Source organism: Pantherophis guttatus, chromosome 1, assembly GCF_059756535.1.
Source record: "Pantherophis guttatus breed Tessera chromosome 1, ASM5975653v1, whole genome shotgun sequence".
Lineage (NCBI taxonomy): Eukaryota > Metazoa > Chordata > Lepidosauria > Squamata > Colubridae > Pantherophis > Pantherophis guttatus.
Window position 1 is genome coordinate 20,543,937 of NC_142063.1, and position 143,574 is coordinate 20,687,510.

The 143,574-nt window shown below is 43.3% G+C and overlaps 4 protein-coding genes and 2 non-coding genes across 6 annotated transcripts; 3 read left to right on the forward strand and 3 right to left on the reverse strand.

The window, feature by feature from the left end:
• Positions 1-8,896: 8,896 nt before the first annotated feature.
• Positions 8,897-29,681, reverse strand: R3HDM4 (R3H domain containing 4). The gene is made up of 8 exons (XM_034437657.3): positions 29,345-29,681; positions 25,552-25,706; positions 23,180-23,298; positions 18,803-18,926; positions 18,083-18,168; positions 16,496-16,581; positions 13,227-13,282; positions 8,897-10,059 (listed from the first exon to the last, which is right to left on the reverse strand). The coding sequence occupies exons 1-8, from the start codon at positions 29,431-29,433 to the stop codon at positions 9,956-9,958; spliced, it is 819 nt and encodes a 272-aa protein (XP_034293548.1). The 5' UTR covers positions 29,434-29,681; the 3' UTR covers positions 8,897-9,955.
• A 2,295-nt stretch (positions 29,682-31,976) lies between these two features.
• Positions 31,977-32,083, forward strand: LOC117677533 (U6 spliceosomal RNA). The gene has a single exon (XR_004594810.1). It is a non-coding gene; the product is annotated as a U6 spliceosomal RNA (small nuclear RNA).
• A 3,111-nt stretch (positions 32,084-35,194) lies between these two features.
• On the reverse strand, positions 35,195-35,301 carry LOC117677532 (U6 spliceosomal RNA). The gene has a single exon (XR_004594809.1). It is a non-coding gene; the product is annotated as a U6 spliceosomal RNA (small nuclear RNA).
• Positions 35,302-35,502: 201 nt separating this feature from the next.
• On the forward strand, positions 35,503-66,758 carry MED16 (mediator complex subunit 16). The gene is made up of 15 exons (XM_034437656.3): positions 35,503-35,793; positions 39,789-39,960; positions 42,358-42,465; positions 43,892-44,061; positions 44,927-45,358; positions 49,166-49,271; positions 50,561-50,716; positions 51,865-52,076; positions 53,321-53,527; positions 55,168-55,378; positions 58,011-58,144; positions 61,340-61,547; positions 62,884-63,100; positions 64,153-64,236; positions 65,139-66,758. Exons 2-15 carry the CDS (start codon positions 39,825-39,827, stop codon positions 65,263-65,265), a joined length of 2,508 nt encoding a protein of 835 aa, XP_034293547.1. The 5' UTR covers positions 35,503-35,793; positions 39,789-39,824; the 3' UTR covers positions 65,266-66,758.
• A 10,466-nt stretch (positions 66,759-77,224) lies between these two features.
• On the reverse strand, positions 77,225-87,084 carry LOC117677459 (complement factor D). The gene is made up of 5 exons (XM_034437655.3): positions 86,770-87,084; positions 84,225-84,381; positions 81,792-81,936; positions 79,464-79,721; positions 77,225-77,707 (listed from the first exon to the last, which is right to left on the reverse strand). Exons 1-5 carry the CDS (start codon positions 86,825-86,827, stop codon positions 77,552-77,554), a joined length of 774 nt encoding a protein of 257 aa, XP_034293546.2. The 5' UTR covers positions 86,828-87,084; the 3' UTR covers positions 77,225-77,551.
• Positions 87,085-108,148: 21,064 nt separating this feature from the next.
• On the forward strand, positions 108,149-131,202 carry PLPPR3 (phospholipid phosphatase related 3). The gene is made up of 8 exons (XM_034437654.3): positions 108,149-108,865; positions 113,527-113,668; positions 113,907-114,092; positions 115,869-115,998; positions 119,466-119,661; positions 122,403-122,460; positions 125,738-125,911; positions 128,758-131,202. The coding sequence occupies exons 2-8, from the start codon at positions 113,594-113,596 to the stop codon at positions 130,063-130,065; spliced, it is 2,127 nt and encodes a 708-aa protein (XP_034293545.1). The 5' UTR covers positions 108,149-108,865; positions 113,527-113,593; the 3' UTR covers positions 130,066-131,202.
• The last annotated feature ends 12,372 nt before the right edge of the window (positions 131,203-143,574 follow it).

Consider the following 143,574-nt stretch of genomic DNA (forward strand, 5'->3'; position numbering starts at 1 on the left):
TTTGATGGCTAAGCATATGGTTTTAAGTTGAGAATTACCTGCACACAGATATGATTTTTGATTCATGCCATTTTTAATGCATTTTATTAGTGACAATAATAAATGTCTTACAGAATGCTTTGGTTAAATACGGGTAGTCCTCGACTTATGAACACAATTGAGCACAACATTTCTGTTGCCAAACACGACACCTTGCTAAGTGAGTTTTGCTCCGTTTTACAACTCGTCTTGCAATAGTTAAGTGAATAATTGCAGTTGTTAACAGAGTTGTTAAGTGAATCTGGCTTCCCCACTGACTCTTGCTTGTCAGAAGGTTGCAAAAGTTGTTCGCATGACCCTGGGACACTGCAACCGTCATAAATATGAAGCAGTGGCCAAGTATCTGAATTTTGATCACGTGATCATGAGGGTGCCGCAACTGTTGTGTGAAAAATGATCATAAGTTACTTTTTTCAGTGGCGTTGTAACTTCAGTCATTAAACAAATGGTTGTAAGTCGAGAACTACCAATATTGGTTAATTTTCTGTACAATTGCTCACTTTTTCGGCATTTTATATTCTATACTTTATATATGGTGCATGTTTTAATGTTATGGGTTTCTTTTTTGAGTTCCTGATTTTTTACTGTTGCTGCTATACATCAGCCGGTCATATCTGGCCATACTTTCATCTGATTTAGCGTGGTTCTTTCTTGCAGCTTTCCACTCTATTGTTTCTGTTTTACCAAATGCCATTTTGAACCATCACTTAAATCCAGATTAATGTCATAGCTTGATGTGTCACACTGGCCACGCCCACACCGGGTTTAGCAAAGGGAAAAAGTTGTGATATGTCATGTGACGACACCGTGACGATGCGAGTTTGACACCCCTGCCCTAAAAGATTTCAATTTGTTTTTCAGCTGAATTGTATAGCTTATACTGTTATATTAATGGTGGAAAAAATTCTAAAGTGACTTATCTTGGTGATTTTTTTACATTTCAAAAACCTGGCATTTTAAAGGTGAGGATAGATTTTTGATATCCACTATATATCAAAGATCACTTAACCTGTTGGATCTCTGGTTGGTGTGTAGTTCATATCTTTGTTGGAAAACTCTGCCAATTCAATGAATTTCAAGAGGCAAAACTTGCAAAGGGCTTTAGAAATCAAGCACGGAACACATCGCTTTAAAGTAACAATGTTTATTTACACAGAAACACTCTGCACAGTGATCGTGGTAGAATCTTGTCACAAAAATCAAACTTTGGGTGCAGTTTCAACATTTCTTTGGAAGCATATAGTAAAGCTGTGCCTTAAATCAGGGGCAACTATAGGCAACTTTATGACCTGTGGACTTTGCCTTCCAGAATTCCTGAGCCGGCATGGAATTCTGGGATTTGAAGTCCACAGGTCATAAAGTTGCCATAGTTACCCGGGGCCTAGACTTTACCAGAAAAGGAGCATGTTTGAAATCCCTTGCCTAAATCATCTTAGCCTAAGAAAACTAGTATTCCACACAATAAGCTGGTAGTTTCTAGTCAAGTATTTACAAGAGTCAATTTCCACATGGAGCACACCTCATTTCTCATATAGGGACTTTTACACATCCAGACAAGTGGTATCTTCCAACGTGCAAGGTTTTACTGCTTGCTAAAAATTACAGACGATTTTCACACAGCAATGGGCTGTTCTCACCCTTCCTCACTCAAGCATTTTTTCACCCTATGGTAAAAGCTGAGATTTTTTTTTTTTTAAGCAAAAAGAAAAACAAAGACATCATTTCAAAATGAACCCTCACCCCCACAAATCATTAATAAGCACACAGTCCTTAAGAAGCAGAATATTCACAATATGACTCTTATGGCTTGACAATGATTAAAATAAAATAACACAGCATTTTGGTTTTTTATATTTCTGAGCGTGTAAGAAAATTCACAAACCAGAATAAGAACAAGACCTATAAATCAGAATTTGGATGGAAGGCTTCCTAAAAAGAAAGGTGTTCTGATTTATCTTTCATTGACAGGAGATTAACCTGTTAAATAATTCACTAGAGCTTTAAAAGATAGTCTTTTTTTTTAAAGTAGCAAGCAATTCTGCAGTGCTTTTTGGAATTCTCCAATTTAGAATGGATACAAAGGTGGTCCTTTACTTAGGACCCCCCCCCAATTAGGATAGATGTTATTAAGTGATGAGGTCATTAAGTGAGCCATGCCCAATTTTACCTTTTTTGCCATGGTTATTAAGTAAATCATGTAATTGTTAAGCAAATCTGGCTTCTCCCACTGACTGTGTGTGTTGGAAGTTGGCTCGGAAGGTGGCAAATGACAACCACATGCCCCAGGGATGCTAAAACTGTTGTAAATACATGGCAGTTGCCAAGTGCCCAAATCACAATCACATAACCATGGGTACCTATAAATGCAAGGACCTTTTTTCTCACTTTTCCCCAGCACCTTCATAAAGCTGAACACTTGTTAAATGGTCGGTCGTAAGTCAAGGACTACCTGCATCACTGAACCCCTGCCCTGTTGAACCCCTGTATTAGTCGCTGCCAAGGCAAGCAACCAACATCATGGCAAGAAATTATTGTGTGGATGATTTTCTTTTATTTGAGGGGACTCCAGTATTAAATGGAATAAGGTGAAGGGGGCAAAAATCCTTCACTCCAAAAGAGAAAACAGTATCAATTATCAGAATGCTGAGAACCAAGTAGGAATTTCCCCATGTCAAGATAGACTATGGGAGAATCAGCTTCAGAAGTCTTCAGACTGAATGAGTATTTTTGTTTTTTTTTTAATCAGGGCAACCTGGTCTGCCCAAATATGGGATAGAGCCAGGGGTGGACTGCTGGGGTTTAGCAGGGGTTCGAGAGAACCACTAGCTAAGATACTGTGCAGTTCGGAGAACCCCCAAATCCCATTCCTGGCTGGCCCTGCCCACCCCTCCCCTCCCAGGAGTCCCCACATGGCCCGTTTTGGATGTAGGTAAGTGCAGGACATGCACAGAGGCTTGGGGAAGGCAAAAAATGGGCCCGTTTCTGGCGTCTCCAGAGGACCTCCAGAGCCTGGGGAGGCCATTTTCGCCCACCTGGAGGCTTGAGGAAAGCCTCTAGAGCCCGGGGAGGGCAAAAATGCACCCCCTGCCATGGTGCAGGAGGCCGACTAGGCCACACCCACCATGGCTATGCCTACCCAGCAACCGGGCAGAGAACCCCTTGCTAAAATTTTTGAAGCCCACCCCAGAACGGAGCATACTGTTTCCGCTTTTGTCTTTCAGAAGCCTTCGCAGGCAGTCGCTTTCGCGACAAACTATTTTTGTGTTAAATTTTATTTCTTTGTCAGTAAATATAAATTTAACACTTCAGACTCAACATTTTGGGGATGAACTTGGTGAGATTAGAACATGAGATGCTCAGAGGAAAGCAGAAAACTCACCAAATTTAGAATGTTTTTTTTTTCCCTTTAAATATTTACCTCCTTACAGAAAGCACCAAGGATCTCTCATTTCAACCCTGAACTAGAAATATCCCCCTTCTTTCCAGGCCTCGCTTAACCAACAGATGGTTATGAGGATTTTCTTGTTTTTCTGTAGTCCAGTAGCTTGCACGTGGTTTGCAAGACTAAACGACATTAAACAACCAGTCACCCTGAACCACATTTTATGGCATCAGATTATTAATTTCAAACCTAAATTATAATCGTGATAAAAACACCAGTAACCTTGTATGAGCAGTTTCAGATCCTTTATATCAATAAGAAGTTTGATTTCCATCTCTGTTGGTTAATCCCCAGCAATTTGAAGAACTGAAATAAATTCTTAATAGAAACTCATTAATAGATGTGTATATACATATATATGTTTTCTCAGGTTTTCGCGGGTGTTTGTATGTAGGTCTTTGGTTATTCGGGTCTTCTCCCACGTAAAATTGGGGTACCTGGAAGCACGAAGCCGAGAACACCAGCCTGAAGATGACGAATGAGACTTCGTCGAAACGTCGCCAAGACACTTCCAATTTTACGTGGGAGAAGACCCGAATAACCAAAGACCTACATACATATATATACATATACATAGATATGTATATGTAGAAAAAAAAATACACTATGTTACATTTTGCACAATAGAGTGGCCAGATTGGGAATGGTGGTTTGAAGTAGGATTTTGAAACTGACTTTTATTTCTATTTATTCTATTATTTATTATCTATTTATTTATTGTTGTTTAAAAAATAACCTGTTAGTCTGGGTTCTGCCAATTTGAAAAAGGTTTTCCAGGGTGGCTTTACTGCAGCTGGGAGATATGTAATTCCAAAAACTGAATGCCTGGATTAATCAAAGCAAGCATTCAAGTATATATACCCAATTTGCACCACTTGTTCTACAAAGGTAGACTCCAACCGGAGTATAGCAACAGGATTCACACATCACACATAATAGTATTTATAGGGCTAAGGTTTAGTAGATTGTATGAACTCAGCCACTGGGTTTTGTTTTGTTTTTTGAACCACGGCTGACAGTGTGATGTTATAGGCCCATGATGGCGAACCTATGGCATACGTGCCAGAGGTGGCACACAGAGCCCTTTCTGCTGGCATGCGCAGTCACCCCAGGTCAGATCCCTGTGGCGTTTCTTTCGTGAACTTCTGTTTCCCTGCAAACGACGAAACAGAAGCTCACGAAAGAAAAAGATCTTACCTCTTGCCGTGCTGCTGCAGTGGTGAAATCCTACCGGTTCGCACTGGTTCGGGTGAACCGGTAGTGATAAAAGCTACCAGTTGGTCCGAACCGTATTTCTGACGATCAGCTGTGCCATGCAATTTATATTCGCTAGAAAGCAGGAAATCTTGCTTTCTAGTGAATCTAAATCGCGCGGCCCAGCTGTTCCCCCCACACTGTTCTATTTATCTTGTTAAGTGTCCTTTTCCCGTGCGAAGCGCGCATTTGGCATGAAATGTGCATGCAATGTGTTACGCACGCACTGCGCAAGCACACACATAACGCATGTTTGGCATGCAGGCACAGGCAGTGAACCAGTGGCAAACCGCGGATGATTTCACCACTCTGCTTTGGGTTTTGGGATGCCCTGCCTCCTGCCGGCCAGCTGGTCTTTGGGTCTCTGCAACGCATACGTGCATGTCCATGCATGTGCATGTCCATGCATGCGCATGCACACTTTTGTTTGGGCATGTGCGTGTGTGCAGTTTGGGCACTCGGTGTCTAAAATGTTTGCAATCACTGTTCTAGGTGAATCCAGCAGTTGTTTTGTTCTCTTAACTATAATTTAACATGACGTAAGAATTCAGACACCGTTCTCAAAAATGAGCTCGAGTTTCCATAGCTGCAGAAATTAAAAAACAAAAAGAAAAACCCTCTCCCTCATTAGCTGTAAGTTTGCTCCAAAAATAGGAAGTCTGGGACAGAGGAAATGGGCTGCTATCCTGAAAACACACGACCTGTATGGAGGTGCTGCTTAATGGAGCCACACTTAATTAAGCCAGATGGAAGCTGCTCTCCTGCTCTTCCTTGATGGAGCTAATTGATGGCCTTTTTGCCACATTGTGCTTACTTTTAGAGCCCACTGATCTATATATAGCATAATATTAAAAGGCAACAGCTGCAAGGGCAGATAGTGCAGAGTGCAACAGAAGAGAATAGTGGGAGAGGAACTCTTGCATTTTCTTCCCACACAGTTACCCTTCCCTTTTTTTTTTTTGCAGACTCCATTTCTTCTTTTTTCAAAATCCAACATCCTTAGGGTTTTTTTTCAATTTAAAACAAAAAGGCTATCGGTTATCGGAAGGATCTGTGGGAAGTGGCTGAGCCACAAAGGGCCAAATGACAGAAAAGGAGCATTGCACCATCACAATGCAAGCTCCGCCCCTTTTATAAGGGCATCACATGCAAACACACAAAAAAGGCGGAGCTTGCCTTTGAATACAGATAGTCCTCGACCTATGATTGGTTGTTTAGTGACCGTTTGAAGTTACGATCTACCTGAGAAAAGGGAACTTACGACACAGGTACAAAGTTCCTATGGTAGCCCCCCCCCCAACCCGCCCCCCCCCCCCCCGGCAAAATGGTGTGAATGAGTTTTAATGTTTTTAATTCTTAAATGTTTTTTATAATGATTTTAAATGCATTATGAGCCGCCCTGAGTCTTCGGAGAGGGGCGGCATACAAATTGAATTAATAAATAAATAATAAATAATAAAATGAGGTGACCACATTTTCAGCACTCAGCAACATGGCTGCATTAAATGGCCATTCGTAGTGTCCTGCAGTCACATGACCTTTACAATGGCTTTGCTTAAAACCAGCAGTTACTTCTTGTTTCAGCAAAAACCAAGCCCATTGATTCGCTTAACAACTGCGATGTTCGCTTAATGACATGGCATTTGTTTTACAACCCCCATGTTCATTTAATGACCACTGCGAAAAAATATAAAATTACACTTTACCAGTATAAATATACCAGTAGTCCTCGTCTTACGAGTATAGCGGAGCCCATAATTCCCATTGCTAAACACGACAGTTGTTTAAGTGAGTTTTGCCCCATTTCCCAACCTTTCTTGCCACAGTTGTTAAGTGAATCACTGCAGTTGTTAAGTTCGTGGCATGGCTATTAAATGAATCCGACTTCCCCACTGACTTTGCTTGTCAATAGGTTGCAAAAGTGACCTTCTGACGGGAACACGGCAACAGTCATAAATACTTGCCAGTTGCCAAGCCACACAGGACCATGGGGATGCTGCAATGGTCGTTAAGTGTGAAAAATGGACATAAACTACTTTCCTTGGTGTTGTAATTTGGAATGGTCACTCAATGAATGGTTGTAAGTCAAGGATTACCTGTAATGGGCAGACTCCGTTATAGCAAAAGCAATAGCACTTAGACTTATATACTGCTTCACAGTGCTTTTACAGCCCTAAGCGGTTTACAGAGTCAGCCTATTGCTCCCAACAATCTGGGTCCTCATTTTATCCAACTCGGAAGGACGAAAGGCTGATCAACCTTGAGCCTAATGAGATTTGAACTGCCAAATTGCAGGTAGCCAGCAGTCAGCAGAAGTAGACTGCAGTAACTGCCCTCTAACCACTGCGCCACGGTGGGTCATAATGGTTGTAACTATGGTTGTAACGCATGGGCTACCTGTACTGCGATGCCCATTTTGCCATTTTGATGAAAGCCTCTGATCCTGCAGATCCCTCTGATTATTGTGTTCAGGTGGGTTACGGGAGTTCACGCCCACTTGCTTCATAAATCCAAAAGAACATGGCTAATATAAACCTACTGTAACAAGAGCCATCTAAATTATGAGTTGGAAAGATAAAGGTCACGAACAAGATACTCAATTGATCTGGAGAGTTTGCAAACCCACAAAATCTCTTTTTTTTTAAAAAAAGTATATATATTAATATTTGCACTATAAATGCCAGGCTGATATCAGCCTGGCATTTTATAGTGCAAATTAGCTGTTTAAAGATATCCAATGATTCAATAAGAACATTTAAAAAATGGGCTTGATATAATATTCTATATCTGCCTATTTGGCAGCAAGCCCTAGGAGATAGGGCTGCCTTGTGACTAAGCGTGCCAAGAATTGAATTTAGGCATTTGAACCTGAAGCAAATGCAAAGGGGAACAAAGGTACCAACCTCAGGCAGTTCAGTTCTATATAAACCATTCCCATTAGTGCAAAGATAAGCTGCTTAGATGACCACCGGCATCCAAATTTATTTTAACAGCAGCTTTATTAAAAATTGTTCATTCTTTTTAATTCCTTCCTGCCTAAATCAGGACACCATCTAAAGAACAGTCTGTAGAGATTCTCAGTCATCCAGGTCATGGTTGTTTGAAAAGTGCTTTTTCAGGAGGCAACTGGACTTTCTTATTTTTTCTTTTGAAGATGTTTCGCTTCTCATCCAAGAAGCTTCTTCGGTTCTGACAGGATAGTGGGGAATGGAAGGATTTATATTCCCTGCAGAAAGCTGGTAATTTGCATCCTTTTAGAGCAATAGTGGATTTCAATTTAGTTTGCTACCGGTTTGCTTGTGTGCGCACATGTGCAGAAGTGTCCGGGCGAGTGGGTGGAACTTCCCGCCGCCGCCACCGTTACCGCTTCACCTGATCCAAGGAGAACCGATAGCAACCCAATACTGTTTTAGAGGGTGTGGGAGTAGGAATGGATTTCCAGAGGAAAAAATGGCAGACTACAGGAACTAGGAGCACTATTCAGGCGACCCTGAGGACACAGATAAACCTCCAAGTGCTTCAATGACCCTCTAAAAGGATGTCTGCAAGGAATATAAATCCTTCCATTTCCCCACTATCCTGTCAGAGCTGAAGAAGCTTCTTGGATGAGAAGTGAAACGTCTTCGAAAGAAAAAACAAGGAAGTCCAGTTGCCTCCTGAAAAAGCACCTTTGGGACATCTAAAGAACAACTCAATAGAAGAGTCTTTCAAAGACTAAAGAGACCTTTCTAACAGAGTATTTTTTCCAAATGCAATGAAGTTAACATTTTTTTGTCAGTCCTCTAAGAAATCTGGCAAGCTGCAGTCCCAACATACCTCAAGGGGTACCAGGTTGAAGAAGGCTGGTCAACAGGACTATTTGCTTGTTTCCATTCTGAACTGGGAAACCAGATTTAAACCTTGCAGAGACAGAAAACCTGACCTATCTCCTTCGTCAGTCTCAGATGCTGGAGAAACTTTAAACTTGCCAGAGAGAAATGTGACATATTTACTCATTAGAGTTTCGTGCTGCTGGATCTTTCAAAATGAAGACCTAACGTTTTTGTGGAGTTTTTAAAGGGTGGAAAATGAAAAAGGAATTGGAAGTGAGGAACTTTTGAATTTAAATTATATTAGTCTCCCATGGAAAAATTAAAGAACAATCAAAACTCGGACCACACGTTTTCTGAATAGTTTTTATCCCAGAGCTATAATTGCACTCAACAATGAACTAAAGGGCCACCATCAGTGTGAGCTGTTGGACAGCATTACTTGATCTGTTGTGTGGATGTTTGGGTGGTTCAGGGGCGGGAAATTTGTGGTGGGTGAGTGGGGTGTTTGGGGATTGTTATGTCTGTTGGGCCTGGTCTTTGGGTGTTAAGTGAATTTCGTTGTGTGGGTATACTGTGTATATACATACAATGACAATAAAGTTAAACTTTAAAAAGTGAGCGCTTTTAAGCAATATTTGGACAACATGAGAAATTGATTACAATAACCCACCCACCTCAGTGTGGTACGGTCAATATGTCACACTGTTTACTCATTATTTCAATTTACACACTGGTTCTCTATTCACAAAACACTCATGGGGGACTACAGCCTCCATCACCCCAACTAACAAGATAATTGCTGGTGATGGTTGGGGATGATGGGATTGGCCTGCAGCATATCTGGATAGTACCTGGGTAGAAAAGTTTAACCTAAGCAAAACAAAGTATTTGAACTATGATTCACCAAAGACAAATTCCTTGTGTGTCTAATCACACTTGGCCAAAAAGAATTCTATCTATTTGTTATGGGGTGGGGGCTCCTCCCTGCTTTGGCCTCCCTTGGTTGCTCAGTCAGGAGGCCCAGCCTAGATGGCCAAAAGCAAGGCATGCTGGGATTTGTAGTTTTATAATGCCTGGATGTCACAGATCCCATAGGCCTGGCTTTAGTTTCCCTATCTGGGTTTAAGACAACTGCCTCCACTCCCATCCAGGACCTTTGCGGCCTTCCAGGTGTCGAAGCAGCAAAGAGGAAAGATGGGCTGTTGCTAGGCAACCATACACAACCTGTGGATGACATCAAGGTCCCAATTCCAGAACAGGATATCAGTCTGCAAGATTGGCATATCTGAAGGTGGGAGAACCTAGCCCCATGTAACGTGATTGGTGTTGAATACTGCAAAGCAATGGAAGCAGACATCTCCAAAGCAGGCCCCGGGAGTGGGACAGGGACATCCTTTTCTGCTGGGTATCAGCTCATTTGCTCCAGGTAGGTGGACAGTAGCAGCTCAGGAGGCAAAAAGACAGTGCGTTTGTTGCTAACCTTCATTTGGCGTTTTCCTTCGTAGTTTGAACCTGAGGGCAGAGATTTTCAAAAGAAAGCCACATGTTAAAAGCCATCACATGGCTACAGATGTCCCCTGCCACCTGCTTTCTAGTGGGGCAAAGAGTGTAATCATTCAGAGAAGGATGCCACCAAGCCGGGGGCTGCAGATCTACTCCACTGTCTCATATATACATGCCCCCTAGACAGACAGGGCATCTCCATATATATGCCAATTTTAAAAAATACAGAACCCATTGACCAGATTATGTACACTATTTATTATATAGTGTGCACACTCCATATCACATTGTCCAGTTCCTGTATCAATGTTTCTCAATCTTGCCCCAGGTTAAGATGTGTGGACTTCAACTCCCAGAATTCCCCAGCCAGCATGCTGGCTGAAGAATTCTGAGAATTGGAATCCATGCATCTTAATGTAGCCACAATTGAGTAACTTCAAAACCAAGAAAGACACGTGGAGTTACTCCAAACCAGTTTTCTTTATTGTTCCTCACCTACAGACAGAATTCTTGCCAAACTAAAGCAAACTACTAGCATTGATAAAGATACACTCTGAGAACTTTCTAGGGAGGAGCTGTCTTCAGCCTCTTCCTCCCAACCAAACTATCTAAACTTCACTACCTCTTGGTCCTCTGGAATGCGGCCCCTCCCTCCTGGGAATCCAGGCTACATTCCACCCAGTGGTGGGATTCAACCGGTTCGCACCAGTTCGGCCGAACTGGTTGTTAAATTGCTGGCTGGCCCCTCCCCTCCCCGCCCCTTCCAAAAGTCCCCACGTGCCCCATTTTGGTTCCCAGGTAAGTGCAGGGCGGCCTACTAGGCCCAAAATGGGGCACGGGGGGGAAGGGTGCAGCGCGCCCCCCTCCATGGCCCATTTTTGCTCCCAGGGGCCTGCAGGGAGGCCTACCAGGCCCAAAATAGGATGTGGGGAGGGGTGCAGTGCCCCCCCCAGGCTCATTTTTGCTCCAAGGGGGCTGCAGGGAGGCCTACTAGGCCCAAAATGGGGGGCGGGGGGAAGGTGCGCCTCTCCCCACAGCCCGTTTTTGCTCTCAGGGGGGTGCAGGAGGCCGAGTGCTGCCTGTCACACCCCCTGGCCACGCCCACCATGACCACGCCCACCCTGTCGGTCATTAGGGCGGAGAACCGGTTGTTAAATTATTTGAATCCCACCACTGATTCCACCATATAAATACTGCGGTAACACTTCATTTAGTTTTGCAAACGTGCCATGGGAAGAAGATGCAACAAGAATTCACCAGCTCCTTTCCTAAAGATAATGCATGGAGAAGTGAAGGTACACGGGGGATCCAAATTTGCAAGATAGTGGGTGTGACCTTGCAAGAAAAAACCCACCTCTTTTATATGTGTGCGTGTAAAAGGGGCAAGGTTTCGACCAGGTTCCTTGCCAGAATCTTGCAAATTCAAAATCAGCCTCATGGATATCTTGATGAGCCTTATAGAGCCAAGTCCTTTCTCCACTCTCAAATGCCCTCTTGCATGCTAATAGTGACCAAGTCTGTTACTATCCAGGCTAATGACATACCTGGTGAAGCTACAGCAAACAGTCAATAACCATTTGCGCAGGTTAGAGTAGCAGTTTCTGGCAGCCCTCTACCTTTCTTTCCAAAGGCTGAATAATTGTTCTTTTTTAAAACTATGCAGAAAAAAACATAAAATATGCAGTGGCTCAGTTGAAATTGCAGCCACTGCAGACAGGTTGTGGGAGAAAGTTATCTTTCTTACCCATACATGGGGTGGGGAAGAAGAAAAAAATAACAGTGCCTGAGGGTGGGGAGGAGGAGGCTTAAATTAAAATATCTGCAGTGTACTGGCTATAGGGCGGCAACTTAATAATCCATATGCTCTGACTGCTGAAAATCTGCAGGTAACCAGAAAAACTTAAACCTATGTTACCTTCCTTTTTTAATATTGCAGGATATGGTTGAGCAGGACAAGATAACAAAATTTCATAAAACTCTTAAACCGTTTGGGTGTAAACCAGTAGTGAAATTCAAATTTTTTTTATTACCAGTTCTGTGGGCGTGGCTTGGTGGGAGTGATGTGGCTTGGTGGGCATGGCACGGGAAGGATACTGCAAAATCTCCATTCCCACCCCACTCCAGGGGAAGGATACTGCAAAATCCCCATTCCCTCCCCACTCCTAGGGGAAGGATATTGCAAAAACTCCATTCCCACCCCACTTTGGGGCCAGCCAGAGGTGGCATTTGCTGGTTTACCAAACTACTCAAAATTTCCACTACTGGTTCTCTGAACTACTCAAAATTTCCGCTACCGGTTCTCCAGAACCTGTCAGAACCTGCTGGATTTCACCCCTGATGTAAAACTGATTCTCCCTTTTCAGCATTAGTGCCTACACAGCCTGGTAACTACAGCCAATAAGCAGTCCAACATACCATGCAAAGTTGGACACAACGTTAAGGAGGCCAATGTAATCTGGATCTGGCCTGTTGCTGGAAGATCCCTGTTTTTGAATGTTACCATTCTCTGCTAGCATCCCTTGAGGTAGATCTGGTCCAAAATATCCACAATAGCTTCCAATACACCACAGGTACGCTTTTTATAGCCGCCTTCAGTGGATCCCCCACTGATCACACACCCCGTTAAATATCTATATATTTTGTGGCTGCAGAAAAGGAATACTTATCTCTGCTTCCTACCAGCATCTTTGATAGAAACTGCCCCAGGAATCATAAAACAATAGGACAGCATGTCCATTTCCAAAACTAAACAAAAATATCTTGGAAGAAGGTCATGCTGCTTTCAAGATGGTATCTCCAATCTATGAGAGAGGCCAGTTTTTAATCCTTCCATGAAGTTGCGCTTCGCTTTATTAATTTTGAAATTCTGCTCTTTATATTTATGGAGACATTTGCTAGATAGCCAAGCTAGCTAGAAGCTATATTGGAACTATTGTATTTTTGCTACAATTCTAATCAAGAATTTGAGAATCTTCTTACTAAACGTTTGCACTGTCCCTTTAAATGGGTATTGAAAAATGACTTGATTAACCATCTGCCTGGAAGGATAGATTGTAAACTGGGAGGCAGCTCCTTGTGGCCTAGCCCTTACTGGTTGGGAGAGATAGCAGTAAACCAACAGCAAGTAAGCTTAAAAATATAAAAATACACATGTATATTAGAATGTAGTTACTCACTGGCAGAGACGAGGTCCATGTACTGGCAGAGGGCATGAAGGAGCAGCCGTTCAAAGCTGCAAGAGAGAGAGAGAAAATGGCATTTAACAGCTCCACTTAGGAATCCGTGGAGGGGAAACCCCTTCTGATAGCTTTCATCTTATTTGCACATGAAGCACATTTATCTGGGAAGCCTGGGAGATGGCAAAGGATTCTCTTCCCAGAGAGATCAGACCAGGTGAAGAAACGTAACAGTATACTTTAAGTACACTTACTCACTTTAAGTGACTAACTAGAACAGTGGTCCTCAACCTGTGGTCCGTGGGCCTCTGGGGGCCTACAATGTTGTCACAGGGGGTCCACGAATATTTGATGCAGGCTAGTACTTCTCGAGGCTACTTAAATCTCGAGTTTAACTTTTGGGGATCCATTGCCACAAAAGGTATTTAAAGGGGATCCATGGTGAAGAAAAGGTTGACAACCACTGCCCTAGACAATACACATTCGAAGTTTCTATAGTAATTATCACCGATAGTGGAGTTAATTCTAACTCTAAGGCAGTATCTTTGGGACAGATGTGGAAGAATGTGTTTCAACATTGGCAACTTTTAACATGTACGGACTTCAACTCCCAGAATTCTGCAGCTGGGTGGTTGTTACAGATTGAAAAAGATTTCTTTAGAACACCTGACAGTTGCCTGGGGAAGTAGCATTTCTTGAAAAAATAGGAAGAAACAGATAGAGGCACCTCTAAGCCTGGCACCCCAGTTGTAGCCTTTGAAAAGGTGATCTAACGCTCGAAATGGTTTGTACTTTATCTCTCTAATTCTCAGCCAATATAAAGGATAGGGAGCAAATGAGGGATAGGGAGTCTAAAACAGCTGGATAATGCTACCTTATCTGTCACAGAGCTAGCTGATTAATTCTACTGCTCAGTCTCAAGCTTGTTGTATCTCTTGCCTGCCAGTGCATTGTGATTTGGCTAGTACAGTTCAGCCTTTACAAGAATGAAACTGTCAGGTGGTGCCTGCACAGACTTGGAAGATTGTCATGGTGGTGCAGTGGTTACAATGCAGTATTAGAGGCTGACTCTGCCCACTGCCAGGAGTTCGATGCTGACTGGCTCAAGGTTGACTCAGCCTTCCATCCTTCTGAGGTCGGTAAAATTGTTGGGGGCTAACCTAATGAGAAGGAAGGACTCACGGGAGAAGAGCCTAATGGTGGGAAAGATTGAGGGCAAAAGAAGAAGGGGATGACAGAGAATGAGGTGGCTGGAAGGAGTCACTGAAGCAGTAGGTGTGAGCTTAAATGGACTCCAGAGGATGGTAGAGGACAGGAAGACCTGGAGGAACATTGTCCATGGGGTCAGACACGACTTCGCAACTAACAACAACAACAAACTCAGTAAACCGCTTAGAGAGAGCTTGTAAAGCCTTGTGAAGCGGTATATAAGTCTAAGTGCTATTACTATGGCTATTGCTATTTTCTAGGGAAAGCAGTCACCAAAAAAGGCTTAAGCATAGCATTTGCCCACTGGCTTCTCTTATTCTATGAACAGGAGAGTCCTCCTTGGTGAGAATGGCAAAAAACAGAAGATCAGCTATGAATGAATGAATGTTGGATAGGCTCTCTTAACATCACAGTCTCGCTTTGCTCTGAGATTCCTAAAAAGAGAAGGTGTGAGAGGAACAGTATAAAATGAAAAAAAGAAAGGAAGAAAGAAAGAAAGGAAAGAAAAAAAGAAAGAAAGAAAGAAAGAAAGAGACAGCAAGAGAAATGACATCGAGAATTACCTTTTCTATCTTTTTTATACCTTAGTACAATGATGGCAAACCTTTCTGGCATCGAGTGCCTAAAGTGGAATGTGCATGCATGCATGTGCATGTGTACATGCCGAAGCACCGGAAACCCGAAAACCAGCTGGCTGGCGCACGCATGTCTTTTTTGGGCTGTTTTTCAGGCCATTTTCAAGCCATTTTTCGGCCTGAAAAACGGCGTGAAAAGAAGCCCCCCAAACGGCCTGAAACAGGCCCAAAAACAGCCTGAAAAATGGGCTGTTTTTTGGCTGTTTTTTCAGGCGCTCCCGCACTTGCAAAGACCAGCTGGCCAGCGCGCATCGGAAACCAGAAGAACAGCTGGCGACAGCACGTGTGCCCACAGAGAGGGCTTTGTGTGCTACTTCTGGCACGCGTGCCATAGGTTTGTCATTATGGCCTTAGTTCCTCTGCTACTTAATAAGCTATTTCATTGTTTTTAAAATAGCTTTGTAACATGCCAACCACGTTGCGGGTGTTGTATATGGCCTTTTGATGCTCTCCCAGATCATATCACTTTTCAACAAGGCCATTTTTCCCCCCTTGGAAGTGAAAAATGTTAAATTGTCAAACAGCTGTGAGGCCTCACCTGGCTATTTCATACATCAAAACATCCCCTGAGTGTTCTAAAAAGCAGAAACAAACGGTGGAGTACAAGTTTTGGGTTGGCCTCTAGCACTAAGGAGACATTTCCTGACAGAACAATTAACCAGTGGAACGGCTTGCCACCAGAAGTTGTGCGTGCTCCATCACTGGAGGTTTTTAAGAAGAGATTGGACAGCCATTTGGTTTTGCAGAAAAAGCCTTCAAAATTCTTTGTAATTTAAAAAGGAGGATATCAAATTGGCCACAGATAAATCCAAGGCACGAGAGTTTGAAAATCGGATCAAAACAGTTGGAAAATGAGAACAAAAAAACCCCTCAACTTTCAAAGCTCCAGAAGAAATGCGTGACTTTGTTTTAAAGTGTTTTCCTGAGTGCTGTTTAGCTTGAGGGAAAACTATAGTGATTTTGGATAGTTCCCTTGGCACTCAGTAGGCTTCCTACTCATCCTTACCTAATTACTACTACTATCATTATCATAAATTATTTTAACTTAAAAAGGAAATGAGAAGCTTGCCTCTCACAAAATGAGGAGTCAAGCCTCAAGCAATATCTTCATTTATATATTAAAAAGTCTCCAAATTCCATAGGCAGATTCAGTAACTAAAAAAAACAGAGTGGTCTGGTACAGAATTGCCCAGAAAATGAAAAGAAAAAGAAGTTGGGGAGATAATAAGCATTCTAGGGTATCAGAGAAGGCCTTGGTGACTGATTAAGCCCATCCCAGCTGCCATTTTGTAAACTCCCATGACGGCCATTTGAGGAGAACATCCTAACAGGCTTTCAACATTCAAAATACACACACTAGTTGATGGTCTGGTCAAGCTTTGCGTGCTGAAGTCATTGCTGAGAATAGCAGTCAGCAATAGTTACCTATTGTCCATCATGGATGTGTAGACAGCTTGAGGGTTAGTTGAAAAAAAAGCCAGTAACTCTTCCTCCAAGCCTTCCAGGGTTTCCTGTAAAAAACAACAACAAGCTGAATCTTCCAATCTACAACAGGGAAAATCTACATCAGTGTTTTTTTTTTTAAACTGTGACTTTAAGATGTGTGGACTTCAACTCCCAGAATTCCCTAGCTAGCCAAGGTGGCTGGGGAATTCTGGGAGTTAAAGTCCAAACATCTTAAAAATTGCCGAGGTTGAAAAATACTGATCTATAATCTACAACAAGGAGCAGCAACATACTTACTCTACTGATATATTTACTGGTGCAACAGAGTGGTTCAGAAATAGAGGTATTGATCAGAACGCCTCCAGTTCAGATCTCACTTATACTTCCTACTCACATGAGGTCTCATAAAGTGGGATTATTTTTATCCTCAGTTTCCCTCTGTAATATGGGTGTAAGTTACGGGTCTACCTCACAAGTCTGTGGCAAAGATCCAGGAAAAACATTAGCAATTTGAACAATCTAAGCAAAACAAAAATAAAGGTGACAAGATGTTGCAGTTGAGCACTGCAACAAGATCTTTCCAGACACACTGGATATTCTTATATAGTGATAAACTCACTAGAAAAGAGAGAAGAAGAAAGGCTGAGCAGGAATTGCTATGCATTTACACATAGTCCTTGACGTATGACCGCAACTGAGCCCAAATTGTCTAAAATTGCTAAGTGAGACAGTTGTTAAGTGAACTTTGCTCCATTTTATGACTTTTCTTGCCAGAGTTGTTAAGTGAATCACTGCAGTTGTTAACTTAGTAACGCAGTTGTTAAGTGAATCTGGCTTCTCCATTGACTTTGCTTGTCAAAAAGTCGCAAAAGGTGATGACTGCCACCATTATAAATATGAGTCAGTTGCCAAGCGCCTGAATTTTGATCACATGATTATGGAGATGTTACAACAGTCGTGTGAAAAACAGTCCTAACTCACTTTTTTCAATGATGTTGTACTTCAAACGGTCACTAAACAAACCATTATAACTTGAGAACTACCTGTACAGACTAGAATCAGAGATTTATATGCCAAGCAAGATGGTAGTTTACTTACTTTGTAAACAAACTAGGCTTTGAAATGAGCCCTAAATACAAGTAGTCCTTGATTTACAACCACAATTGAACCTGGAATTACGTTAAGCTGTGCCAGTCATTAAGTGGGTCACCATATGAACATTGCTAATTTTATTTTTTACAGCAGTCCTTAAGTGAATCATGTGCGGTCGTTAAGTGAATTCATTGTCTGCAATGAATGTTTTTGCCGGAAACTGAAAGTAAAGACCGTTTCCTGCAAAGAACTTAAATCGTGGTCATATGACCCTGGAATGCTGCAAATGGCCATAAATGCAGGCTAGCTGCTAGGCCCCCAAAATGCGTCCATGTGACTGTGGGGTGGCAGCTGTTGGAACTTTGAATCCAGGACAAAAGTAGCCTGTTGTAACTTTGAACAATCACTAACCAACCAGTCATAAATTGAGGACTATCTGCATAAACCATTTCTGCTGTTCCCGATAGAACGTACCATGGGAATCCGACTTCGTTTCAGGGTGGTTCGTAAGCGTCGGCTGATGCGCTGAAAACAGTCTTTGGGTGTGAACGGAAGATGCTCTGTAACAAGAGGGAAGAAAAGAGACAGAAAAAAAATGTAACCAAAAATGCACCAAATAATCCTGGAAGAATATCTCATTCCTCTGGGGCAAAGCCAATACATTTTGGAAGCCTACAAGTTCTAAGCGTTGGGTTGATTTTCACAGGTAGACTGGTCTTGGATATGGGTGTTCCATTCATAAAGAGCCGTAGTGGCGCGGTGGTTAGAATGAAGTACCTCAGGCTACTCTGCATTCCCAGGAGTTTGATCCTGGCTGGCTAAGGTTGACTCAACCTTCCAACCTTCCAATGTGGGTAAAATGAAGATCCAGATTGCTGGGGGCAATATTCTGACTCTGTCAATCGCTTAAGAGAGGACTGTAAAGCATTATGGTATATAAGTCTATGTGCTATTGCTATTATTAATTAGCAAGACCAAAAACCTTCTCTTCCTCCTGTTCAAACTCCTTGATTTATGTCCGGTGCTTTAAACCAGGGTTCTCAAACTTTGGCAACTTTAAGACTTGTGGGAGTTGAAGTCCACAAGTCTTAAAGTTGCCAAGGTTGGAGTCCCCTGGTTTAAACTATACTGAAGGAAGACAGAGACTTCTTTTTGCCCATAATGTCCTTTTTACCCATAATGTCTTTTCCGTACCTTTCCAGTTGACCACAGCTTTATCAGGCAATTTGTTTTTCGGTTTTTTTGAAGCCTCCTCTTCTAAATACAGAAGGACTCGCTCTTGTTCCTCCCCGGACCGGTTCATGAAATCATTCCAGATCTTAGGGACATAATAAATACAAATTATAAACCCATTTCCAATGCCTCTCCTTTGCCATCTGCAGTAATCAAAGCAAATTTACCTCTGGATCAGAGAGGGCTGCATGCATCAACCACTTAATTGATGGATCCAGCAAGGAATGCTTTTTACCTTATTAACTTAATGAAGAGGATGGGATGTTTTCGTTTCAAAGGGAATTTTTTAAAAGACTCTATTTATTACATGCGTTTACTAACTCACAGCTGACTAAGCACCATAAATACATCCAAACTAATATACTGTATACCATGTAAAGCCCAAAGTAGGTTCTCAGTTCTGATTTATTAAGTTTTATGTCTTGATGTGTTATATAAACTTAGCTGATTTGGTCAACAGACCAAGTTTGAAGAAATCCTTGTTTAGCATTATATATATATCGAGAATTAAAGTGATATTTTGAGAGAGGGGGAGTTTCTTAGGCTTTGCCATCATATAGCTTCTCCTTTGATAAAAGATACCCAATTCCAGACTGCTCTTCTCTTTGTTGAGTTTATTTGAAATTTGCGCAAGCTAGAAAAAATATGCAGGTGATGAAGTATTTTACCTAGCCCTGAAGGATTGTATCGCTTTTCTGATATTTATTATTATAAATGGAATGGAATGGAATGGAATGGAATGGAATAGAATAGAATAGAATAGAATAGAATAGAATAGAATAGAATAGAATAGAATAGAATAGAATAGAATAGAATAGAATAGAATAGAATAGAATAGAATTCTTTATTGGCCAAGTGTAATTGAACACATAAGGAATTTGTCTTCTGTGCATAAGCTCTCATTGTAAATAAAAGCTATAATTGATAAATCATGATCATAGTCATCATAAAAATACATTCATCATAAATCATAAGATACAACTCTTTGTGATAGAATCGACATAAATTGTACTAGGAAACTAAATAAAACAATATAAATCGTAAAGATACAAGCAACAAAGTTATAGTCATACATAGAAAAGGAGATAGGTAATAGGAAAGATGAGAAGAATAATATTAATACAGTCTTACTAAATAGTTTGACAGTATTGTGGAAATTAGTTGTTTAGCAGAGTGATGGCATGGGGGAAAAACTGTCCTTGTATATTTACTGTATATTCTGTGTTTTCTCTAGATACAAAGGCAGTGAAGATAGTACTCATAGTACTGGATCCAGTAAAGGTTCCCCTCGCACATATGTGCTAGTCGTTCCCGACTCTAGGGGGCATTGCTCATCTCCGTTTCAAAGCCGAAGAGCCAGGGCTGTCGTCTCCGTGGTCAAGTGGCTGGCATGACTAAACGCCAAAGGCTCATGGAACGCTATTACCTTCCCAGCAAAGGTGCTAGGTTGGCAGAAGCTGGGACAAGTAACGGGAGCTCACCCCCATTACGCGGCACTATGGATTTGAACCGTTGAACTGCCGACCTTTCGATCGACAAACTCAGCATCTTAGCCACTGAGCCACCGTGTCCCTGGATCCAGTTCTACCTGCCCTAAAATGGAAGAAGGATGTTGTGGAACTAGAAGTAACAAAGAGGGTGAGACTGTTGAGGGCTAAATCCTATGAACAGATTTCGACAAAAACATAAAATGTGGTCACCCAAATGGCTGTAAATGAGGGATGGTAGCTGGGTGTCTGAAATGATTGTGATTGGGGCGGGATTGGCAGCTGACATAACTTTGAACAGAGTCATAAGTATCTCTAGGGCGATCCATCGTAACTTTGAACAGTTGCTAAGTGACTGGTCGTAAGTTGTTGATTACCTGTACTTGAAGAGCTGTGGCAGGGAAGAGGATGGGGGTTCATTCTCTATAACCGTGATGGCGAACCTATGGCACGCGTGCCACAGGTGGCATGCGGAGCCATATCGGTGGGCACACGAGCTCAGCTTTGGTGTGCATGCACGTGCTGGCCAGCTGATATTCAGCCCTTTTGGGCCCACCGGAAGTCAGGAAAAAGGCTGTTTCCGGCCTCCGGAGGGGGTGTGGAAGGCCATTTTCGCTCTCCCCAGCCTCCTAGAAAGGCTCTGGAGCCTGGGGAGAGTGAAAAACGGGCCTTCCGGTGGGACCGGAAGTCGGCAAACGGGCCATTTCCGGCCTCCGGAGCGCCTTCAGGGGGGGTGGGAAAGGCCGTTTTCACCCTCCCCAGCCTCCTAGAAAGGTTCTGGAGCCTGGGAAGAGCAAAAAACAGGCCTACCTTGCCATCACATGCCAAAAGTGGGGGGAGCGTGGGGGGGTGTCATGCGTGGGGGCGGGGCACATAGAATTGTGGGTATGGGCACACGCATGGGTGACCCCCCCACACTCCTCCCCCACTTTTGGCACACGATGGCAAAAAGGTTAGCCATCACTGCTCTATAACCTCTAAGGGTAGGAGAAGAATTAACAAGTGGAGATTTCAAAAAAAGGGAGATCCAAACTCAAACTAAGGAGGAATCTCTTGTTCGTGAGGTCTATTAGGCAGTGGAACAAGCCTGCTCCTGGACTCATGAGGATGCCATTACTGGAGGTCTTCAAGCAAAGGTCGGACTGCCTTTTGGCTGGAGGGTTTGAGGATTCCTGGGCCAGACTAAAAGACCTTCAACTTCCATTCCAACCCTATGATTCTTTCAGTTTTATTTCACAACAACTCTGTGAGAAACTCCACTGGATAACATTGGGTTGGGAGAGAATACAGTAGCTGCAACCAATCACCCTGCTGGGAGTCGAACATCGTAATTGCTACACCACTCTGCCTCTCTGACTGAGTCATGATTTTTCAGCTTTGTTCCTCAATGACTCAGCAGGGAGTGTCATTTTTCTTACATCATCTTCCAAATCACAACCTTGTTGCCAGTTGTCTAATGCCCAGGTTTACACAGACCCTTTGTTTCCATGGCACTTTAAAAAAACCTAACACCACCCATGTACCGCACAGTAAGAATGCCTGAAGTGTGACTAAGCAACACTTTATCCTGTAATATTCCATTATCTTTCTCCACACAACACTCCCTTCCACCGTGCTCATTCCTCACACGTTACCTCACCAAGTTGTGAGGGCACCACTTCAGGACATCCAGCACAAAGTGCCCTCCTGTATAACACCCCTTTTTTAATTTAAAAGTTAATTTAAAAAAAAAAAAACTACCAGGGATTGATTTCTAGAGGCCTGCCACTCAATTCTTCTTTGAGGAACGGAAATCAAAACTAGCTAATTATTCCAGCCTTCCCCCAACCAGGTGCCTTCCAGATGGATTTCAATTTCTGCTTTTGCCAGACATTATGGCCAGACTTTGGCTGGCGAAAGGCGGCAGAACCCAGAGCAGAAAAATCCAGAGCTCTGCTGTCAGAGAGAAGAGGGGATTTGACTTATTCTCCAAAGCACCAGAGGGCAGGACAGGAAGTAAAGGATGGAAAATACTTTTTTTTTAAAAAAAGACCCAACCTAGAAGTAAGGAGCAATTTTCTGGCAGTTAGAACAATTAAATCAGTGGAATAGCTTGCCTCTCAAAGTTGTGACTGCTCCCTCACTGGAGGTTTTCAAATACAGACTGAACATCCATTTGACTGGGATGATATCAGGTCTCGGGTTGGACTAGAACAGGGGTCTCCAACCTTGGCAACTTTAAGACTTGTGGACTTCAACTCCTAGAATTCCTCAGCCAGCAAAGCTCTGGGAGTTGAAGTCCACAAGTCTTAAAGCTGCCAAGGTTGGAGACCCCCGGACTAAAAGATCAGCAAGTCCCTTTCAGCTCTGTGATTCTATGTTCTATCTTGCTTTCAGTGAAAGAGGAAATGGTAGAGTTCCACAGCCAATACAGCCTTTTCTTTATTGTATGCAGCTTTTTCTCCTGTTAGGGGGAAACATTAATTTGGGGAGCAAAGCTTGCTACAATCCATTCCAATTCTCCCTTTATCCCCAACTGCTGACCTCTCGCAGCACAGTTACAGTGGGCAGAATCTTCTCCGTGAGCATGGACTCACCCATAAACTCTAATCCTTTGTAAATAAAGACATGATTCGACATGCATAATACTGTCACATTTTCATCTTATTTTATTCTCGTACCATCACTTTGGGAGCAGGTTCCTTATGTTTCCTGACTTAAATCCTCACCTGAAGGCTATGTTTCAACCTCTACCACATCGCCATCCAATGATGTCACTTAAGGACAGAAAATGCAAATCTGGCCTTGGAGGGAGATGCTGTTTCCAAGGAAGAGGAATCAGCTAAAGGAAAAAAATATAGAGAGCCCCTACCTTCATATAAGTCTCATTGCTGCAGGCCTGGGTAAAAATGCTGGGTGGGGCAGGATGGGCAAGATCTCCATCTTCACTGGCGCAGTCATCCCGCTCAAGGAGGGTCATTAGGTATCGTGCTAGAAATGCACAGAATTAATAATGAAATATGAAACTTCATGCATGTACCTTAATACAAATAATCCTGAACTTAAAGTAAAAGGTAAAGGTTCCCCTTGCACATATGTGCTAGTCATTCCCGACTCTAGGGGACGGTGCTCATCTCCGTTTCAAAGCTGAAGAGCCAGCGCTGTCAGAAGACGTCTCCGTGGTCATGTGGCCGGCATGACTAAATGCCAAAGGCACACGGAACACTGTTACCTTCCCATCAAAGGTGGTCCCTATTTTTCTACTTGTATTTTTTACAGGCTTTCGAACTGCTAGGTTGGCAGAAGCTGGGACAAATAATGGGAGCTCACCCCATTACGCGGCACTAGCTCATGTGTGCGCGCTTGCGCGCGATGCTTCTGCACATGTGAAGAAGCGTCCGGGTGGGTGGGCGGAGCCTCTCACTACTACCGTTACTAGTTCACCCAATCTGGGGCGAGCCGGTAACAACCCACCACTGATCATGTGATCAAAATTCCAATGCTTGATAACTGGTTCATCACGACTGTTGCAGCATTCTGACTAGCAAAGTCAATGGGGAAGCCAGATTCATTTAACCAGGTTACTAACTTATCAACTGCGGTGATTCACTAAACAAATGTGGCAAGATATGTTGTAAAATGGGGCAAAACCAACCGATTCTTACTGAACACATAAATTTTGGGCTCAATTGTGGTCGTAAGTCGAGAACCACCTGTAGTGAACCTTTTAGGGACATCAGTAGGCAGCATGGCACATTCAATCGCATGCTGCCAGCACTGTTTTAACTACAGGTAATCCTTCACTTAAAACCACAATTGGGACCAGAATTTGTGTTGCTAAGCAAGGCAGTTGTTAAGTGAATCACACCTGATTTTATGGCCTTTTTTTGCTACGGTTGTTAACCAAATCACTAGAGTTGTTAAATGAATCATTAATGAACTCATCAAATCTGAATTCTCCCACTGACTGGAAGCTGCTGGGAAGGTCTCAAATGGCAACCATTGTAAATACTTGCCAATTCCCAAATGTCCAGATTTTGATGGCATGACTTTGGGGGATGCTGTGAAGCTTGCAAGTGCAAGAACCAGTTATAATTCACTTTTTTTATTGCTGCTTCGAACAACTGCTGAACGAATAGTTGTAAGCTGAGGACCACCTGTACTCATTAGTTTCCTATCTCCCTTTTTGTACAGAAATTTAAGACTGCTCACACAGTGCTCTTTTTCTCCTATTTTTCCAGTCAGAAGTTTTACTATCGGTTCTCCGAACTAGTCAAAATTTCTGCTACCGGTTCTCCAGAACTGGTCAGAACCTGCTGAAACCCACCTCTGTTCTCCATGATCAATTCCTCAATGCCTCAGGTAGCACCAAGACAGATTGGCCTTAACAGCTACCTGTTTGGGACTATTCAGGCATAGAATCATAGGGATGGAAGTCACCTTATAGGTCCAATACCTCATTCTCATACCATTGCAGGCAAATGGCTGTCCATCCTTTATATTTCAATATAAAAATAAGGGAACAGCTAGTCCCAACTAGTCTGGAAGATAATGGCCTTGATTGGCCTGAACTGAAGAGCTATTCACCAGTCATCAATTATCCAAAATTGGGTAAAAGTGGTTTCTCGTTGAGTAATGGCACACAAACTCAGTCATTACCCATCACAACAGGGACTTAAACATTGCCTTGCGGACTAAAATATATTTGAAAGCCTGCCAAAGTACTCCTCCTAAAATGGAAATTGCTGAAATTACCAATGGAAATTTGTTGAAATGACTGTCAGGGCTCCAAGTAACACCCCCAACGAAAGAAAAGTGACAATGGCCTGACAATGAGATAAAGATCATTCAATGATACTGTTTTCAGAACATAGATCGTCCTCGAATTATGACCATTCATTCAGCAACTATTAGACATTATGACAGTACTGAAGGGAGGGACTTTACTACCTGTCCTCAAAGTTCAATAAGATTTTTTTTGATAAAAGCAGTTTTGGGTAATGAAGGAAAAAGTTTGGAAAGGTCTGAGCTACTTTTATCACTGAACAGTTCTAAAAGTGCTGGGGCCCAAACAATCAGAATCCTCAAGCCAGAGTAATTGTGGTTGATATAAGTTAATAGTTCAAACCTTTGAAACACATTGAGTTGGAAAAGTCTGCTCTGGACTTTGATCAATTTAATACGTAATCAAGAGGTAACAGCTAGCTATCCAAGAGTTTCTAAGCCTGCCTACCAACCACTTACTGTTCTCCAGGCGCTGGAGGCTCTTCTTCCCTTTAGCCTTGGGAATGAGGTCCGAGTTGCGGATGGCTTTGTTGATGTAATATTGCTTCCGTTTGGCTGGAGAAAACCTCTTGGCGGAAGGGGTGGCCAGAGGGGGCAAGCAATCTTCAATCCTTCTGCAAAAGATAAAATTATACACACACCCCAAATCAAAGGTTTAACTCTTTATAGACTCTTTATCTTCTCTTTTTTTTTGCAAATGCGTCAAGGGCCAGCACAGCTAACTGCAAAATAAATAAATAAATAAAAAATCCCAGTTGGACCTAAGCAATTTTCATCGATGGCCAGGAAAAACAAGAGAAGCTGTAGGACTCTCCTGCCGTTCTCCTACCATATAGTTTTTAGAGGAAGGCTGCTCTTAAACATGGAGGATCTATTGAGATGTTACGAACAATGCTTATATCTACACACATTTTCCATGCCTATATTTTTATCTTGCAATTGCTGGATTCTTCCAAAGGATAATAATGAACTAGCCATAGCAATAGCACTTAGACTTATACACCGCTTTACAGTGCTTTACAGTCCTTTCTAAGCGGTTTACAGTATCAGCCTATTGCCCCCAACAATTTGGGTCCTCATTTTACCCACCTCGGAAGGATGGAAGGCTGAGTCAACCTTAAGACTGGTGAGATTTGAACTGCCAAATTGCAGGCAGCTGGTGATCAGCAGAAGTAGCCTGTAGTACTGCACTCTAATCACTGCCCCACCCTGGCTCAATCTTTCCTATGTACTGGCAATTCAATCAATCCCAGAGCTACAAAAGATGGCCCAGGCTATTGTATGAAGTCTAGTTATACAGGTACTCCTCAACTTTCAACCACAACTGACTTCAAAATGTCTGTGGCTAAGCAAGACATTTGTTAAGTGAGTTTTGCCCCATTTTATGCCCTTTCTTGCTACAGCCTTTAAGTGAATCACTGCAATTGTTTAAATTAGTAACAGTTAAGTAAACCTGGCTTTCACATTGATTTTGTTGTAACTTTGAGGAGTCACTAAACAAATGGTTCTAAGTTTGAGGACTACCTGTACTTGGTTGGGGGCAGGGGTGGGTTCTAAATTTTTTTACTACCGGTTCTGTGGGCATGGCTTATTTTGTGGGTGTGGCTTGGAAGTCATGTGACTAGGTGGGCGTGGCTAGCTGGTCAGAGTCATTTCTGGAAGGTCCTCGCACTTACGACCAGTCCTCGCACTTACAACCCAACACTGATCAGCTGTAGGACGGCCCTTTGAAGCCCCGCGGCAAGAGTTTAAACAGTTTTTTTCCCTCTAGTCATCAGCTGGGACTCAGGAGGCAGCAATAGATTGGGGGTGGGACCAAATAAAAGGTAAGAATAACGTGGGGGGGTGGGAGGGATGGAGAACCAGTTCGGTGACGTCATATCGTCACCGCTACCGGCTCGGCCAAACCGGACTGAACCGGGAGGAACCCACCACTGGTTGGGGGACCTGCAGTGAGTCTTAGAGCTGTAGAAAAGCTTGGGAAGTCCCACATAAAGGCAGTGCAAGGTATTTCTATTTGGCAGTCCTAAAAAATACATAGACTCATTCATCCCATCCCTCAGATGTGAGTTCAATATATGGTGACTTTGTGTCTACTTTTATCAAAGAAAAATCTGGCTGATGGAATTAATCTTCCAAACGAATATACACAAAAGAAAAAAAAAATCCTGCAGCAATACCGCACAAATCCATTTCCCCTCACTTAATTTTCCATTATGATTTATCATCTTCCAGAAGAGTAAAGCCTCATGGCAGATTGGAGTGAAGCTAAAAAAATGTTCAATTATTTTCCTCTTCACAGTAACCGATTTCAGCATTTCCTATTTTCTCAAAAGAATTTTGCAGATTTCCAGGACAAGAAATCTTTTTGGCTGGGGTTGCTGAAGAGATCTAAAAAAAATATAACTTTATCCTTTCCCATTGCAGGTAATTTTCCACTTACAACCATTCGTTTAGTGACTGCTTGAATTTACAATGGCACTGAAAAAAGTGGCTTATAAACCTTTTTTTTACAGTTATGACCGCTGCAGGATGCCCATGGTTATGTGATCAAAATTTTTGACGCTTGGCAATTGGTTTGTATTTATGATGGTTGCAGTTCCATCAAATGCAGGGTCGTGTGATTACTTTCTGGGACCTTCAGGCAAGCAAAAACAATGGGGAAGCCAAATCACAACCATGTTAACTTAACAACTGCGGTATTTCACTTAACAACTGTGGCAAGAAAGGTTGTGAAATGAGACAAAACTCACTTAGTTAAATCTTGCTTAGCAACAGAACTTTCAGGCTCAACTGTGGTCATAAATTACGAACTACCTGTAGAGTTTAGTCATTCTGCCTGTTTGCTTAACAAGAGGAATACTAGTATTAACTTTTTTTAAGAATCTGGGTCAGTGCAAGCCACCTGCTTCTTCAATAGTCAAACTACAAGAAAACATTTTGTTAATGTGGCAATCTGATCACTCTGGAGAGGAAGCACTGAGGAAAGTTGTGGGTTTTATTTTTGAGTCAACAGGCATTAAGTTACATTGGTTCATTGTTTTCTATAGTATATGCAATGAAGCCTTACATTTTGCAATAATGTCCTTCTTTAAAATTAGATTGGCTCCCACCAACCAGGTTTTCTTTGGGAGGGGGTAGTGGGACGGACAGAGGCTCTAAAGATGTGGATTGGGTTTGCGGGAATAGAAGCCTGAGTGTTTATTAAAATCAACGATGTAGTTATAATTTGCCGACACTGATTTGACTCCTGGGCTGTTTTTGTTTTATATTATGTTTTTTCATTGTTTTTAAATGTTGGAAGCTGCTCAGAGTTTCTATTGTGAGATGAGTGGCTATATAAATCATATACATAAATAACTGTAAGCCGCCCAGTTACCCTATGTTAAGATGGGTGTCCAGTAAATTTATTAATAAAAAAATAAAGTTTCCAATGAATAATGATGGGGAATATTCCCCATAAAATGGATAAAGGAGGAAAATAATAAGGACTACGACCAAAATTAATACATTGTATTAGTCTACAATACCCATCATTCTCAGGAAGTTTGCATCATAGGTAGGTAGAAAGAGTTTCATCTGATGGCTGACCATTTCCTCAATCTTTGAATAAAAATAAGGGTGGAAAAAGGTTTAAAGAGTGAAAAGTTAGAATGCCATCAGATTATGGATAGGAAATAATGCAATGCTTTTTTTTCCCCTTGTACTAAAACACTATACGTTATTACTTACATAAAATAAAATAACAGATTTCCTTTTTCAGCAGACCTCTTCAGACAACTGACATAAAGCACTAAAGCGAGGCATAAAGCATTAATACCGTCAAAGATGGTAGACGGATGTCCCAAGGGCAGGTTGACAAAAGGGCCAGCAATGTGTGTAATGGGCCAAGGGATTTGTGAGAGTCATTTAAGGCTCTCAATAAAACAGACCTGAATAAGGAGGGGCTTTGTTAAAAATGAAACCTCCAAGTTAGGAGGAAAAACACATCACCCCAAACAAGGCGGCAAGGGTGACTGACAGCTGTTGCCTTCCCAACCTTCAAGGTCCTGGATGGGCTGGATTTTTACAACCAGATCCTACCCGACTCGACTTCAGAGCCGTCTGCGTTATTAAAGCACAAAAGCCTCCAGATGACAAGGCAGTCTATCAGAGGGGAAGGGGCTCAGATCCTTTCCCTGGACCTGAATCCAATGCAAGGAAGGGGACACACAAAGACAATTGTGGAGCCTCCAGCTTTCCTCCTACTCACCCGTAGGGCTGGTCCAGGGGGACTCCAGGCAGCTGCTCCTCCTGGCTCCCCCTCAGCCCTCCAGCCGCTCCCCTTTTCAGCCCCACCATCGCTGCCCGGACTGCTCAACACCCCCCTCCCTCCACCCTCCACCGCCTTCCCTCTTTCTCCGTTCCTCGAACGCCCGAAGGACGGGACAGACCCGGCCTAGGAGCCTCCCTAGCAGGAAGTGACGTCAGCCCGGGGTGGGGAGGCAGGGCTGGATTTAACCTGGGCCCTTGCAAGCCAGTTGTCCCCGTCGTGGTTGGTGTCCTCCTTTTTTTGGGATGTGGCTTGCCTGCCTGCATGAGGAACTAGTGACGTGAGAACAGTGTTACCTCGCGTGCAGGCAGTGCAATGCAGACGTTAACCCTCCACACGAGTTACGAGTTGAAATCCGGGCATCTTAAAAAGTTGTTCCCAAAGGTGCTTTTTTTTTCAGGAGGCAACTGGACTTTGAAGGGACCTTGGAGGTCGTCTAGTCCAACCCCCTGCTCACGCAGGAGACCTGTACTAGGGGATTCGAACCGCCGACCTTTCTGATCGACAAGCTCAGTGTCTTAACCAATGAGCCACCTAGCCAGGTGGGGAATCTTTCCGTTCCCCACCATCCTGTCAGTGTCTCTATGGAGATTTTCAGTCATCCAGGTCACAGTTGTCCTAAAGGTGTTTTTTTTTTTTCCCCCTCAAGAGGCAACTGGACTTTCTGGTTTTTCTTTGAAGGCCTTTCGCTTCTCATCCAAGAAGCTTCTTCGGCTCTGACTGGATGGTGGGGAATGGAAGGATTTATACTCCTTGATTCTTTCTTTCATTGAGGAGTTGGAGCTGTGCTTTCTGCAGGATGTTTTCTTTATACAAGGAGTTGAAGTCCACAAGTCTTAAAACTGCCCAAGTTTGGAGACCCCTGTTATAGATCTTCTCCCTACCACCATGATCCTGGAGGGAATACCCATTCCATAATGCCTAGAGCAGGATGGACTCCACCACCCATGATTCCCAGCCAAAATATGGAACTTGGGAGTGATGGGAAGTGTGATTATTGACGAATGTATCTTGGCTTTTTATGTACACTGAGAGCATATGCACCAAAGACAAATTCCCTGTGTGTCCAATCACACTTGGCCAATAAAGTGTTCTATTCTATTCTATTCTATTCTATTCTATTCTATTCTATTCCTATCCTAATTCTATTCTATTCTATTCTATTCCTATCCTAATTCTATTCTATTCTATTCTATTCCTATCCTAATTCTATTCTATTCCTATCCTAATTCTATTCTATTCTATTCTATTCCTATCCTAATTCTCTTCTCTTCTCTTCTCTTCTCTTCTCTTCTCTTCTATTCTATTCTATTCTATTCCTATCCTAATTCTATTCTATTCTATTCCTATCCTAATTCTATTCTATTCCTATCCTAATTCTATTCTATTCTATTCTATTCCTATCCTAATTCTCTTCTCTTCTCTTCTCTTCTCTTCTCTTCTCTTCTCTTCTATTCTATTCTATTCTATTCTATTCCTATCCTAATTCTATTCTATTTTATTCTTCTATCCTATCCTATCCTATCCTATCCTATCCTATCCTATCCTATCCTATCCTATCCTATCCTTATTCTATTTCTATTCTATTCTATCCTTCTTCTATCCTATCCTTATTCTATTCTATTCCATTCCATTCCATTTCTATCCTATCCTATCCTATCCTATCCTATCCTATCCTATCCTATCCTATCCTATCCTATCCTTGTTCCGTTCCGTCCCATCCCATCCCATCCCATTCTATTCCTATTCCTACCCTATCCTATTCTATTTCTATCCTATCCTATCCTTGTTCTGTTCTGTTCTGTTCTGTTCCGTTCCGTTCCATCCTATCCTATCCTATCCTATCCCATCCTATCCTAATTCTATTCTGTAGTCTGATGCAGCGGGAAGGCTGGGGGGATTCAGCCAAGCAATGAGGGGAGAGGGTGCGGATGGGGGGGGGGCTGCCTCTAGTTAGGGGCCTTCGGGTGGAACGCAAGGGAGGGGTCGTTTTTTTGTTTTTTTTTTATGGGCGTTGCAATGGGGGCAACGCGCAGATTCGTCTGTGGCAACAAGGCACGGACGGTGGAAATCTGCACGCGGAGCAAACCCTGCCTTGCCAGCCCCTTCCTCGCGTGTAAAGAACAGCAGCAACTGGATGTTTGAAGGGCTGCAGTATGCTGCCCGCAGCTAGGGTTACATTTAGCAGCTTTTCCTTTTGATACACTGAGCACTTTTTCCAAAGTGTTTTGGGGGGAAAAATCAGGAATGCACGAGAAAAATGGTATTCATTGAAGAAAAGAAGTAAAAGGGGAACAGTATCGCGTGCGTGATAGAGAGATAGAGGAAAGCATGACTTTATTTGCATAGGCGCCTCCCATCATGCACTAGGGGAACTCCGTAAAGCCTGTCGTTTTTAAAATTAATTTTAAAGGGTGTAGATTTGTTTGGAAAGCAATTCACTGGAATGGGAAGAAATATTTGGAATATAGAAAGAAAAAAAAAACAAATCCTAGTTATGGCATTGATCACCATAACTTGAGAAAAACTGGTGAAATAACCTTTAAATATTTCTCAAGCCGAGAAATAGTTTGTGCTCGCTTCGGCAGCACATATACTAAAATTGGAACGATACAGAGAAGATTAGCATGGCCCCTGCGCAAGGATGACACGCAAATTCGTGAAGCGTTCCATATTTTGCTTTGCTCCAAAATACAACTTCTTTGCAATTTATCAGTTCTTAGGCTTCTCTTCTGTAAATTCCTTTTCTACCCAGCCTCTGTATGGCTCAGCCTTGATAGATTCATTTACAGAGAACGTTTGTGACTCTTTTCATCTTTGAACATCACATTGGATGGAGCTTCTGTTACGATTATGCTTTATTAATACAATATGAGCCTTTTAAAAACACGGTAAATATAATATGAATGCTATAATTTATATAAATATATAAGTAATTCTAATTTGTTTTTGTTCTAAACAGAGTTAAGATTGCATTTTACAAGCAGGAGTGAGGCAGAATAAAAAGAAGGTCATAAAAGATTGCTTGTTAAATAATAAAAGGTGTGAAGGAGATGGAAAATGTCAAACCTCAAAGTTCACAGTTATTCAATGAGCTGCTGGAAACCTAGATACTTCCTGCAAGACACCTGTTACCTCATTCTGTATGAAGGGGGAGTAAGATATTTACTTCTTTAACAGAGCAACAGGGGGCTATCAATAATATAACCAATCAATGCTGATATGCTATATTTCCATGTTTTGCTGCTTTTGATAAGTATATAAGTGCTTGTTGTTCCATAAGAGGGGAGTCAGATGTTGCTATGGCTATATTGCTCTGAACCTTTTGCGCAAATAAATACAACTCCTTTTGATTCCGAGGTCTGAGTCCCATTATTGCCGCAACAGGAGTACCTTATGTTTGTTAGAGGACAAAAAGGTCCAGGTACTTACAAGGAAATATTCACCGTAATGGTAGTTGTAATAAGCACAGTGATGGTGTGATAACAATTATTTTATTTCAACAATTTTAAATATATTTTAATTTTTAAAACTTCAGATGTGATGCAATATACACTGAGAGCTTATGCACCGGAGATAAATTCCTGGTGTGTCCAATCACACTTGGCCAATAAATATTCTATATTCTATTCTAAATACATAATACAATAAGAATAGCATTAGAAATAATATTGGCTTATTATTAACATTACAAACTGCATTTTTCAGTCTTAAAAAGTGGCCTTTGAAGTTTGAATGCATATCAGGGAAATCCCAGAGACTTTTTATATGCAACTCCATCATGTATTTACTGTATAAATAGACTACCTTTGAATTTGTAAATGGAGCACAGGTAGTCCTTGACTTACAACCACAACTGAGCCCAAAATTTTATGACCTTTCTTGCCATTGTTGTTAAGTGAATCACTGCAGTTGTTAAGTTAGTAACATGGTCATTAAGTGAATGTGGCTTTCCCATTGACTGTGCTTGTCAGAAGGCTGCATATGACCAGTGGTGAAATTCAAATTTTTTACTACCGGTTCTCTGGGCGTGGCTTGGTAGGCGTGGTGTGGCTTGGTAGGCGTGGCTTGGTGGGCATGGCAGGGGAAGGATACTGCAAAATCTCCATTCCCACTCCACTCCAGGGGAAGGATACTGCAAAATCCCGATTCCCTCTCCACTCCTGGGGGAAGGATATTGCAAAATCTCCATTCCCACCCCATTCTGGGGCCAGCCAGAGATGGTATTTGCTGGTTCTACAAACTACTCAAAATTTCTGCTACCGGTTCTCCAGAACCTGTCAGAACCTGCTGGATTTCACCCCTGGATATGACTCAGGACCAATAGTGGGTTTCAAATTTTTACTACCGGTTCTGTGGGCGTGGCTTGGTGGGTGTGACATGACTTGGTGGGCGTGGCATGGCTTGGTGGGCATGGCAGGGGAAGGATAATGTAAAATCTCCATTCCCACCCCTCCAGGGGACGGATACTGTAAAATCTCCATTCCCTCCCCAATCCAGGGGAAGGTTACTGCATAATCCCCGTTTCCTCCCGATCAGCTGGGACTCGGGAGGCAGAGAATAGATGGGGTCAGGGCCAGTCAGAATTTATACTAAGGGTTCTCCAAACTACTCAAAATTTCCACTACCGGTTCTCCAGAACTGGTCAGAACCTGCTGAAACCCACCTCTGCTCAGGACACTGCAACCATCATAAATATGATTCAGTTGCCATGCCTCCAAATTTTGATCACATGACCATGGGGATGCTGCAATAGTTGTAGGTGTGAAAAATGATCCTAAGTCACTTTTTCAGTGCCATTATGAAGGTCACTAAACAAAGGACTACCTTAAATAGTTTAATATTTAATATTTAATATTTAATGGTCTTCCGGGTGCGCTTCAAGGTCTTAGTTACCACCTTTAGAGCGCTCCATGGCTTAGGACCGGGGTATCTACGAGACCGCCTTCTGCCACCAATAGCCTCTCACCGCCCAGTACGCTCCCATAGAGAGGGGCTTCTCAGGGTGCCGTCAGCCAAACAGTGTCAATTGGCGGCCCCCAGGGGGAGACCCTTTTCTGTGAGGGCACCCACCATCTGGAACGAGCTCCCCCCAGAGATACAGAAGATTCCGGATCTGCGCACTTTCCGCCGTGCCCTCAAAACATTCCTGTTTCAGCAGGCCTACCTGGCCTAACTTTCCCTGTATATTGCTTTTGATTTTATTTTAAACTGGGATGTCTTGAATTATCTAGGACCAGAGTGTTTAGTATATTTTAATTGTTTTTTTTTAACGTTTGTATTACATGTATTTTTATCGTTCGCTGTTCACCACCCTGAGTCCCTCAGGAATAGGGCGGTATATAAAGTTAATAAATAAATATTAGCTCATTGAGAATTTAATTGTGATGCACTTTTTAATATTTCTGCCATATGTTAAATAAATAAATTTCTAAATAGATTCTTAAGTGTATATTTAAAACTTAAATATCAGTGATAGACACAATATACACATAATACAGCAACATTAAAATGCACATAAGATGAGGGAGCGGCAATTTATTCCTTTTAAAAAAAGGAACCAACTTAATGATGCAATCTAAACTCATAATTTGGTAATACCTCCAACCAAATTTATTCACTTTCAATGCCTTTCTACTGTTCTAAAAAATAATACTCAATAATTTCATGAATCAAACAGCGAATTTTTCCAAAGACTTCTCACAACCTGTTTGGAGAAGCTAGTGATTTTTGTAAAAAAAATAGTTCAGTGTAGGCAAACGAGGCTGCGAGGGAGGTCTGTTCTAGTTGCAAAATATGGAACGCTTCACGAATTTGCGTGTCATCCTTGCGCAGGGGCCATGCTAATCTTCTCTGTATCGTTCCAATTTTAGTATATGTGCTGCCGAAGCGAGCACAAATTTAACTCTGCCTTGTACGGTATATAAAGGTTTTTATGTGGGTAGCTGTAATGTTATGATGAGATAATGTAAATTGTAAATATGCCCGTTATTTTTACGTCCATGAAAGATGATCTTAGCTCTCTCTGTTTTTTAAATCATAGTATTAAAATACATTAAAAATCTTTTCAACAAATTATCTGATTTTTCTCTTTCTTCGGGGTGCATGATGGGAAGGGACGTATGCAAATCATCACGGAAGGTTTGGGTAGGAATTAAGATCAGACGGAGGTGTTCATCCTTATTAAGAACCCCGAAAAGAAACGGGAATTTGAGTTTTCGCAGCAAAAGAGGCTTGGGAAGATTAAATTTTTCTCTGGGGTGAACTTTTAAAAGATTTTATTTCACTTTATTTCACATGAATATCAGGCACTTCATTAGACAGCGTTAAAGAGAAAAGCCCATATTTTGGCGCATGCGCACGGGAGCTGGACCGCATGGATGGTTGGGGTAAGTAGGGGGATATGGGAGAGTTCATTTGGGAAGAACGGGGGGGGAGGAGAAGCAAGAAAGAATGCTAAATATCTCAACATTTTAAAGCTATTCTCGGAAGATATTTTTGCTGCAGAGTTTATACTTCCAGAGTAATTTCCCCCCTTGCATCGTTTGTTGAGGCATTAATCTTTTAGAGCCATTACACAGGATACAAAGCAGTGATTACTGGTTTGGGGTTTTTGGTAGCTTGTGGGATGCTATGAATTTAATACAATTTGAGTTTAGCAAGCATTTGACAGGGTGCTAACAGTAGTTTTTACAGGTAGTCCTCGACTTACAGCAGTTTGTTTAGTGACCGTTCAAAGTTACAATGGGACTGAAAAAAATTACTGATGACCATTTTTTTCAAAGTACCTTTTCAGCATCCCCCCCACGATCATGTGATCCAAATTCAGATGCTTAGTAAAATTGGTTCATATTTATAACTATTGCTGTGTCCCAGAGGGTCATGTGGTCCCTTTTTGTGACCTTCTGACATGCAAAGTCAATGGGGAAGCCTGAGTCACTTAACAACTGGGTTGCTAACTTATCAACTGCAGTAATTCACTTAACAACTGTGGTAAGAAAGTCATAAAACGGGACAAAATTCACTTAACAAATGTCTCACTTAACAAATTTTGGGCACAGTTGTAGTCGTAAATCGAGGTCTACCTGTATTGGCAACTTAGATCAATTAAGGAAAAAACACAGATGCCTTCAAAACCATATTCAAAGAGTGATTGATTGATTGATTGATTGATTATGCGCCATGAAGTCACTGTTGACTCTAACTGATAATCACAGAATGGACAGAATAGTCATGTTTTAAAAATCAAATTGGGATGAACCTGGAATAATAAGGCATTTAATGGGAAGGTACAGGTTTGTTCCTGGAAATGGTACCCATTAACATTTTCATGAATGACTTGAGTGAACAGAAGAAGGGAAGACCTGTCATATTTAGAACCATCATATCTAGGCTGCAAAAATCTGGACTAGTGTTCCTTAAACCTGGTGACATTGAGATTTGTGAACTTCAACTCCCAGAATTCCCCAGCTGTCAGATAGTGGGTACCTGGCTTAGTGGCGATGCATCTGAAAAGATTCAGATCTATTTAATTATTTTAATTTTTAATTATTGTTGTGTCTTATGTTTTTAAATTGGCTGTACACCGCCCTGAGTCCTTCGGGAGAAGGGCGGTATAGAAATAAAATTATTATTATTATTATTATTATTATTATTATTATTATTATTATTTTTGGAATTGTCACTGATCTTAAACTGAATATGCTTCAGCAGTGCAACATAGTTGAAAAAAGGGGGAAATGCAGTTTTGGGCTGCATTGATAGAAGCACAGGTCCCAAATTATAGGAAATGCAGTTTCTATGATAATACTGCATAGCTCAGAATCCACCTTGAATGTTGTGTTCAGTTCCAAACATCCCCTTTTTAAAAACCTGGAATGATTGTAAAAAGTAATTGTAAAAAGTGCAAGTTTAATTAGGGAATTGGAAACAAGGCCTTCATGAGGAGAGATTGAGGAAACCAGATATATTTAACTGAGGGAAGAGACAGCTAAGGAAGGGAAATGATAATGCTGTTTAAATTATCTAGCCTGGCCTAAATCTTCTCCCCTTTTTAAATGTAAATTTTAATTTGTTTTAAATTATGGGGTATTTTAAATTCAGCCAAATTATTTAATTCGTTTTTATTTTATTTTAAATTTTTGTATTTATGTGTTTTTATCTTGTGGCTCTTTACCGCCCTGAGTCCTTCGGGAGAAGGGCGGTATATTAATTTAATAATAAATAAATTAAAAAAAAATACTTGGAGGAAAGTTACAGTCGCAAAGATCAAGATCTCTTCTCACTCTCCCCACTATTAGGGACACAAAATACTGGAAGAACTACCTAACATGACATTTTGACAACTAAAGCACATATTGACAATTAAAGCAGAGACATGGTGGGATCTTTTCATGGGATGTATTCAGGCAAAAGGCTGAACAGGGAGTGCTTTAATTTGATGCTAGGGTTGGTTTTGATTGCCTAATTAACTCCTTCTTGTCTGCATGAACATTTATGGCTAATGCATATACCTAGTTGGGATAAATGCAATTTAAAACCATTAATGGCATTCAAATCAAATTGCAACAAGGAAAAAAAGTAACAATAGAAGAAAATGTTTGTAGGTCAGGGTGGAAGTGTGGAATCTTTGGTGCTCTTGGAGCTTGGTTGTTTTCTTGGTTGTTGTCCAGGGGTGGGCTGCTGGGGGTTGGGGAGAACCTCTAGCTAAGATTCTGTGCAGTTCGGAGAACCCCCAAACCCCACTCCTGGCTGGCCCTGCCCAACCCGCCCTTCCCAGGAGTCCCCACGCAGCTCATTTTGGATGCAGGTAAGTGCAGGGCGTGCGTGGAGGCTCGGTGAGGGCGAAAAACTGGCCTACCAGAAGTTCAGGAAGGGCAGAAATGGGCCAGTTTCCAGCCTCCAGAGGGCCTCTGGAGCCTGGGGAGGCCATTTCCCCCCTCCCGGAAGCTCGAGGAAAACCTCTGGAGCCCGGGGAGGGCAAAAATGCCCCCCCCGCTGTGGTGCAGGAGGCCGACTAGGCCACGCCCATCATGGCCATGGCCACCAGCAACCGGGCAGAGAACCCCTTGCTAAAATTTTTGAAGCCCACCCCTGTTGTTGTCCATTTCTTGGACAATGAAATGACTGCGGAAAACAACCAAGCTCAAGAGGACACCAAGGATTCATTTTCCCAATATCTACAGCTACCTTACATATTCTTATGTTGTATGAACATAAGATCGCAAAGCATTTCCCGATGGCTACAGATTTAGAAAGATTCATTTAAAAAATAACAGATATTGTAGTCTGCCTCAATAGCATTATTTTTTTCCATCATCATTGTTTCAGTTAATCCAACTGGTTCATTGAATCTATTTGAAACCTTACATTCCTTTTAAAGCTCACTTGGGGATTTATGGGGTTTAAAGGATGAGATGACATGTTGTTTCAGCTTTTTCAGCTACATCTACCATTATGGCCAGGCAGATGTGATCCAGCAATTCAGAGATGTCTTTGGGGTGTGTGTGAGAGGGAAGGCAGGTATTGGAGGCAAATCACAAAAGAGGGTTGGGACACCAGTTTGGCCCCTTTTGGATGTGCATCTTGCATTGTGAACGCAGGATGATGCTTTTCTCCCTTTGACAAAAGCAGAGGACTTTGTGGCTGCCTTTGTAAACATGCCTGGATAATTTTTTTTTTAAAAAGAGGAGGTAAATGGGGGCAAAGTTAAAGCCTTTGTAGTACAGTGGTTTAAAGCACCCTGTTATTAAGACCAGCTGCCTGCAATTACTGCAGGTTCGAATCTCGCCAGGCTTCAGGTTGACTCAGCCTTCCATCCTTTCTAAGGTAGGTAAATTGAGGACCCAGTTGTGGGGGCAATAAGCTGACTTTGTATAAATATACAAAAAGGATGAAGGCTATTGCTTAGCGCATTGTAAGCCGCCCTGAGTCTCCGGAGAAGGGCGGCATATAAATCAAAATTAAAAGAAAAAAAAGGAGAAAATGTGAATTTATTTCACATACAGGTCCTTTGTCTTTGATTTAGGAAGAAACTGAATTAAAAAGAGACTATCATTCCAGTTGATCCTACTTGGAAAAAAGTCCAACTCTCTACCAGTGACACACAATTTGGATTATGGTGGTCATCTGATGGAATTAATATAGTGAAGAGTGGGGAAATATCTGCTGCCTTGTCTCTGTGTTGATGTTTCTTCTTCTGCCTTGCAGACACTTACTGCTTCCCTTACCTTTTGTCCAAACTTCGGACAAAATATTGCAAGCAGCATACTTTTAAGAAGTGGAACAGGGGATGGCTGCTGTGATTCCCTTTGGTTTATCAGCTGGTATTATTATTTTTTCTTTGTAATAGTTACGGCAGCTTCCAGTTGCAATTTTCTTCTAGGTAGCAGTTCCCTGCTATTAAATTGAGGAAGACACAATGGATCTGGCATATATCTGTGAGTGGGAGAAGCGTCCAAAGAGTAACCACTGCCCATCCATTCCACTGGTCTGCGCCTGGTCTTGTCGCAATTTGATTGCTTTCACCACAGATCTCAAAAATGAGGAGGAAAAAGGTATTTCCTACTATGTTGGCTTCTTTGCCATTGACATTACTCTTAATACATTCTGGAATATGAAGATAGTTGCTGAAATTGTTTTAATATTTTAATACCTGGGCCTGGTGGCTCAGCAGACTAATAGCATTGTGATTAACACCAGCTGTCTGCAATTACTGTAAGTTCGAATCTCACCAGGCTCAAGGTTGACTCAGCTTTCCATCCTTTCTAAGGTAGGTAAATTGAGGGCCCAGATTGTGGGGGCAATAAGCTGACTTTGTATAAATTTACAAAAGTATGAAGGCTATTGCTTAACGCATTGTAAGCCGCCCTGAGTCTCCGGAGAAGGGCGGCATATAAATCAAATCAAAAATCAAAAAAAAAAAAATACCGTGTTTCCCTGAAAATAAGACCCTGTCTTATGTTTTTTTGAACCCTGAAATAAGCGTTTGGCCTTATTTCCATGCACTCAAAATCCCAATTGGGCTTATTATCAGGGGATGTTTTATTTTGGGAGAAACAGGGTATTGTTTTAAGATTTTAACCAGTTTGGTCTAATATTTAAGGCACCAGGCTAGAAACCAGGAGACTATGACATGCCTTACGTGTGAAAACTGACTGGGTGACTTCGGGCCAATCACCAGGAGGTTGGGAGTTGTAGTCCCACTTTCGGCATGAAAGCCAGCTGGGTGACTTTGTGCCAGTCACTCTCTCTCAGCCCAACCCACCTCACAGGGATTGTTGTTGTTGTTGTAGGGAAAATAGGAGGAAGAGGAAGTATTGTATGCCACTTTGAGTTATTTATAAAAAATAAAGGTGGGATATAAATAAATAAAAGTTGCTCACAAACAGGAGGAAGGTCTATTCAGTATGTTCACTGACTTATTTATAAAAATAATAAAGGCGGGGTATAAGTAGATAAATAAGAGAATATGAAGAAATGGATAATCTTGTACCAAACATAGGGGTCAGCCCATTAAATAGCTTCAATCTGATAATGGCGAATGTATTGTATTTTCTTGGCTTTCACAGAGAATTGGGCAGATTCCATAAATTCATGGATGGCTCAGCGGAGCCTCCAGAGACAACCTGCTCTTGAATAATAGATGGGCAACAGACCATAGCTGTTGCTTTCCCCATCATGAAAGATTTTGGTGCAGAGGTCAAAGATCCAGACTACGGGCAAATCTTCATGTTATTTTGAGTACAGGTTCTCCTCGACTTACGACCACAATTGAGCCCAAATTTTCTGTTGTTAAGTGAGAAATTTGTTAATTGTTAATGTCAAAATGGAGTTTTATCCCATTTTACGACATTACTTACCACTGTAGTTAAGTGAATCACTGGAAGTTGTTAAATTAATAACCCAAATGGGTTAAATCAACCTGGATTCCCCATTGACTTTGCTTGTCAGAAGGTCGCAAAAGGGGATCACATGACTCAGGGACACTGTAACTGTCATAAATACGAACCAGTTGCCAAGCATCTGAATTTTGATCACAGGACCATGGGGATGCTGCAAAGGTTGTAACTGTGAAAAATGGTCGTAAGTTACTTTATTCAGTGCTGTTGTAACTTTGAACAGTCACTAAATGAATTATTGTAAGTCGAGGATTACCTGTAGTCCAGGGGTGGGCAATTGTGGCCCTTTTACAACCTGTGGACTTCAACTCCCAGAATTTCTGAGACAGCTTGGCTATCAGGAATTCTGGGATTTGAAGTCCACAGGTTGTAAAAAGGCCACAGTTGCCCACCCCTGTTGTAGTCCAATGTAGATGTGGGGAACTAGCATGGAAAATCTACCCATTATTATTACTTCTCCATTTAGAGCTGGAAGTGAGTCTAAAGCAGAGGCTGATTGACCCGAGGCTCCCTCAATCTTAAACCTAGCTTTGCCATCTCATTTACTCTACCTGATCTCCAAACAGCTGCAGTGTTAATTCTAAATAATATTTTCTCCCGTCTACTGCTTTCTCATCCATCTGTCAGGGTTCCAAGTAATACACCCATAGCAAAGAAAACTCCAAGGCAGGTAGATTCCTCAAAGTATAGTTTTATTGGATATATCATATTGACACTGTTCTGGTGAAAACCGACTCTGAAGGTTCCCGCGATTTTCACCTAATTAAAAGTAAAAGTTTTTCCCTTTCCCCAATCAGTCACATGATCCAATCAGGGTGCTGTCCGGTTGCCTGGTAACGTCACTCCTCCTCTCCCTGACGAAGTGTCAGAATGTCCTTGGTTCCCAGGAGAAAGTATTTTGTTTTGGCTACAAACCCCAGCTATCTCTATTTCCCCCTCCCTATCCCTCAGCTCCAGTGTGGAAGCATTGAAGCTTCAAAATGGCTTTGGTCAGATCAGCTTCAGGGTTGACACCATCTCTGTCACTTTTTTTTCTTTCATTTCCTCCCTCAGACCTCACTCATATGATCCACATCCTTGACACAGAACATCCGTGGGACGTCCACTCCATCAATTCTGGACACATTGAAGTAATCACCTGCTTGGAATGGGATCAGTCAGGTAAAGAAGGACAACTGTAGCTTGGTGCACCTATTTGACATGAAGACCTCCGATTCATTTCGTGGCACTTGCAAATAAAAAGTGTCTCCACCATTGGGTTGCCTGGGTTTTTCAAAAAAAAAACTTGAAGTGTCAGGATGAGTTGATGAAATTGATATTAAAGATCCATTTCTTCAGGCTGGTACTTTCCAGATTTATTGGAGAAAGTGCCAGGATGGGGAAGGATGGTGTCAACTAACAAACCCAAGATTTGGCTCCTTCTCAAAGGTCCTCTTTATTGAGTACATCATATCAGCACAGTGGAATGGAAAACCAATTCTAAATCTTTCCCATGATTTCAGTATACCATATTTTTCGGAATATAAGATGCACTCCCCCCCCCACAAAAGAGTGGGTGGAAATGCCTGTGCATCTTATACTCCGAATATTGCAGGAGGAGGAGGGGGTTGGTGTGGTGCCGATCAGTTGTTTTAGAATGGGCCGCGGCGGCGGCAAACAGGTGGCAAACGGGCTGCAGCAAACAGGCCAGATGAATACCTGGGAGGCAGAGGCAGATTTCCCCCCCCCTTTTTTTTTCCTCCCCAAAAGCTAGGTGTTCTTATACTTCGGAGCGTCTTATAGTCCGAAAAATAACGTAATTAAACTAGGAAATAAACCCATCCCCAAGTGTCACAAGTCACATTGGCCAATTGGGTTAATTGGTGGGCTCTTCAGGTACTCCTTCCCCAACCTTATCGGTTGCTGGTAGAGATGACCTTGGTTCTCAGGAGAAAGCTCTTTGTTTTGTCTAGTAATGCATTCCAACCTCCTTCCCCACTTTCCCCTTGTGTGGCAACTGAGGAACAGAAAGATGGCTGCTGCCAGGTTCAGTTCGAAGTTGACAGGTGGTTTATATTATTAGATACCCAGCTGATCTTAACTGATCCCAGAAGCTATTATAATGAGAAACTACCAGCAAGCTTCACGGTTGTAGACTATTCACAAAATATCCTAAAAGAAAGCATGGACAAACCATATCTGGGTTGTTGCCAAAATGATTACATGGCTATGAGCATGAAATTGACCTTGATGAAGGAATAAAAGGATCATTAAGAGATTATAAATGACAATTTCAATCCTGGGAGGGAGAAGAGGACATGAGAAAGAGACTCAAAATAACACTACTCTACTGTTTGGTATAAGAGGGTGCAAGGAAACTGTCAGCCTTTCAAGATTCTGCTATTATAACCTATGATGATAAAATATCATTTCGCTAATCCTTGTGTTGTCTCTTTCATGATATTCCCTAAATCAAAAAGTTAATGAAAGAAACATTACCTTTAAGACATCATTAAAATATGCGAGATTAGTTCATTCCATTTTACACCTAGAGAATGGGCCTGTCCTTCCCTCGATAGGTATTCTGACTTTTTTTTTCCGGCTGCAGGATCCAGACTTCTGTCTGCTGATGCTGATGGGCACGTCAAATGTTGGAGTATGATGGACCACTTGGCCAACAGCTGGGAGAGCGAAGTGGGCAGTGAAGTGGAAGGAGACCCAGTAGTGGCACTTTCTTGGCTGCACAATGGGGTGAAACTGGCTTTGCACGTGGAGAAGGTAAGTATCATATTTTTCGGAGTATAAGAGGCTCCAGACTATAAGACGCACCTACCTTTTTTGGTGAGCAAAACAAGAAAAATAAATCTGCCTCTGCCTCTGCCTCCCAGCAATTTTGCCTCATTGCAGCAAACAGCCTGCTTTACTTTCATTTTCGTTTTCAGCATAGCTTGATTAGCACAAGAAAAAAACAATCTGCTCCCAGCAATTTACCTCCTTGCAGCAAGCAGCAGAGGCCTGCACAGCAATAAGCAATGGCAATCCCTGCAGCCTGAAACAGCTGAGAATCGGGAGGCTGATCCAAGGGACAATCAACTTGTGCTAATTAGGCTGTGCTGAAGCTGAAATGGGCTGTTTCTTCTTGCTGTTTGCTGCAAGGAGGTAAATTGCTGGGAGGCAGAAGCCAAAGGGTAGGGGCCAGGGGGTGGGCAGGGCTACATTCAGTGTATAAGATGAACCCACATTTTTACCCCCTTTTAGGGAGAAAACGATGCATCTTATACTCCGAAAAATACAGTAGGCTAATTAAGGGTTGCTATTTTACAGGTAGTCCTCAGTTTACATCCATTCATTCAGTGACCATTCAAAGTTATGGCTCTCATGATTTGGATGCTTGGCTTGTGGTTATAACATCGCAGTGAGCTGCAGTCACATGATTGCCATTTGCGACCTTTTCTGCCAGCTTCCTGCAAGCAAAATCAGTGCTGCGACGGTTGTGTGAAAAACGATCACAAGTCACTTTTTTCAGTGCGGTTGTAACTTTATAAACAGTCACTTAAACGAATGGTTGCAAGTCAAGGACTACCTGTAATATGCTTGATAATCATCTCTTTCCTAAATATCTTCTGTTTCCTTCTGTCCTTAGTCTGGAGCATCCAATTTTGGTGAGAAATTCTCCCGGGTCAAATTCTCCCCATCGTTGACCCTTTTCGGGGGGAAACCTATGGAAGGCTGGATCGCGGTAACCATCAGCGGGCTGGTCATCGTCTCACTGCTGAAGCCCAACGGACAAGTGCTGACCTCCACGGAGAGCCTCTGCCGCCTGCGCTGCCGTGTGGCCTTGGCTGATATTGCTTTCACCGGTGGAGGCAACATTGTGGTGGCCACGTCAGATGGCAGCAGTGCCTCTCCAGTCCAGTTCTACAAGGTCTGCGTCAGTGTGGTGAACGAGAAGTGTAAGATTGACACCGAGATCCTGCCCTCCTTGTTCATGCGCTGCACCACAGACCCAGCTCGGAAAGACAAATATCCTGCAATCACCCACTTGAAATTTCTAGCTCGCGACATGTCTGAGCAGGTGAGGTCCTCGGGGTTTCCTTCTCCAGTCCTAGCTGCCTCTTCCTTCTAGCTACTTGGCCATGTCTAGATTAGTCGGTTGAAGACAGATCAGATGATGATGATGATGATGATGATGATGATGATGATGATGATGATTTATTTATTTATTTATTTATTTATTTATTTATTTAATTTGTCTACCGCCCTTCTCCAACAGGACTCAGGGCGGTGAACAGCCACGGTAAAAACACAACATATAAAATTTAAAAACAATTTAAAAAACATTATATACTTTTCGCCATCAAAATAGTAAAGAACCTGGAGAACCCGATGCAGAAACATGGAAGGAGTGGATATTGTTTGTCCGTAGAGTTAGTCCACATGGAAGGAGGTGATAGCAGTCTTGCATTTACTTGTAATCCTTGACATACAACTAGTTACTTACCGATTGTCCCAAAGATCCTTTTTAAAGAGGCAGCTGGATTTTGTTTTTTCCTAGAAGACCTTTTGCTTCTCAACCAAGAAGCTTCTTCAGAACTGAAGAAGCTTTTTGGATGAGAAGTGAAACATTTACAAGGAAAAGCCAAGGAAGTCCAGTTGCCCCTTGAAAAAAGCATCTTTGGGACATCCATGACCTTGGGTGACTGAGAATCTCCGAAGGTATTTGCTTAGCAACTGTTCAAAGTCGCAAAGGACCCCCACAGGAGTAATTAACAACCTGGTTCTGATGGTTGCCCTCCACCCCAAGGCCATATGACCACGTATGCGTTCGGCAGCAAGCCTCTATTTATGGCCATTTATAGTGGCCGGTGGTCATAGGACTACATTTTATAATGTTTTTTTGCTGAAAACCAACATTTACTTCCCTTTTTGGCAAAATTGGCTTCATTAATGACCGCAGAGTTTGCTTAATGACTGCTGCAAAAAAGGTGGTAAAATCGGGTCAGTCACATGGATGACTCATTTTATGACCATCACAACTGATGACCATCATAGGCAGGGGTGGGTTCTAAATTTTTTTAATACCGGTTCTGTGGGCGTGGCTTATTTTGTGGGTGTGGCTTGAAGGTCATGTGACTAGGTGGGCGTGGCTAGCTGGTCAGAGACATTTCTGGAAGGTCCTCGCACTTACGATCAGTCCTCGCACTTACGACCTGACTCATTTGTTTGCTTTTAACACTGATCAGCTGTAGGACGGCCCTTTGAAGCCCCCCGGCAAGAGTTTAAACAGGTTTTTTCCCTCTAGTCATCAGCTGGGACTCAGGAGGCAGCAATAGATTGGGGGTGGGACCAAATATAAGGTAAAAATAACGTGGGGGGTGGGGGGGTGGGAGGGCGGGTGGGGAGAACTGGTTCGGTGATGTCATATCGTCACCGCTACAGGCTCAGCCGAACTGGGAGGAACCCACCACTGGGCCGGTGGTCATATGACTACATTTTATAATGTTATTTTGCTGAAAACCAACATTTACTTCCCTTTTTGGCAAAATTGGCTTTTGACAAACAATGGTTTCATTGAATGACTGCAGCGTTTGCTTAATGACTACTGCAAAAAAGGTTGTAAAATCGGGTCGGTCACATGGATGACTCATTTTATGACCATCACAACTGATGACCGTCATAGGCAATCTCTATTAGAGTTATAAGTCAAGGGCTACCTATATCGTGGAAAAAGAACAGAGAACTGCTTTCGCCTCGGGAGCTTCATTCCTTCATGGATTATCTTTGGAGAATGGTTGTATCTTGGAAGTGGGCAAAAGCCATAGATCAGCATGGACAGAGCCCCATGGTTACTCTTCACTCAAGTGCTTGCATGCACACACACATGTGCATATGCAATCTCTCACACACATTTATCTAGAGCCGGGTTGGCGCAATGGTTAGAATGCAGTACTGCAGGCTACTTCTGCTGATTGCCGGCTGCCTGCAGTTCGGCAGTTCGAATCCCACCTGCTCAAGGTTGACTCAGCCTTCCATCCTTCCAAGGTGGGTAAAATGAGGAGCCAGGTTGTTGGGGGCATTTATGCTGACTCTGTAAACCGCTTAGAGAGGGGTGTAAAGCACCGGGAAGTGGTATATAAATTCAAGTGCTATTGTGATTATCTATCTATCTATCTATCTATCTATCTATCTATCTATCTATCTATCTATCTATCTAGGTCTTTGGTTATTCGGGTTTTCTCCCGTGTAAAATTGTTAAAAGCGAAAACACCAGCCTGAAGATGACGAATGAGACTTCGTCGAATCGTCGCCAAGACACTTCCAATTTTACGCGGGAGAAAACCCGAATAACCAAAGACCTACATACAAACACCCGCAAAAACCTCAGAAAACATCTATCTATCTATCTATCTATCTATCTATCTATCTATCTCTCTCTCTCTCTCTCTCTCTATCTATCTATCTATCTGCTATCTTCTCACCATAATCTCTGCCTTCCACTAATTATTTTGAATTTTAAATACTAGGCGTTCCAGAACAATGTTTCTCAGGCTTTGAGACTTTAAGATGTGTGGACTTCAATTCCCAGAATTCCCCAGCCAGTCAGCATGCTGGGAGTTGAAGTTCACATATCTTAAAAGTTCCAAGTTTGAGAAACATTGTTCATCTAGATCAGGGGTGTCAAACTCGCATTGTCACGTGATGTACCGTGACTTTTTTTTTTCTCCTTCACTAAACCGGGCATGGGCGTGGCCAGTGCGTGATGCATCTGGCCTGCAGGCCATGAGTTTGACACCCCTGATCTAGATGCACAATGAACAAATGGGGGGAGGAGCTTCCAGTGAACTCTGAAGTTAGTAGGAGGTGGGCTGCATCTTGTTCTGTCCCCGTCTCACACATCCACACAAACAGACAGCCGGGGGTTAAATAAACTGGCAGACAACAAATTCTTTCGATAAGAGGATTAGCAGCAACCCAGTAGCTGCTTGCCAAGAACTTTACTCATAAACAAGATACACACAGTTCAAGAATTGTCAAGTCCAGTCCGTAATTAAATCCAAGGCAGATAACGTTGTTTCCAAAGATACAATGTGACTCGATAGTAGTTAGTTTTGTCCGTCACAGAGTCTGAATGGCCACCTCACCCCCTTATATCCCCTGTGGGGTGTGGTCCAGTGACTCAGCTTAATCTCTGGCACGCCTCCTTTTCTGTTGCATGCGTTTGTCTCTCCGACACTGGCGTGGAGAGACAAGACTTATCTCCTTCACTGTCCGACTGTGAGGAGATTCCTGGCTCCTGGCCAATCTCTTCTCCTTCGGGAGACACTTGAGGCATTGCCAGAGAGGAGGGTCCTGGAGAGGGAGGCCTGGCCAACTCCTCTCCTTCATGTTCGGAGCCTTCTCCCTCCGATAAGTCGGCCTCGGGGGTCGGAGCCACAACACATCTGGATCAGTTTCTCACTCCTATCCTAGAGCACAACCATGGGAAACGTGATTGGACTTGGACCCGATCCAATTGGGTCTTCCCAGGTGTTTATTAAACATGCCTCTGGAGGTATATACTAACCAGGGGTGGGTTGTACTTACCTTTACTACCGGTTCGCAACAGGGCCACGTGCACGCACTTGCTTCGTTCGCATACGCGCGCTTCTGCACATAAACAGAAGCTTCTTGATGATGTCGGGGTCGGTGAGCGGTAAAACCCTCCAGTTTTACTATCGGTTCTTGCGAACCGGTCTGAACCGGGGGCAACCCACCACTGATACTAACCCAGTGTTTATCAACCTCAGCATGCTGACTGGGAATTCTGGGAATTGAAGTCCACACATCTTAAATTTGGTAAGGTTGCTAACATTGTTCTACCTGGTCTTCCCTCCTTCCCCAGATGTTGTTGTGTGCCTCCAGTCAGAACAACAGCATTGTGGAGTGCTGGTCACTCCGTAAAGAAGGACTGCCGGTTAACAACATTTTCCAGCAGATTTCTCCCACAGGTGAGTCAGGTAGCAGATGTAGAAAGAGTTTAGCAGAAAATGGCTTCTTCTCCTCATTAGGTTGAAATCATCCTGGATTCCTGAATGCTCAGATTGGGGAGTTTGAAATCTGTGAACTACAATTCTAGCCCAAGCAATGAGGCAGAAAAGACATAGGCAGAGCCTTGTGGGTTCAGGACAAAGTCTTCTGGGGATTGGCTCAAAGTCACCCAGCTGCTTTCATGCCTAAGGCGGGACTAGAATTCACAGTGTCCTGGGGATTGGCCCAAAGTCAACCAGCCAGATTTCATGCCTAAAGTGGAACTAGAATTCACAGTCTTCTAGGGATTGGCCCAAAGTCACCCAACCAGCTTTCATGCCTAAAGTGGGACTAGAACTCACAGTCTCCTAGGGATTGGCTCAAAGTCACCCAACCAGCATTCGTGTCTAAGGCTGGACTAGAATTCTGCTTCTCCCATATGAATAAATTCTTTGTTTTTCACAGATGTGGTTGTGTTGCCAATAAAAAAATTGCTCTTTTCTTTCCAGCTTTCCTTCTATTTATCTCCCTCCCTCACAGCTCAGCAGGAGCAATTTTTCTAATTGAGAGCAATCAGACCCACAGATGATATTTAATTGTTGTCTTTGCACAGGAAATCACCTGGCAACAGATTCTCATCACAATTATTTCCCTCTGGAAATGAGCTTCTTTTGATTCTTCCCCAGGCAAGAAGCCATTAAATTGGTACATCTTGACCTGGCAAATTTGAAGCTGAATTTCTGCTCCTTTTGCTTAGAAACAATACATTTGATAAATTTGAAAAAAGTGCTAGTATCATTTTGGAAAAAAAAATGTAGGCGACCTGTGTGTAAAATGCATAGATTTTCAGACCATGCAATATTCCTTCAGCTGTGGTGTCTTAGGAATACAAGAAAACTAGTTTTGTATGTGCATCTTAGTTCAATTTGCTTTTCTGGGTGAAAAGTTGTTTATTTACCAAATTTATATGCCGCTCATTTTGTGGTACAAGGTGACATAATACACTCGCACAGTCTCTTCCAAACCAGGCCTCTCCACAAATTTCAGCACTACAGTTCCCTGAATTCTGAACAGCCAGCACACCCAAAGAATTCTCAGTATCCCTGCTGCTCAGAATTCTGGGAATTGCAGTCCCAAACACATCTAGAAAGTGTGAATGTTACAGTAATTTAATTGTGCTGAGCAGAAAGGAAAGAAGTTCCGTTACCAAATGCTTTTTTTTTTTTTTTTTTGTACTACTTTAATTATCCTCTTCCTCTTTATTTCTAAGTTGGGGACAAGCCGCCAATGATCTTGAAATGGCGAATCCTTTCAGCCACTAATGACCTGGACCGAGTTTCTGCTGTGGCATTACCCAAACTGCCAATTTCTTTGACCAGCACTGATCTGAAGGTAGCAAGTGACACCAAGTTCTACCCGGGTTTAGGTGAGGAAAGTTTTTTTTGGATATGTAGTCTTATCAGATAAGCAAAAAAACTAATACTGGGGTGACGCAGTCATTATAATGCAGTATTACAGACTAATTCTGCTCACAGCCCAGGAGTTCGATGCTGACGGGCTCAAGGTTGACTCAACCTTCCATCCCTCTGAGGTCGATAAAATGAGGACTCAAATTGTTGGGAGCAATATGCTGACTCTGTAAACCACTCATAGTGCATTTAAATCAGGGGTCCCTAATCCCTGATCTACGGCCCATTCTGAACCGGGCCACGGAAGTGATGGGCGAGCACACTCGCGAACTCCCCCCCCCTCCTCCTGCCTTGCTGCCTCTGCCGGTCCGCCGAGCTAGAAAGGTTGGAGACAGCTGCTTTAAAGCAGTATGGAACAGTATCAGTTTAAGTGCTACCCTGTTTCCCCGAAAATAAGACATCCCCTGATAATAAGCCCAGTCGGGCTTTTGAGCGCATGCGGTAAAATAAGCCTCCCCCGAAAACAAGCCCTCCCTGAAAATATTTAAACACAGAGCTGGAAATCAGGTAAGATGGCAAGAGGAGCCCCATCTTGCTCCATGCGCCTCAAAATAATAAGACCTCCCTGAAAATAAGGCCAAGCGCTTATTTCGGGGTTCAGAAAAATATAAGACAGGGTCTTATTTTCGGGGAAACACGGTACTGCTAGTGTGAGTGAGTTCCAAGGTACTCCCTCCTTCCTGTTCTGGGCCGCAGAGGGAGTGACCAATGGGACTTCAAATCTAGGTCATAAGTAACCCCGAGATAGCTCCATCAGAACTTCAAAGGGTCACTAAGCAACCGGTCCTAAACTGAGAACTACCTGTACAACAAATTGGCTCTCATAAGAAAATTATAAATGCCTAAAAGTGGGATATCAAGTCTTGGGAATCATAGATGCATCTTTTTCCTAATCCTAATTAGAACTTTATTTAGAAACTTACCAAATTAGTAATTTGCCACGAATACTAAGCTGTGAGCAGAAGTGTCTCCCAACAGTGATGTTGGGTTGGCCTAGCTGAGGGATAAAATAATAGAATAGTCCAGAAGGAATGCACTGCAGCCCTACTTCTCTCGGTAAACCATTTATAAAAATCCCTTTGCAATTTACCCACCTCTGTTCCAGGCCTGGCGCTTGCTTTCCATGATGGCAGCGTCCACATCATCAACCGTCTCTCCTTGCAAACCATGGCAGTGTTTTACGGCTCCAGCTCACAACGCCCGGTGGATGAGCAGACCATCAAAAGGCAGAGAACTTCGGGCCCTCTGGTCTACTTCAAAGCGATGCAGATGTCTTGGACTTCGCTGGCCTTAGTTGGGGTTGATAGCCATGGAAAGGTACAATTGGGGATACAGAGTAAGATTGCCTCAGTATTTACAGCAGGGAGGCCAAGAAAGATTTTTATAGGGACTCCTCAAGTTATAACCATTTGTTTGGTGACCGTTCAAAATTACAAAGGCCATGAAAAGAGTGACTTACGACCAATTTTCAAGCAACCATTGCAGGATCCCCATGGGGACATGATCAAAATTCGAGCCATTGGCCACTGGCATGTATTTATGACAGTTGTAATGTCCTGGGGTCGTCGTCTAATCACGCTTTGTAACCTTCCCAACTGGCTTCTGACAAGCAAAGTCAATGGGGGAAAGCCAAATTCGTTTAACAACTGCATGATTTACTTAACAACTGTGGCAAAAAGGTCATAAAATGGGGCACAATTCACTTAAGGAAACTGCTTTGCTTAGCAACAGAAATTTGGGTCACAATTGTGGTCGTAAGTCAAGGATTACTTGTAGTTCCCCTTTTTTCCAAGACAAAAACATAAGAGCTGGATTGGATCATAAGAAAAATCCTCTCACCTGCTTCCGGATTCATAGAGCAGACAGCCAAATGTCTCTGAAGGCATCAGGCATCTCTATCTCCCTGTGTTGTTTTTCACACGAGCATCTCAGTTTTGTGAGCTGATACTCCCTGTATTCTGAAGATGAGTGAATGAAAAATTATATTGATAGAATAGAATTCTTTATTGGCCAAGTGTGATTGGACACACAAGGGATTTGTCTCCACAGCTGGTTTTTGAATGATAACATTCGATCTGTACATTTTAACTTTCTTTAAATTGATAGGGTACATAAGCTGCTTGGGTTTGTTCTGATTGGAAAGGCATGTTAAGCCCTGCAAATAATAGCTTATTTGCTCCCTCCATCATGAATCCAAGTAACTTCCTTTTGAAGGCCTTTAAATTATTGGCTATCGCTACAGCTTGTTGCAGGGAATTCCATAAATAAGTCCAACACTTTGTAAAGGAAGTGCCTCTTTGCTTTGTTGTGCATTTAACTGGAAAGTCCTTCATTTTCTCCGAGATCAACCCGGGCAAAACAAGGAATTATTGCCAAACCTAGGAGACCGGATAGCTCAAACAAATGAGTCAAGCTTCACAATCGGGCAAGCAATGCAGCAGGTCCCTGGTTCAAACAAGAGCAAGATCCTGGAAAGTGCCCAGCGTTAATCTTGCCGGAGATAATTGACTTCCTGGCTGCATCCGACATGTCATTTCTGTCTGTCCCCTTGCTCTCTGCAGCTTAGCATGTTCAGGATCTCTCCCTCCATGGGGCATGTTCTGGATATGAATATTTCCCTCCGTCACTTGCTTTTCCTGTTGGAGTACTGCATGGTGACAGGGTATGACTGGTGGGACATCCTGCTTCACGTCCAGCCCGGCATGGTGCAGAATCTGGTGGAAAAGCTGCACGAGGAATACATGCGCCAGAATGCCGCCCTGCAGCAGGTGAGTTCCCATCTTCGAAACATGCATTCAATTTTGCAGCTACTAAAATAGTTGGCCGAGCAGGTACAAAAATAGCCAGGGAAATGATTGAAGCCTGGTAAATGGGTCCCTCCTCAGTCAAGAGGAGTGCTGATTTACCACCAGCTTATCAGGTGCTTAGGAGCCGAGGGCTTGACGGCACAAGGAAACAACAGCCAGTTGCTGGCCATCAACACACCAATCAACCAATAGGAAGGCACCACATAGATTCGACTCACAGTAGTCCAAAGCACATATTCCAGTAGAGAGAAATTCTCTGAAGATGGGCTCTAGCACAAATCCAAAAGCTCGGAAGAGTAAATCTCTGTCCTGGTGACTCACCCAGTTGGATCTTGCAATATTATCCTGGGGCACGTATATTTGCCTTCATTCGTGCATTCGCATCTTGTTTCCTTCTGCTTGAAAGTAAGTCAAAATTCTCCTCTCCTCCCGTGGTCATATGACCACATTTCGGCTCGCATTTACAACTAGTGTCCTGTGGTCGCGGGACCACTATTTGCTACGGGGTTTTTTTTTTTTGGCTATTCTTTCTTCAGAAGAATAATTTAGACCAGGAGTCTCCAACCTTGGCAACTTTAAGACTTGTGGACTTCAACTCCCAGAATTCCTCAGCCAGCAAAGCTTTGCTGGCTGAGGAATTCTGGAAGTTGAAGTCCACAAGTCTTAAAGTTGCTAAGGTTGAAGACCTCTGATTTAGAAGTTTCACGGTTGGCCTAATGGCTGCTGTAAAAACAGACAATCATGACCAAGTGTCTTGACTTACAACAACTTACGGCTGAAATTCCGTTCCCATTTGTGGTCATAAGTCAAGGACTATCTGTGTAGGGCTCTTTAGGTAATAATTGAATGGTAACCGGAAGCTGATTGGATGGGGGGTGGGGCAGCACAGTTCACAGAATAGTGGTGTTACCTGGCCATATATAATAGTGCTTGGACTCATTCTGTTGCATGTTTAAACCATGGTTTCACCAGAGTTAAATCATGATTAGCCAAGTGTGTTTGGAATAAACCTTTTGGGGTCAGAAAAACCTGAACCAGTGGTGGAATTCAAATTTTTTTACTACCGGTTCTGTGGGTGTAGCTTGGGGGCGTGGTAGGGGAAGGATACTCAAAATCTCCATTGTTATCCCATTCCAGAGGAGGGATACTACAAAATCCCCATTCCCTCCCCACTCCCGGGGGAAGGGTAATGCAAAATCCCCATTCCTTCCCCACTCCTGGGGGAAGGATACTGCAAAATCCCCATTCCCTCCCCACTCCTGGGAGAAGGATACTGCAAAATCTCCATTCCCTCCCCATTCTTGGGGGAAGGATAATGCAAAATCCCCATTCCCTCCCCACTCCTGGGGGAAGGATACTGCAAAATCTCCATTCCCACCCCACTCTGGGGCCAGCCAGAGGTGGCATTTGCCGGTTCTCCGAACTACTCAAAATTTCCGCTACCGGTTCTCCAGAACCTGCTGAATTTCACCCCTGACCTGAACTGCTAGAAGTTAAACCACAAGTGAACCCAGCGTCATTTATTTCTTGACTTTAATATGTGAACGTCTGTGCTAAAAGGAGCAGCATTCTCACGGGTGATCTCGTCCCTCCTGTGACAGGTTCTGTCCACACGGATCATTGCCATGAAAGCCTCCCTTTGCAAGCTCTCCTCCAGTACGGTGGCACGTGTGTGCGACTACCATGCTAAGCTTTTCCTGATCGCCATCAGTTGCACCCTGAAATCCCTGCTCCGGCCCCCAGTCCTCAACACGCCCGACAAGACACCTGGAGACAGGCTGACGGAAATCTGTGCCAAGATCACCGATATAGGTATGTTCAAAAGGCCTGGTCCTCTCCTGGTCTGCTAGATTTTCCAAAGGAGGGGGGGGGAAAGCTCATTTTAAAAGTTGTTCTATTTTCAAGGTTGTCCATGTATGGCAGAAGAATCAAAACTTTCAAATGGTGGCCAAACACCATGACTGAAGCCTTGTCTGTTATTTTGTGGGCATCAACGCACGCAAAAATGGCAGAATTTCAATTGCATTGCCAAAGCCACCATTCTGACATATTTTTTTAACCATCAGGTGGACCAGTGTTTCCCAACCTGGGCACCTTTGAGATATGTGGAGTTCTAGAATTCCCCAGCCAAGCATAAAAAGATAAAGGTTCCCCTCGCATATATGTGCTAGTCGTTCCCAACTCTAGAGGGCGGTGTTCATCTCCGTTTCAAAGTCGAAGAGGCAGCGCTGTCCGAAGACGTCTCTGTGGTCATGTGACCGGCATGACTAAAGGCCAAAGGCGCATGGAACGCTGTTACCTTCCCACCAAAGGTGGTCCCTATTTTTCTACTTGCATTTTTTTTTTACGTGCTTTCGAACTGCTAGATTGGCAGAAGCTGGGACAAGTAATGGGAGCTCACCTCATTACGCGGCACTAGGGATTCGAACTGCTGAACTGCCGACCTTTTGATCAACAAGCTCAGCATCTTAGCCACTGAGCCACCACGTCTCCCTCAGCCAAGCATAGCTGGTTTGAATTCTGGGAGTTGAAGTTTACATATCTTAAAGTTGTCCAGATTGGAAAATGCTGTTATAGACGTTCCTTTTTCCTCGTTCTCTCCCTCCCTCCAGGTTATAGTCCTGGTTGAAAGACAATTTCATAACCAAAGGTGGTATTTTGACATTCTCCTCTGATAATGTCAACGTTGTTTGATTTGCAAAACTGACCTCTTAGTATTCTGTATTCTTTTCTTTGTTAGGATGTGACATGCCTGCTTGCTTTTTGGTAATATCAGTATCACAGAGAATCAAATAATCCCAAAGTTTCTCGTTACTGTTTCTTATTCTCTTATTTTATCAATATGTCTGTGCCTGTTGGTATCCTAGAGCAGGGGGCTCCAGACATGGCAGCTTTCAGACTTGTGGATTTCAACTTCCAAAATTCTTTCGCTAGCCATGCTGACTGAGCAATTCTGAGAGTTGAAGTCCACCAGTCTTAAAGTTGCCGTGTTTGGAGACCCCTGTCCTAGAGAAACGGGAAGCTTTTACAACTTAGTTAACTTTGAAGGAACTAATAAATTATGGCAAACTGTTTACCCATAAAATTCTCCCAAGAAAGGAAGGAAGGAAGGAAGGAAGGAAGGAAGGAAGGAAGGAAGGAAGGAAGGAAGGAATTTACAATGAAATGACTAATGAATTGGTTCCAGTTTAGAAAATTATTCATTCATAATAGATCTGATGAAATTTGCTGCTTTAGGAATATTGCCAGTTTTTTTTAATTTAGGCTTTATATATATATATATATGTATGTATGTATGTATACAGTATGTATACAGTATGTATGTATGTATGTATGTATGTATGTATGTATGTATGTATGTATATATATATGTGTATATATATATTACCGGCATCTCAAGTCACTAAATGAGGCAGTCACTAATTGAAACCACAAGAACTATGCTTACGATATTATAAAACTTTCCTTTCCTTTACAGACCTGCTAAGGTCCTAAATATGAGGCTTGGTCACAAAGCTACTTTTTCATTACCGTTATAATTGCGAACAGTCACTGAGTAAGGACTACTTGTATTGGGAGAAGAAAGCTAGTATTCTCCGGGGCCTTGAACAGATCTCATTAGCACTAACCAGTAAAGCTAATAGCAAGAGTTTTTGGAAATTGTAATCCAAAATACTTCATAGGCCTAAAATAAAAATGCCCTCAAATCAGGAGCCAATCTTGCTGATTAGATGGACATGATTGATTGATCATAGAATCATAGAGTTGGAAGGACTCATCAGGTCCAGTCCCTCATACACTGCAGGGATTCACTATACCAGTGAATTCTGGGAGTTGAGGTCCAGACATCTTCAAACTGCCAAGGTTGTGAAACACTGCACTGCACTGTTCCTGAAAGATGATTATCCAGCTTCTATTTGAAACCCTCCAGTGAAGGTCTGTAGAGATTCTCAGTCAGAGGGGTCATGGTTGTCCCAGAAGTGCTTTTTCAGGAGGCAATTGGACTTTCTGGGGTTTTTCTTTGAAGACGTTTCGCTTCTCATCCAAGAAGCTTCTTCAGTTCTGACAGGATAGTGGGGAATGGAAGGATTGCTATTCCTTGCAGACAGCTGGTCATTTGTATCCTTTTAGAGAGTTGTTGAAGCACTTGGAGGTTTTTTTATACCAGCTGTCTGCAAGGAATATAAATCCTTCCATTCCCCACTATCCTGTCAGAGCTGAAGAAGCTTCTTGGATGAGAAAAGAAACGTCTTCAAAAGAAAAAAACCAGAAAGTCCAGTCACCTTCTGAAAAAAAGCATCTTTGGGACCTCCAGTGAAGGGGAAGAAACCATTCCACGCACTGACCTGATCCACTTGATTGACAGTTCTTCCTGTCGAGAAGTTCTTCCTAATGTCTAATCGCTATCTATCTCCTTGAAGTTTCCTCCCATTGATCCTTTCAGATATCGACAAAGTGATGATTAATTTGAAGACAGAAGAATTTGTGCTGGAGATGACCACCTTGCAATCTCTCCAACAACTGATCCAGTGGGTTGGGGACTTTGTGCTCTATTTGCTCGCCAGTCTCCCGAACCAGGTGAGGTTTGGCAGATGCCCCATGACGCTGTTTGCTTAATGGAGGGTAAACTTCTTTGTCAAATTCACCATTTGAGTTCTAATATCGACAGATACCAACTGTTTGTTTAAAGTGAGGCCTTCTCTTGCCCTTTAAATACAGGAATGCCTCTTCTCAGTGATGCCTCTTCTCATCTCTTTTCAGTTGCCACATATAATATGAAGACTGTAGTTAGTTATTTATCAAAGACAGTATATTAAATAGCATATTGCCCCCAACAATCTGGGTCCTCATTTTACCCACCTCGGAAGGATGGAAGGCTGAGTCAACCTTGAGCCGGTGAGATTTGATCTGCTGAACTAGCAGTCAGCTGAAGTAGCTGCAGTACTGCACTCTAACCACTGCGCCACCTTGGCTCATTATGGTTTTGTTATGGTTTTGTTATGGTTTTGATTGCACATTATTTTTGAATCAGGTATCTTGACTTAATAATAATGGGATATAATAATACATGGTGCCTCTTTGTTTTACCCTGCGCCCAAACAAATCAGGAAGAAAGAGCTTCATCATATATGAAGCCCATGATATACGGGCTTATGGTTTATTGAACCAAAATGAGCAAGACTGTGCTGTGTTTCCAATTTGGAAACTTTAAGATATGTGGACTTCACCTCCAAGAATCCCAGCAGCAGCCAGCATGAGTCATGGGAGTCTACATACCGTATTTTTCGGAGTATAAGACACACCTCTTTCCCAGCAAAAAGAGGGTGAAAATCTGGGTGCGTCTTATACTCTGGATGTAGCCCAGCCCAGCTTCTCAAACGGAGGTTTCAGAGGCTGAAAAAAGCATCAGAAACGAAGCTTCAGAAAAGAAGCCCCCAAACAGAGCTTCAGAGGCTTTTTATCTGAAGCTGTTTCAGAAGTTTCAGAGGCAGGAAAAAAAAGCAAGGCACAGAGCTCACAATCAACAAACCTGTTGCTAAAATTCACCTCTGGGAACAGCTGATTGGGGGTATTCTGGGAGGCCGATCCACTGCCAATCAGCTTTTTTCTTATTTTCCTCCCCAAAAACTAAGGATGAGAGAGTTGAGAAGATCACTCAGCTGACTTCATGCTTAAGACAGGACTGGAATTCTCAGTCTCCCAGTCTCTTAATCATTACATCAAAAGTGGCTTAGTTTTATGCAATGTATTTAATGATTTGTATGGATTCAGCTGTTACACAGTGTTACACAGAAATGTCCTTTCTTGCTTGTTTATCCTACAAAGTAAACAGTGCATGTACTGGTGTAAAGGTAAAGGTTCCCCTCGCACATATGTGCTAGTCGTTCCCGACTCTAGGGGGCAGTGCTCATCTCCGTTTCAAAGCCGTTTCAAAGCCGTTTCTCCGTTTCAAAGAAATCTAATAAATGAAAGCCAAAGAGCCAGCGCTGTCCAAAGACGTCTCCGTGGTTATGTGGCCGGCATGACAAAATGCCAAAGGCGCATGTAACGCTGTTACCTTCCCACCAAAGGTGCTCCCTATTTTTCTACTTGCAGCTTTCGAACTGCTAGGTTGGCAAAAGCTGGGACAAGTAACGGGAGCTCACCCCGTTACGCAGCACTAGGGATTTGAACCGCTGAACTGCCGACCTTTCGATCGACAAGCTCAGCGTCTTAGCCACTGAGCCACCGCGTATACTACCCCATTTAAATCCTGACTAATTAAACCAGGATTCCTACCCTGTTTCCCCCAAAATAAGACATCCCTTGATAATAAGCCCAAACGGGCTTTTGAGCACATGGCAATAAGGCCAAGCGCTTATTTCAGGGTTCAAAAAAATATAAGACAGGGTCTTATTTTCGGGGAAACACGGTAGCTTTAAGTGGTGTACCCAGTGCAAGTATCATCTATTTCTGTTGAATATTTTATTTCTTATTTATAATAATAATAATAATAATAATTAATAATAATAATAAATTATTATTATTATTATTATTATTATTATTATTATTATTATTATTATTTTATTTCTCCCGAAGGACTCAGGGCAGAGTACAGCCTGATTAAAAGCACAAAGACAGAAAAAAATTAAAAATAATTAAAATTATTAAATAATTGGCTCAATTATAAAACCCCAAAATTTAAAATCCCACATTTAAAACCAATTAAAATATTTACATTGATAGCCCGGCCTGGTGGAACAACAAGGTTTATGCAGATTTGGTTTGCTTACTGAATCAGTTAAAACTGCATTATTTCATTAGCTGAGATTTCTAAAACTGAAGCATTCCTAACGATTGAAGCCGAGTATCTTTGACCAAGAAAAGTCAGATGGGCCCATCCCAGAGAACCATTGCTAGTTAAGGTAGCCCTCAACCCTTTATCCCCACTCCTGCCTTGGTGATTATGAGTAACCTCATTAGAAACTATGGGTTTGCTCTGGAAATCAAGCAAAGTCAGAATTTCCAAGGATGGGTAGATAGGGATATTTAAGGACATTTAAGAGCTGCGGTGGCCCAGTGATTAGAATACAGGCTACTTCTGTTGACTGCCAGCTGCCAGCAGTTTGGCAGTTCGATTGTGAGTAGTTCAAGGTTGACTCAGCCTTCCATCCTTCCGAGGTCAGTAAAATGAGGAGCCAGATTGTTGGGGGCAATAGGTTGACTCTGTAAACCGCTTAGAGAGGGCTGTAAAGCACTGTGAAGCGGTATATAAGTCTAAGTGCTATTGCTATTGCTATTGACTCATAATGCAAATTTTGCAGTAGGTTCATTGTCACATTTGATGTAGGGTCATTGCTGTAGGGAAATTCAAGCTTCTAGTCAGTTTGAGTATTCCTTTTGTTCCGGGGTGAAATCCAGCAGGTTCTGACTGGTTCTGGAGAACCGGTAGCGGAAATTTTGAGTAGTCCGGAGAACCGGCAAATACCACCTCTGGCTGGCCACAGAGTGGGGTGGGAATGGAGATTTTGCAATATCCTTCCCCCAGGAGTGGGGAAGGAATGGAGATTTTGCAGTATCCTTCCCCCAGGAGTGGGGAGGGAATGGAGATTTTGCAGTATCCTTCCCCTGCCATGCCCACCAAGCCACGCCATACCAACAGAACCGGTAGTAAAAAAAATTGAATTTCACCACTGTTTTGTTCTATTATAAGTCTACCAATAATGTTAATTGTAGTATTGTGTGCATCATTTCAGCCTTGAACAACCTTCAGGTTCTTTTTTCTGCCTTTAGGGTTCTGGACCCACATCAGGACCTGTTCGCCCAGGTCATAGTTTCCTTCGGGATGGGGCCTCCCTAGGGATGCTCCGCGAACTGATGGTCATGATCCGGATCTGGGGACTCTTGAAGCCAAGCTGTCTTCCCATTTATACGGCCACATCTGACACGCAGGACAGCATGTCCCTCCTCTTCCGGCTTCTTACCAAATTGTGGTTGTGCTGTGAGTAATCTGATGTGCTGCCAAACATAGGAAAAGTTGTGGCTTGAAGGCTTGGAGCACCAAGAAATGGTGTGTAGAACATTCCAGATGTGACTCATTCAAAGCTCAGAAGCCATTTGAGCATTCTGAGCTCAAAACAAACCATTTCCAAGCATAGGTTTTGATCCACATATGTTTCAGTATTGGTTTGTGAGACAAGCCCACGCACTCTCCTTTTTCACTTTAAGGTGATAAAGAAGGAGACCAGATACAGGTAGTCCTCAACAGTTCGTTTAGTGACCGTTTGAGGTTACAGCGGCACTGAAAAAAGTGACTTATGACCGTTTTTCACACTTACGACTGTTGTAGCATCTCTTTGGTCACATGATTTGACAACTGACTCACATTTCTGACAGTTGCCGTGTCCTGGAGTCATGTGATCACCTTTTGTGACAGGCGAAGTCCATGGGGAAGCCAGATCCACTTAACAATTATGTTACTAACTTAACCGCAGTGATTCACTTCACTTCACTGTGGCAAGAAAGGTCCTAAAACGGGGCAAAATTCACTTTAACATATGTCTCGCTTAGCAACAGAAATTTTGGACTCATTTATGGTCGTACGTTGAGGACTACCTGTAGTCCAGTCTATGTCCCAGACTTGAGAAAAAAATAGCCATTTCTTTTCTTTAAAATGGATTTTTAAAAAATTCCCATAAAACAATATTTATTGGTTTGATTTATATCCCGCCCTTTTCCGGAGACTCAGGGCTGCTTACAATGCGTTAAGCAATAGAAGTAATAATAAGGAGCCTTGGTGGTGCAGTGGACTAAAGTGCTGTTAAGTAGCACTTAGCTGCTAGCTGCCTGCAATTACTGCGAGTTCAAATCTCACCAGGCTCAAGGTTGACTCAGCCTTCCATCCTTCCGAGGTAGGTAAAATGAGGACCCGGATTGTGGGGGCAATAAGCTGACTTTGTATAAAAAAGAACACCGCTTAGGGGGGGCCAAAAGCCCTACTAAGCAGGTATATACAAAAGTATGAAGGCTATTGCTTAACGCATTGTAAGCCGCCCTGAGTCTCCAGAGAAGGGCGGCATATAAATTGAATCAATCAATCAATCAATCAATCAATCAAATAAATAAATAAGAAAGAAAGAAAGAAAGATACATGTTTTTGCTGCCAGTTTTCTTTTTTTAAATAGAAACTCCCTTCATAGTTTATCTACAAATGATCCCCAGGTGAAAATAGGTGTTTGTGATCCAATACACATCAATTCTGGGAGTTGACGTCCATGCCTCTTAAAGCAGCCAAGGATGAAAGACACTGATCCAAAGCCTTTCCCCCCCTTGGACAGGTCGTGACGAAGGGCATCCCAGCGAGCCAGACGATACCTTGATCGATGAATGCTGCCTCCTACCCAGCCAGCTCCTCATCCCAAACATGGATTGGCTTCCGGTGAACGATGCCATCATCAGCAAGCTGCAGAACAAGCAGCCAGTCCGGCTGCAATTTGGAAAGCTTCCCGGGATTGTTGGACACTCTGCTTCAGTTCCGTGCGATGCATTTACCAGGTGCATTGTGGGCAAGCTGGTTTTTCTCTTGACCCGACAGGGAAGCTTCTTGGCCTGCTGGAGGGATGGTCCTTTATGGGTTTTACTCTTGCTTAAAGCTTTCATAGTACTTATTGAAAGATCACCTCACTTTAATACAGGCCCAAAGGTGCTTTTTCAAGAGGCAACTGGACCTTCTGGTTTTTCTTTGAAGACGTTTCCCTTCTCATCCAAGAAGCTTCTTCAGCTCTGACTGGATGGTGGGGAATGGAAGGATTTATATTCCTTGCAGACAGCTGGTTGAAAAAAAAATGCAAATGACCAGCTGTCTGCAAGGAATATAAATCCTTCCATTCCCCACCATCCAGTCAGAGCTGAAGAAGCTTCTTGGAAGAGAAGCGAAACGTCTTCAAAGAAAAACATGAAAATCCAGTGGCCTCTTGAAAGGAAGCACCTTTGGGACAACCATGACGTGGACGACTGAGAATCTCCATAGATTTTAATAATACAGTGGTTTTTCCAACTTGGCCCCTTTAAGACATGTGGACTTCAACTCCCAGAATTCCTCAGTCAGCATGGCTGGTTGGTGAATTCTGGGAGTTGAAATCCACACATCTTAAAATGACCAAGTTGGAAAAACCACTATTTTAATAGATCCAGTTAAAAACAAGCAGAAGGGAAAGAGATCCTGAAATACAAGTTCTTTGACTCTGTGATTTGGCTCAAATTAGCCTTGGTTGTAATCTTTCTACAGCTCACATGAGCCTCAGCTCGTTTTTGCAACTCCCAGATGGCAGCAAATCACTGATTTTATAGCAGTGCTGTTCCTTGATTATTTAAAAAAAGTAAGCATCAAAATTGGGTATATTAACCCCTTTGCAACCTTCACGAACCCAGCTGTGTTCGTTTTTAAAAAGCTGTTAACCCCCCTCCTATCCTATGTGGAATAATAGGGGCAGGGAAATTGGTGTCTCCCCCTTTTGATGGCATTGTTGTGTTATCACCCTGAGGGATTGTCTCTCCCCATGGCATTTGGCATTGTGCTATCTAATCAGTGTTGTCTTCATTCCCAGGACCACTGGATACCCAAAGATTGACCACCTGCGACGGCTCCATCTTGGAGCTTATCCTACTGAAGAATGCAAGTCCTGTACCAGGTTAGCATCCCAGGCTGAGGAAAGGAAGAGTTCAGTCCCCCCCGAAAGATTTATCTTAAATTTTGAACCTAATCCCAAACTAACTAAATGTAAGCAAATGTAGGAAAAGAATAGGCAGAACCGAGGATGGGTGGGGTATGTGTGTATGGAGTTCAAGCCTAGAATCCTTATGTTCCCACAAATGATCTTGAGTCCAAGCCCTCTTGAATCCCATTGATTCTTATCTAGTGCCAATTTAGTGACTAGATTCTTGTGTATAGGATTAAGCAATACATCTTAACTGCAACTTAAGGTGCTGATTCTTCCTGCCTTACAGCAGAGAGAAATTGCAGCTGCTAGTCGAAGTTTGTAAAGGGTGAAAACACGTTTCTACAATCAAGTAGAGAGTTAAGACAAAATGCCTAATGATGGCTCCTCTCTTTATAAATTGTGGAAGATATATCACAGTGGTGGGATTCAAATAATTTAACAACCGGTTCACCCAGGGTCAGGTTGGCTGTTGTGGGAAGCATGGCCCATCCCCGTGCCCCACTTCCTCCACACATGCGGGACGAGCCTCCTGTGACGGCCAACTAAATTACCCCTCCCCCCCCCATCAAAGTGGATCCTGGGTGCTGCAATGGAGAAACAGGCAACGGAGCGTCCGGCACGAGGGAAGGAAGAGGAGCAGGGAGAAGAAAGAGGAAAGGCAACCTTCTCCTTCCCTCGCACAGGCCGCTCCGTTGCCCGGGTCTCCATTGCAGCCCAGCGCCCAGGATCCACTTTGATAACGGGGGTGGGTGGGTAATTTAACAACCGGTTTCCCTGAACTGATGCGAACCGGCTGAATCCCACTGGATATTTTTTGCTCCACACCTTCTGGAGAAGTTTCTCAGCTGGGTGTCATATTGTCCCCCGTTTAGGTGCGGCTGTGTTACAATGCTCCGTTCTCCCAATAAGACCACGGCTGTGAAGCAGTGGGAACAACGATGGATCAAGAATTGCCTTTGTGGTGGTCTTTGGAGAAGAATGCCCCTCAGCTACTCATGATGGACGCCAGGACTCTTTGCCTTCCCCAGATGGGATTTGTGAGGAGTTTTGCAGCTCACCTCAGAAACTCCATTCAAAAAAACCCCAACATAAGATACAACTTCCAGAAACAGCTGCAGGTGGTTTTATCCACCCCTTGGTGGAGAAGACTTTCCTGGGCCAAAGCACCAAGAAAAATCGATGGGAGATGCTGGAGGAGTTTGAATTAATTGGCACTTCTGGTAGCAAATGGAATTTGGCCAGTGCCAAAGTTGCAAATACAAATGGCAGCTTTTAGCTCAACATTCAGAAAGGGTTAAAATGCTGCATTAAAAAAAAAGGAGCATTTTTTAGAGTTGTTCAAGTTGCAGAAAAATAGACAATTGTAGGAAAGAGAAGAGCTTTTCTTGGTGTATGAATTTGCTTCACGCAGAGAATTGAGGGGAGAGAGCTGGGAGAGACATTCTAACTATAAACATTCTCTCCTATTTTTCTTTCCATATGTTCCTGCCTCAAAACTCCCTGTGTCTAGAAACTACCGTATTTTTCAGAGTATAAGACGCACCGGAGTATAAAACGCACCTTGGTTTTGGGGGAGGAAAATAAGAAAAAAGCTGATTGGCAGGTTGATCGGCCTCCGGAATACCCCCAATCAGCTGTTCCCAGAGGTGAATTTTAGCAACAGGTTCCTTGGTTGTGAGCTCGGTGCCTTGCTTTTTTTTTTTTGCTTTTTTTTCCTGCCCCTGAAACTTCTGAAACTCCATTTCAGAAAAAACTTTTTTTCCTGCCTGTGAAAGCCTCAGAAATAGAGCTTCAGAAAAAAAGCCTCTGAAGCTCTGTTTGGGGGCTTCTTTTCTGAAGCTTCGTATCTAATGCTTTTTTCAGCCTTGAGAAGCTGGGCAGGGCTACATTCAGAATATAAGACGCACCCAGATTTTCACCCTCTTTTTTGGGGGAAAAAGGTGCGTTTTATACTCCGAAAAATATGGTAATGTGTTGGGAAACCAAGGTTAAATCTATCCCATCCTTCTCCACTTCTGTCTGCAGTCTGAAATAATCCAGTCTAAAATCCTTCCATTTCAGGAAGATTTGGTTCTTCTCTCAGCATACAGCTGATATGTTGGCTTTTGAATTTCTAGCTCTGCATAATTCAGAGACCATTCCTTTGAAAAGGATGTGATGATATAAGGATGTGAAAACCACAGCTCTGATCTTGTCTGTTTTTTTAAATTTCCTGAGATATGAAACTCCAGACTCCAGAGATCCCTTTCTGCAAATCTAGGGGGGAAAGGGGTCTCCTGCTAGGAGTTGCAGATTTTTTTTGCAATTTTTTTTTTTAGTCCCTCACGGATAAGCAGCGACTTTCTTTGTGCCCAATAATTCTGTGTTTTCTCAGAAAGTGGAGACAGCGAAGGAGATAAAGATATTCACGGCTGAGTGATGGTTTTGTAAATATTGTAACAGGATCTGAGTTTGTACAGATTATAATTATAAAGTTTTGTATGCTATGTAAATGGAGAACTTTTTTTTTGTTCTTTGTTTTTCCTCATGAAGTACTTCCCTCCCTCTTTGAACTTTTAAAGCAAAAAACCCTCTCCAAACCCTTAAAAGGAACACCCTCCCTTCTCCCTTCTCTCCCTCTCAACAGCTTGGAACAGTTTTTAAATTCCTTCTGTTTTGAAGTTCGCTTTGTCACTTTATTTGCAGGAAACAGTGATGGGAAGAAATGGTGGAGGAGAGGTGAAAGCAGTTGGAAGTTATTCAAGACCAGCAATTCTTGATTTTTGTGTTTGCAGTGATACAGGTAGTTAATACAGGTAGTCCTTGACTTACAAGAGCCGTGGTGGCGCAGTGGTTAGAGTGCAGTACTGCAGGCTACTTCTGCTGACTGCCGGCTGACTACAATTTGGCAGATCGAATCTCACCAGGCTCAAGGTTGACTCAGCCTTCCGTCCTTCCGAGGTTGGTAAAATGAGGACCCAGATTGTTGGGGGCAATATGATAACTCTGTAAACTGCTTAAGAAAGGGCTGTAAAAGCTCTGTGAAGCAGTATATAAGTCTAAGTGCTATTGCTATTACTACAACCATTTGTTTAGCGACTGTTTGAAGTTGCAGTGGCACTGAATAAAGTGACTTATGACGGTCCTCACACTTAGGACCTTGCCAGCATCTCCACGTTCATGTGATCAAAATTCAAACGTTTGGCAACCAACTTGTTTTTACCATGGTTGCAGCATCCCGGGGTCACATGATTGCCTTTTGTGACCCTCCCAGTTGGCTTCCGACAAGCAAAGTCAGTGGAGAAAGCTGGATTCTCTTAACAACGCTGTGATTCATTTAGCAACCGTAATGATTCTCTTAACAACCGTGGCAAAAAAAGGGTTGTAAAATCAGGCATGACTCTCTTAATGATGGTTTTGCTTAGCAATGGAAATTGTGGTTCCAATTGTAGTCATAAGTCAAGGGCTACCTGTAATACTCAAATTAAAAATTAGAAGAACCAGAGTGGATTTATGTCGCCTGACTTTGTGTCATTTAGCTGTGTCCATTGGAGTCTCCCATCTGTGGAGGGAACTGTCTTCCTGCAATGCAGAAATCTGCTGTAAAATAGCAAGATAATATTCTACCCAATGGCCTTGACATTAGCAAGGAAAGTGTTGTAAAGAAGAACATTTAAACTTTGGATACTCAAGAGTGCTGAATTTATAAATAAGAGATTTATTTATAAAAATATTTAATTTTTTGATGTCCAATTCATCCCACATCTACAGTACACCTAATTCTTTCTCTTTAATTTCTGAGTTTAATTGCAGTTTCAGAACCATGGTTCCATGGAATTCAATTTTTTAAAGTTTTTGATATGGATTCTGAACTGTTGCATAATCCCACAGACGGGATTTGCACAAAACATGATGCTGTTTTGTACATAAGGTTAACGCATTTGTGAGTCAGTGTTTTTCATTATCTCTTTTCACTCGTGTGCAAAATCTCTGTCAGCCCAAGTACACTTCAAAACCACTGTTCCTTAGGACTGAAGAGCTTTTATCAGAAAAATTAATAATTAAAAGAAAGAAAATACGTGTTCGTTGAAACCATTTCAAATTTTAATTAGTGCTCATGGCAAGGAAAGAAACATTGCTTCTTCAAATTGTTGATAACTGGTGTTTTGAGCAAAAAAATCAGAAATGCCAAACTATTTAATAATTTTAAATTGTTTTTAACTTTTATATTGTTGGTTTTTATTTTGGCTGTACACCGCCCTGAGTCCTTCGGGAGAAGGGCGTTATAAAAATTTATTAAATAAATAAGAAGAAGAATAGGCTTAAGTAAAAATATCTGTAAACATTCATGCCGTGGAAATCTCAAATGTGAATCTAGTATTAGGCAAAGTTCTTCCCTTTTATTTTTATGCCTGGAACTCATGCCAGCTGTAGAGCACCCATTTTCTTCCATCTAAATCAAATCCCAGCTTCTTCATCCAAGTTCCTAGTCCTCAACCTCAGCCAAAGTGTAAATATTTGTATTGACACCGTCAGACTAATGTGATTGTTTAGTGTTCGTTTAATATTTTTTCTGACTCTACCCACTGAATTTTGTGATTTAATCGAAACACAAATGACCAAAAACCATGAATTAACGTGATGCATAAGTTGAAGCTTGACTATGTATCTGCATATATTCCCCACTCACAACACCCCCTCCCATTTTTACTCCAAGGAAGGTTGATTTGAGTGGAGAGTTGAATCCTGTATCTTCAGGATATTCTCAACTGTCACACATCACTAGCATTTTGTGTTACTTTCTTTCCCCATAGTTCTGTTCCCTGCCTCTCTTCCTCAACTTACTTCAGTCTTCTTTGATGTGTACACTTAACTCAGGGAGCCCACAGCTCTCCTGATATTGTTCAACTACATTTCCCATCATTCTTTATCAGCGATTGCAATTGGCTGGTGTTACTGGATGTAGTTGGTACATTTGAAATCCATGTAACTCAGACTTGGCAACTTTAAGATGTGTGGACTTCAGCTCCCAGAATTCTCTAGACAGCTTGACCATTTCTGTGAATTCTGGGGATTGAAGTTAAAGTTCAATACTGGGAAGATCCTGGAAAAGACAATCAAGCAACAGTGTGAACACCGAAAAATGTGCAAAGCTATGAATAGAAGCTAACATGGGTTTGTCAAAAATGGATCATGCCAAAAACCAGGGTGGATTTGATTTAAATCAAGTTGATTTAAATCACAATTTAAATCATGATTTAAATCACTAGTAAAAAGGCTTGATTTAAATCAACTCGATTTAAATCATAATTTTTAAAGAGCAACTGTCATCTCTGCTACTCCTTTGACCCACTGTTGACTCACCGATAGCCCCAGTGTTGCAGAATATACAGCCTCATGCTACATAACTAAACTCCATTTCATGCTGAATAAACTAAATTATTTATGTATCTTAAATAGAAAACTATCTTACGATAGATTTTTACCCCAAAAGTTTTTTATTAAAATAAATTCGATAAAAATCAAAAAAATCTGATTTTTTTTGATTTTTTTAAAAAAAATCATTGATTTTTATCCACCCTGCCAAAAACAGAAAGATTGTATTCTTTGACATAGAATACAATAGTGGATCAGGGAAATACTGTATACATAATTTAGTTAGTCTTCAGTAAGGCATTTGACAAAGTAGACCGTAGCATATTTCTTGGTAAGATAGAAAAAATGCGAGAACAATCACTGAAACAGTTTGCCTCCTGAAGTTGTGGGTGTGCCATCATTGGGGGGTTTTAAGAAGAGATTAGACAGCCATTTGTCTGGAATGGTATAAGGTCTCCTTGCTTGAGCAGGGGGTTGGACTAGAAGACCTCCAAGATCCCTTCCCACTCTTGTATTCTGTAAGTCTACACACATGGAAATTGGCCCTGTTGGAGAACATTGTTCTATGGGGTTTTAATCCTTTACTGGTAATTCAACTAACAACCCTCACACTTTAGATGATTATATACAGTGCCTTAGCTATAAGAGCTATCTCAAAGCTGACACTACCAGGTATTACCAGAAAATATCCAGTAGCATCTATCTGAATGGAATATACAGTCCCCCTTCTCAAGAGTTACAAGAGGTCTCAGTAATTGAAATTAAATGGCTTATTTTAATTCAAAGTAGAGGAACTGCACAACATGCTATCTTTCAGAATTAATTTCTAGAGAAGCAACTGTCCACCTTCCCCCAAAGTAATTTTATTTTCCCATTTTGCAAATACAATTCCAAGAATTATTTCTGCTTATGAATAGGGATGTTCCTGCTGTTGGTTAAAAAAATCAACCATGTTATAATTCCAGGTATTCACTGGAGGGCTATTTCTTCTGTAAGCACTTTTGGCAATTAAGGTAGTCCTTGACTTAGCAACCACAATTTCTGTTGCTAAGTGAGACAATAGTTAAGTGAGTTTAACAATTAGTAAGGCGCCAGGTACAATTCTCAGAACCGCTAAAAAGAAAAAGTGTACCACCTCTTGATGTTTTATGGATTTGAAATCCATCGTCAAAAATGTAGATCCTTTCTAAATCCTTTCTCTTTTGTTTCTCGTCAATAATTCTTTAGCTCTATTGCACTGGGTGCCAAACTAAAGGCCTGCGGATTAGATCCGGCCTGCGGGGTGCTTAGATATGGCCTGCAGGGCCACCCTGGAAACCGTGAAAGACCAGCCTGCAGTGCCTTTGCCAGTGAAAACAAGAGCTACGGAGGGCCGCGTGCAGCCCTCCCAGCCTCCATTTTTGGCCGCGACAGCCTCCTGCAGCCCTCTGCCAGTGAAAACGGATCTCAAGGGGGCTACATGTGGTCCTCCCAGGCTCCGTTTTTGCTGGCAAAGGACTCGGGCCGCCACAGGCACCTCCAACACGAGTGGCATCAAGCTGGCCATGGCTTCCCTGGCCTCACCCACACCAGCACCCTGCGGTCAAACGCAACCCTGATGCAGGTGGCCCTCAATGAAATCGAGTTTGACACCCCTGTTCTATTCTAGATTACAGGGAAAGTTTTTTCAAGTCACATCATTTGAAATTCACATTTTTAAAACATGTTTTTAGTAATATGCCTTCACAAAAGGTGAATATATAGCAATCCCAAATCTAAGATGGCCTTCAAAGGAAAAGGAGATAGGAAAAAAAAATATTATTCTGTGCAAAGCCAGCTTCCCCACTTTGTTACGGTAAGGCTGTAGTAAGAAAAAGGTAAGAGAATCCCTGTGGGTTTTACTTTACTAGTTGTAGCTGAATTTAGGGGTGGTGCTCTTCTCTGTTTCTTTAAACCATTGAGCCAGCATTGTCCAAAAATGTTTCAGTGATTATGTGGCCACCATACTATCACACCGCAGTGCAAAGCGTACGGTGAAATACGGAACAATGTTACCTTCCCACCAAAGTGGTACCTATTTATCTACTTGTATTGACATCAGTGATGGGTTTCAAAAATTTTTACTACTAGTTCTGTGGGTGTGGCTTGGTGGGTGTGGCTTGTGGGCATGGCAGGGGAAGGATACTGTAAAATCTCCATTCCCACCCCGCTCCAGGGGAAGGATACTGTAAAATCTCCATTCCCTCCCCAATCCAGGGGAAGGTTACTGCAAAATCCTCATTTCCTCCCGATCAGCTGGGATTTGGGAGGCAGAGAATAGATGGGGGAGGGGCCAGTCAGAATTTTTACTACTGGTTCTCTGAACTACTCAAAATTTCCGCTACCGGTTCTCTAGAACTGGTCAGAACCTGCTGAAACCCACCTCTGATTGACATGCTTTCAAACTGCTAGATTGACAGGAGCTGAGACAAGGGACAAGAGTTCACTCCATCATGTGGTGGTAGGACTTGAACCGCTGGAATATAGACCTTCTCCTGTGTTTTTTAAGCCATTGAGGCACTGCACCTCTTAAGGCTGTAGATTGCCACTGAAATTTCCACTTCCCCTTGAAAAGAGTGGAAAGGACCTCATGTCTGCTTATGATTCTGTCTGTCTGTCTTTGTACACACACAAATATTCAGCTGCAAAAGAATCAGCATTCAAGAAATATGCTGCAGGGTAGCATTTTGGTAGCCATGAAGATCTTGGAAAAGATTCTCAGATGCTGTGATGTGTCTATACTATGTCTAAGATCAAAATCATACAAACCATGGTTTTCCTTGCAACACTTCACAGATATGATAGTTGGACCTTGAAGAAGCAGGGTAGGAAGATTATTGACATTTTTGAACTGTGATGTTGGAGAAGACTCCTGGGAAAGAGCCTTGGTGGCGCAGCAGACTAAAGCACTTTTAAATAACCCCAGCTGCCTGCAATTACTGCAAGTTCAAATCTCACCAGGCTCAAGGTTGACTCAGCCTTCCATCCTTTCGAAGTAGGTAAAATGAGAACCCGGTTTGTGGGGGCAATAAGCTGACTTTGTATAAAAAAGAACACCGCTTTGTGGGGGGGGGCGAAAGCCCTACTAAGCAGATATATACAAAAGTATGAAGGCTATTGCTTAACGCATTGTAAGCCGCCCTGAGTCTCCGGAAAAGTCTCGCGGCATATAAACTGAACAAATAAATAAATAAATAAATAAATAAATAAATAAATAAATAAATAAATAAATAAATAAATAAATAAATACAGTGGGCAGCCAAACACAAACAAATAAATGGATCTTCAAACTTCTGATTAAGGTAGAAGTAACCATAGTTCAAGCACATTATACCAAGGTGTATGTGTCAGGGGTGGGTTCTACTTACCTTTACTACAGGTTTCCATCACGCCCCCGTGCTCGCTCTTCTGCACATGCGCAGAAGCTTCTACGCATGTGCAGTTCACCTACGATGACATCCGGGTCAGTGGGCGGAGCCTCCCACCAGTTTTACTACCGGTTCTTGTGAACCGGTCCAAACCAGGGGCAACCGACTACTGGTACGTGTGTGTTCGTGTGTGCGTGTATCTTCAGATCAGCATTGACTCCTGGTCCCTGCGGTTTCTTAGTTAAGGATTTTCAAAAGTAGTTTGACATTGCCTCCTTCTTGGGTCTGAAGGAGAGTGACTGGCCCAAGGTCACCCAGCTTGGCAAGGTGTCAGTTTCTAGCCTGAAATGTTAACTACTGCAAGAGCCTTGGTGGCGCAGCAGACTAAAGCACTGTTAAATAGCACCAGCTGCCTGCAATTAGTGCGAGTTCAATTCTCAACAGGCTCAAGGTTGACTCAGCCTTCGATCCTTTCGAAGTAGGTAAAATGAGAACCCGGTTTGTGGGGGCAATAAGCTGACTTTGTATAAAAAAGAACACCGCTTAAGGGGGGGCCGAAAGCCCTACTGAGCAGATATATACAAAAGTATGAAGGCTGTTGCTTAACGCATTGTAAGCCGCCCTGAGTCTCCGGAGAAGGGTGGCATATTAATCGAACCAATAAATAAATAAATAAATAAATAAATAAATAAATAAATAAATAAATAAATAAATAAATAAATAAATAAAATACTGCATCAAACCAGCTCTCATACAAAGACCTAGTTTTCTTAAAAAACAAAAAAAGGCACTAATGCCTGAAAGAGTGGAAGTAAAGAAGAGGATGGCCACCAAGAAGGGGAACAGACTCCGTTATAACGGTGCTAGGAACAACCTGAAAAACTAGGTTAGAAGCAGATCAATTTGGAGAAAATCTGTCAATGTGGTCGGTAGGAGTCAATCAATTCACACTTGTGAATTGGCCCTAGGAGTCAATCAATTCACACATACACAGACAAAAAACCTGCTAGAGATAACACTAACAAAGAGTCACATCCAAATTAAAAATCGAATTAATGACCTGTAAAATAAAGTACGGTACCTTAATTCACTGGACTCACTGGAGAAGAGCCTAATGCTGGGAAAGATTGAGGGCAAAAGAAGAAGGGGAGGACAGAGAATGAGGTGGCTGGATGGAGTCACTGAAGCAGTCGGCGTGAGCTTAAATGGACTCCAGAAGATGGTAGAGGACAGGAAGGCCTGGAGGAACGTTGTCCATGGGGTCGCGATGGGTCGGACATGACTTCGCAACTAACAACACCACCACCCTAATTCATAAAAATAGTAGCTCACCTGATGCATATTTCTTTTCACCAACCATTCTATTTCATTCACACAAGCCATTCTCTAGCACATGCACACCTACAAACACAATCTTCTCTTCCATCCCTTTCTTCCTTCCAAGAGGACAAACATAAAAAGAGAGGAAATACCAGAGATAAGAGATAATTTTGCATAATACATATTTCTTTAAAATGTGCGTTTTACATAGAGTCTTTCCTAACAGATTCCTTTTTCATGTTCCTGTATTGTAATGTTTGGAGAACATTGCATTTTAATAATACCTAATTTCCAGTTTGGATATTTGTTTGCCGCCTTAAGTAAGTTCACATCTAAATGTAAGCTAAATGAATTTCATTACCATTTCCAGTTGGAAATCAGGCCAGCAGCCAACCTGGCCTGGAACTGTGGCAAAAGTTTGTCCCAGTTTTTAAAGGAAAGAGAAACCTTTTCTACATTTTTATTGTAAAGCGATTTTCTTTCGAGATAGTAGGTAGTATATATATGAAGAAAAGAAAGATTTTTGGATTCCAGAATACGTGGGCACCCTCTAGAGGAAAATAGAAGTCAATGCTTGTCTCTAGAAAACTGCATCTATATGTACAGTAATCCTGCCTGACAAACTGAGTTGCACTTACATCCATATAATCTTCAATTTACGACTATAATTCTTCTTCTTCTTCCTAGCGTACTTCTGCAGGTGCAGGCTTTTCGAATCATTGAGTGCCACTTTGCACGGTCAGCTGCGTCTCCAGGGTTCAGTCCCGCAGCTTGCATATCTTTGTTGATGGTGTCTTGCCACCTCTGTTTTGGATGCCCGCGAGGTCACCGGCCATTGACTTCTAGTTGTTAGGCAGTCTTGGCAACGGTGGAAGGTGCTGTTTTCTGAACATGTTCATACCATCGGAGCTGGCTTCTCTCATCTTTATAATTGGTGCCACACAGGGGTGGGTTCTAAATTTTTTTACTATAGGTTATGTGGGCGTGGCTTATTTTGTGGGTGTGGCTTGGTGGGGGTGTAATGTGACTGGGTGGGCATGGCCAACTTTTTTTTTTTTACTTTTAAAAGCATTTTTTCTACAACCTTAAGAGGTTGCAGAAAAAAAGTGCTTTTAGAAGCCTCTGACGATCAGGCAACTCAGCTGGGATCGCCAGAGGCTTTTAAAGGCATTTTTTTTCCTACAACCTCTTCAGCCGAAGAGGTTGCAGAAAAAAATGCTTTTAAAAGCCTCTGACGATCCCAGCTGAGCCACGCGATCATCAGAGGCTTTTTAAAAAAACTTTTAAAAGCATTTTATCGGCCGAAGAGGTTGTAGAAAAAATGTTTTAAAAATTTTTTAAAAAAAGCCTCTGATGAGGTGGGCGGGGTAAACGAGCGGTGACCAGGCCGGGGACCAGTTCAGGGGTGTGGCCAGCTAATGTTATTACCAGTTCTCCGAACTACTACAAATTTTTACTACCGGTTCTTGCGAACTGGTGCGAACCGGGAGCAACCCACCACTGGTGCCACACCAAAATGTTGTCAAATAGTGTCATTTGTGATGTGGTCCTATATCCAACGGAGCATTCGCATTTCCATGGCTTTCAGTCCCTGTTGTTGCTGCCCAGCATTCAGTACCATACAATGCAACAGGGTGGATGGTTGTCTTGACGTTTGTCTTACGACTGTAATTGGGCCTGGAATGACCATTGTTACGTCATTGTAGTTCTAAGTCAAGCTGGATCAGAGTTCACAACAATTGGTATGGTGATTGTTAAGTGAATCACTACAGACATTAAGGAAATCCAGCTTCCCCAGTGGGTAGTTTTTTTGCAAGAAATTGGCAAAAAAGGGTCACGGATCATAATTATGTATCTGCAGGATGCTGCAACAGGTTGTAAATGTAAGTGCCTGAATTGTGATCATGTGACCACAGGGATGGTGCAACTGTCATAAGTGCAAGTACAGTTGTCACTTTTTCCAAGGCTGTTGTGAATTTGTACTGTGATAAAACATAGAATCGTAGGGCTGGAAGAAGTCTTTTAATCCAACCTCCTGCTCAAGACAGGAGATCTGATATCATTCTGGTCAAATCCCGTAGTCTGTATTTTTGTAAACCTCCATAGAGCACCCTCAACTCCCAGAGTCATTAAACCAATAGTTGAAAGTCAAGGATTACCTGTAATTTAAAGCAACAGGTCTATCCAGTCTCTAAAAAGAGCTGAGGTGGCGCAGTGGTTAGAGTGCAGTACTGCAGCGCTTCAGCTGACTGCTAGTTCAGCAAATCAGCGGATCAAATCTCACTGGCTCAAGGTTGATTCAGCCTTCCATCCTTCCGAGGTGGGTAAAATGAGGACCCAGATTGTTAGGGGGCAATATGCTATTTAGTATACTGTCTTTGGTGTAAGCCGCCCAGAATCCTCGGAGAGTGGGCGGTATAGAAATATGACTAATAAATAAAATAAATAAAATAAAATAAAATATATCTAGCCTTCCCCAAAACTTTTTTGGACCAATTTCTCACCACTTATAGCTGTGTTTCTCAGCATGGCTGGCTGGGGAATTGTGGGAGCTGAGTTGCTAAGATTGAAAAACACTGATATAGGGTATGAATCAGAATCATTCTGATTTTAAGATGGCAATTTTATTGTGTGAGCTTCAACTCCCAGAATTGTCCAACCAGTATGATTTAGTATGATTTGCATTGATTGGCAGGAATTCTCCAAGGTTTTCTGCCCTGGTCCACTTTGAAGCCGTCAGGAATTATACTCAGAACTCATAGGCTGGTAAATCTGTCACACAAAATCATTTTTTGAAATTAGCCACCACTCAAATAAGAGATTGGGAAGAGGGATATTATGAGGAGCGGGATTCCAGTCTCTCTGAGTCTTAAATAATGACAAAAGTAGCAGCCATCTGCATTCCATATATTTCTTTATTTTTTGCAAGCTGACAATAATTCTTGGTAAGCATTGCTGGTTGGTGTACAGGTGCCCCTTGATGAAAAGAAAAAGAAAAAAAGCAGAGCCCATCTCCATAAGCGAAAGAGATTTTTTTCTGAACCTCTTAAGAGAACAGAATAACAGAATAATAGAGTTGGAAGAGACACTGGAGGTCTTCTAGTCCAACCACCTGCTCAGGCAGGAACCCTTACATCATTTCAGACAAATGGTTGTTCAATCTCATCCCCCTCTGCATCTTGAAGCCTCAGCATTGAGAGCTACCAAGCAATCCCTCTTATGACTTAATTGTTAGACTCTATGGTGCTGGTGATCCATGAGACGTAGGGAGCAGTCCGGGTGTAAATCCCAGGTTTCCGCCAATTGCCACAAACAGTGGAGCCGGTAGTCACGATGCCTTCAGCAATGCCGTTGCAAACAATAGGCCCGCCAGAATCTCCCTGAGAAGCAAATCAGAGTCAGTCCCAGTTTTAATATTACTATTATTAGAAATAAGGTAAAGGAAAAGGTTCCCCTCACACATATGTGCTAGTTGTTCCCGACTCTAGGGGGCGGTGCTCATCTCTGTTTCAAAGACGAAGAGCCAGCGCTGTCCGAAGACGTCTCCGTGGTCATGTGGCCGGCATGACTAAACGCCAAAGGCGCACGGAACGCTGTTACCTTCCCACCAAAGGTGGTCCCTATTTTTCTACTTGCATTTTTTACGTGCTTTCAAACTGCTAGGTTGGCAGAAGCTGGGACAAGTAACGGGAGCTCACCCCATTATGCGGCAGTAGGGATTCGAACTGCTGAACTGCCGACCTTTCGCTCGACAAGCTCAGCATCTTAGCCACTGAGCCACCGGGTCTCTATTATTAGTAATACCTTGCTTCAAATCTCACCTTCCATGAGAGGTTCCATCTATTCCTATCACTGACCTACTTTGTAAAGATGCGGTAGAGAAAATATTTGCCAAATATTTTGAACCTATGAAGTGCAGTGTGTATTCCTGGTTGTCCAGTTTTGTTTCCCTGTGTCCTTTTTTATTTTTAAAAAAAGAAAAGCCCTCCATTTGATTTTTGGAATGCTATTTTTTTTTTTTTACTAGTAACTTTGCTAAAAATTTGCAGCAAGAAAGCATTTCCTTTTCAGAAGTAAAAAAGTTTATTTAAAAAAAAACCTCACAGGATTGGAAGAGGGCAACAGATTTATTGACACCCCTTGTAACATACTGTGTTTTTCTTCTAATATACCGTTTTTTGGTATGGATTTCTACTGTCCTTCTTCTGCAATTAAATGTAAGGGCTTGTCTTGATTAACAGGACCCAGGTCACAAAGAATGGTGTTTAGATGAATCAATAATCAACCAGAGGGCAGAAGACATTATTTATTATAAGAACAACGTGAAACCACAAATTAAAAAGTTCAGAGAATGTTCCCTTCTTGCTGGGGGTGGCTGCTTTTTCCCTGCCTCCAGCTAATGTGAGTTTTGACTTGGAGCAGTGTTTTTTTTTAACTTCGGCAACTTTAAGATGCATGCACTTCAACTCCCAGAATTCCCCTAGCCAGCATTTACCTCTTGAAGGCCCGCCTAGGATTCATACAAAATGTTGGAAATTGGAAGAGGAATTTCCTAGTAAAGTCTGTTTTAATGTTCCTTCCCATATTTCTCTCCACCTGGGCTGTTGATGTGATAAGCTGTCCAATGCCTAGTTCTGTATTGAACTGGATATTTTGTATTGTAGATAGATGATAAATGATAGAGATGATGGATGGATGGGGGAGAGGGAGGGAGGGAGGGAGGGAGGGAGAGAGAGAGAGAATAGCAGGCTCCCCAGAGACCTTGTGAGCCACATAAACATAAAGTATGGCTGAATATATTATGTGCAGCCTGCGGGTGGCGAATGAAACCTGGCAGGCCTGCTACCTGCAACAGAGCATCCATGTTCAGAAGCAGTTTAACCTGAACAAGTTTCAATTCAAATAACCAGATGTGAGAAGTCGTGAGAAGAAAGCAGGGGAGGAAGAGTATGGTTTACAATGAGAAAAGGCTGCGGAGTTCAGGGCAATGGGAAGCCTTAATTAACTCACTGAAACTTTGGCTGAGAATTCAACCCGAGGAGTTTCCAAGATTCTGCTTCACCCTAGAGTAGCATGGTAAAGAAGGCCTCTTTCTTTCCCCCCTCCCCACCCCCTCTCCCCCAGCCCTGTGATCACCTTGCAGGAGTCTTTCTTTCTGGATTCAGCGCACATCATGTTCTCCGTCACGCTGCCGTCATGGTATTGCCTCCTATTGCATTGATTTCGACCGATGATGCTAAGTTGCACGAAGTGCAGCTTGTCTGGTTTCTTTCCCGTATTGTGAGTAATACCCCAGCCGGCCACTTCACACCGAGTATGTTCAGGGACATCATTGTTTACAGTCTGATATGGCAGGATCTGCACATGTGACCCAAGGACCGCGGGCTCTGCAAGCTAATTTTGAGAGAACCAGAGATGAAGGAAGCAGACTGCATCCAGGATATCAATTCCTTCAGATTAACAGAGTTGGAAGCAGGGGTGGGATTCAGCCAGTTCAGATCGGTTCGGGAAAACCGGATGTTAATTTTAATCTGGTTCACCGAAGCAGCTGTTGCAAAGACTGGCTGACCCCGCCCATCCTATCCCGCCCCTCCCAGGAGTCTCCACACAGCCCGTTTTGGATGCCAGGTAAGTGCAGAGCCTGCGTGGAGGCTCTGGGAGGGTGAAAAATGGGCCAACTGGAAGGTCCGGAAGCCCAGAAACTGGCCTCCAAAGGGCCTCTGGAGCCCAGGGGAAGCCATTTTTGCTCTCCCAGAGACTTGAGGAAAACCTCTGGAGCCTGGGGAGGGCAAAACACAGCCCTACCAGAAGTACCAGAAGTCCAAAAATGGCCCTGTTTCCGGCCTCCATTTTCGCCCTCCTGGAGGCTTGAGGAAAGCCTCCAGAGCCTGGGGAGGGCGAAAAATGGGCCTACTGGAAATACCAGAAGTCCAAAAAACAGGCTCGTTTCTGACCTCTGGGGGGCCTCCAGAGCCTGGGGTAGCCCATTTTCGCCCTCCTTGAGGCTCGAGGAAAACCTCTGGATTCTGGGGAGGGTGAAAACGCCCCCCCCCCATGCTGCAGGAGGACAAGTAGGCCACGCCCACCATGGCCATGCCCACCCAGCAACCGGGCAGAGAAATTTGATCCCCAATTGCCAATATTCTATTGCCATAAAACGGGAAGAACGGATAAGTGTTAGGTTGAGAGATCAATTTCAGGTAGCAACATGTTTCTTTCCTAGTGTGCAGAGAAAAAATATCTGCTGCGAACTCCACATGGTGTCCAGAAGGAGATCTGTCCAGTAAAGACTCAGCTCCATCCATTGACCTGACTCTACCCCAAACAGGGATTAAAGGGTTGTAAAAAAAGGGAGTTGGTCCTGAAAGTGGGAAGATAAAACAGGACCTAAGTTTGCACCAAACTCCATTTTGTATAATGGTTTAGTAAGATTTAGACATGTTCCTGCAAAACCTTGCACAAAACAGTACAAAAAAGAAAAAAAAGGAATTCTAACTTTTGTTAAATGTGCTTCATCAATTATTTATTTCCTTTTATCAACATGCACAAACACTAACAGTAGAGATGTTAATGCTTTATTAAGTAATTAGTTCAAGACTAAAATTATAATTACATAGCTAACACTTTGATATGAATTACATCTTTTTTTAAACCTTATACTGTATTCAGCTTTGGATGAAAAATTAAATAATCTTATGCTTGGAATAATGACATCCTAAATGGCAATTGATATTGAAAATAACTTTTACTTTTCTCTTTTTATTTCCAACGCTATGAGCTTTTTAAATAATGGCATGTTAATTATTTAAAATCATGTTATACAGATTTTATTGCACTGAAATAGCACAATGTATGATGATGTACAACATTACAAATTCAGATGCTTTGCAACTGGTATGTATTTATGAGAGTTACAGTATCCCAGGCAGGGGCGAAATTCACTTACCTTCCTTACTGGTTCGCAAATGTGCAGGTGCCATGCGCGAGTGAAGCTTCCGCTACTGATCCGGCTGAATTTCACCCCTGATCCCATGGTCATGTGATCACTTTCTGTGATCTTCTGACCAGCAAAGTCAATGGGGAAGCGAGTTTCACTTAACAACCGTGTTTGTAACATAACTGCAGTGATTCATTTAACAACTGTGGTAAGCAAGGTCATAAAATGGGGCAAAACTCACTGAACAACTGTCTCGCTTAGCAACACAAGTTTTGGGCTCGATTGTGGTTGTATGTCAAGGACTATTTGTAGAATCTTGTACATGTAGTATGAAGTACGATTGTCCTGCTGTCACCTTTACAGCTTGATAACTCGGGGGGAATCCCACCTGAGCTTCTTGCTCCGATCACTATACAGCTGTAGACTTTGCTTCCTCTTATCTAGGGAGAACCTCTTTGTCCTATCCTTCTCATGTGCCATTATATTTTCTTAAAAGGCAAAATTGATTTCAGCCGTGGAATACCCACCTGGATAAGCAAGAGATCATGGAGAATGGTGTCTTCGCTGCTCTCTGGGTGAGAAATGAGTCGACGGATTCCATACAGACGCTTGTTCGGTTCCGTTTCTGCGAGCGAATGGGCCCCCAAGAGGACTTGAAGCGTCCCATTGTTCCTGCACCGGAGATTGTGGTTAGTGTGAACAATCAGGGTCCTCTATGTTAACAGGTCTCTGTCATGCATCCTTCTCATACAACCCTTTGAAGAATGATATCTTCCATCATTTTTTAGATTGATGCATGTTTCAAAATAAATGTGGAAATGTAAAGAGTTAAAACCTCAATGGAATCTGCTCAGCTCTGTTCTCAGTTTACTTGTGATTCTAAACATAATAAAATTAGAATTGAAGGGTTTAGTGCTCTCTGGGCTTGGTTATTTTCTTACAGACGTTTCATTACCCCAACTAGTTTATTTTATTTTATTTTATTTTATTAGTTTGATTTATATGCCGCCCTTCTCCGGAGACTCAGGGCGGCTTACAATGCTTTTAAGCAATAGCCTTCATACTTTTGAATATACCTGCTTAGTAGGGCTTTTGACCCCCCCAAAGCGGTGTTCTTTTTTATACAAAGTCAGCTTATTGCCCCCACAAACCAGGTCCTCATTTTACCTACCTCGGAAGGATGGAAGGCTGAGTCAACCTTGAGCCTGGTGAGAATTGAACTCGCAGTAATTGCAGGCAGCTGGCAGCTAAATACTACTTTAACAGTAGTTTAGTCCACTGCACCACCAGGCTCCTAATGATGTCCTAGTTAACATCATCAGTGCTAGTGATGTCTTAGACAGCACCAAGGACCGTTCATTTCAACCCTGAGCTACAAATATTCTCTTTTGTTAGAATTACAGTTGATCAAGAAGGAAAGTCAAATTTTTTTTTTTAATTTGATTTATATGCTGCCCTTCTCCGGAGACTCAGGGCGGCTTACAGATAAATGGATAAAAAAAGCGAGAGGTCAAAGTATACTGAGTCAAAACTAAGTATCACAACTTCTTGAAATTGGTTTCCATATCAGCATATGATATAGCTTGTTTAGCTATGATCTAAAAAGTTAATCAAAGGGACCTTATCAGTCAACCAAACTACATATCGGAGTGGCTGAGTTTGCACCATGGACTAAAGTCTGGCTTGTTTACATAAACAGTTTTGCTGAATACACTACATACAGAGTGGCTGTGTTTGCATAACTATGTTTGCCCTGTGAAACAATCAATTGGAAGACTGCTATCAAGGGGTGACTTGATAGCGGTCTTCCAATATTTGAAGGGCTGCCCCACAGAGGAGGGGGTCGACCTATTCTCCAAAGCACCTGAGGGCCGGACAAGAAATAATGGGTGGGAAACTTATCAAAGAAAGATCCAACCTAAAACTAAGGAGAAATTTCCTGACAATGAGAACAATTAATCAGTGGAACCCCTTGCCTCTAGAAGTTGTGAGTGCTCCACCACTGGAGGTTTTTAAGAAGAGATTTAGACAGCCATTTGTCTGGAATGGTAAAGGCCAGGGGTGTCAAACTCAAGGCCCATGGGCCAGGTCCAGCCCATGATGTGGTTGGATCCAGCCCGCGGGGCCATCCCGGTCTACCCACATCGCTTCGACCCAGTCTACCCAATGCAAAGAGGAAACATGCCAGGAGTTTGGGAAGTGGCATCAAGCTGGCCACGCCTACCCAAATGGCCACACCCACCCAGTTGGCCACGCCCAGTGAGTGGCGTTAAGCTGGCCATGCCCACTCAGTTGGCCATGCACCTCCCCCACACACCGAGGTCAACCACAGCACTGATTTGGCTGTCAATGAAATTGAGTTTGACACCCCTGGTATAAGGTCTCCTGTTCGTTCTAAGAATATTCTGTAGCTTTAAACTTTAAACTTTAAACATCATCTCAAAAGGAAGGGAGGGACAGAGGAAGGGAGAGGAAGGAGAGGGGGGGAGGATGGGAGGAAGGAAGGAAGGGAGGCAGGAAGGAAGGAGAGGAGGGGGGAGGGAAGGAGGGAGGAGGGAGGGAAGGGGAAGGGACTGTGTCCATGTCTACAAACCACTAAGATATTTCCTAATAATGGATTTGGATTTGTATCTGCCAACATGCATCTTCTTTTTTTCTTTTTTATGGACCAGAGTTTCCTCTTCCCTGAACAACTGGCAATAATTAAGGCAGCAGATACAACCAAATGGTTGCCTTTTTTTAGGCCAAGGAGTGGATTTCTGTGGTGGGTTACACCTGCCTGCCTGCTAATTTCTAAAACATTCAAGCTGGCTAAGGCAGAAGAAGAGGCAGGCCTGGCTATTATATCCCTGGCTGCTGGACTGATTCCCTGCTGTTACACAGAGTGGGGAAGAGAGGCTTATCTGTGTTCAAAATGAGCTTTGCATCTCCGGTCACCAGAGAAGAAATCCCACACTTACGTTTCCTCCAAGCAATGGGCTGCGCTCAGCACCCACTGAGCAGCGATCAGGAACCCTCCGCAGAGATGCTTCCCGTTCTCCTGCAGAGACGCCATGTAAGGCCTGTGATGAGGGGCACTCTCTGATCCCCCCAGGATACGGCCCCTGGGTCGATTCGCTGGGAGGGAGAAAAGGCTGTGTTTTAGCCTGCATCCTGGAAAACCACTTTACTTTTGCCCTAGAGCCAGGCAGGAACATACACACAGGACCGCATTTCAATATATAATTGAATAGGCCGGTGGGAAAGGAATATGGAGTTCAAAATCCCAGTGGCCACCAATCGGTGGTGGAGGACGACATGAAAATGCTGCAGGATTGGATCAAACACCCTCTTTTCTCCCCTTACGCTGGTCCAATTAGACCTGCAATTAGTCCGTGTGTTGGAAAAACATTTTTTTCCCTGCCTTTTTCCCTGTTGAAAAAAATAAACACATGAAAACAGCATGTGTCCCTAAAATAGGCTGAAAAGTTTTTTGTTTTTTTTTTTAAAAAAAGCCCATTCGTCTAGGGGAAAATGACATTTTTAGTTGCATGACAAAGATCCATCAATTTTGCAGTATGCTCCATTTATTCTGACCTTCTCTTTTATAATGTATATGTATATGTATACAGGGGTGAAATTCAAAGTTTTTCCCTACCGGTTCTGTGGGGGTGGCTTGGTGAGGTGTGGCAGGGGAAGGATACTGCAAAATCCCATTCCCACCCCTCCTTGTTGAAAAAAATAAACACATGAAAACAGCAATGCAGTCCCTAAAATAGGCTGAAAAGTTTTTTTTTTTTTTAAAAAAAGCCCATTGCAAAATCTCCATTCCCACCCCACTCTGGGGCCAGCCAGAGGTGGTATTTGCCAGTTCTCTGAACTACTCAAAATTTCCGCTACTGGTTCTCCAGAACCTGTTAGAACCTGCTGGATTTCATCCCTATATATATATATATAAAAGAGCCACACACACACCCCATATTTTGATGAAAGTAAAAGGGTCTGGTATTGGTCTTTGCCCTCTAAATATCGCCAACTCTGTTTAGAGATACACTACCTCCATTCATGGAGGTTCCATTTACTTCTTGGCTGATACACATTGCTAGAGAAATTCCTCCATGAATTTGGCAAATTTTGTACAGTTATATTATAGCTTGGGTATTCAAATGATGGGTAAGGAAGGGTATTTAAAATTTTCGGAGTCCAGCCTTTATATCTCAATATCAGCACCCACGTAGCAGGGGTGGGTTCTACTTACCTTTACTACCGGTTCACAGCGGGGCTGGGTACAAGCGCAGAAGCTTTTGCGCATGCTCAGAAGCGTTTTGATGATGTCGGGGTCAGTGGGCGGAGCCTCCCGCTGGTTTTACTACTGGTTCCAGTGGTGGGATTCAGCCAGTTCGCACCACTTCGGGAGAACTGGTTGCTAACTTTCTGAGCAGTTTGGTGAACTGGTTGTTGGAGGAAATCATTAAGGCAGAGATCTGGTTGTTAAATTATTTGAATCCCACCACTGACCGGTTCCATAGAACCGGTGCGAACCGGGGGCAACCCACCACTGCTACATAGGATGAAAAAACTGGAGGAAGCATGTGAGCAAAGTTACACTACAGATAGTCCTTGACTTATAATGGTTCATTTAGTGACCGTTCAAAGTTACAACAGCACTGAAAAATGTGACATGACCCTGGGACACTGCAACCGTCATAAATATGAACCAGTTGCCAAGTATCTGAACTTTGATCATCTGACCATGAGCATGCTGCAATAGTCATAAGTGTGAAAAATGGTCATGTCACATTTTTCAGTGCTGTCTCGCTGAGCAACAGAAATTTTGGTCTCAATTGTGGTCATAATTCAAGGACTACCTGTATTTTGGAAAGCTCTCTTGCCATTTCTTTTTAAAAACTGAGCTGGCTGTTATTCTTATTTCTCTGGAAGTTGCTTGTAGTTTCCTGTGTGATTCGTGGTTGCAATATTTTTTCCCTCCAGTGAATGCACACAACTACTATATATTTCAAGGTGTGCCATCAGCCCATGCCTGCCATAACTTTCCTTTGCATCTCCTAGCACTGTTACTTGCTTAAAATCTGTTTTTTTCAAATCCACCAATATGCAAAAGATGGCCTGGTAAATCTAATGTCTGCCCCTTCTAAAAATTCATTATTTGGGGAATACAAAAAGAAGCCTACTCTTGCTCATAATTGTTAAAGAACAGAATACTTCCAACTATCTAACAAATTAAATCATAAAATATCTACCTAGCTTTTAGACTAGCTTGCGGTTGCAAAAAATAATCCCCACAATTCGTTGTTGCTTCAGAAAAGTAGGTGAATTGTATAAACCATAATTCAGCTAACCATGGGTTAAGCCATGGATAAGAAAGATACATCCGAAAAGAGCAGACCCTGTGCTTGCAGGAAAAATGCTAGGAAGGAGAAAAAAGTAAGATAAACACAACTTTTGAGCTGCAGCAAAAAAAGCTACAGTGAGCCAAGTGTAATAAAAGTGTATTAATCAACTCACCAGATACGGAGAAGATGCTCAGGAAAACAATTAAGGGCCAGAAGGAAGAACCAGCCATCTTTAGCTCCCTTTCTTCAGATCTAATGCTGTTTTTTGCTCTACCATGAACTCAGCAGGACTCAACATCTGATTTCCGGGAAGGCCTTTGTTTTATCACTCCCAATGATGTCCTTGACGTCAGCATTTTTGCAGCGAAAAGAGAGAAATGATACTCCCCGTTATTTGTTTTGGCTCGGAAACCTCTTGAAAGGAACCATTTGAAATTTCCCTGAAAGTGAGAAAATTGTTTGCTTTCAATTTGAACTCTGCCCTTTTGAAGACATTCCTGCAGAGATGTCTCTGGAAGGGGAGGGGGGCACATGGATTCGAATTAGCTTTTCTTTCCCTCCAATGAAGCCTTTTAGATCGGGGGTGGGGGTGGGGTGTCCAACCTTGGCAACTTTAAGACTTGTGGACTTCAACACAAGTGCCACAAGGGTCGGTCCTCTCGCCCCTTTTGTTCAACATTTATGTAAAGCCGCTGGGCGAGGTCATCCGTGGTTTCGGGGTGAAGTACCACCAGTACGCTGACGACACCCAGCTGTACATCTCCACCCCAGACCACCCCAACGATGCCCTTGAAGTGATGTCCCGGTGCCTGGAGGCCGTGCGGATCTGGATGGGGAGAAACAGGCTCAGGCTCAACCCATCCAAGACCGAGTGGCTGTGGTTTCTGACATCCCGATATAGTCTGTTGGCGCCATCACTGACTATTGGGGGCGAATCGCTGGCCCCCACGGAGAGGGCTCGCAACTTGGGCGTCCTCCTGGATTCACGGCTGTCTTTAGAAGAGCATTTGACCGGGAGGATTTTTCATCAGGTCTGCCTGATTTGCCAATTGCATCCCTTTCTAGATCGGGACTCCTTACACACAGTCACTCATGCCCTCGTCACCTCCCGCCTGGACTATTGCAACGCTCTCTAAAGGGGCTCCCCTTGAGGAGCACTCGGAGGCTCCAACTGGCGCAGAGTGTGGCCGCACGGGTGGTTATGGGACCAATGTGGTGTTCCCATGTAACACTTCTCCTGCGCGAGCTGCACTGGCTCTCGGTGGTCTTCCGGGTGCACTTCAAGGTTTTGGTTACCACCTTTAGAGCGCTCCATGGCTTAGGACCTGGTTATTTATGGGAGCGCCTGCTACCACCAATAGCCTCCCACTGGCCGGTACGCTCTCACAGAGAGGGGCTCCTCCGGGTGCCGTCGGCCAAACAATGTCGACTGGCAGCCCCCAGGGGGAGAGCCTTCTCTGTGGGGGCACCTACTATCTGGAATGAGCTCCCCCCGGAGATACAGAGGATCCCGGATCTGCGCACCTTCCGTCGCGCTCTCAAGACTTTTTTATTCCATCAAGCCGGCCTGGCCTAAATCTTTCCCCTTTAAAATGTAAATTTTAATTTGTTTTTTAAATTATTGGGTGTTTTAAATTTGTCTCAGCCAAATTGTTTAATTCGGTGTTATTCTGTTTTTAAATTTTGTATTTATGTGTTTTATTTTGTGGCTGTTCACTGCCCTGAGTCCTTCGGGAGTAGGGCGGTATACAAATCCAATAAATGAAAAAAATGAAAATGAAATGAACTCCCAGAATTCCCTAGCCAGTATTGTGGGAATTCTGGGAGTTGAAGTCCACAAATCTTAAAGTTGTCAAGGTTGGAACCCCCCTGCTTTAGATGGAGACTCCGGGGAGACAATGCAGATTCTTCTAAAATATATGTATCAAAAAAAGGTCTTGCTTGCTTGGCCCTAGGATCAGATTGATCCATGTACCCGGAATGAAACTTATCAAGTACAAAGTTCTTCCACTGGGAAACAGAAACAAAAATGTGCAGGCTATCTGTTTATTTAATCGATTTATCTGACTGCTTATCTGGCAAACACAATTCCCGACAGCTAACATGTAAAAACAATATATGTGGGTATGCACTGATATCTTGCCTTCATTATTTTTATAAATAACTCAAGTCAGTGAATATATCTAGAAATCTTTCCTCCTCACAACGACAGTCCTGTGAGGTGGGATGGACTGAGAGTGAGTGACTGGTCCAAAGTCACCCAACCAGCTTTCATGCCTAAGGTGGGACCAGAACTCACAGTCTCTTGGCGATTGGCCCAAAGTCACCCAACCAGCCTTCATGTCTAAATTGGGACTAGAACTCCTAGTCTCCTGGTTTGTAGTCTGGTGCTTTAAATACTAGAGGAATACTAAATATTAATAAGGAAAGAATGACAGTGTAACTCTGTAATACCCACTCAAGATAACCCCCCTAAAAAACAAACAGAGACTTACTGACTCTCAAGGCCTGGAGGACATCCAGCTCTTCAAAACTTACAAAAGACGTTGGGTGAGGAAAACTGGTTTGGAGAGAAACGATCTTGGAACGATTCTTGGTTGCCAACAAAATGTGAATCAACTGTGAAATGCAGTTGGCATAAAAACAAAAGCCATCTTAGGCTGTGTCAATTGAAAAAAGACTCCCAATCTCAGGAACTAATCATTGCATTTTATTTCACAGTGATTAGTCCTCAAGACAAGGGTGATGTCCAATTCTGAACACTATAATTTTAAAAGGCTTCGGATGCACAAATAGCATCAGGGAAGGACAATAAAGATGATTGGGAGAAAGCTGTCCACAGGATCTGGTCAGAATTTTTTTTAAAAAATGGTGTGGTTGATGCACATAAAAACAGATGGAGCTATCTTGATTATCCTCTATGGTTATCCCAGATCAGGAGTCTAGAAAGAAAGCCAGACTATAGAGGTAATTTCATTTAATAATTAAGGACTAGAAACCAGGGGGCTATGAGTTCTAGTCCCAACTTTGGCATGAAAGCCAGCTGGGCGATGCTAGGCCACTCACTCTTTCTCAGCCCAACCCACCCCTCACAGGGTTGTTGTTGTCAAGAAATAGGAGGAGGAAGAAGAATTAAGTATTTTGCTGCCTTGAGTTCTTTACGGTAATATAAACACAGAATATAAAATAAAAAATAAATAAAAACCAAGACAAACTGAAGCAAACTGAAGTTTTTAAGAAGAGATTAGATAGCCATTTGTCTGAAGTGGTGTAGGGTTTCCTGCCTAAGCAGGGGGTTGGACTAGAAGACCTCCAAGGTCCCTTCCAACTCTGTTATTCTATTCTATTCTGTTCTGTTCTGTTCTGTTCTGTTCTGTTCTGGAATGTTCTGTTCTGTTCTGGAATGTTCTTGATAAAGAATGGTTTGAAAGGAGATATGATTAGCACCTCCTGGAATCAGAATAAATGTACAGAATAAAAGTGTTTTAGCGGTGGGAGAAGTTACTCCCATTTAATTGGCTCAGCAACTAGATCAAGTTTCATTTCCTTTTGTGTGCGTGTATGGCTGAATTGAGAATTCTCACCCAAAGGTTTTGACAAGGATGAACACCACCCAAGATTGATGATTAAAGTATAAACAAATATTTATTGGACTTCCATTTCTAAAGAAATCTCACCCCTAGAATTACTGCCTTATCTTGCCTAAAGAACAATACTGTGAGACTCAAAAGTTGCCGAGCTTAAAAAGACTCAGAGATGCTAACAGAAGATAAAGTTTTCTTGATGTCAGCCGTGATCCACAGAGACAGAAATGTTCCTTCAACAACTTTCTTTCTCAGAATGCTTCCATTATATTCTTATTAATCCTAAAGAAAATGTGAAAAAGTAAATTGGCCAAGTCTTTATTGGCCAAGTGTGATTGAACAGACAAAGATTTTGTCTCCGGCGCATAAACTCTCAGTGTGCATACAAACAACAAAGTGATAAATCGTAAATCATAATCCCAAAATACAATCATAAATCATAAGATACAGCCAACGAAGTTACCAATAGGAGTAGGTAATAGGAAAGATAGAAGGATAATAGCTTAGGCATAAAACAGTGCTGTAGGAATTACTGGTAGGTGTTCAGCAGAGTGATGGCATGGGGGCAAAGTTGTGTCTAGTTGTTTTGGCCTATAATGCCCTATAGCAGTGTCCTGAGGGGAGGAGTTGAAACAGTTTGGGTCCAGGATGTGAGGGGTCTATAGATATTTTCTCAGCCTTCTTTCTGGCTCATGCAGTATACAGGCCCTCAATGGAAGGCAGACTGGTTGCAATTGTGTTTCTGCAGTCCTAACTATCTGTTGGAAGTCTGTACCTGTTTTGTTTGGTTGCGATACCAAACCACACAATTATAGAAGTACAAATAACTGATTTAATAATTCCTCTATAGAACTATATCAGCAGCTCCTGGGGCACAGGAAAACATTGTATTTTAGGCTGAATTGGCAATGGAAGAAACCCTTTGTAACTTCATCAGGGTTGACCTCAGCCTTGCATTTTCCATGACAGAGGTTTACTCAAATATATTTTCTTCAAACAAGGATTTAAGAAAAATCTCACCAAAATGAAAAATCTCTTTTGAACTTTGCTACCAATCCATAGGTGATTTGAAAAGCAAAATAGACCCAGGTTTACCCAATCAGTAGACAATCAGGCTATTGCTATAATGCATTGTAAGCCACCCTGAGTCTACGGAGAAGGGCGGCATATAAATTGGACTAATAAATAAATAAATAAATAAATTGTAGGAGGAGAGTTGGTTCCCAGTTGGCTGGGGAATTCTGAGGGTTGAAACCCATACATCTTAAAGTTGCCAGGGTTGAGAAACATTGGTTTATAGTAACATAAAATCAGAAGAAGTCTGGAAGCACCTTGTCCAGCTAACAAATTTTATTAAAAAGCAGCTCATGAAAGCAGGTGGAAGATCATTAATGAAAGATCCAACCTAGAATTAAGGAGAAATTTCCTGATAGTGAGAACAATTACCATATTTTTCAGACTATAAGATGCTCTGGACTATAAGACGCACGTAGCTTTTGGGGAGGAAAACAAGGAAAAAAATAATCTGCCTCTGCCTTCCAGCATCCATCCGGCATTCATCTGGTCTGTTTGCTATGGCCCGTTTGCCACCACGGCCGTTTGTGGGGGGTATGTGCATTTTATACTCTGAAAAATACGGTAATCAGTGGAACATGAGTGCTTCAACACTGGAGGTTTTTAAGAACAGATTGGACAACCATTTGTTCGGAATAGTATAGGGTCTCCAGCTTGAGCAGGGACCTCCAAGTCCATCCAACCCTGTTATTCTATGTTAAAAGCTTCTGCCTTTTAATAACATTTGTCAGTTGAAAAAAAGGTGCTACTAGACTCCTCCTGATTTATTCTACTCTGTGTCACTAGATGGTGCTAATCCTTTGTCAGCCAGACCTGTCTACAAATTTCTGAAGAAAATTGTAAAGAAAACAAGATTCTGTGTGGCAACACCTCCTGACTTCTGAGTTATTAAATTGCTGGGAAGATCTTGTATGTGGAATAATTTCTCAGACTGATTTATAGTTTTAGGTGCCTGGGATACCCCTTGGTCATTCATTACAGGGAAATAGAACTTCCATGTACAAAAGCATTCTACCTCTGAGCCAGACATGCTAGGGACCAAGAGTAAAGGAAAAACATTGTTGAATATGCATTGATTTATTTTACTGGGTTCGATCCAGTCCCTTTGCTATCAATTTGGATGAGTGGCTCCTTTACAAGCAGTCCTCATTTAGTAACCACAATTGGGACCAGCAACTCGGTCATTAAGCAAAGCGGGCGCTAAGTGAAACCACAACTGTGGTTATCATCTTACTTTTTGCGTTCCTTTGATTTACAGGCCTCTGAAGATTGTTAATCTCAGGACTGGTTGCAAAGTTTTTTCTCCCCTCATTACTTTCCCCCTCATTTTAAACTGCTTTTAAATTTTATATGTTATGTTTTATCTCGGCTGTTCACCGTCCTGAGTCCTGTTGGAGAAGGGTGGTATAAAAATCAAATCAAATAAATAAAATAAAATAAATCACTGTGGTAACTGAATGGTAACTAAATTGGGGAGTCGCTAAATAAGGACCACTGATAATTTTACCAAACTAGCTTATGTCAAACTAACCGGGGATCTTGGGGAGGGTTGCAAATCCAAAAATCCAAATTTAAAAAGAAGGATGTCAATTGCTGGTGATCTGTAGTCGAAGATATTTGATATTTGTTAGAGCAAGGAATGGGGTTTGGAATTTGCACCCATAAAAATGACCGCATTCTCCCCCTTACAAATGAACCAAGGCAAACAGTGGCTCTCCCTACCACCCACCCACCCTCCCTGACTTCTTTTGAAATGTCCCAGAATGCTGGCTCCATCTTTTTAATCAATCCCGCTGTTGCTAAGCAACCAGGCTGGCCATCTTCCAGGGAAACCGGCCTACCACACACAAGACACGCCCCCTTCGCTTCCACCCGGCGATCGGGGTTGATCTTGGTTTTAATATAAACCTTTTCCCCTGGTTTTTTTTGACTCAAATGCTTCATAGGGCAACTGATCAAGCACATTGTTGAGAAGATGCCTCTGGGGAAAAGAAAAAAAGGTGTGATCACAGATAAAAATGCTAGCCTGGACCATTGATTGATCCTCAGCACAACCAGCCTAGAGCTGCAAAAAATGTAGAATGATTTGCAGCTGGGCTGTCAGCCTGCATGGCCATCCAGAAACAATTGAGATCACCAGAATAAAGGGTGGATTTGCTTAGAGGATCTTCTGTGGAATGCAAAATTAACCCTGGATAGTGAAAATCGGGCTCCTTGGAATCCCGTCTTGGAAGGGGGAACTTATTTGAAGCAAGACACCACACTTGGAATATTGCATCCAGTTCTGGTTAACATAATAAAACAAAACAAAACACTGAAACCCTAGAAAGAATGCAGAGAAGAGCAACAAAAATGATTTTATCTGAAGCAGAGGTGGGTTTCAGCAGGTTCTGACCAGTTCTGGAGAACCGGTAGTGGAAATTTTGAGTAGTTCGGAGAACCGGTAGTAAAAATTCTGACTAGCCCCGCCCACATCTATTCTCTGCCTCCCAAGTCCCAGCTGATCGGGAGGAAATGGGGATTTTGCAATAACCTTCCCCTGAATTAGGGACGGAATGGAGATATTACAATATTCTTCCCATGGAGTGGGGTGGGAATGGAGATTTTACAGTCTCCTTCCCCTGCCACACCCACCAAGCCACACCCACCAAGCCATGCCACGCCCACTAAGCCACACCCACAGAACCGGTAGTAAAAAATTTTGAAACCCATCACTGGTCTGAAGGCTAAATCATATGATGAATGGTTGAGGGAGCTAGGTGTGATCGAGGGAGCCTAATGAAGAGAAGGATTGAGGGGATATTATAACTGTCTTCCAATACTTGAGGTGCTGTCACAGAGAAGAGGAGATTGACTTATTCTCCAAAGCACCAGAGGGCAGGACAAGAAGTAATGGGTGGAAGCTTGTTCCAGCCTAGAAGTAAGGATAAATTTTCTGAGAATTAATGAGTGGAATACTTGCCTCTTGAGATTGTGGATGCTCCATCACTGGAGATTTTCAAAAATAGACAGGACAACCATTTGACTGAGATACTATAAGTTCTCCTGCCTTAAAAGGGGGATTGGACTAGAAAACCTCCAAGGTCTCCTCCAGCCCTATAATTCTATGTTCTATGTCCTATATTTAAACCCAAGACTCTGTTTGATATCCTGTGAGGTTATCAAACAAAGTTTAGGCTGAAACGTCTCATTACCATATGGAAATGTGTGGACAGAAAATTAATGCTCACCCAAAAATCACACATCCACACATATACACAATTCAGAATCGATGGGGCTTCAAAATCCAGGGTGCCACTTCTAGAAATAGCCAGTGGTATTTTGCTCTTCTGATCCCCCTATTCAGTTGCCATGGAGACTGAATATACCTGGTTATGCAAAAATATCTTGATTATAAAAGCAATGGAAATGTCTGGATCCTGAAGCTAAGCAGGATTGGGGCTTGTTGGTAATTGTATGGGAGACCTAGCCTGTTAAGTCAATACACCACCAGAAGAAGATGATGGCAAGCCACTTCCACATTGTTGTCATGAAAGCTATACACACCTGTCTATTAAATCACCAGGAGTTAAACTTGAGATGAAAATGAATTTTATGGTCTCAAAAACAGCCTTTCATAACTTGATGAATGCCACTGCAGAACCTCCCCGTAGAGAGAGATGATTTAATAATAATGGAAACTATCAGTGGGAGTTCTCCCACAATCAGGAAAAAAAAAACCCTGAAGATGATAACAAATCTGACAATTGTAAAAACAACAGAAAGTCAAAGAGAAACCAAGAAATCTGTCGGTAGAGGTTAGAGGAAAAAAGGTAAGAGACTGTTTGTAGACTGTTTCTACACATAGGGTTTTTAATTTACGTACCCTTCTCCTTTCCAGCCTACAGAACAGACTTCTCCATAAATTTTAACTTATCTGAAATTCTTCGGTTTTGTGGGAGCTTGTCCAAATGATTCATTCCTGGCGGGGTGTTGAAACCTGACAATAACCAAGGCAACGCTTGTAGATAGAACAAAGATAAATTAAAATGAAATAAGTTGTTGCGTAATATTATAAACTTTAGAGGGTTTGACACACAGAACCAGGCACTGATAGATATATCCAGAATAACTTATTAATGGAGGCTTATATTTCATGGTTTTAAGTGTAATTCAACTTTAATTCCAATTCAAATGTACACCAGTTAGAAATTGCAGCATTAGATAAAATTCAACATTCAGCTTCTATAAACCATTTTTTTAAAAAAAAAACCTGGCAAGTTTAAGTGTGTGGAACTAGTTGGAGAATTCTGAGAGTTGAAGTCTATGCTTCTTAAATTTGCTAAGTTTGAAAATATTGTTCTATAAGGTGAAAGTTGTGTGCTTAAACTTTGGTGCTAAACAAAGAATTTTCACTATGAATCTAACATTTTAGAGACAATATGTTGTATTTGCCTAAATAATATTTAGGAAATTGGATAAGTATGATGGCATTAAGTACGGTAGTTTATACACTAGCAGACCTCCACGCCTTCTGACAATCTGCCAGACGGCTTGATAGAAAAGCAGTGATCAGCAGATGGACGCAGAAAAACTGTTTTGTCATTATGAGAAATGTTTAGGAAATACCGTCTTTGTTTCCTTTAACACTTTAATGTTTGTATTTGATTGGGAATTTTTTTTTACTGAAATCAATAAAAAAACAAAATGGATTTAAGGATTCCTGCAGGGTAATTATTGTTAGTCCAATACTTAAAATCAATTTTTACACCAAAGTTACGCTTATATTTTAAAATATTTTAATGGTTCTGTCAATAGAATGGAATTTTTTTTAAAGGAGGGGAATGAGGAATGTATTAGCTTTTTGAGTGACAGGCCAAAGGCCATATCCAAAAAATATGTAGAAAGAGGGAAGAAACTGGACCAGACCAAGAAAAAACTAATGTTACTTATATTGTGCAATTAAAAGTAATTTATTTGAATACAATTAATATGGCAGGGGGGTTCACTTGGGAACATTTACTTATTTGTTTATCAAATTTAGAAACTGCCCATCTCCCTCACAGAGTCTAAGCAGAATTGGATGTGGTGAAAACTGGATAGGAGACCACGAGAAAATCTGAGGGAAGTTGGTTAGAGTGCAAGCAAAAAAAAAAAAAAAAAAAAATCTGGAAGAAGGGAACTATTTAGCACTATTGCCAAGAAAACAAAATAAACATGCTCTGTAATCTTCAGGTATTGAACTTGACTTGAGGACATCAAAATGTAAAAAATAAGCAGTGCTGTTGTGGCCCGCCAGCAGCCAGCAGAGCTGGCAGCAGATTCAGACAGTGAGGAGGTTGGGGAGGAATGTGGGCCAGTCCTGGAGTCTGGAGAAGGCTTGGACGATGGCTCTGAGTCGGAGGCAGAGAGGGGGCCAAGGCCATCTGGTAGTTCTTTGCTGCCTCTGGAGTCTCAGGAGTCTGACATCAGCAAGGCAGAAGAACAGCGTCAGCCTGTTCCCAGTGTGCACATGCGCAGAGCTGCCAGAAGACAGGAACAATTAAGAAAACAGGGTCGACTTGGGAGTAAGGCTTGGAGATGATTGGTCCCTCCCATAAGACATAAAAGAGAAGCGAATGGGACATGAGCTTTTGCAGGAAGCAATTAGTTCATTTGGTTGGTAAAAGCTCTGGAAAAGTTCTGTTTGACTCTGTGCTAAGTTTGGCCTTGCGTTGCGTGTGGCAATTAGTTCTTTGGCAGCATTCCAAGGGAGATAAGGTGAGTGTTTGTAAACACTCCCCTGAAAGACTGTTTGAGAAGCCTTTCGGACTGGGAATGACAATAATTCACAGCCGTATGAATTAAGGACTACGTTTCTGCCGTATACTTTCTAAGGAAGCCTAGGTCAGAACAAGTGCCCTACTGGACCTCTGGCCCATCTAGTCCAGCCATCTGATCTCACAGTAATCCACCAACTGCTCAATGAAGCCCAGCAGATAGCCTTCAGGGGTAGTCACACTGTCGTCAATAACCATTGATCCCCAGGATTTCCATGACGCGCTCCAATCCTTTTTTAAAACCAGCCAACCTGGTACGGAATTTCAAAATTTAATTGCAGGCAGTCCTTGACTTACAACCATTCATTTAGCGACCATTCCACATTACAATGGCACTGAAAAAAGTGACTTACAATTGATCCTTGCACCTATGGCCATCATGGCATCTCCACAGTCATGTGATCAACATTCAGGTGCTTAGCAACCAGCATGTATTTACAATGGCTGGGATCAAGTGATCGCCATTTGCGACTTTCCCAGCTGACTTCTGACAAGCAAAATCAATAGGAGAAGCCAGATTGGCTTAACAACTGTATTATTCATTTAACAACTGCAGTGGTAGTTTATTTATTTGTAAAATTCATTGCTGCCCATCTTAGCACAGGGTAACTGGGTGGTAAAGTTATAATCTTAACAATTTTAAGATTGTTACAATTTTAACAATCTTAAGCCCTGGTGGCTCAGTGGTTAAAGTGCAGTATTGCAGGCTAACTCTGCCCACAGCCTGGAGTTTGATCCTGACAGGCTCAAGGTTGACCAGGCCTTCCATCCTTCAGAGGTCGGTAAAATGAGGACCCAGATTGTTGGGAGCAAGAGGCTGGCATAAAGCACTATGGAGAGGTATATAAGTCTAAATGCCATTGCTATTGCTACAATCTTAATAAATTGCTTTAACAATTGTGGCCAAAATGGTTGTAAGGTCAGGTGTGATTCATTTAACAACCATCTTGCTTAGCAATGAAAATTCTGGTCCCAATTGTGGTCATAAATCGACGATTACCTGTATGTGTCGTGTAAAAACATATTTCCTTTTGTCTGCCCTGGTTTTTCAGGGAGTCAGTTTCGTTCTGTATTCTTTGTTTCTAATAGGAAAAAATAATTTCTTCTTGTCCATTTTATTCATCCCATGCAGAATTCTGTACACCTTAATCTTGATGCCTCTCATTTGCCTGTTTTCTACACTAAAATGGCCCAAATATCACTTTCTTCATTTTTATCTTGTCTGTTAAATACAGTTAATATGACTACTTCCCAAGCATTTAATAACATTCTTCTATGTTAACCTAACTCCCTTTTTATTTTAATCCCTTGATTCGGGGTAGAGTGGGGCGACTGGATAGAGCTGAGCATTTATTGGCTGGATGCCCTTCCTGACACCATGCAGAGTTCGCAGCAGATATTTTTTCTTTGCGCCCTGAGAAACATCTGCTGCTACCTAGGATTGAACTCTCAACCTCCCAAGTGGGAGGCAAGTACCGTATTTTTCGGAGTATAAAACGCACCGGAGTATAAGACGCACCTTAGTTTTAGGGGAGGAAAATAAGAAAAAAGCTGATTGGCAGGTGGATCTGCCTCCCAGAATACCCCCAATCAGCTGTTCCCAGAGGTGAATTTTAGCAATGGGTTCCTTGGTTGTGAGCTCTGTGCTTTGCTTTTTTTTTTTTTGCTTTTTTTTTCTGCCTCTGAAATTTTTGAAACTCTGTTTCAGAAAAAACTTTCTTTTCTGCCCCTGAAAGCCTCCGAAACAGAGCTTCAGAAAAAAAGCCTCTGAAGCTCTCTTTGGGGGCTTGTTTTCTGAAGCTTTGTTTCTGATGCTTTTTTCGGCCTCTGAAACCTCCGTTTGAGAAGCTGGGCGGGGCTACATTTGGAGTATAAAACGCACCCAGATTTTCACCCTCTTTTTTGGGTGAATTAAATAAATACAATTCTCAACAATTCTCTTTGTCTTTGAATACTTTGAAAGTATTCTCTAAATACTTTCTGACCTGCTGCTTCTCTCCCCATTTACCATCACAGATATATTTTAAAAGATTGAGCACAGCACAGCACAGTACAAAAAAAAAGATATAAAAGCTCCTTTTCAAAATCAGGACAGATATAGTAGGCTGAATAATGTTGCCTTCATTTCTGTTGTTGTTTTCCTTCTCAGTGATATAAAGTAAAACAGATTTTAATTTCTTTCAAATGTGCTCTCGATTTGTGCTTTCCCTAATTAAAAGCTGCCTGAACCACCAACTGATTGAGAATGATGATTCTGTATATTTGCACCGAATCACGGGAGGAAATAGTTAGAGGAATTTCCTGACAGTGAGAACAATTAATCAATGGAACTGCTTGCCTCCCGGAATCCTGAGTGCTCCATTGCTGGAGGTTTCCAAGAAAAGATTGGACAGCCATTTGTCTGGGATAGAAAAAGAACTCCTGCCATGGGCAAGGGATTGGATGAGACCTCCAAGTTCCCTTCCACCCTGTGATTCTGTGAAAATTTATCAGCATTTGAATGTGATGGTGATTCCCCCTCCTATGGGCTTCCTCTTTTTTCATGACTTAGTATTTCCACCCAGCAAAGAATTGTCTTAGAAAAAGGCAGGGAAACCAAGAGGGATATGTAACTTCAGAATTTGATCTTGGAGAATTGTTTAAAAGTGGAAATGTAGCAAGAAGAACAAGAGTATTTCTGAGCATGTACAAAATATAATCTTTTCCCCTAAGAAAACATTGCTGATCATGGCAATCCTGGCATTCACAAGAAAAGATGATACAGGTAATCCTCAATTTATGACCACAACTGGGATCACAACTACCATGTTTCCCCAAAAATAAGACCTACCCCAAAAATAAGCCCTAGCCCGATTTTCACGCCTGCACCAAATATAAGCCCTACCCCTAAAGTAAGCCCTACTTAAGAGCCCGTGCAGCTGGCCGGCCACCCATTTTGTCTGGTTGCTGCTGACATGAGGCAGGTGGGGTGGGTGCAGTGGTGGGATTCAGCCAGTTCGCACCATTTTGGGAGAACCGGTTGTTATAACTTTCTGAGCAGTTTGCAAACTGGTTGTTGGAAGAAATCATTAGGGCAGAGACCCGGTTGTTAAATTACTTGAATCCCACCACTGGGTGGGTGCTGTGGCCACGAAGTGAGGTGGGGGTGATGGAGGATGAAGTGAGGTGGTGTGGGGGGTGGAGGACGAAGCCCCAACAGTATTCTTGGCTGCCTGGTCTGCAGAGCCCTGATGCTAGCGGAGTGAGTGGCCATGGCACACACACCCCCATTTGCCTTGTACCTTGGTACCCGTGCATCGCTCAACCTCCTACTCTGTTGCGGTAGGGAGCAAGGAGAAGAAGCTTCATCCTCCATCCTCCCCCACCGCCTTGTTTCATCCTCCACCCCACCCACCTCAGCTGCTGCTCTGTTGTGGCCACAAAAAAATAAGACTTACCCCGAAAATAAGTCCTGGTGCTTATTTTGGCTATCAAAGAATATATATGTCAGGCTTCGATGCTATCTCAAAATAAATGAACTTCCAAACTGCCAATTTTTAAGGAAATTTTCTCTTTATTTGAGTACAGTAACCAGATCCTGGCTCTTCACGGTCAATACTGACCTTTGCCCCCCAATCCCTCCCTTTCCGATCCCCAATTCTCTGCTTCTCATTGGCTATCTTCCAAGTCACTCTCCTGAATACTTTTCCCGTCAGTTCACTGGAATGCTTCCCCCCTCCTCATCTCCAAGGAGACCGAATCTTCAAAGGGATTTAGCAGGCAAAAGTTCAAGCTTCAGCCTCCCTTTTCTATGTCAGCGCTAAGATGCTGACATCATAAGACTGGGTCTTATTTTCGGGGAAACACGGTACCATTGATAAGCAAGCCAGTTGTTAAGTGTATCACTGCAATTCTTCAGCTAGTAACATGGTTGTTAAGTGAATCTGGCTTCCCCATTGACTTACTTGTCAGAAGGTCACAGAAGGGGATCACATGACCCCAAGGGATACTGCAGCTGTCATAAATACGAGTCATTTGCCAAGCATGTGAATTGTGATCACATGACCATGGGGAAGGCTGCAGTGGTCGCAGGTATGAAAAACGGTCATAAGTCACTTTTTTCAGTGTCATCATAACTTCGAACAGCCACTAAACGCACTGTTGTTAAGTCGAGGACCACCTATACTAACCAAACCTAACCTATTTTAAACTTCTAAGCTCAGAGTCATCCTAATGGTTGCCATTTTCTGAGCCTAAACATAATAGAAATTTTTAAATTATTATTAGTTTCAGCAAATTGCATCTACCCAAGAACTGAAGCATATTTTCACACTGTCAGCAAGCATTTCTGTACAACGTCCATTTTGCACATTTGAACCCAGGCATTAAATTGGAGTTAAGATGAAGCGGAGATAAGCATTTTCTTTACAGACTAACAGAGTTGGAAGGGACCTTGTAGGTCATCTAGTCCAACCTCCCACCCTGCCCAAGCAGGAGACCCTACACCATTTCTGACAGATGTCAGTCCAGTCTCTTCTCGAAAGCTTCCAGTGATGAAGCTCCCACAACTTCCGAAAGCAAGCTATTCAACTGGTTGATTGTTCTCACTGTCAGAAAATTTATCCTTATTTCTAGGTTGAATCTCTCCTTGATCATTTTCCATCCATTATTCCTTGTCTGGCCTTCAGGTGCTTTGGAAAACAGCTGATTTTGAAAAAAACTTTTTTCTTTGGCATTTCTCAATTGCTTCAATAAGCATCATTTAATTATTTAAGTGTCCATGGATATATAATTCCTGCAAGGCAATGTGCAGAATCAAACCGGGTGGCCTGTTGTACAGAAAATGTAGAATATGCCACCAAAGCTAATATTTTACTGCATCCGTCTTTAAAGGGTTTTTTTTTTCCTTTTTAAATTTAATTTCCTAGTGAACTGCTTTACATTTCCACATGATTTGGGGGACATCGTAAAGAAATGGCTGTTGTGACTCCGACCCCCAAGCCCGTCTTATCGGAGGGAGAAGACTCCGAAAGTGAAGGAGAGGAGTTGGCCAGGCCTCCCTCTCCAGGACCCTCCTCTCTGGCAATGCCTCAGGTGTCTCCCGAAGGAGAAGAGATTGGCCAGGAGCCAGGTATCGCCGAGCAATCGCAGTCGGACAGTGACAGAGATAAGTCTTGGCTGGATCCACGCCAGCGTCGGAGAGACAAGCGCACACAGCAGAAAAGGAGGCGTGCCAGAGATTAAGCTGAGTCACTGGACCACACCCCACAGGGGATAAAAGGGGGTGTGGTGACCATTCAGGCTCTGTGATGGACAAAACTAAACAACTAGCGAGTCGCATTGTATCTCTGAAACTACGTTATCTGCCTGCCTTGGATTTAATACGAACTGGACTTGACAATTCTGTGGCTTTGTGTATTTGTTTTGGTTTATCTGACGGAGGAGGAACACCTCCCTCTGTGAGTAAAGTTCTTGGCAAGCAGCTACTGGGTTGCTGCCAATCCTGTTATTGAAGGAATTTATTGTCTGCAAGTTTTATTTAACCCCTGGCTGACTCTTTGTGTGCGTGTATGAGACGGGGACAGAACAATGGCAGTTTATATTGATCCTTCAAATCCAAAGTCCCTCCTTTCACCTAGTTACACTCCTGGGTTCTTTTGATGCTTTTTGACATGGACTAAGCCTGTCGGGGCTTTGGTAGGAAGGTAACAGGAGAAACACAATTTCAGATGTCTCCTTCCAAGGTCAGAGCCCTCTTCCCGCCATCCCAGCGGATAATGCAACAATCTATGGCTCCTGAGCGCTGCCCCTCGGACCTTTGAATGACAGCTTAAACATCATCAAAAACATTGAGTCACGGTACATTATGAGGAAACAGCTGGTTAAAACTTGCATGTGACATTAAAATAGCCTTTTCAAGAGGGGGTGTGTAGAAATGTTATTAGAAGAAATGTTTAAGCCAGTTTGAAGGCTTAAAGCGCTCCAGAGGAACATCCTTGAGAAATCTCTGCCTCACATCACATCACACACATGCACACACATCACCTCATTAGTTGTATTAGCAAGCTGATCAGCAGGATTTCCAAGACATTTGGGGGGCAATATTGCACAAATAAAAATGGACCTCTATGTAACTTGACAGCACAGCATTTTGAAGAGAAGAAATTAAGACACACCCACCCACCCAGGGGTGAAATGCAGAGGCATTTAAAAGAAAAAAAGCCTCTGCCGATCAGGCAACTCAGCTGGGATTGCCAGATCCTTTTGAAAGCATTTTTTTACAACCTCTTCACCGAAGAGGTTGTAGAAAAAATGGTTTTAAAAGTAAAAAAAAAAAAAATTGGCCATGCCTACCCAGTCACATTACCCCCCCGCCCAAGCCATGCCCACAGAACCGGTAGTAACAAATTTTAGATTTCACCACTGCACCCACCCCATACACTTTGAAATGTATCAAGAAAGATGATTAGGGAGCTGTAGGCTAAGGCATACAATGAATGGTTGCGGCAACTAATCTAATGAAGAGACGGACCAGGGATGACAAAAGGAGTGGGCTACTGGGGGTTTGCAGGGGTTTGGGAGAACCTCTAGCTAAGATTCTGTGCAGTTTGGAGAACCCCCAAATCCCATTCCTGGCTGGCCCTGCCCACCCACCCCTGCCCTCCCCTCCCAGGAGTGGCCCATTTTGGATACAGGTAAGTGCAGGGTGCACACGGAGGCTCGGGGAAGGTGAAAAATGGACCTACTGGAAGTTCGGGAGGCCTCCAGAGGGCCTACGGAGCCTGGGGAGGCCGTTTTTGCCATCCCGGAGGCTCGATGAAAGCCTCCAGAGCCTGGGGAGGGCAAAAATGCCCCCCCATGGTGCAGGAGGCTGACTAGGCCACACCACCATGGCCACGCCCACCCAGCAACCGGGCAGAGAACCCCTTGCTAAAATTATTGAAGCCCACCCCGGATGACATATTAGCAGTCTTCCAATATTTGAGGAGCTGTCACAGAGAAAGGGGTTTCGGGTTCTCAAGTGCTATTCTCCAAAGCACTTGAGGGCAGAACAAGAAGTAACGGATGGAAAATTATCAAAGAGAGATCCAGGCTAGAACTAAGGAGAAATGTCTTGACAGTGAGAACAATTAATCAGTGGAACGGATTGCCTTTGGAAGTTGTGGGTTGCTCCATCAACAGAGGCTTTTAAGAAGCAATTGGACAGCCATTTGTCTGGAAAAATATAGGGTCTCCTGCTTGAGCAAGGGGTTAGACTAGATTTACAGGGATGTCAAACTGGCGGCCCGTGGGCCAGATGCATCACACGCGAGCCACGCCTACCCCGGCTCCGTGAAGGGGAAAAAACATCACAATAGATCACGTGATGGCAACATGATACCACGAGTTTGACACCCATGGACTACATGATCCCCAAAGTCCCTTCCAACTCTGCTATTCTGTTATAGGAACTAGGAAGCAGTGTGAAAACTGCAAAAATTCGTGCCAGGAGTTCTTTCAGCCTGCCCCATAGAAACATGTTTTAGTAGTCAAGCTCAGATGTAACTTATACATGAATAACAAAATTCAGATTTGATCAGACTGAGTTGCAGGAAGATTAGCAACCTAAACTGTAATTCAGGAAAGCTTATATCTTTTAATAAAATACGTTATCCTGTAAAGTTGTTACCAAGCTCCCAATTTCCAGTCTAAATTCATATGATAATTGAATTCTTAATCTAACACAATGTCATGATAGGAGTACAAAATGTCATAAAAATCAAACACAATAATGGTGTACTACCTACTAAGCTTTTCTGAATTACTAGCAGCTTTGCATGCCAACACCCAGATAGGATTATTAAGAAGCTGTCTTTTTAATGGCTTTATTCCAGTGGTGCGTTTCAAATTTTTTTACTACCAGTTCTGTGGGTGTGGCTTGATGGGTGTGGCATGGTGGGCGTAGCAGGGAAGGATACTGTAAAATCTCCATTCCCTCCCCAATCCAGGGGAAAGTTACTGCAAAATCCCCATTTCCTTCCGATCAGCTGGGACTTGGGAGGCAGAGAATAGATGGGGGCGGGGCCAGTCAGAATTTTTACTACCGGTTCTCTGAACTACTCAAAATTTCTGCTACCGGTTCTCCAGAACTGGTCAGAACCTGCTGAAACCCACCTCTGCTTTATTCACACCTTAACCTGGTTACTGAATTAACCTTTTTTAAAATTATTAATTTACACAATGAAATGAATTGTATTCTTTCAGGTCTATGCAAGTTTTTTTTTTTTAAACCAAGGGCCACTCTTGATCTTTGAGGATTGAGCTGCAGATTGAACAAAACTTTTCTGAACCCTGGGTAGGATTAAGGAAAAATGACATCTGATGTCCCTTTGCTTCAATTTCGAAGTGTGTCAGTAGAATATCATTGCTTTAATTACTGTTCAGCGGAATCTTCCTAAGTATATGTAATTAATTGTATTTAATAATCCTTCTGTTCACACAAGAGCGGACAGTCAAGCAGCAGCTTTTGGACAGAGATGAGGAGGTGGCACATAAATTTTCGGGGGTCTCACAAAGTTCTGGGGTCAGTGGTTACCCTCAGGGGTGGGCTACTGGGAGTTCGCAGGGGTTTGGGAGAACCTCTAGCTAAGATTCTGTGCAGTTCAGAGAACCCTAAATCCCACTTCTGGATGGCCCCACCCACCCCTCCCCACACAGTCCATTTTGGATGCAGGTAAGTGCAGGGAGCGTGCGGAGGCTCGGGGAGGGCGAAAAATGGGCCTACCGGAAGTTCGGGAAGGCCGGAAATGGGCCCGTTTCTGGCCTCCAGAGAGCCTCTGGAGCCTGGGGAGGCTGTTTTCGCCCTCCCGGAGGCTTGAGAAAAGCCTCCAGAGTCCGGGGAGGGCAAAAACGCCCCCCCTGCCGTGGTGTAGGAGGCTGACTAGGCCACGCCCACCATGACCACGCCCACCCAGCAACCAGGCAGAGAAACCCCTTGCTAAAATTTTTGAAGCCCATCCCTGGTTTTCATAGTGCAGGGACTGGTGCCATTAACCTGACTCTTTCCTAGCTCTTTCCTGGCCCCCTTCTCCTCCTTTCTCTTTTCCTTTATCAGCCTGGCATTATACATTTCCCATCTCTTGGGCTCTGGGGTTTCTGCACCCACTTCCAGACAAAGGGCTGAACCTGGGAGGTTTAACAAGAGACCCTTCCATTTGTGACGTTGCAAAAACCCCATCAGTGCATCGAATACTGGCTAACGACTGGTATATCTAGCTGTGGATCAGAAATACTTGAAAAACATTAGGGGACACATGCAGCTCGCTGGGAGTCAAACAGGCTTCCCAGAGAGCTGCCAGTGTCCCCTAATGTTTTTCAACTATTTATGGTCCATGACTAGATTTACCAATCGCTGGCCAGTACTCGTGCACTTTTTGGAAGAAATATCCATCTGGTTCAGTGTCAAGCCGGGAGAAAGACACTGGAAACATGGAGGCTGATTGGAAAGATGGTTTAATGATGAAGCAGACCCACCAAGCACATGGCTCTGGTGCAGCTGATCACATGGAGTTGAAACTGGGGGGTATTTATACCTTCTCTTGGGCTTTGCACTTGAACTTCCTGTTCCTGTGCAAGAACATGTATTCTATTGGCTGTTGTCAGACTCCCATGGGGCCATGTACAAATCCTAGGAGTTTGTCTGAGCTACAGTTTGGTTGAAATTTGACAGATGCAACGAAGGGTCTTGTTGGGCAATTCCTATTGTGCCTGAGGGCTAATTCTACCTTTGTTGGATCTTGAGTGAGGGTATTTGCTTATGAATAGAGCTATCTATCTCTTTATCTCTTTAAGTGCCGACATCTGCTGAGGGCTATTAAGAAAGGTGGGGGCTGCTTTCCAAGAGCACGTTTCTCCATTTCTCATCCAGGGAAATATAATCTTCTGCCTTTTTTTAAATATTTCTAAAAATATTTCATTCTTCTAGGAGGGGAGCGGGTGCTGACTTTCTACACACTGATCGGTGGTTGTTGGTTGTTTGTTGTTTTTGCAATGTCAGAAATGAAAAGGTCTCCTGTTAAGGTTCAGAGTCCTGATAAAAGGCAGGATCGCGCCCACATTCCCCTCTTCTAGCTTTGCTAACAGCTGTAGGATTATGTGGTGGAGTTTCAGGAGAAGAGTTTTTCTCACTTTGGAAGCTTCCAAAGGTGTTTTGGAGTCCAACTCCCTTCACAGTTGTGCCACTTGGGGATGGTGCTAAGAATTGCCGGCTGGCGAAGGGAGGCGTCGGAATCCAAGAACAACTCTGGCATAAGTGTTGCCAGGTGTCCACTGTTTGAGCGGACAGTCCGCTTTTTTCACATTATGTTCACTATTTTTTTTTTCCACAAAATAGTGGACATTTTTTTTATTCAAAAGCTTTATGATGAAATTAAAATGTAATTTAATATTTTACATATTATTATAATATATTTGATGTTTTGAATTTTAAGTAAAGTTTTGAAGTGATTATTTTAATACGTGTTAAAATGTTTGTAAGAAAATATATAATTTAATTGTAAAAAAAATTTTTTTTCTTACTACTTAACCACCACCCCCACCCCCACCCGCGCTTGTCCGCTATTTTTTGGAAGCAGAACCTGCCAACCCTACAAGTCCGGCGGGCGCTCAGGTGGAGAAGCCGGGCGAGCGTCTCCTCTGCTGGCGCCAGGAGTGGGCGGGGCCCAACGAGAGCCCCGCCCCAAATCCAAGCCGCTCCCTGTTGTGTACAGGTGTTGGGGCGGCAACAAAACTCCTCCTCTCTTTTTCAATCTCTTCCCCCCCCCCACCTCCTCCGGATTAGGAGAGCAGGTGCATGGCGCCCACTACAAAACAGCATCCGGACTGGTCCGCGTGGAAGGTGGCACTCTGGGTATGCTCAGGTACTACCCCTCACCATTCCCCCCCCCCACCAGTCATAGATGATACCATTCCTGCCTCAAAATTATTATTTGTATCATCGATCATCGTTGTGGCTGTTACTACCGGTATTACTATTATTTCCTATTTTAGTACTGGGGTTTCCCTTCTGTTCCTCCCCTTCCCCCTCTCCACGGGCTCGTAATCCTGCATTTGTGTTATTTTTCTACGATAGCTCGCCATCCTACGCAAGGCTCCTTCTCTATGGAAACCAAAGCAAAGTCATACGGGCAAAGGCATGCAACGCACACACACACACACACACACACACACACACACACAACAGAGACGTAGCTCTCCACCATCACTACTACCTCCCCCTCCCCCTCTGCGCCCCCCACAAATCAATCCGAGCCCCCCTCCCCTTCGCCCCTTTGTGCTGAACCCTGCAGCAGCTGGAGGAAAGACTGACATGCACACACACATACACATACATTACACACACAAGCCATTTTGCTTTGGCAGAGGGAAAGGGCGGGTGAGATAGAGAGCTTTCCAAGCTCCTTCTGGTGAAGGGTGGGTGGGTGGGTGGGTGGGGTGCAGGTGGCCATTCTTGGAGTCCAAGCAGAGATCTCCACCCCACCCCCACCTCCTTTCACACGTTCCCCCTCTCTCTCTCCCCCTTGGTTTTCGTTTTTTTTGTTTTTTGTTAAAACTGCTGGATTTGCTCTTCTCTCTTCGGAGAAGTGGTGGGCGAACTAACCTTTAAGGCAGCTCCTCTTTTTTTAATGAACGCCCCCTCCCCAATCGTTCAAGCCGAGAAGGGCATGGGGAAAATGCTACTCTGTCCCCTCCAGCAACCAGAAAGGTGAGAAGATTGGGGAAAGGGGTCCAAGCCGGGGAAACACCCCCCTCTCCTCCTGTTTTCCAGTCGGGGTGCATCGCAGATGTTGGGCAGGTATGTTTCATTCATTCATGCCTTCTTTCATTCATTCATTCATTCTTCCTTTCCCCTCCTCTCTCTCTTTTCCTTTATCCAACTGCCACTGCACGTTTCCCACCCTGGGTGCTCCTGGGGTTCTGCGCCTCATTTCCAGACAAAGGGTTGGACTTGTATTTGGTGATGCTTCTGGTGGCTGGGAGCACCCCAGAAAAACAAAAAAGAAAAAAACGAGGCATGCACCCCCACTTCGCAATTGCCTCTATTGTGGGACGTTCCATCAACCCCTAGCAACAGCCATGTTTCTGGAGGCTCAGAGCCTTTCGGAGAATTTATCTGGAGAGGAGAGCACGCTTCCATTTTTTTCATGCCTGTTCTGTCTGGCCCCATGTAGCATTCGGGGTTAATTTTTTTTGGGGGGGGGGCAGAGGGATGGGGGGGAGAAATGATTTGAAAACCAGCCTCTTATTTCAGCGTGATGGAATGTCAAGACCATCAATCATTCATTGATCCTCTCAACAGTTGCCACTCAAAAGGCAGACGAGGGGTGGAGGGAGGGAGGCAGGAAGAGAAGAAAGGGCATTTAACCGATGTGGGAAAACCTCTTTGCTCTCTCTTGACCACTTGCTATTTTTTTTTTTTAAGCAGCTGCCAACACATTCACACACATACACACACGAATTTGGAAATCCTGTGCCTTGGAACTTGTTTCTACCGTACATGGCAGGCATGCTTTTGCTGGCTTTTTTTGGTTAAAGTTTTCCAAAAGGCACCGGACAGAGCAAATGCAGCGGGTGATCCATCAGCTGTGATGGTTAAATGGATCCTGCATGTATAGAAGCCATATATATCAGTGAGTACAGGTGGTAGGAACAGTGCACATGGCTCAGCCTTTCTTTGTCCAAGGGCTCCTGTTGCAAACAAAATGTCAATATTACAGAGAACTAAAATGAGAGATTCTCCCCACATCGTTCTCTTCCTGCAACTGTTGTTATGGATCATTTTTTAGTGTGGGAGCTGCTTCGCTTGTCTTTGCATTGACCCTAGAGGAAAATTGATAATATTTTACAGAGGCGAGCATGGAAAGCTGAATCATGTCTACTGTCTCGTGTACCCTGTAACTAAACATCACTTGAAACTCTGCCGGGTTAACATAAATAATTAAAAAGGAAACCAAGAATCAGTGGATTGCTTTCTTGTCTCACCAAGTTTCAACTGAGATTTGGGATGGGTAGAGACTGATGTTTTTTTTTCCGCCCAAACAAGAATCTGTATCTCTAGTCACTTTCAGAATCTTCAATCTTTCACTGCTGATTCAACATTCATTTCTGTAGAGAAACAGACATGACCAACATCTGTTTCATTTGTATTTTATGTACATGAAGCGTATATTATTCCTATTATGCTGTAACCAAACTGAACTTTTTAAAGGACGAATCCAAATGAAGAGTTCTCCCTAAAACTTTGGCGAGACCGCAGCTTGGGACTCAAAACACATGGTTTGGCTGTGCTAAACCAGATGCTAAAAAATCCTCCAGCTAAGCAAGATGTCAGATTGAAGGATCAGAAAGATTCTCTCTTGGAGGATTGCTAGAATTGCTACTGCCGAATAGAGTAGCGCGCTCTCGGCCCACCTGTTCCTCTGTCAAACTATCGTCATCATTCCAGACAAGTGGCATTATGTGATAGGAACTGTAGTCCAACTGTTCTAGGGGACACCGCATGTACAGGGAGTCCTTGATTACGACCACAATTGGTCGAGAATTTCTGTTGCTAAGCAAAGTTGCTAAGTTGTTGAGTTGCACCTGATTTTATGACTTTTTCTGCCACAGTTGTTAACTGAATCATGCGGTTGTTAAGCGAATCCAGCTTCCCCCTATTGACTTGGTTTGTCAAAAGTGGGCTGGGAAGGTTGCAAATGGCAATCTCGTGACCCCAGGATGCTGCAATATCATATATAAATTCTGGTTCCTTGATCACAGGATAATGGAGATGCTGCGATATGTCATAAATCACTTTTTCCAGTGCCACCATAACTTTGGATGCTCGCTAAATGAATATTTGTAATTTGAGGACTACCTGTAGAAGGTTGGAATAAATAATAATCCCAATTCAGATGGGACAATGGTGATCAGACTTGGCATGCAGCAGCTTTGTTGGTCCATTGGACTTGTTGCCTCTTGGGGATCTGGATGCCGGAAGGGAGGTGTGTAGGATAATGCACATTCCCTTATCCACTAATACCCCGTCTTCATGCCACATCTTAACAGGAGCAATGGGGTCTTCTAATATGTAAGGAGAGATGGTTATGGAGTGTGCTTGCAAATCAACATTTGGGTTTTGGCCAATGAGTAGAGTTTATGTTTCTTGTCCAATCTGCCAGTGGCAAAACAACACATGAAAACCATGTGGCTTGTAGATGCAATCTATGGGTGCCAGGATTTGAAACCAGCATGGTTGGTGTTTGGAAAATTCATTTCCAAAAGTGCCTCCCCACAAGAATGTCTAGAGCAGAGGGAATCAAAAAAACGAGCAGAGAAGAGCAACAAAGATGATTAGGGGACTGGAGGATAAACCATACGAAGAACAGTTTGAGCTATTGGGAATGTCTAGTTTAATGAAAAGAAGGACTAGGGGTGATATGATAGCACTGTTCCAATATTTGAGGGGCTGCCACAAAGAAGAGGGAGTCAACCTCTTGAAGGTAGGACAAGAAGCAATGGGTGGAAACTAATCAAGGAGAGAAGCAACTTAGAACTAAGGAGAAATTTCCTGAGAAGTTAGAACAATTAATCAGTGGAACAACTTGCCTCCAGAAGTTGTAAATGCTCCAACACTGGAAGTTTTTAAGAAGATGTTGGATAACCATTTGTCTGAAGTGGTGTAGGGTTTCCTGCCTAAGCAGAGGGTTGGACTAGAAGACCTCCAAGGTCCCTTCCAACTCTGTTATTCTAAAAATTCTAAAGAGAGAAGGTTCATTTCTTTTACCTTGTTGGCAAGTAACCCAAAACCTTTGGATGAGTAGGACAGAAAGTATATTAACATGCTATGCAACTGTTCTTCAGATATGTCAACTCACTTCCCTTCTAAGGACAAATTTCATAACAGTGTGAACAATTACAGTGGAATGACTTGCCTCCAGAAATTTTGGGTGCTCCAACCCTAGAGGTTTTTAAGAAGACATTGGACAGCCATTTGTCTGAAATGGTATAGAGTTTCCTACTTGAGCAGGAGGTTGGACTAGAAGACCTCCAAGGTCCCTTCCAACTTTGTTATTCTGTTAAAGTCAAGATGACAGCCATATGATAGAACCTCTTCTTCCTTTTATGGGCAGTCCTTGACTTACGACCGACTCCAAAAAAGAGACTTGTGACCCAGTTTCAAAGTTTTACGCTCTTCTCCTGCAGTCACTTGATTGCATTTTGTGTGGTCAGCAATTGAGCTCCACAGTCACTGAGTGTGACTTACGTTTTGCTGGAAAACGGGATTTACTTCCAGATTCTGGCAAAAATTGCCCCATGGTGAGCAATGGGTTTGCTTAACGACCACGGTGTTTGCTTTATGACTGTGGCATTTGCTTAATGGCCACTGGAAAACTCATAAAATCGGATCAGGTCACATGGTGACCTGCTTTACAACCATAACGAAACAACTTCCCTTGTACAACCCTGTAATCCCTTAATTCGGGGTAGAATCGGGGTGACAGGATGGAGCTGAGCATTTACTGCCAGATGCCCTTCCTGATGCCATGCGAAGTTCACAGCAGACATTTTTTCTTTGCACCCTGAGAGAGAAACATTTGCCACAACCTAGGATTGAACTCTCAACCTTCCAAGTGGGAGGTGAGCATCTTCACCAATAGGCCACTACGCCACTCTTTCCAACCATTACTTATGACCGTGGGGCTTAATTATGATCATAGCTCAACTACCTGTATACGTGCATCCTTTGAACAGCACCTGTAAAAAAGATCAGCAGGGCTTCAGTTGCAGTCATTATCTTAACTTTATGGACATTTTCCACCATAAATGCTTGTCCCTAATCCTTAGAAATTTCAAAGACATTTTCCCTTCCTCTCCCTACTTTGCAAACTGCAACAAATGCACACACAGAGCCTCTTGCAGATAAAAATTGAGAATCTGTAGGAAGGCGTTGTAGGGCAGGAGCAGGGATGAAATTCAAATTTTTTTCCTACCGGTTCTGTGGGTGTGGCTTGGTGGGCTTGGCAGGGGAAGGATACTACAAAATCTCCATTCCCACCCCACTCCAGGGGAAGGATATTGCAAAATCTCCATTCCCACCCCACTCTGGGGCCAGCCAGAGGTGGTATTTGCCAGTTCTCCGAACTACTCAAAATTTCCGTTACCGGTTCTCCAGAACCTGTCAGAACCTGCTGGATTTCACCCCTGGGCAGGAGGATAATATAGTATGTTGATTTGGGCCTTTGTAGAATCCTACTTCAGGTTCTGTCACTTCCCATTGTAGCAGTTTCTTCCATCTATCTATAGCAGAGGTCCTCAAACTTGGCAGCTTTAAGACTTGTGGACTTCAACTCCCAGAATTCTCCAGCCAGCATAGCATAGCTGGCTGAAGAATTCTGGGAGTTGAAGTCCACAAGTCTTAAAGCTGCCAAGTTTGAGGACCCCTGATCTATAGCTATATATCTTGTCTCCTAACAGAAGCTGAGCTGGGGCTTCCGTTCCCACGCCCTGCCCACCCGTTCCTATAAATCCCACTGCTGACACCATGATCTCTGCTAAGGACAAGACAAAGGCTCCCAAGGACAGCATGACGCTACTTCCCTGCTTCTACTTTGTCGAGGTAAGGACTAAAAAAAACAATTAATGGTTTCCTAATCCACCTTTCCCTGCCTCAAGAACTGGAGGAAGATGGAGGATCAGATGGCTCAAAGGTTTAAGCTGAGCATCCTAGTTTAAGGGTGAATGTTGAACCCCCCGTTTCTCTTTTCGGCTCCCAGATGTGGTGGCTCATTAGCACAGACTTGTTTTTCCAACTCTTTGCCCTGGTCCAATCTCTTTGCTTTACTTCTGGCCTCCAGTTGCCCATCGTCGCTTCCTCCATCGTGACTCTCTACTTCCTGGAGCTGACAGACCTCTTCAGGCCAGCCAAGGTGGGCTTCCAGTGTTACGACCGAGCCCTTTCCATGCCCTATGTGGAAAGCAATGAAGAAATGATTCCTTTGCTGATGCTGCTAAGCTTGGCATTTGCAGCTCCTGCAGCTTCTGTGAGTATTATTTGTTTGTTTATATTCTGCCTTTATTATTTGTATAAATAACTCAAGGTGGTGAACATGCCTAATACTCCCTCCTCATACTTTCTCAACAACAACAACAACAACAATCCTGTGAGGTGGGTTGGACTGAAAGAGTATGTTCTAATATTTGAGGGACTGCCACAGAGAGGAGTGGGTCAAGTTATTTTCAAAGGCACCCAAAGGCCAGACAAGGAATAATGGATGGAAACTGATTAAGGAGAGATTCAACCTAGAAATAAGGAGATATTTTCTGACAGTGAGAACAATCAATCAGTGGAACATAAGTTGCCTTCAGAAGTGGTGGGAGCTTCATCACTGGAGGCTTTCGAGAAGAGACTGGACTGCCATTTGTCAGAAATGGTGTAGGGTCTCCTGCTTGGGCGGGGGGGGGATAGACTAGATGACCTACAAGGTACCTTCCAACTCTGTTAATCTGTAAGAATCTGTAAGTGTGAGTGGCCCAAGGTTACGCAGCCAGCTTTGATGCATAACTCTGTAGAGCTCACAGTCTCCTGGGAATTGGCTCAAAGTCATGCAGCCTGTTTTCATGCCTAAGGAGGGACTAGAACTCACAGTCTCCTGGCTTCTAGGCTGGCACCTTAGCCACTACACCAAACTGCTTCTTGGACCATGGTACATTTCTCTACTCCTCTTTTATGTATTAGATTTGTAACCTGGCTTTATCTTGTACAATTCAAGATACTGTACATAATGCTCTCTCTTCCTGTGTTTTGCACAACTACAATGCGGGTAGGTTAGGTTGAGAGGGTGGGACTAGTCCAAAGGTTGACTTCCATGTTTCAGGGAGGAATACAATTCATAGTACCCTGGTTTTAGTCTAGCACAGTATTGCTCAACCTTGGCAATTTTAAGATGTGTGAGAACGTTAAGAATTCTGAGAACTCCCAGAATTCTCCAGAAAGCATATTGACTGGAGAATTCTGGGAGCTGAAGTCCACACATCTTAAAGTTGCCAAGATTGAGAAACACTGGTCTAAACACCTTAACCTGTACTCCACACTGGCCCTCGGTTCAGACATTTCCTCCTATTTGCTCATTGGAAAACTCGTATCCAAAATGGCAATTTGTCTGGGGTGTCTACAGTGGAGGAAGGGATTCAAGATGGCATCTGAACCTTTGTGATCAAACTCTCACCTTGGAAGAAGACTGCCCAAATCATTAACAGCTATCTTTTTCCCCCCCATACAGTTCCCTCAGGAACACAAGGCAACCTACTCCCAACAGGGACCTTCCACATGGTTTGGGACTACAATTCCTAGTCACCATCTGGGAGTTAAAGACCCAAGGCATCTGGTAGAGAGCTGGCTGGAGGAAGGTGACATACGGATTCTGCTGGATCAATTCCCAAACCCCATTAATCCCACTGTTTCCAACAGTGACCAGCAAACGCTCACCAGATGGGCTTGAAATCAAAGAGTCCTCTGCTTAGTTTTTCTATCTAATTTGGCCCTCCGAGTTGGAATTGCTGTTCAGAAAGTCCATTTGGTTCACCAGGAAAAGCCCCCAGGCAGATCCTAAAGATCAGAAACGAGGGTTGCGCAGCAGTTCAGATGAAATAGCCAACATGGGATTGAGAGCATCCAAGGGCCCATCTAATTCGTCATGCTGACTGGGGAATTCTGGGAGTCAAAGTCCATCCTCAAATAGAGAGAGAGAGAGAGAGAGTCCAGGGCAGGCAGATGGAAGGAAGGAGCTGGCGTCTGACACTGCTGCTTTGCTTGGCAGATCATGGTGGGCGAAGGCATCGTGTACTGCTTGCAGTCAAAGATGAAGGGCCGTAGCAATACTGAAGGCAGCATAAATGCCGGCGGTTGCAATTTCAACTCTTTTCTCCGCAGGACGGTCCGGTTTGTGGGTAAGCCTATTTCCACCCTTCCTCTTTTTTGGAGTCAAATGTCCTAATGATGCCCCAACCACACCGTTGAAGCTGGCATTTTAACTTTTTTGACCACCCCAGTGTCTCTAGTTTAGGGGTGTCAAACACAAATTTCATTGAGGGCCGCATCAGGGTTGTGTTTGACTTTGGGGGGGATGGAGTGGGTGTGGCGGGGTGGGCGTGGCCAGCTCATTGTCACTCGTGTCAGGGGCACTTGTGGTGGCTCGAGCGCTCTGCCAGCAAAAACGGGCTGGCGAGCTCCGTTTTTGGCTGCGACGGCCTCCTGCAACCCTCTGCCAGTGAAAACAGAACTCGGGAGGGCCCTCCCGAGTTCCGTTTTCACTGGCAAAGGGTTGCAGGAGGCCGTCGCAGCCAAAAACGGAGCTCGCCAGCCCGTTTTCGCTGGCAGAGACATTGCGGGCCGGTCCTTCTCTGTTTCCAGGATGGCCCCATGTAGGCACCCCTGTAGGCCAGATCTGGCTCCGGGGTCTTGAATGTAGGCCCTCCTTCAACTATGTACAGGTAATCCTCAAGTAAACCGTGATTGGGACTGGAAATTCGACACCTGCTTTAACAACCTTTTTGCTGTGGCTGCTAAGTGAATCATGCAGCCATTAAATGAATCCCTCTCCCCCCCATTGATTGCTTGTCAGAAGCCTCCTAGGAAGGTGATAAATAGAGATCACATGACGCCAAGATGCTGCGATTGTCATAAATACGTACCGATTGCCAAGTGCCCAAATTTTGATCACATGACTGGGGGGACGTTGCAGTGGTCATGAGTGTGAGGACAGATCGTAAGTCAACTTTTTCAGTGCTGTTGTAACTTGGAACGGTTGTTAAGAGAATGGCCGTAAGTTGAGGACTACCTGTATCTCTGAGTCTGAGAGACAAAGTGTTGGCGTACCAAGCTAGGACTACAAGGGTTTTTCCCCCCCAGCAGATTCCAAATTTAAAAAAAAAAAGACAAAAATAGAAAATGAACACAAAGAGTCTTAACACTGCTGTTTCGAATCAACATTGGTGACCGAAAAGACACCTGTTTGCTTGTTGTCACAGAAAAGCAGTGGATTCCTTTCTCAGTCAGATTAAGAATCCCTATTTATTTGATCATCAAATCAATTATTTCATTAATGATTCGGTCATCAGTAAAGCACCTTTTAGGACAAAATTCCCCCATTCCAGTAGGTCCTTCCCCCCCCATCAGTTTTCTCTTTTATTTTTCATTCCTAGTCCACTGGGAAATTTGCCCCTCCCCTTGTTTAAAAAAAAAGATTGACCTTAAAATTTAGAAGAGGTTCCTTTGTAAGAAAGAGGAAACCTTGATAGAAAACTGCCATCCTTCACTTTGTGTGGTGATGGTTTGACAGACAGCTTCTGTTTTTGGAGTGGAGGCTGAAAGATGCCCTTGGTCAAAGCATCCTTCTGCTTTCTCCACCAAGGGTATGGTAATTGGCAAAGCTGTGGCTCAGTGGGTAAGACGCTGAGCTTGTCGATCGAAAGGTCGGCAGTTCAGCGGTTCGAATCCCTAGTGCTGCATAACGGGGTGAGCTCCCGTTATTTGTCCCAGCTTCTGCCAACCTAGCAGTTCGAAAGCACGTAAAAAATGCAAGTAGAAAAATAGGGACCACTTTTGGTGGGAAGGTAACAGTGTTCTGTGCGCCTCTGGCATTTAGTCATGCCAGCCACGTGATCACAGAGGCGTCTTCGGACAACGCTGGCTCTTCAGTTTTGAAATGGAGGTGAGCACCGCCCCCTAGAGTCAGGAACGACTAGCACATATGTACGAGGGGAACCTTTATCTTACTTTTTGAAAGCTAAGAAGAAACCTTCATATGCTCAAGGTTACTCTTTGTACCAATAGAAGAGAATATTTGTAGCTCAGGGTTTGAAGGGAGGGGGTCCTTGGTGGTCTCTGAGCTTGGTTGTTTTCTTGCAGACGCTTCATTGCCCAAACTAGGTAACATCATCAGTGCTGGTAGGGCGCGGGGTTTGCTCCCAGTTTACATTCTAGTGCAAGGGTGTCAAACTCAATTTCATTGAGGGCTGCATCAGGGTTGCGTTTGACCTTGGGGGGTGGGTGGACAGGGTGGTGGTGGGCAGCTTGACGTCACTCATGTCGGGGGGCACCTGTGGCGGCCCGAGTGCTATGCCGGCAAAAATGGGCTCCCGAGCTCCGTTTTTATCTGCGATGGCTTCCTGCAACCCTCTGCCAACGAAAACGGAACTCAGGTGGGGCACGTTTTTGCTGGCAGAGGCACCGTGGGGCAGTCCTTCGCTGTTTCCAGGGCAGCCCCACAGGCCAGATCTAAGCATCCTTGAGTTTGACACCCCTGTTCTAGTGGGTTGTCCTGGCAGTGTTGGTGATCTTGACGTTTCTGTGGTTGGGCTGTTTACAGTTATCTTGTCTGGGGTATTGTTTACCTTTTGATTGTTAGTTTGATGTTAATCTTGGTGTTAATCTAAGCCAGGGGTCAGCAACCTGTGCCTCTGGAGCCGCATGTGGCTCTTTGGGCCCTCTGCTGTGCCTCCCTGTCAGGTGATCTCAACACTGGCTGGCCCCGCCCCTCACCCTCCCCTCCCAGTCATTCCTCGCCTGGCATGAGAAGGTAAAGGCGACGGCAGGGGATGGAGAAATGGCCAGGGCAGAGACAGAGAGATAGAGAGGGAGGGAGAGGGAGGGAGGGGAGAGAGAGTGATATGTCAAAAGGATTTTGTGGTTCCTGGTGTTTTTTAACAACTGGTTCTCTGCCCTAATGACCAGCTGGATAGGCTAGGGACGTGATGGCGAACCTATGGAACGCGTGCCACAGCTCAGGCACACATGTGCATGCCGGCCAGCTGATTTTCGGGCCTTCTGGGCCCACTGGAAGTCAGCAAACAGGCCGTTTCCGGCCTCCAGAGGGCCTCCGGGGGGGAGGCTGTTTTTGCCCTCCCCAGGCTCCTAGAAAGGCTCTGGAGCCTGGGGAGGGCAAAAAAACAGGCCTACTGGGCCCATTGGGTGCGCAGGGGTGAGGCACATAGAATTATCGGTGTGGGCACACGTGCGTGCGACCCCCCGCGCTTCCCCCGCTTTTGGCACGCGATGGCAAAAAGGTTAGCCATCACTGGGCTAGGGGGTCATGTGACCGGTGGAAGTGAGTGACATTGAGTTGGCCATGCCCACCCAGGTTTTGTGGCTCCTGGTGTTTTCTTTTCTGTGGGAAATGGGCCCAAATGGCTCTTTGAATGTTTAAGGTTGCAGACCCCTGATCTAAGCTTATCTAGATGCTGATTGCTGGTGGGGGAAGTATTTTGATCGTTTTCTTCCCTTTTGGGGGGCTTGTTGATTGTCTCTTTTGCACAGCATGTACCAAAGTCCCCTCCTTACTCTTGTCCTTTCATTCATTCATTCCACTAGTGACTCCCAGGCCTTAACCTTACCTGAATTTGCTCCCCCCCTTCAGGTGTCCATGTGTTTGGCCTCTGTGCCACAGCCCTGGTGACCGATGTCATCCAATTAGCCACAGGATACCACGCCCCTTTCTTCTTGACCGTCTGTAAGCCCAACTACACTCTCTTGGCTATCTCCTGCGAGTCCAACCCTTACATCACTCAAGATATCTGCTCAGGGCAAGACCAGCATGCCATTCTCTCAGCCAGGTGAGTCCACCTACCTTTGTTTTACATCTGCTCTGGAAACCAACCTTTGCTGTCATGTGCAGTCTGGTTATTTCTAATTAAAAATTGTTATAACGTCCCTTTATATTCCGCCCAAAGTCACTCTGGATAGCCTGATGGGCGGCATATAAATTGAATAAATAAATAGGTGTCATTCCTTCAAGTTTACCTCAGTGGATCAGTTGCTATCACAACAATATTGTCAACCACAGTTTGTTAGAAAATGTGCGTCAAATTTTGGGGAGAATCCAGTGGTGAAATTCAAATTTTTTTTACTACCGGTTCTGTGGGTGTGACTTGGTGGGTGTAGCTTGGTGGGCGTGGCAGGGGAAAGATACTACAAAAATCTCCATTTCCATCGCACTCCAGGGGAAGAATATTGCAAAATCTCAATTCCCACCTCACTCTGGGACCAGCCAGAGGTGGTATTTGCCGGTTCTCCGAACTACTCAAAATTTCCGCTACCGGTTCTCTGAACTACTCAAGATTTCTGCTACCGGTTCTCCAGAACCTGTCAGAACCTGCTGGATTTCACCCCTGGGAGAATCTGACAGTCATTTGAAAATTTACTGTTAGAATTGTATTGTGCTTCTTTCTTGCACCTTTTTAAAGCCAGGTTTAGCCAACATCCAAGCGATAAGAGGTACTAAGATATTAAAAATAAATGTTAATGGTCCTAGTTAAGATTCCTTTCCTAAATAAACATTTTTGCATCAGGAAACGAGCATTTAGTCCCTTGTACAGGTACTCCTCAACTTACAACCACAACAGAGCCCAAAATTTCTCTTATCAAGTGAGACATTTGTTAAGTCTTTTGCCCCATTTTATAACCTTTTTGCCTCAGTTCTTAAGTGAATCACTGCAGTTGACAAGTTAGTAACCCGATTGTTAAGTGAATCTGGCTCCCTCGTTGACTTTGCTTGTCTGAAGGTCGCAAAAAGTGAGCGCATGACCCCTGTAATCGTCATCAATATGAATCAGTTGCCAAGCATCTGAATTTTGATCACATGTTCATGGGGATGCTGCAAAGGTCATAACTGTGAAAACAGTCATAAGTCATTTCTTTCAATGCTGTTGTAACTTTGAACGGTCACTAAATGAACTGTTGTAAATCAAGGACTACATGTATACTAGTTTCTGCTTGCATAGTTGGTTAATTATTATTATGACTGAGCGCCAGTAGCACAATAATCTATTTTGCTACCTATAGATTTACTGTCTCATTCTGCTGTACTTATAAAGCCAGACATATGTAGCTGGATTGTACCTGTTTTCCCCTTTGCTTTTAACTTCCCACTTAATGACCCTCATGTCTTGGGGTTATGACAACAACAGGAACTGCCTCAATTTCTGTCACTAAGCGATGCAGTTACATGTCATTGTGCTTTATGACTGCATCACTTAAGGACAACCCCAGTCCCAATTGCCGCCATAACTCAAAGACTATGTTGTGTCCTGCCAGCAGCCAGAGGAGCTGGTGGCAGACTCGGACAGTGAGGAGATTGGGGAGGAACATGGGCCAATCCTGGAGTCTGGGGAAGGCTCTGATGAGTGCTCTGCATCGGAGGCAGAGAGGGGGCCAGGGCGTCTGACAGTTGTCAGCTGCCTTCAGAATTGGACATCAGTGGGGCAGAAGAACAGCTGGAGCCTGTTCCCAGTGTGCGCATGCACAGAGCTGCCAGGGGAAGGGAACAGCTAAGGAACAAGGGTCAACTCAGAAGTAAAGCCACAGGTGGACAGTGAATGGTCCCTCCCGTCCCTTCCAACTCTGTTATGTTAATCTGAATAAAGAGGAGCGAAAGGGGAGTGGAGTTTGCAGGAGACAATTAGTTTGCTTAATTGGTTCATGACTCTGATAGACATCTTGCCAAGTTTTGAAGATATCGGCTTGGCAGCCCTCCAAGCCAGATAAGGTCTATGACTGTAAATTCTCCCTTGAAAGACTTTGCTGGATGTGAATGAGAGGAATTCACAGTAACTTAATAAAAAGGTTTTTTTTGTCAAGACAAGGAGTCTGCTTCATGCTCTTGGGAAGCCTGGGTCAGAACAGACTACCTGAATGGGTTTAATATTGCTATTTTTTACATGATTTTGTATATATTCTATGAATGTGTCAGTTTTAATTTTTAATACGATAAATATCACTAAATATAACCCATACCAAAAAAAAAGCTTTTTTTAGAGTCCGCCATAATTTTTAAAATTGGGAAGGGGTCTGGAGAGGAGAAGGGACATGGTGGCTCAGTGGCTAAGACACTGAGCTTGTCGATCGAAAGGTCGGTAGTTCAGCGGTTCGAATCCCTAGTGCCGTGTAACGGGGTGAGCTCCCGTTACTTGTCCCAGCTTCTGCCAACCTAGCAGTTCGAAAGCACATAAAAATGCAAGTAGAGAAATAGGGACCACCTTTGGTGGGAAGGTAACAGCGTCCTTTGGTGTTGAGTCATGCGGGCCACGTAACCACGGAGACGTCTTCGGACAGTGCTGGCTCTTCGGCTTTGAAACGGAGATGAGCACTGCCCCCTAAAGTCGGGAACGACTAGCACATATGTGCGAGGGGAACCTTTACCTTTACCTTACCTGGAGAGGAGAAAGTTTTAAGAAATGCCTAAGTGCTTCTTCCTAAGTGCAGTTTTGGTTGAACTTGTCAGTGTGTTGTGAAATTAAGGTCTCCTGACTGCAGATGGATCGTGAGTGTTTGTATAATTGTCTTTTCTTCCTTCCAGGAAAACGTTTCCTTCTCAGCATGCCACCCTGTCTGCATTTGCTGCCGTCTACGTATCTGTGAGTTTTACTTGTTAATGTCAATACCGGGAAAAAAATCAGTCTCATTAAGCATCCTGCGTGTCGTAGAATAGAGAAGTGCTATTTAAGACCAACAAGTCTCCAATAGCTGAGATGCAATTATGTTTTTAGTGCAACAGAAAGAGAAGGTCATTAAAGACATACTGGGGCATAATCATATTAACTGCAATGAACTGTAATTACATTTTAAACCTATGAAATGAAATTTCATTTTTCCCCCCTTTGCAAACAGAATGCTTCCCCTTTGCCCTTCCCTCAGCATGTCATTGGAAACAAAATCACCCCAAAATCAATATTCAGGTGATCCTGAGGGCACAGATAAACCTCCCAGTGGCCTCAATGATTCTCAGAGAGAGTGCTAACGACCAGATGACTGCTAGGAATGTAAATCCTTCCATTCTCTGCCATTCAGTCAGAACAGAAGAAGCTTCTTGGATGAGAAGCGAAACGTCTTCAAGGAAAAATGAAGCCCGGTTGCCTTTTGAAAAAAAAACATCTTTGGGCCAATCGTGTGACCTGGATGACTAAGAATTCTCTATAGACGAAATCACCCCGGAAAAACAGGCACAGCCCTAGCGTGGTCTTGAGCTCACAGCTGAGCGTCCAACTATGTTTCCCATTAGCAAAAATGGGAGGGGGGAAAGGGACTGAAACCCACCTGTTTGGGGTTTTACAGGAATCTGCAGGATGCCCATTTGAAAAAGTTCTTTTGAAAGGGAAAGTATTAGTGCTTTCATATTTTGTTAGTTGATGTCTTCATATAATCAACACTAATTAATCCAACATTCATCCTGATACAGTCAATTTCATTCTTCTGTTACAGAGGTCCCCAAACTTGGCAGCTTTAAGACTTGTGGACTTCAACTCCCAGAATTCTCCAGCCAGCTATGCTGGCTGGAGAATTCTGGGAGTTGAAGTCCACAAATCTTAAAGCTGCCAAGTTTGAAGACCTCTGTTCTGTTACAACAACAATAACAATATGGGCATTGATAAAATCACATTTAGTCAATTGCAAAAGGCAGTTTTATTCAGAACAGCTCACATTCTGCAAGGATACTTCTAACATCATCAGATGTCAACATCAGCCTATCCCAGACACTTGGGAAGGATTCTGTAGGTGAACTAAAATGCTAAATCTAGTCTAACATCTGGCTGACGGTAATTTATTAAATTCATATGCCATCTGACTTCCAGAAACTCAGTTTGTCAGTTCTCTCTCTCTGCCCATTTTGGGGTGGGTGGGGGAGTAGAGTAGGAGAAAGAAGAGGAGATTATTGAAAGGGAAGTGGATAAGGAGCCTGAGTGACGTAGGAGGCTAATGCCTCCTACTAAGACAGCATTTAACATCCAGCTGCCTGCAATTATTGCGAGTTCAATTCTCACCAGGCTGAAGGTCGACTCAGCCTTCCATCCTTTCTAAAGTGGGTAAAATGAGGACCCGGTTTGTGGGGGCAATAAGCTGACTTTGTATAAAATATACAAAAGTATGAAGGCTATTGCTTAACGCATTGTAAGCCGCCCTGAGTCTCCGGAGAAGGGTGGCATATAAAAATAAATTTAAATAAATAAATAAATAAATAAATAAATAAATAAATAAATAAATAAATAAATAAAGATAAAATCTGGGAATGGCTTACAACTGGAACCGAAAGAAACTGAAGGGTTGATTTTGCTTGCTCAAGAGCAAGCTATTCAAACGAATGGTGCCAAAGGCTAGATTTGAAAAAAGCATCGAACGATTCAAAGTTCAGATTGTGCAAAGAAGCAGAAGAAACAGTGGATCATATACTCAACTCATGCAAGAAACGGTAGCACAAACTGACCACAAGCAACTAGATAACAGTGTGGCCAAACTGACTCACTGGAACATAACAATTATTAGGTGCCAGTAAGGAAAAATTGGTAGGAGCGTATAGTTGAAAAAGTAGTAAAAAAAAAAATGCAGGTTTTTGTAGGATTTCCAAATAGCAACAGCACTTAGTCTTACATACCACTTTACAGTGCTTTTACAGCCCTCTCTAAGCGCTTTACAGAGTCAGCCTATTGCCCCCAACAATCTGGGTCCTCATTTTACTGATCTTGGATGGAAGTCAACCTTATAAGGTTTGAGTTAACTGTCGTTCAAAAGAAGAAAGTGTGGATAATTGATGTGGCAAAATCAGGGGATGTAGAACAGAAAACAAAGAATTGGAGAAGATTGTAAAATCAAAGGTGAAAAATTATGGTATAAACCAGCAGTTAAAAAACTTAGATAACATTTAGATCTGGGCATTGACAGAACGTCCATCTGTCAATTACAAAAGCCGTTCTGCTTGGATCGGCACATATACTACACCAATACATTATGACAGCCTAGGTTCTTTCGTTTGTCCATCCATCCATCCATCCATTCTGCCACATCCTTGGTTCTCAGGAAGAATGTGATGCAAATGAAGGCCAACCCCAGCTAAAGTATTGGTAGCTGTGACTTCATATTGTTGTGAAAAGATCGTAATTGATTATATTTATATGCTGCTCGGCATCGCTGTCTGATTGGGCTGTTATTGTCTCAATCACAATCCAGCGGAAAGTTCCAGGTAATAAGCGATTGGGTTGCTATATAACCGTGATGGCGAACCTATGGCACACGTGGCAGAGGTGGCACGCAGAGGCCTCTCTGTGGGCATGTGTGCCATTGCCAGCTGCTCATCTGGTTTCCGGCATGTACATGCACACCTGTCAGTTGGTCTTTGCAGGTGCCGGAGCGCCAGAAAATGCCCCCCAAAATGGCCCCAAAATGGCCCAAAAACAGGCCTGAAAAACAGCCAGAAAACGGCCCAAAAAACAGCCAAAAATGGCCAAAAAACAGGCATGCACACACTGGCCAGTTGGTCTTTGGGTTTACGGCGCTCCGGCACGCGCATGCATACGCATTCCGGTTTGGGCACTCGGTGCTGAAAAGGTTTGACATCACTGCTATATAATGTCTCTGAAACGGAATGCATAGATGACGTTAGGGAAAGAAGGGAAGAGAGAGATGCTGCCCAGGAGACAATTAGACAAGAAAGGCAGGAGCCCACAAATTGTTCAACGGTCAAAGAAAGAAACTTAGGAAGAATTCCCCCCCCAAAAATGGGTCTAGCATTTAAAAGTGGCAGGTGGGAAGTTTGTACTTTCAGACTTGTAAGAATCCGTTCATGTAGCCTTACAATAAAGTAGAAGTAGTTCATCTAATGGTGTTTCCTGTCTGGTTTACCATCTCCCTTATCATCCGCAGATGTATTTCAACTCCATAATCTCAGACAGCACCAAGCTCCTCAAGCCAATCTTGGTGTTTGGTTTCGCCATCGCGGCTGGCATCTGTGGCTTGACGCAGATCACCCAGTACCGCAGCCACCCTATTGATGTTTACGTGGGCTTCTTGATTGGTTCTGGCATTGCTGCTTACTTGGTAAGTGTCTGTCTTTCCAAGTGCCATGGGAAGAAGGGGCAGGGAACAGAAGGGCACCTGTTTACTAAAAGTAGAATAGAATAGAATGGAATGGAATGGAATAGAATAGAATAGAATATATGGAAGGGAAGGGAAGGGAAGGGAGAGAAGAGAAGAGAAAATATGGAATGGAATGGAATGGAATGGAATGGAATGGAATGAAGGGAGAAAAGAGAAGGGAAGAAAAGAGAAGAGAAGAAAAGAAAAGAGAAGAGAAAACAGAACAGAACAGAACAGAACAGAATAATATTGTCACTTCGAATGTACAGTAATCGGCATACATTAAAATGAAATTTTGTTCCATACAGCTCTCAAAGGGTCACCACCTCCAATATACACTACATAAATATGACATAAATAAAATAAATTAAATAAATAATACAAAATTATGCATATACCCACATATATTATATGACACAGAGAAACAACACAGTCTAGTTCGGATGTATACATTTACATGGCGAGAAAAACGAATCTTGCGAGTTTACCAGACGGATGGCATAGGGAACAAAGCTGTCACAGAATCTGGTAGTCCTGCTAGAAATACTTCAAAACCTCCTCCCAGAGGGGAGCAACAGAAATAGACCGTAAAGTGTGTGTGTGTGTGGGGTCACTAAGCACATAGCGCTTATAAGCAGTATCCTGAATGACAGGAACCGAGCTTCCTATAATCTCGGCTGTCCTTACCACTCTCTATATGGACCTTCTATCTGAGGCACTGCTGCCACCAAACCAAAGAGCGATGCAGTTTGTTAAAACGCTTTCGATTGTGCCTGTCTGTCATAAATTGCGGTCACATGACTTCACGGTGCTGCAAAGGGTCGTAAATGAGAGCGAAGTGCCCAAAATGGGAGGACATTAAAACTTCAAAACCAGGTCATAAGTAGCTTTTTCGGGATCTGTTATAAATTTAAGTTAGTTGAGTTAGATCTCTCCTTTGCCCCACATTATTAAGTAATATAATGTCAGGCAGGAAAGACCAGGGCCCATAAGTGAAGGTCCAATTCAACTGATTTATTGCTAAAAAGCACAGGAATCTTCTCAACTAATGATTAGCACCTGCTGTTCTGCCCCAGCTACAGACCCCAAAGAACGCTAAATTAAATCAGTCTTTTTCAAACAAAGGCTGTTAATTAACTTTCTTAACAGCCTACAAGAATCCAAAGAATAAATAATCGTAATCTTACTATGGTTGGCAGAAAGCCCAGAAGCAATTTGCAGAGAACTAAAATCAAGACGCGAAGGAGAATGAACAAAGTTGTTCCCTGCAAATTGCCTCAGTCGTCATCCTTCCTTAAATAGGCTAAGGGAGTGGCCAATTAGCCCCAAGCCTTACTTTTGAGGAGACCTCCTCCTGAGGAGCCACTCCTGCCTTTTGGCAGCTCTGCGCGCCCATGCATCGAGAAAAGGCTCCTCCTCTTCTTCCTCTTCACTTATGGGAGCTTCTGGAGGTTCTGAAGGCCCTGGCTGAATCCATGCCAGCTGCACAGGCTGCTGACGCAGCACCACACCAGCCTCCTCGCTGTCGGAATCAGCTACTAGCTGCACAGGCCGCTGACGGGCCACAACACTTGCTTGGAGTTAGATAAGGGCAGGGAGTGGGCTGCTGGAGGTTCGCAGGGGTTCGGGAGAACCTCTAGCTAAGATTCTGTACAGTTCTGAGAACCCACAAATCCCACTCCTGGCTGGCCCTGCCCACCCCACTCTGCCCCTCCCAGGAGTCCCCACGCGGCCCGTTTTGGATGCAGGTAAGTACAGGGCACACACAGAGGCTCAGGGAGGGCAGAAAACAGGTCTACCGGAAGTTTGGGAAGGCCGGAAATTGGACTGTTTCCAGCCTCCAGAGGGCCTCCAGACCCTGGGGAGGTCATGTTCGCCCTCCCAAAGGCTCGAGGAAAGCCTCTGGAGCCTGGGGAGGGCAAAAACGCCCTCCTGCCATGGTGCAGGAGGCCAATTAAGCCATGCCCACCATGGCCACGCCCACCTAGCAGCTGGGCAGAGAACCCCTTGCTAAAATTTTTGAAGCCCACTCTTGGATAAGGGTCCATGGAATTCAAGGGGAGTTAGACTGCTTAGGGAGTCTAGGCTGATCCCTCTTTTAACTCTCCCCTAGACTCTCCTATATATTTGCGGCCCGTCGGGTGCCAGGAGAGCTAGCTGCAGAGTCAAATGAGGAGGAGGTGGAGGGAGAGCCTGGGCCAGCTTCGGAGCCTTTGGAAGGCTCTGATAAGGAAACAGTATCAGAGACAGACCCGGAGCCTTTCATCCTCCCCCAGGTGGAGAGGCAGCTGTCTTCGGGGCCTGAGCTGAGTGAGGGGGAGGAACAGATGGGGCCCATCCCAGATGCGCTTATGTGCAGAGAGGAGAACAGAGGAGAGCAAAGAAAAACAATAAGCCGGCTCTCAGGGAGAGGCACATGCAGACAATAGCCAGCCCCTCCCTGGCTGGAAAATAAATAGGAGGGGTTTGGGAGTGGCCAGTTGTTGCAGACAACCGTTCGTTTCTAGTATACAGCAAGCAATTCAAATTTCTTGCCTAAACCCAGGTTTGTTGGGACTAATTACATTTGATTTTTTTGTTCATCCATGTGAATAAAACACAGTTAGTGCCCAGTTATAAAAAGGGGTTTGTTTTACTCACGAGTAGAGGTCTTATCACTACTTGCGAAGGCTGGGTCAGAACATATAGTCCCAGAGAGCTATACGAAATATGTTTTACTTATATAAAATAGGGAACAGGACAATATCTATTTCCATCCATCTCTGAGCTTTTTCAGATCTTTACCCCATGTTCCTTGCTACACACAGGCCTATCACGCAGTGGGCAACTTCCGGGCACCAATAGAAAAGGCTCCCTCTCACCCTCCTGCCAAGGACGCTCTGCGAGCCCTGACTCAACGTGGGCATGACTCCGTTTATCACCAGAACAAATCAGTCAGCACCGATGAGCTCAACCCCCAGACCCGGCTGGAAGGGATGAACCGGCAAGTGTCACGTGAGAAAAACTCGCTGGGGAGCTTGAAACGGGCAAGTGTTGATGTGGACCTTTTGGCACCTCGGAGCCCTATGGGCAAAGAAAACATGGTGACCTTCAGCAACACGTTACCACGAGTCAGCACCCCCTCAATGGATGACCCTGCTCGCCGCCATATGACCATCCACGTCCCGGTGGACGCCTCCCGATCTAAACAGCTGATCACTGAATGGAAACAGAAATCAGTGGAAGGCCGTGGAATGACCTTGGCAGAAGAGGTGGCGAGGCGGGTTGCCTCAGATTCCTTGGCTGGAGAAGAGGAGGATCATATCCCACCTTCCTTGTACCCCACTGTCCAGGCTCGAACGGCTGAGCGTGCCTCTATGGGTCCTCGGGTCCTCATCCAGCCAAGACCCAGGGCCACTCAACTGGTTCACATCCCTGAGGAAAGTCAAGCGAACGCCGGTGCTAATATTTCACCCAAAAGCAGCTCGGCTGTGAGGGCCAAGTGGATGATGATGGCTGAGAAGGGGGCCGCCCAACGAGTGGCCAACCCACCGCGCCTCATGCAGGTAATTGCCATGTCCAAGCAACCCGGGATGGTATCGGTGACACCCAAGCATTCAGAGACATCTTCGTCCTCCACCAGCTCTGACTCCTCCCAGTACTGCTCTCCCTCAGAAAGAGACAGCTCTAGCGTGGTTACCATCGATGCTCATGCCCCTCACCACCCAGTCGTACATCTGTCTTCTGGAAATGGCCCTTGGGAATGGAAGGCCACCCAGAAAGTTTCGGATAGCCAAGATGCTTACGAGCTCAACGAGATGAGCAAAGATTACCATGGATTCCGGCCTGCCAAAAGCGCTGGAGTCTCACCGGGTTCCTCTGTCAGCGACATTGAACAGGAGGAGGCCCGTTACGGCAGCGTGGCCACCATCAATGTGTCAGTGGGTCTGGGAGGGAGTGCATCGTTGATTTCAGCAGAAACCAGCCCCGGAGAAAGTCTTCTGGGAGCCTCCAGCCGGGAATCCACGCTGCGGAGAAAACCAGCTAGCTTAACGGTGGGGGAAAAGGACGGGCAAGCGGAAGAGACGGAAAACTATTATAAGAAGATGCAAGCCAACCGGGGATTTAAGGAGTAATCCCACCACCTACCTCTCTGGTCACTGCTTACCTTGGACCAAACTATGATTAAAATTGTGACTTTTTTTTTCAAGCAAGCGTTGAATTTCAGATGGTGGGACTTCATAATGATTATATTCAAAAACCGAGGTAAAATCATCCGTTTTACCTGGTGCCACAGTCATTCAAAGGACTGAATATACATTCACAATAATGATGGCGTAAAGAGTCTCCCGAAGGGCCCAAACTTCTAGGATTCACAAAATGGAAGACATTTTTTAAACAGAGAAGATTTGGATCAAGTCACCTTTGGGATTATTTTACCTTCTGCGGTGCTAGGAGAGGATACTGTTGAAGAATCCTTGGCTGGATTTTCCAGAGGATTTACAAACAAACAAAAATGAGGACCCAGTTTGTGGGGGCAATAAGCTGACTTTGTATAAATATACAAAAGTATGAAGGCTATTGCTTAACGCATTGTAAGCCACCCTGAGTCTCCGGAGAAGGGCGGCATATAAATCAAATCAAAAACAAACAAACAAACAAAAAACACAAATGTAGGTGGTATTAAAATAATCAAGGATTATTCCTAACTAGCGATTGTAACGATAACAAGAGTGAGAAGGTCAGAATGGAACAATCCAGTCTGGATTTATTTGGGGTGTCCTCCTCAGCAGTGCCAGTTGGATATATAACCCAGCCTTTCCCAACCTGATGCCTTTCAGAATGGTTGGATTTTCAAACTTGTCCTTTGGTGAGCCCTTGCTTGGGAAGCCTGAGGTCAAATTCCCCCTCTTCCCCCCCCCCAGGAATCTGTATATGTATGTGGGGAGGTTGTAGTACTAAAGATGGGGTAAAGTGTTACAAAGGGGTGGGAGAATGTACCTCTAAAAGTTCTGAGATGTTTTGGAACAGTGTTTCTCAAACCTGGCAACTTGAGATATAGGTGGACTTCAATTTCCAGAATTCCTCATCTTTGAATAGATGGGAAAGATAGGTGGACTTCAACGCCCATGAATTCTGGGAGTTGAAGTCATACCTTTTAAAAATATATAGACATATATTGATTTTTTTTTAAAAAAAGAAACAATAATAAAAGACAATACAAACTAAACCCAGAAAGGAAAAGAAAAATAAGTAGAAAAGAAGAAAAAAAGGAAAGGGGGGGGGGGCGAGAAAATATTTAAAGAAGTGATTTTTGATTGTTCATCACATTTACAAAGTTAGTCATTCTTCATCTCTTATAAGGTATATGCAAGTATATTTTCTTTCCATAGCTGATCCCTTACTTGTATTCAGATTCATAAATTATTAACATTTCAGTCCTAGTAACAACAAAAAGTTAATAAAGGGTTCCGGTAACTATATAGAAAAACATCTTAGTTTAACCTTGGTCAAACAAACCAACGTTGTATTCCTTTGCTTGTAGCAATCTTGAATTCATTCAGATGTTGTCGTAAGGTATCATCTCTCTTCAGTTTTCCCATCTCAAAGGCTCCTTTGAAGCTTTAGCAAACCTCTTTTGTAAAACCAGTAAGGACATTCTTTTGGCGTATCATTTTCTTTATTTACACAGTATCTGAATGAATTCAGGATTGTTAGAAGTAAAAAGGAGTACATGGTCGGTTTCTTTGATCAGGATTAAAATAAGACATATATTTTCACTTTTACTGTCATCTCTATTTTATAATCCATCTCCCAATATTTCTTGGAGTAATTCAAATATCATGCAATTTTCTGCCATTTGTCTTAGTGACAACCTAAACTGTCTCAGAGGGCTCAAACTTGGAGGAAACTGCTATAACAATAACAGTAGCACTTAGGTTTATATACCGCTTCATAGTGCTTTACAGCCCTCTCTAAGCGGTTTACAGAGTCAGCATATTGCCCCAAACAGTCTGCGTCCTCATTTTATCAAGCTCAGAAGGATGGAAGGCTGAGTCAACCTTGCTATCCTGCAGTCTTCTTAGGAGGAGGAACCATCCAGAGTATAAGTGAGCAATTTCCTGTCCTCTCCATGTTCAGAGAGGTTCTATGAGACCAGTCTACTCACTATTCTCTCAGTCATGGCTGCAACGTCATTTCCACTTGCTCAGAGACATGCTAGCTGACCATTCGTCACTCAGAAGTCAAAGTCTACGCATGTTGCCAAGTTTGAGAAACACTGCTTTAGAGAGAGAGATTTTTTTTCATTCAAGACTAAACTGGAAATCTGTAAATATCAAAATGTTTGAAAGTGAAGAGAGAAGAGGATGGAAGTAAAACAGAAAGTTGTCACAAGCATTTTGGAGAATGTAATTTGGCTGTATTTGTCCTTGTGTCATACACAAGAATAGGTCATATACGAGGCAGTGGAATAGTCCCTAAGTATAGTCACGGTAAAGATTAGACAACTCTTAGTGAGTTTAAGAATATTGCCCATCACTATCAAAAGTATTTTCGGAAGCCCACTGAGCTTACAATATCTGCTTAGCTTCAAAGAACCACAGAAAAACATGTAAAACGCTTTGGGACAGAAGGAAATATTCACATAATTCAGTATCCATTTTAGGATCATTCCTCCATCCCATAGCACCTGAGATGTCAAGAGATGTTAAATATAATCATAGAGTTTACATATTTAACTTGAAGTATAATTGTCAAGAGGAATGTTTCTCAACCTTGGTAACATGAAGATAGGTGGACTTCTAACTCCCAAAATTCTCCATGCTGGCTGGAAAATTCTGGGAGTTGAAGTCCACTTATCCTCATGTTGCTAAGTTTGAGAGACACTGGTCAAGAGGCTGAATTCTTTGCACAAAGCCTTACAGGCACTTAAACTGAAGGATCTAATGCCCCTGATGTCAAATCAAGTTAGAAATATAAACCGTGTTGGACAGGCGTGAAATTTTAGACCCTATCTACCCTTGAAGAGGCATTTCTCAAAAATGATAGTTATTTCACAGAATTTAGTGGGAAATTTTGGATCTGTTTTACTGCATCTTCATCATTTTGAGCAGTGGTTCTCAACCTTCCTAATACAGTTAATACAGTTCCTCATGTTGTGACCCCCCCAACCATAAAATTATTCCTAAAACCATTGAAAATATGTGTTTTCCGATGGTCTTAGGCGACCCCTGTGAAAGGGTCGTTCGACCCCCAAAGGGGTCGCGACCCACAGGTTGAGAACCACTGATTTTGAGGATGGAGTGAGGAACATGATCAGGATTTCTTCAAAGCAGGGATGGAAACAATGTAAAACAGCAGTTGTCCAATACCTAAAAAGCTGACCCCTAGACTGTAGGGCAGAGGTCTTCAAACTTGGCAGCTTTAAGACTTGTGGACTTCAACTCCCAGAATTCTCCAGCCAGCTATGCTGGCTGGAGAATTCTAGGAGTTGAAGTCCACAAGTCTTAAAGCTGCCAAGTTTGAAGGCCCCTGCTGTAGGGCAACCCTTTACTCTGTTGTTTTGAGAGCATGGATGAAAACTAGTGAGTGGCTATCAGTTAAATATTAGAGAAACTTCCTAACAGTAGGAAATGCTCAGCAGCAGAACCGCCTATCTTACAAGGGGAGGAAACTTTTCTTGCAGGAGGTATTTAATGGAAAGTGCCCCTTGTTAGAGCGAAATGAATTTATTCTGGCAAAATAGAATTTGGGTTCCCACTTTTTGTATTTAGTGCATTTGAAGGATCTAATCGCATTCAAATCAAATGAGGGCTTATTTCAGGCTGAGTGTTACTGAGATGTTGAAATCGTTTCTCACCCAGACCACTTTTGAGAGTGTCTTGCAATCATAGAACCACAACTGAATGAGGAAAGATATCTAGATACATTTAGCAGGATTAATCTATACTGGAGGAGGGCTAGTGGGATTCAGTGGGGTTTTCTTTGCCTAATCACCCCCTTTCAGATATAGGTCTTCTGTTTTTCATGAGACTCACTAGAAGAGTCGACCCAAACCAAGATCCAAGATGGCAGCTTCTCTCTTCCTGTGGATTTTGCTCACGTTTTCCATTTGTGTGATGATGCCTTGAGGGAATTCAATTTATCTCCGTAGCAACTGTGACAGGTAAAGGTTCTTTTAAGGGAATGTTGGCATGAATCAAAGGTTTTATCTAGAAGGAGGGCAATATATATAACCATATAACCGTATGGTTTGGTGGGTGGGTTTGGGGGGAATAAGCCTTCCATTGAGGAAGTAAGAATGCTTAGATAGTGGTATTCGTTAGTGAAAGGGGAAGCATGAGGGAACAAGGTTGAGTTAGAAATTCATGGTGTTTTCGGGTTTCACCAATACAAGTCCTTGGTTTCTCCATGCCAGGATGTATTAAGATATTACAAAAGCCAGCTGTAAGCCAGGTACCTAAAAGCTGTCAATGATTTAAATATGTTTGGAACCCTGTTATTTCAATTAAAATTTGTAACTATGATTCCCCTCCAAAGTTGTAAGTGTGTGCTTGGGCACTGAAAAACAGAATAAAGAACCCATTTGTCAGTGTCTGTTGATCCCGGGTTAAGAAGGATCTGGCCAATGCAGGCGTGGCAATGGCTGGAAGTTTGAGGAGCAGTTGTAAGTCCTTTCAGTGCCATCATCACTTTGAATAGTTGCTGAATAGATGGTCGTAATTCGAGGACTCCCTGTAGATACCAGGTCAGATCAGGACAATAGTCCTGCTCATCAAGGTGAGAACAAACCTAGAGCTAAGGAGAGATTTCCTGACAGAACAATTAATCAGTGGAGTGACTTGCCACCACAAGTTCTTGGTGCTCCAACACTGGAAGTTTTTAAGAAGAGATTGGACAACCATTTGCCTGAAATGATATAGCTGTTTCAAGTAACACCCCCAACCTCTGAAGTAGGCATTTCCTCAAAGTTCCATTTTATTAGAGATGTCATATTGGCACATCTGGGAAAACCCGAATCTGAAATCTCCTGGGTTTTCCCCATCCAAAGGAAGGTCAGAGACCCTTCCCCTGCACCACGTGTCCATCACATGGTCCAATCAGGTCACCCTCCTAACTCGAGTTGCTTCCCAGTCAACGCCTCTCCAGGTGCACGCTCAACGTCCTTGAAACTCCCAGGGAAGGAAGGTTGTTATGGCTATACATCACACCCCGTCGCCATCCAACCCTCCTGCCAGTTCCCACAGCATGCCCGTCCACCAAGTGTGGCAGCCCTGAAGATCCAAAGAAAAAGACGGCCTCCAGGGCTGACAATAGCCGTGATGGTGAACCTATGGCACATGTGCCAGAGGTGGCATGCAGAGCCCTCTCTGTGGGCATGTGTGCTGTCGCCAGCTGCTCTTCTGTTTTCCAGTGCACATATGCGCACCGGCCAGCTGATCTTCATGCGTGCCAGAGCCCCAGAAACCGAAAGACTAGCTGGCTGGCACGTCCAGCTTCGGTTGGGCTTCGGGTTTCTGGTGCTCTGTTCTGCCCCAGCTATGGACCCCAAAGAACGCAGCACACACAAAGTCTGTACAAACCTTAGTTTACTAAAATAAAATCAGTTTTTCAAACAAAAGGCTGTTAATTAACTTTCTTAACAGCCTGCAAGAATCCAAAGAATAAATAATCTTAATCTTACTATGGTTGGCAGAAAGCCCAGAAGCAATTTGCAGAAAACTAAGATCAAGGCACAAAGGAGAGTGAACGGTTGATCCCTGCAAATTGCTTCAGTCGGCGTTCCTCCTTAAATAGGCTAAGGGAGTGACCAATTAGCCCCAAGCCTTACTCTCGAGGAGATCTCGTCCTGAGGAGCCACTCCTGCCTTTTGGCAGCTCTGTGCACCCGTGCATCGAGAAGAGGCTCCTCCTCTTCATCCTCTTCACTTAAAAGGAGCTTCTGGAGGTTCTGAAGGCCCTGGCTGAATCCCCGCCTCTGGCACCACATCTTCTCCAGCCTCCTCATTGTCCGACTCGAGTGCCAGCTGCACAGGCTGCGGGCACAGCACCACACCAGCCTCCTTGCTGTCCGTATCAGCCACCAGCTGCACAGGCTGCTGATGGGCCACAACACGCTCTGGCACACACGAAGACCAGCTGGCATGCTGGAAAGCAGAAGACCTGGTGGCTGGCACATGCATGTGCGCCAGCCAGCTGGTCTTCGAGTTTCTGGGGCTCCGGCATGCCCACGTGCACATGTGCACGCACATGCATTCTGGTTTGGGCACTCAGTGCCGAAAAGGTTCGCCATCACTGATATAGGGTGTCCTGCTTGGGCAGAGGGTTGGACTAGAAGACCTCTTAAGACCTCCCTTCCAACTCTGGAACCAATCAACCAACCTCCAGCTCTATTGTAATGTTTCTCAACCCTAGCAGAAGGAACAGAAAATAAGATGATATGCTGGCTGGGGAATTCTGTCCATCCATCTTAAAGTTGCCAAGGTTGAAAACCACTGCATCTTATTTTCTGTTTCTTGCTCCAGGCTTTGTTGCTGCTATGACCAGTCCTTTATTGGCTTCTTCTTGGCAGCCTACTTGACTTGCCAGATGGTGATGGAATACATTTTCCCCCCCTTTGGAAATATCAACAGAAGTGAAAACGTTAAGACCTAGCTGGAGCTTTGTAGGATGCACTGCTGTGCAGTTATACCCACCTGACTAAACATTATAGGGGGGAGGAAAGAGAGAAAGGATGTTATGTAGTCCCACTGGATCTGGCAGACAATGTCAGCACTGACACTGCAGCTGGTTCCTGCCACCACCAATCTTGGCATCTGCTATTTCTGTCTCTGGCAGTTTTTAATGAGAGATGTCAGGCTTTGAGACTTGAAATGGGGTGGGGGGGGCTGGTATCCATAATGAAACAAGTAAGGAAATGAGGCCAAGCGATCTTTTTGGGTAGCATAATGCAGAGGGTTTTGTTTTTTTTCAAACTTCAAGTTGAAAAAGTGCCCAAAACTTCTGATCAGGAGGAAAAGTTCTAATTGTAGAAAAAGGCTTGCATTCATCCTGATGAACCCAGTCAAATTCTGCAAGAATTCTGCCGTAGATGGAGCAGATCTGGTGCAGCCGTTCCTATTTTGACGCAACAGGAAAGCCCTTTCAGTGTTCTGCGGTGTCTTCATCACAACTTGAGTGATGAATTCTATCATCCCTACTATAGAGAGCTTGTAGAATTGACCATCATGGTGAAAGAGATGAATGTTCTGTCCCCGTCTCACACACGCACCCCCACAGACAGGCAACAGTTAAAGAACTCAGCCGACAACAGTTTATCCGGTATCAGAATTGGCAGCAACCCAGTGGCTGGCTGCCAGGTATTCTTTACTCACGAGGGGGGAGTTTCTCCCTTCGTCCTTCGAACAAAGCCAATACACAATAATCAACAAAGTCCAGTAAATACAAAGAAGGTCGTCCGATATCCGTTTTTTACTTGTCACAGAGCTGAACCAGCCACCGCACCCTCTTTTATACCCTGTGGGGTGTGGTCCAGTGACTCAGCCTAATCCCTGGCACGCCTCTTTTTCTGCTGCGCGCACTTATCTCTGCGACGCTGCCGAGGGTCCAGCCAAGACTCATCTACCTCATTACTGTCCACCTGTGGCTGCGTGGACGTGCTTGGCCCCGGGCCTATCTCTTGACCTTCGGAGGACACCGAAGGCATTGCCAGAGAGGAGGGTCCTGGAGAGGGAGGCCTTGCCAACTCCTCTCCTTCACTCTCGGAGTCCTCTCCTGCCGATAACACAGGCTCAGGTAACGGAGCCACAACAATTAATTCTTGGGTAGAGACAAAGGATATCCAACACAATGGCCAGAGATCTGCTTTGGAAGCAATGGACTCGCTCAACCTAGGCCTCAGGATGACCTTGCTGTCCAATTTATTACTTATTTATTTATAAAATTTATAAGCTGCCCCTCTTACCTCAAGATAACTCAATTGAAAAATCCTATCGCACAGAAATTTTGATTTATTTTTATCCTGTCTTTATTTTTATAAATAACTCAAGGTGGTGAACATACATAATACTCCTTTCTCCTCCTAGTTTCCCCAAAACATCAACCCTATGAGATGGGTTGGGCTGAGAGAGAGTGACTGGGTCTAAGGTCACCCAGCCAACTTACGTGCCTAAGGTGTGACTAGAAGTCACAGTCCCCTAGTGATTGGCCTAAAGCCACCTAGCCAGTTTTCATGCCTAAGACAAAAGTGGGACTGGAACTCAAAGTCTCCTGGTGATAGGCCCAAGTCACCCAGCTGGCTTTCATGCCTAAGGCAGAACTAGAACTCAGTCCCTTGGTTTCTAGCCGGGTGCCTTAATCACTGGGCAAAACTGCCTCGTGTAAGTCCCACAGAGATGCTTCAAGTAGACTTCCTCAAGTGTGGAGAATTGTGTTGGTGTAGGGCAGGGGTCAGCAACTTTCAGCTCTGGAGCCGCATGTGGCTCTTTCACCCCTCTGCTGCAGCTCCCTGTCACTCAAAATATGTGTCATAACCACCAATGTGCGACACCTGTCGGCACATGATTTATTGACCTTTTCAACCCCCGGTAGGCCAACCATAGATAAATCAAAAAAAAGAAAAGTTTCAGAAGGAAACAGAATGTTTAATTCAACTACATATGATAGTTTTGTGGCCACTCAAGAAATAGCCAGACACGGGAAGGGTTTTGTGGCTCCCTGTGTTTTCTTTTCTGTGGAAAATGGGTCCAAATGGCTCTTTGAGTGCTTAAGGTTGCAGACCCCTGGTGTAGGGTGACAAAAAATGTCAGGAAGCCACTAGCATCTTTTCCAACTAACACATTTTATTAAAAAGCTCACACCAAGTCTCTAATGCTGAGGTCTGCAGCTCACAAGAGCTCATGCCTTTTAATAAAATGTGAATCGGAAATAGTGCCACCTGTCTCTTGTTTTGTTGTCTCTAAAGGGGAATGTCTTTTAACGTATTCCGTAATTACTTGTCAAATTATTTCTCAAGGCAAATGCTTGGGATTAATTGCTCATATCCAAATAGATGAAAGCTGGAGTTCTGTTAACACCCTTGTATTCACCTAAACAGAGTTATCACCGAGTTGTCTAAAATACTGTATTTTCCATACAGCTGGTCTCTTATCATTTCAGAAACAAAATACGGACAGTGATAGATCTGGGTCAAAAAAGAAACTCCTTGTTTAAAGACACAACCTGCGGCAAAACATTTTCACATCAGGTCCTTGTAAGTGCTTCCATTGGGCACCCGGTAGATCAGTGTGCAAATACAGATACTCCTTGACTTACCTCCATTCATTCAGCAACCATAATGGCACTGAAAAAAGTGACCCAAGACTGGGTCTCACACTTATGACTGTTGCTGCATCCCCATGGCCATGTGATCAAAATTCAGAAGCTTAACAACTGGCATGTATTTATGACGGTTGCAGAGTCCCAGGGTCATGTGATCACTATTTGTAACCTTCCCAGACGACTTCAGACAAGCAAAAGTCAATGGAGGAAGCTGGATTCACTCACAACTGAATGATATACTTAACAACTACAGCAATTTGCATCAACAAGCACGGCAAAAATGTCGTAAAATCAGGCACCACTTACTTAACAACTGCCCTGCTTAACAATAGAAATTCTGGTCCCCATTACGGTCGTAAGTTGAGGACTGCCTGTACACTGGGCAACTCACAAGCTAAGTTACATCAGTTTGGTGGATAATTATATGTCCCTCTAACCCTCCCTTGCCTGTTTCCGTAGTGACTAACAAGCAGCCAGCTTGCATTGAGTTGCAGAGACATAAATATGTACTCGGCAATGCTTTCTCCCTAAACACACACCCACACACCACAAAAGCTACTTCCAGCCCAGCCCTAAAGGGCACAATTGTTTCTTAAGCATCCAGTAGCTGGAATATTACTGTAACTTCTTCTTACACTAATGCATCCTTCCCCATTTATCTCGTTCTTGGTTTTACAACTTTGTGACAGGGTACGTCTAGTTTTGGGGTGGCACAGTGGCTCAGCAGTTAAGACACTGGGCTTGTTGGCTGGAAAGCTGGTAGCCCAGGTTCGAGACCCAAGCACCGCACAATGGGTGAGTTCTGGTCCTCACCCCGGTGCCTGCCAACCTAACAGTTCAAAAAACATGCAACTGCAAGTAGATAAATAGGTACCACTTTGGTGGGAAGGTAACAGCGCTCTGTGATGTCATGCTGGCTACATGACTGTGGAAATGTCTTTGCAAACAGTCCTGCCTCAATGGCCTTGAAATGGAGAAGCGCCCCGTCCCACTATAGTTGGCAACAACTAGCGGAGTAAAATCTGCAGGGGCCCTTCTACCTTTACTACATCTCATTTTGGATTAGCAGTCGGCATTGTTGGGTTGTGCATCTCTGCAAAACTAAGAATGAGCTTCTAATAAAGCAGGCTGGGATGAGGTGAGAAAAGTGTACTTGATTTAAGCTGTTGGAAACAGGTGTAGTGTGCACATTTCAAAGCATCTTTTCCCCTTTAAATCGGAAGCATTCCATTGTTCTCAGCATCTAATAAATGTCTGATATTTCAAACATTTAATTGTGACAAAACACGGCTGGGTTTGTTTGCGTGTGCGCACATGAATACAGTACATATGTACACATTTACTGTAGAAACCCAATGTAAATGTTACATTATTCATGATATTAGGATATTTTCAAGCTTAAAACTGCAAAGGTCAGATAATTCACTTGTATACTACAAAATATATTAGTCCAGAAAATTTTGTTGTTACCTGTTTTGTTTAGAGGCGAGAAGTCATAGCGATCCTTTGGAAAATGAAGAGTGAAAACTATCTGTACATCCTCTTCCAGCCTACATATTCACCAATATTGTACATGGCAGATCAAAAGTTAAATCGTGGTTGAGTTTATATACAGGTAGTCCTCAATTTACTATTCATTTTGCGACCGTTTGAAGTTACAATGACACTGAAACAACTGACATGAGTGTTTTTCACATGTATAGCCGTTGCAGCCTCCCCATGGTCATGTGATCAAAATTTGGATGGTTGGCCATTGGCTCGTATTTATGACGGTCACAGTGTCCTGGGGTCATGTGATCTGCTTTTGGGACCTTCTGATAAGCAAAGTCAATGGGGAAGCCAGATTCACTTGTTACTAACTTAACAGTTACTAATATCGTTAACTGAATCTGGTCTCCCCATTGACTATGCTGGTCACGAAATGAACTGTTGTAAGCTGAGGACTATCTGTACTAAGCCAGGAGCAACCATTACTGAATGCACTACAATTATCTCTTTTAAGTTTCAAGTGCACATAGGATTTGGGCCATTAATATCGGCAGACAAGGTTAGTTAAAAGGATAGTACACAATTTGTGGTGTGACTGATGACTGAGTGCATCCACTCCTGGCAACCGGGATAAATTTAAATACTTTTTAAGGTCCTGCAAATGTTATACCATCGTTGAACGTGGCTGTAAGACATGGACTGTTCTCAGACCGAGGCACAGGCTGGGAAAAGATGGCTTGCAAAATGAGGCTGGTCTCCATTTCAAGGTTTGCAAAGCTGCTTTTTGCTGATCAAATCGTATCTTCTTATCTCTCTGGACACACGCACACCAACCAACCCAATTGTGTCAGGAATATGTTGCGGCTTAACAAGCTCGGCTGCCTTTTATTAGAAGGAAAGCATTGTAGCGAAACGATCTTGAACCAGAAGCCCAGAATTGAAGACTCTTCCACTCTTTTTTTAAGTTTTAAAAAGTACTCAGTTGTTGCACTGTATTAGTATTTATATTTTCTTGCACTTGAGACAAGGGACATCGTGGATTGGTGAGTGAGATAGCATGTGGGGGCGGGGGGAAGAATTTGGTCCAGCTTCTCTGAGGGCAAGGAAACATTTTAATTTGAACAGTTGGTGGAGAATGGCAAACAGAAGCAAGCTAAAAACAGGGAACCAGAAGCAAGAAGGAAGAAAGAAGCTCTAGAGATAATGCAGAATTACTCTGCTTCGGTTCTGCCCCCCCCCCCAGTTATTCATATTTCACTTACATTTCTCTTGGGAGAAATTTAAACGACAATCTTAAAGACTCAACTCTTTAGAATGGGCAAGAGATAAAAATGATGCAAAAAGACGTAATGGCCAATTTGTAGCATAGCTCCTTTGTGGAACAAGCAATTTTTTCCCTCTTCTTTCAAAACCTCTTTCAAATGAGGAAAAGTGGGATCTTCTGGACAGGTTATTCTAGTGGTGAAATCCTGCTGGTCTTGTCTGACTCATGCGAACCGGTAGCGGTGCGTGGTTCGGTGAACTGGTAGCGGAGGCAGCGCGAAGCTCCACTCACCCACCCACCCGGATGTCATTACTTTCTGGTTTTAATCAGGAAGTAACCCATTTTTTGACCCTCTGCGCATGCGCAGGCTTTGCGCATGTTCAGAGGGTCAAAAATCGGATGTGATGATGGCGCGCGGGCGCACTTCCGAACCAGTAGGGAAGGTAAGTAGATTTCACCCCTCTTATGACATCTAGAGCACGTCTGGGGAACCCACACATCCTATCATAAGGCACTTGTCAAGTGCCGGGGAAATCAGGAAATTCAGACAGTTCAAATGAGTATAAAGTTTTATTGCAATCTTAAGATCTCTACAATAATGTGAACTATTTTACCGTCAAAGGAAATTAGTGGGAGTTAAAGATATAAAGGAATCCTAGATCTCTTGTAAGTGCACACTCATGACTGATGATGCGTTTTACCTCTCCCTCTGTCTGAGTCTGGTTATCTCCTACAGTACTACCACTCATAGTGAACTACAGTACAGTTTGTGTGACATCTTTTGGCCAGCATTAATTTTTCTATGTGCCCTAAGAATTAGATGTATCATCTAATCAAACTCTGCAAGCCATACCTGTCTTTGAAGGGACTTCGTGCTCATTTCAAACATGGTGTCATATTAGAAGAGGACAAGTAGGCCTGCGATGGCTTCCCCTATCGGGTGTCCACCCTCTGCAACACGAGAGAACTTAGCCCCCCTCCAACTGAAGCAAAAAGCTTCAAAATCTAACGTGCTAAAGTAGATCACAAAAATATTCTGGCAGGAAGAGGCAGAGGGAAGCATAAAATATGCAGGGAGGCGAATCCCCTTTCATTTCAAAGACACCCAAAGGACAACCGCATAATCCTTTTCCGGAATGTGACACCTTTTAGTGCACAAAAAGCCACTGTGCCTTGCTTATTAATTTGCGAAGACATTTTTCTTTTCCTGGATATTCTGCAAGAGGAACTTTCTGCAAAGAAACGCGACATCGCCAACCCCCCACCCTGCCGAGATGTAAAAGAATTTGACAAAGCCATAATTGCTCTATTTATCCAAGATGAGCCAGTTCAGCGGGCAGGGACAGAGTCAGCGAAGGGGGCCTCATCTGTTACAAAACATGCCCAGGGAGAGATTGGGGAGGGGGTCTCCCTGGAACCGCTCAGTGTGGGAATCCAGAGAGGCTGGGTGGAGGGACCAGGTTGTCATGGAAAAGTTAGGGGGAAAAAAAGTTAAGCCAAATAGGGGAAGCAGCCGGGCTGCCTACAGGTCAAAAACAAACCAATTGTGAAACTTGATGTTCCTCTTTTGCTCA

Coding starts and splice junctions, on each gene's coding strand:
- R3HDM4 (XM_034437657.3), bottom strand. CDS start 29,433: ATGGTGGGGCTGAAAAGGGGAGCGGCTGGAGGGCTGAGGGGGAGCCAG. Junction 25,707..29,344: donor CCCCTGGACCAGCCCTACGG/GTGAGTAGGAGG, acceptor TATCTTTTGCAG/AAGGATTGAAGATTGCTTGC. Junction 18,169..18,802: donor AGCTGTGGTCAACTGGAAAG/GTACGGAAAAGA, acceptor CTCTTGTTACAG/AGCATCTTCCGTTCACACCC.
- LOC117677459 (XM_034437655.3), bottom strand. CDS start 86,827: ATGGCTGGTTCTTCCTTCTGGCCCTTAATTGTTTTCCTGAGCATCTTC. Junction 79,722..81,791: donor ATGATCTCTTGCTTATCCAG/GTGGGTATTCCA, acceptor TCTCAAAATTAG/CTTGCAGAGCCCGCGGTCCT. Junction 77,708..79,463: donor GAAAGAAAGACTCCTGCAAG/GTGATCACAGGG, acceptor TTTGCTTCTCAG/GGAGATTCTGGCGGGCCTAT.
- MED16 (XM_034437656.3), top strand. CDS start 39,825: ATGGATCTGGCATATATCTGTGAGTGGGAGAAGCGTCCAAAGAGTAAC. Junction 61,548..62,883: donor TACCAAATTGTGGTTGTGCT/GTGAGTAATCTG, acceptor CCCCTTGGACAG/GTCGTGACGAAGGGCATCCC. Junction 63,101..64,152: donor CCGTGCGATGCATTTACCAG/GTGCATTGTGGG, acceptor CTTCATTCCCAG/GACCACTGGATACCCAAAGA.
- PLPPR3 (XM_034437654.3), top strand. CDS start 113,594: ATGATCTCTGCTAAGGACAAGACAAAGGCTCCCAAGGACAGCATGACG. Junction 115,999..119,465: donor CAGGACGGTCCGGTTTGTGG/GTAAGCCTATTT, acceptor CCCCCCCTTCAG/GTGTCCATGTGTTTGGCCTC. Junction 125,912..128,757: donor CTGGCATTGCTGCTTACTTG/GTAAGTGTCTGT, acceptor TGCTACACACAG/GCCTATCACGCAGTGGGCAA.